Genomic DNA, 144,179 nt, shown 5'->3' on the forward strand with positions numbered 1-144,179 from the left:
AGGGTCAGCTCTCCCAAAGATTTATTCCGGATTCGGTTACATGGGATGAAAAAATTGTTGCAGCAGATGAGCTGACAGAGTATAACATCTGCTTGTTGTCCCAGGGACAGGTGAGGTTAGGAGAGAGGAAAAGAGCTGTAGGTGCACAGATAGAGTTAACTGTCTTCCTAGTAGCTGGTATAGTGTTATATTTTGGGTTCAGTAGGAGAAGAATGTCGATAACACACTGATGTCTTCAGCTGTTGCTCAGTAGGGTTTATACCAAGTCAAGGGGTTTTCAGCTTCTCATGCCCAGCCAGCGAGACGGCTGGAGGGGCACAAGGATTTGGGAGGGGACACAGCCAGGACAGCCGACCCCAACTGGCCAAAGGGGTATTCCATACCGTGTGACGTCATGCCCAGTATATAAACTGGGGGGAGTGGGGCTGGGGGGATCGCTGCTCGGGAACTAACTGGGCATCGGTTGGCGAGTGGTGAGCAATTGCATTGTGCATCACTTGTTTTGTATATTCTAATCCTTTTATTATTATTATTATTGTCATTTTATTATTGTTATTATTATCATTACTATTTTCTTCCTTCTGTCCTATTAAACTGCTCTTATCTCAACCCACAAGTTTTACTTTGTTTTCCCGACTCCCTCCCCCATCCCACTGGAGGGGGGAGTGAGTAAGCGCCTACATGGTGCTTAGTTACTGGCTGGGGTTAAACCACACCAGTGCACAAGGCAGAAAAAAGGGAAAAAAGAAAAAAAGCATAAGCAGCTGAGATGAAAACAAAAAACCACAAAACCAAAAAGACCCAGAATTAAGCCAGTCAATCTGCCATTCCTCTCTCACAGCTGACCTCTTGCCAGCCTGATGCCAATTGCTCATGCAGGAGTTAGCTAAGTAATAGGCTCAGAGTTTTCCCGGAGTTTGCCTCACTGCTTGGCTTTGCACGACTCCCCTGCAGCTGCTGTGCCAGTAGCTACCTCCATGGCAAGGAAAATGGATCTGCATTTTCTCCTCTCGTCTGATTTAAGATATTGTTAAGTCCTCAGTCTTTGTACCTGGTAAGTCTCCTGCCTGTCCACAGGTGAGGCACATCAAGCTTGCTCCCACTTTTCAGGAAGGTTTTTGGTTGCAGACCACACGCAGCTGATAGTTCATGACTCCTGCCTCTGTCTTACAGTAATCTCAGCTGAAAATGAGATTCACTTCTTTCACTTTGCTTTCTACATTATTTTCTAGTTATTCAACATGGACAACACTGTTTGTCCTATAACATTTCTTAAAGGCAAGGGAGAAAAAACATGGCAGTGATTCACTCACGCAGAGCAAATTTTATTTGGAAGCCTTCATTTATTTGTTGAGAAAAGGATTAAATTAAAACCAAAAGGGAAAGAATCAAAATTAAGGGAAAAAAATTCTCTGGAGCCTTTCTCCTCCCTCAGAATAAGACGAGTGACTGTCCTTTCAATTTGCTACTTTGCTGTAATAACTCCAGTGCTGGTGTAAGGGAGCTATTAATTAGCGTCGAAGATTTATTTACCTCTGGAAGAATCCAGTGCCTGGCCTCGTGCCAAAAGGGATCAGACACTTCCCTCTCTGGCACTCGGAAAGAGCCCGAATTCATCCCACCTACGACCAGGCATCGGATGCGCAGCTGGGGGGAATTCCTCACCTCCCCGGGTCGGGGAAAGAGGGGCACGCCTCACGGAGCGATTCCGCTCTGGGGGACAAAGCCACCCTTCAGAGGCATCTCCCTCATCCCAGGGGCTGTTTTGGGAGCCAAGGGCAACCCCGACCTTCACGGCAGAGCCCTCTCGAAACGCTTTAAGTGGCAGCATCTAGTAGGAGTCGAGGCGTCCCAAAAACGCGCAGAGAGAGCTTGGCTGGGGAGAACGCAGTCTTTTTAAGCAAGAGCTTTGTACAAGGCGTAATTATCACTGCAAACCCATCGGCGCAGCTCTCGTGTCCCTAGCTCTACAAGCAAACGTTGGCTATTCCTGAGAAACAACCTGCGCTGCAAATCGCTGCTAGCTCGGTGTCGCAGCGACGCCAAACGCTCGTCACTGAGCTGGTCTGGGTTCGTCCCGTTAGCCGGGGTGTTTTTACCCCACGGAGTTCAGGGATGAGGTGGGAGGAAGGCAGGCTGCCAGCACAGATGCCGAGCTCCTCGGAGCGGTGTTCCCCACCTTGCATAGCCCACCCTGCCCAGCCGGGCTGCGTAATTACCCACCGCTCGTCAGCAGGTATCGCTTTGTCCTCAGCGCTCTAATCCTTCCAAGATGCGAGCAAAGAGCTGGCTCCCACCCAGGTCGCACGTCTCCTCCATTTCCCAGATGGACCAGAAGGACTTTGTCGTCACATCACAAGCTCACCTGGCCCGTCCTCCTCCCAGGCAGCACAAGGACCAGGGACCACGCGTGACATTTTTGTTCCTGCCTCATTGGAAGGCGATAAAACAAACACCCAAGTGCCGGCGCTGCCTTCTCCGAATTCTCCTACAGGCTCGCTGGCACCTACCCGCGGCAGATGGTGTCCAGCCTTCGAGGGCACAACACCGAGCAGGTCCTGGCGAGGAAGGGGCTTGCTTGGGGACAGCGAGGACCCGCTCTGATGCTGCCGTCCGGGGGAGAGCTGAGGATGTCAGCCCTGCGGTGTGGAGCTGGGTAGCGATGGAGAGATGATGAAGTTCCACCAGCGTGGGCAGAGCTCTCCAGCCACGGCATTGGTGCTGGGCCGGCTGTGGGTGCTCAGGGCTGAGACCTCAATGGCGCTGGGAATCCCAAAACCTTGGCTTGGAAGTAAGTGACGGTGTTCCCTCAAGCCTTCAAAAGACTGATTAACAAATAAGGCGGTGGTGATGGCTTAAAGAAAAAACCTGAAAACATGAGAAGTGTGGTACGCTCGCTATTAAAGGACTGTTTAGATTATGTGTACTCAAGGTAAAGCTTATCTAGTTTAAGATTCTGCTCACAATAGAGGAAGCTTAAGGAGTGTTTGGATAATAGTCAACACAGCAGAAAATGGATGTTTCAGAGTCACAGACTTGCTAATTAAGGACATACTTCCTCCTCCGGCATTGAGAAACGAGGGGTTGGCAAGAGAAACAAAGACCCTGGTGTCCTCAGATGAAGCATGACCACGGGAGGACAAAAGGAGAAGGGGTATTCTTCTCCAACCAACTCCCGAAGACCACCAGAGACCCCCACACAGGCGTAGAAGACTCTGGGATGTCTGCTCAAGAGAAGAACACGTCACGCTTGCTCAACATAATGCATATGGAATAGTTAGGCGGAACATATGTATTAGATAGTTGTGGTGTTTTACCTGTGGTGTAGAAGTATGGGCTGAAAACCTCAGTAGGGGTGCTCCAGTTATGGAAATCTCCCACCTTGCACCCTGCGCGGAATAAAGCAATGTCTCCTCTCTAAACATACTTTGTGTGTTTCGGGAGTTACTTTCTGATCAGGTAACAACAGTCACAAGGGAAGCAATGTTAGGGGTGAGAAGGAGGGGAAAAACCATTCTGTGACTGGAACAAGCCTGGGCATGTGTGTACCTTAGGTATCATGCACTGTTCTGACCAGTTCTTTTAAAAGTATATACGTATATATATATATATATATAGCAGGGGTAGAAAATATAAAGAAAAAGGCAAGGAGGGTAAACATAGAGGCGTAAAAAGGCTTTGTATGAGAAAGACTAGACTCTTCTGCTTGGAAGTGAGAAATGGAAGGGGTATGAGGTCTACAAAATCCCTAGTGCCCCTAGAAGGGACACACAGAACGTGACCTGCCACTCGGGTTAACGTAAACCAGGGGAAGCGGGTCCTCAGTCAACCCACCACTGCACTATAAACATGCGGCATTGGGGCAAAACCCAAGGGCTTTGATCTTAGTTCAAAACCCAGACAGATTCACCCAGGATAAGGCCAGTGGTGGCAATTAAAAATAATGTAAAAAGGACAAAGCCTTCTTTAGAAGTGGACCTACAGACATCTTCCATCAGCAAGCAAGGAGAACGAGTGCCTGAAAACACCTGTCCAAGGCAGTTAGGAGGAATAGACAAAAAGCCTAGAATAAATGAGTAATTATGATTAGAAAAAAGAGTTTAATTACTACCAAAAATCCAGCTGCTGTCTGCTGGGTTACAGAGCCATACCAGAGCGACACAGAAGACGCCGATGTCCGGGATGAAGAGGGACTCTGGCAGGAGAAGGGAACGACGAGGGGCATTGACCCTCATCTCAGTAAGCCAAGAGGCTTCAGTACGTGGCAAGCATATAGACAACTCAGTGTTTCTGCAACTCTTTCATCAGCAGCCCCCCCAGACCTCACCCCCCCTAGGCTCCATCCCCTGATGGGAAGCTTTTCCCCAGCAACTCTCCAATTATCCCAGCGCCCGACATCCCTGCTGCATCCGCGTGTCGGCAGATAACGAGAGCTGTGCACGAGAGCTGGCACCACGGGCTTGTCTGCAGCTAACCGGCTCGTAGGGGAACCTCTAATACCAGTGAGCGATCGCAGGTTTCTCCTTTTGCCCTCCCTGGCTCCCTCCCTTGAGGATTTCGGTTTGTTTCTCATTTTCCAACAAATTGAAGGGGCTGGACAGGCAGCCTCCCCGCTCTCTGCAGGGGTACTGCAGGACACAGGCTGGTGATGGCTGGAGCTGCTGGGAGTTTTCTGCTTGTTTGTGCCTCCCCAAACTGAGGTGGGACACACGAGACACGACTACGTGAAGGAAAATGACTAGTAGCCGTCCTCTTCTTCCCATTACCGCAGCCCTTCTAGCTCCGAAGGAAAGCAGGAGGCAAATGGCAGGTGGGGCTAAAGGCTGGAAGAACGTCGTTTTCGTGGTGTGGCAGAAGCTGACCTCCCGATTTCGAAGCTTTGGGTAGGGACAAGAAGGTGGGGGACCACTGGTGTTTTGCTTTGGGGGCTCTGGGAGGAGGCCAGGAGGGCTCAGGGGGCTGTGGGGTCGGGGGGTCCAGCGGTAGGCTGGGCTGGGGGAGGCTGGAATGCCAGGAGATGGAGAACCGGGTGGGAAGGTGAGGCACAACGAGGCTTCTGCCGTCAGCCACCGAAAATACACTGGGAATCCATTTTCCATTTATGACACCATTCGCACATACCAGAGGAGGCTCCTACTGCTTAATCCAAGGCTTAACCAGAGGAAAGGCTGGAGATTTTAGCAGCAAACCTATCCTTGGGCTTTTCTAATGCCAAGGGTTACTGCGGCACAGCAATAAATCAAACGCCCATCACACCAGCTGCTTTCTTATCAGCCCACACGGTGAAACACAGGGAAAACCAAGGTCAGCGTTCGGCCGGAGCCAGCTGTGCCACCGGAGACCAGTCGCCAGCCTAACTCATCCCGCAGGTCCAGCTCCTGAGGGCAGCTGAGGCCAGGCGAGGTTTTCATCCTATGCCGCTTTCTTCACTGGGGGATACAGACACGGGATTATTAGCAGATTCCAGCAGAAGAGATGCAAAGATTTTTGCCTAATAGGTTAAAAAAAAAAAATAAAATGCAAAAAGATGGTTTGGGGGTTTTCTGAAGATAAAGCTGCCGCACTGGATGCACCAAGAACAGAACCATACATGGGAAAAGGTGCTTTTTTCATTTGTATTAGCATCACAGGAGCTAGCAGATTAAAATGCTACAATAAAGAAGGCAAGTATATTTTAATATATCTGTAGTTTGGATCTCTAACAGCTGTTAGGAATGTACCTCTTTTTGCAGCGAGAGAAGCATTTCCAGCAATAAGTTGCTTTATGTGCTTCGGTGCAGTAAAGAAAGGCCTTGTTTGTACCTTGCTCGTTAGTAACAGCTCATTTCCAGGGCTCTGACTCACTCGGAGCACTGCAGCCATGTACGCTGTTTACTGAACTGCTGCAAAATAGCACGCAGCGCTTCCAGATAATATCTCATGTTTTGTAGTATAGCAGGCAGCAAAATGCCTGCTGTGGTTAATTTATACCTGAAGGAAAGCTGAGGTTCACAGTGAAACTCCGAGGCGCTGTTGCACATCTGCTCCAAGAAGGACTTGGGTTATTTCTATAAGGGAATAGAAACCAGGAAACCCATACCTTCTCCTATTGGCAGCTACTGGAGGTGCAGCTGGACCAACTTCACCTTTTCCAGAAGCATGGCATTAGAAAAAGACTGGGTTGAAGTCACGCACGGAAGCAGGCTTAAATAGCGGGTTGTGCTCTAAGAAGCTGGCTGAGGAGAACGAAACGAGGCGGTAATTAGGGAAAAGGCCAGTTCTGAGCATACAATACGCAATATTTTAAGACGGTGAGTAGGAGTGCTTTTGTTGGAAAAATTCACATTACCTCTGTCGGGAAGGGCACTAATCCCTGCTTAGGCTCCCGCGTTACTTTATGGCAGCGCAGCAGAAACCACGCTTGCAGTATGCGTCCCGAGAACTGGAGACGCTCCAGTCATTTAAAGGTTACTCGATCCCGCGGCTTACCTGGTAATTTCAGGACATTTGAAGCTTGCCGCTCCTTTGCTGGCACTGCAGGAGTTACTACACGGATAGCAAGGCGTGAAGGCGGTTGCGGCACTCGAGCCCTGTGTGACATGGTAACGTTTCCCTGGTGTCCCGTCCCTTCCCCGGGGCTTTGGAGCATCCGTAACAATCCCCTCCGGCAACTGTCCGCCTTCCTCCTTGCTTGGGAGCTCTGCTCTGCTCTCCCTTCCACCACCGCCCAGGGCATCACGCTTAAAACGCAAGGGCATCCCTTCCTGAAGGAGGCTGGAGGAACTGGGGACCCCGCGACCCAGCATGGGGATGTATTTTAAAAGAAAACCACGTGAAAATGATCAACTGCTAAGAGATACCGTAGACTCGAAGGGCTGCTCACAGTGACAGCGTACCATCTCTTGAAATGGGCTGGCAGGGATTTAAAACGCTGACAATCAAATACAAGCCATGGGTTTGGGGAGGACTTTCTGAAAGACTTCTTTGAGCAAAGGACAGCCTTCTCACAGAACACAACTTCATTTTCAGCCACACCTCCTAATACTTTGGGGCTTTTAGTCATTATTTTTCAGCCTTTTAGAATTCAGTTTTCATCTTATTTCTTAGCTATTATTCAATATTTTCATCAGCATTAATTAAACCCAGGTAGCACTTGCACTTTTAGTCTGGATTAAGCCTTTATTCCTCATTGTTTTAAATGCATGAAAGCCAACCGAGTTGGTTTTTTTGATGTTCTCCATGCCACGGTGAATTCTCTGCTGGTAGGACTGTAAACGGGCCACGTTGTTCATGAATTACTAATCCCTGTCACTCCTATTTTCTAGAGAACACGTACTATATTTAGTCTTTATACTTGGAAAAACAAACCCGGAGAACTTTGAGGCTATTTTTCTCATTAGGAGTCTTTAGAATATTCCCTAAAAAAACGGCAAGATAATTCAGTCACCAACTATAAGTGCAATTCATTAACCATGGCGGAAATTAGACCCTTGAATTGAGAGGCTAATTAAGATAATTAGATCTAAAGCCTGAAAGGAAACTATGCAGACATTTCTTAAAATCTCATTTATACTTATGTAAATCTGGACTAACTCCACTGTCATTTTCTAGATTTATAGCCAAGTAATTGAAATCACTGTTGAGCTCTTCTAAGCTCTCAATATCAGCAAAAGACATTGAAGTAGAACAATTAACAGATAGGCTATGTTTTCCTCTGTAACTTCTAGATGAACTTAATATCACAATGCTCTTCTTTCCAAAGGTACTTTGTCATTCTGATGGATTACTTATTTAAAAAACATAAAAAGCTTGATGAATTTAGAGGGCTGTCATCAATTTAAAGAGCTGCCAACTTTACAACATTAGCAAATGAAGAGAGTTGAAATGTTCCAGCATCAGCTACTGCCTCTTCCAGGAGAGTCATTATTTTTAATCCGTGGCTTTCCTACGGGAGGAACTTTCTCCTCTGCTGTTTCTTGTGACCGCCAGCTGCACCGAGACCACCATTTACTAAAAACCACTAAATAAATGCTGTACACAAACGGAGTAGAGAAGTGGACAAAGTCGGTGGGGGACACAACTTCATTATAGACGGCTACGAATTTTAACAGCACGCATTTACGCGCAATTGCCTGCGATGCCATCATCAGGAAGATGAGCCTTTCTTGGCTTGTATTTAGTGGGGAGCATTAGGCAGATTTCTGCGTGCCATGCTCTTCTCCCTCCCACCCCACCCCGTCCCTTCGGGGACATTAGCCGTAGACAGAGCTGTGCCAGCCTGTCTTACAGGGAGAGAATGGGAACTGAAAGGCAGCCTGCCTGGACGGCTATGAAACACTGAGCCCTGCAGTCTGCCTCTCTCTTACGTCCAAAATCTGGATTACTGCCCAATTGTCATGAGAAACGGGGAGAGCCCATGGCTCCCTCTGACCCAGCTGGCCTAAGACAAGTCCAGGGGACACGTACCCTCACACCTAAAATCTGGAGACAAGCAAGGATTAAAAAAGCTGAAAATCCAAACCCTGTCCATCACCCCAAATACCATGCTGTTCCATACTTTGGAGCTGGTTTTCCTCTCAGCCTCAAAGAACTGAGGGAACCAGGAGCAAGCAGCAGCCTGGAGGGGACCAGATGCTTCAGTGAGAGCTGCTGGCGAACAGTTTACAAAAATACATTAGCAATAAAGAAGGAAGGGGACAGGAAGAAGGGCACCAGAAGATAACGGCAGGACTACTAGCTGAGCCCAAAGGGCTCTCCGGTCCTTCACCTCTTGGTCGACACCTCCCAGGGAAATGCCTACAAAGCCTCTCGGGACCCCCAGTTCCTCCATCATCATCTGGTGATGTTTCAAGCAGACCGACAACACGGGGAGCGCGCACAACCTTTACCAGGTCTCCCGTGTTGTGATGCGGTGTCAGAAAAGAAAGAGGCTTCCCTTCATCTGGGGTAAAAAAGAGACAGAGGGCAGCGGGGTTCGTTTGGTATAAATGCGCCTAAATTGCGTTCGCATCAGGCACTGCAGAGCACCCAGGATACCCGCCGCAGATGTGGCATCCGAGGTCAACGTCTGTTCCCATTCCTAATAGGAAGCGTTGTTTCTTTTTGAAAAATTCCCTTCTTCGGGAAGGTTTTCCGGAGCGGCGCGCAGCAGCGGGAGAGGGACTGCCAACCTGGGCAGGGCAGGCTGCGGCACCGCGGCAGCGCCGGTGGCTCGCCTCTGGAAGACGGACAGTGCTGGCTCCCGCGGCTCCGCGGGAACCGGGAGTCATTGCCGTGCAGACAGCAGGTATCATCCGCGGCTCATCAACAACACGGTGCTCTCAGCGAAACCGCAGACAAATGCAGACAGGCCCCCCTCAGCCCAATCCCCAACTCCTATCCCCGTGCGGTCTGAATTCACGTTTGTGGAGTCGATGCGGGCATTTTATCAGCTCTACCGAGGTCAGGATCAGCCCTTCCCAATCGTCCTTTGCCTCATAAACCTGAACCCTTCAACCCTGCGTCCTGCGGGAACCCGCGTTCTGTGAAGTCCCTTGAATTTAGGAAATAAGTTAACAAAATTGTAAACCTAAAAGAGGTCTCAGTTTCACCAAATGTGCAGGGGATTTCAAGCCCCAGGACTGTCCACTCTGTGTCTTTTCCGTTTGTACTCTGGAATTTGACTTGTATGTATTAGGACAAACCACTGCAAGTGGCTTATTTCAGCAGGCAGTAAGGCGAGGCAGCTTTCCAGCTACGCACAACCCAGGGCATGAGACCAGTCTGTCCCTCCCGGGCACAGCAAGGCCAAAAAAAAAGCTTCTGCGCCTTCCCAGTGCTATCAATACTCCGATGTTTAATGTCACCCACACGCTGGTTGTGGTTGTGGTTCTCCAGTCAATCTCCTTTGCAGCAGCAGTCTGATTTTAACCCAAACCTGTTGCTGGTTTTATGAGCGACAATATGCATCAACCTTTTCTATTTAACAGAAAATTGGGGGTTCAGTTGCTAATGGCACATGATTCAGTTCTCTCTGATTTTCCCATATAACCTTCAAGATAATTAGTCAGCTTTTTAATACAGTCATACCTCTCTGTCCTTTTCCTTGCTGCTAGGATGCTCTGCCAAGGGACCTGTGGAAATTAAAGTTCCAAGTCGAGAGTATCATAACGTGACTGCAACTACTATACCCAAGTCTGTGAATAAACATCTAACGCTCTACACACTCCGAGTACGAGAACTGCTGCAGAAATGGCATCCTGTGAATTAGGTCTCCCAGACAACCCAAACCATCACTTGTACCCAAAAGAAAAAAAAGAAAAAAAAGGTTGCTTTTGGCCCAGTGGGACAAAATCTGAGCAAATTGCTTCTTTCTCCTGTGTACATTAGGGCTGATGCACTGAAATTGAAAATATGGATTAGGATCCCAGATAAGTATCTTATTTTGACCTAGTAATTTGTGCTGGACCTTTTACTAGTATAAACACGAAGTTTATAGTCTTTTAAAAAAATGTGATTTCCAATATCTAAGGAGAAAGAAGCAAAATTCCACAGATAAATGAGAGAGAGGTAGGTGTCGGACTCATTATTTTAATGGCAGGAGTGAGTCTTCCAAAAGGTAGACTATTTCATGAAGATTATTAAAGTTCAGCAGTCCAAAGAAAACCACAAGACATTTCTACCTGTGCTGGTGATTAACAGAAGCACATCTTGGAATTACGCGACACGCGCAACCCGCTAAATGGTCTCTGTCTCTATACATTTTATTTTAATGTAATCAACCAGTGTTACACAGATAAGTCCACTGCACACTCAACGCCTTCTCCAAGCAAATCAAACGACACACCAGATAACAATTTGGCATGCGTTGTTCCCTCAAAAATTAGGCCTGGGCTTGGATTAAGGAACTAATAAATCAAAACACGGCTGCAAGGGAAGAAGAGGGATCTTCCCACGCAGCGCCTGTCCATACGCTTTTCCTCCACGGCTTCCAGGAGACAGAGCTGGTCCCAGGCTGCATGACAGGACTCCTCACCGAAGGCCGTATAATGGAACTGGACACCACTGTAGCACGTACACGCCGAGCTGGAGCGCTGGGCAGTCGTGCAGGCTGAGGAAACGCGTTGCACGGCCACAACGATGCCGAGTAGTGCCCTCGAGATCAGTCTCCCGCTGATTAGCTCTCCAAAAGTAACGTTATTCTTTACCTGGCTGTGAGCGAATGCTGGCACCTTCAGACGGCGGGCACGAAGGTTTGGATAAAAAAGGCAACGAGGCGCTGAACCTGCTCCTTGGAATGTTTCCGAGGACGGTGACGGGCTCCAGGCAGGAATTGCTGTGCTGTGCCATCAGCTGTCAGGCTGGACACCGGGACCACCTCAACCTTCGGAGGCCAGTGCCAAACCCTCCGAGTTTGCCGACTTTTCCAGCTCCTCGACCCACCTCGGCGCCATCTGCTCGGCCGGGGATTCTCCTCCCTCCTTTTGGAAGTCACCGCTACCCGTCCTGGCTGGGCTGTGCCAGATATTCTGGTTACCACTTGTTACGAGGGGCTTGGAGCTCAAGTCCTGTGCAACGGCTCAGGGAAACACAGGAATAAATATGGGGCTGCATCAAGGGGAAGGGACAGGCTCCTTAAAACCATTGCTTTTTAAACATTTCACCCTACTGCGTGCAGAAACCCTTAATATGTGAGGGAGTTTTTCTTGTATTAGAAGGGAAAGAACATAGGAAACGGTGTCTGCTTCCTCATTAACATCTCCATTTTCCTACAGTAGTCATGGGTAAAAGAATAACATATACACTATCTGCAACCCTGGTAGAAACAGTTTTCCACGCTTCATAAAAAGATAACTGGGAGACTGAAAGGACGTCCGATATGTTGTATTTATTTTTTTTAACACACAATGATTGCATCTGCGTCCACCTTTGGACTCCCAGAGATTTAAAGCACAGCCTGAAACCTTTATGAGTACGAAGCCCACTGCTATCTAATGATGAAAAATCAATCACACGGGCATTAAGTGACTTACTCCGGGCTTTGCAGCAAATCAGTGCCAGCGATGATAAAACCCTGGGGTCTTAACCTCTGCCACCTCCTCTAGCTGATGTCTTTATCCCATGATACTTAACAGCTATTCCTGCAGAAGACCTGGTTAGTTGTTTTTGCAAGAAATGTAGGTTGCTGTATACCGTTGCACTGACTAACTACACCAATAGCAGCGAACTAATTATATGGTGATACTGTCCAACTATAAAGCCAACCTGGAAATTTCTGGTAAAAGAAAACCATTTTAGGAGTACCCAGTTATCACCAACTCTAAGATATTAATCCTGTGCTGTTTGCTACTGTGAAAAGTTCAAAAAGTCCTCAGCACTTACCTTCTTTAAATTGAATATTCATATCTGCTATTCTCTACTGAATCATTCAATGACTCTTGTATTAAAGTAGTTTTTGAATGGGGTGATTAAAATATATGTGAACAGATAAGTAGTAAGCCAGGAGAAATTCTGGCATCTAAGACTTTAACAAAACATGACAACTCTCAGCCTTGAGGAAAAAATATGGATAAATAATGGCCAGTGTCACATGGCACATCAAAACAGTGCAAGGGAGGAAAATCAGCGAGGGAAAAGACATGTCACATCATGGAAACTAAAGAAAGGTACACACACACACCTTTCTTCCTACAGATGTGGGTGTTGTTATGAGTGGAACAAATTTATTCCAAGCTCAAAACTGGAGCATTTAGAACGCTCACGATGACAAGTGCAATAACACTAGGAGCTGCAGAGGCAGCATTTCAAGGCAGTCGCATTTATTCTACCTTCTGACGTGAACACCCACTCATTCTGACATCAGGAATCCAGAGGGAATAAGGACGAGAAAATTATTTCTCTGCATTTCGATATCCATTCAGACTTTGTTGTAAACCTGAGCAGTGCCAAGATGTAAAGCTGAAATTGTTAAAAAGCTGTACAATTTATGAGATACTAAACACAAGTTTGCAGATGCTGCTGGTTCGGGACCCAATCCTAACCTCAGGCATACGTTGTTACAAAACTCCAGAAGACAAAATTCACTGTTTTTCCCCAATGGGTCATGGCAATAGATATCCAAGCTATTCAGAGCTGTTTGACACATTTTTATTATAATTTGATCTTTGCAGTTAAAATGTTACAGCCAAAGTCAGGCAGTTACTGAATCAATAAAAAGTTTCTTTAAATCAGGTATTAATCATATTTACAAAATCCTACAGATATCACAGAATGAACAGTTAAAACTCAAATATGTTAGATACAGTAGTGAGAGAACAATCCATGATCTTGTTCATACATTTTATTTCAACCACTTTTTTTTTTTTTTTCCAGTGGGAAAAGCAATGAGAATTTTTAATTAGAAAGAACCCGGTATTGATCATCATCTGCTCCAAAGTACTAGGTAATTAATTTTACTGGTTTGGTACCCTGTAAATTTGGTATCTTCTGTTTACAATCACTTGACTACGTTTGGATTAGAGGTTGGGGGTCTGAATACGCAGAAGTAGAAACCTGCTGTTTTCAGTGGGGATAGACCCTTTTCGTGGTTGCAAGTGCTAGCTATTAAACAAACAAGATGGTATCAAGAAGAAATTGGTATTTCAGATGCTGGAAATCTATGATTTTTAGAATAATTGTTTCTCTTGAAACTTCTCAGTCTTATGAGAAGTCAGAACTATACAAGAAAATTAATTTTTCCCTACAATTCCATAAGGAGGCTAAAAGCACTGAACTCCTGTTACAATTCACTATGAAAAATAAGCTTAGAGGTCCTAGATAGGCTTTCTACGCTTTAACACAAGTAAATTTAGATTCATTATCTAAGGCCTAGCAGACAAGTGAATTTATCAGATGATGATTTATGACTTCAGTAAGAGTTTGGACAATTATTTTCAAAGCAGCAAACCCAGAAGCTTCCCATTACAATCCTGCATTACTCCCTGCATGACCTGCAACGTGAACTTGCGTGATATTCCCCAGGCACAAGCAAACTCACAAGCCCGAGCCCAGAACCCCTCGCCAGAGGCTGGGGAGCAAAACACGGTGTTATTGATGACTCCAGCCTGTATCCTGGAAGTACCTAAGGATCGAAGCACATTCCAGAGGCTCAGGCCAGCGAGGGCAAGACGTGCTATGTAAATAAATGTAATCCACACCCAGTAATTTCTGCGCCCACCCCCTGACTCGCTGAGCTTCAGGAACAGAAACGTGAATCGTTATCTCAGGCTGTCGCAAGTTTACAGCCCAGACTGCCTTGGGATGTGCAGACAGGCTGTCTCCACGGCCCCTAACGCTTTACAAGGTAGCTACCCTCCCACACCAGCACAGGAGAAAATCAGTTTCACTGATTTTATTTTTTTTCCCCCCATTTGGCAACTGTCTTTTGCCACTTTTCCAAGGAGAGAGCAGAACTTAATGTTTTCCCTTTGCTACCTCATCTCCAGGGAGGGATGTGTGGAAGCTGGGGCTGCTTCTGCCCATTCATGTATATGAGACTATATTCTTCTTTCTACGCGACAGTCCTTTTCTACATCCTATTCAACCTTCAACTCCCCCTCTCTTCCTGTTGAACTGGGTCTTCTTGTCTCCTGACTTCTCCGATTCTTGTCCCTCCTCCTCTCCACCCAGTTATAGCCCAGTATAACTGGAGTTATTTTTGTATTGCAGTGTCTCAAGAGCTCTACAGTCAAGCAGAGCATAGAAACAATGAAATAGGAGGAGAAAATTTCCTGCTTTCTGCTTGATCACAGACTGGCTCCTCTTCATAGACCCAAGCCATTTATCTTCTGCAAAACTAAGAACTATGGCCCATTTGGCAAACTTTTGAAATAGAGGGGAGACCTAGAACAAAATGGTGCTGATGATATTTGATAATAACCACCAAGGCTTCAGAAGTGTCTCACTGAAAAATTCTGCTAGGTGATAAAAACATCCCAGACTACAGGGAACGTCATTTTGGATACTTGCTATATTATAAGCAGCGGTTATTTGGAAATGCCACAAAACCCTTCCATTTACCCACACTGCAGCTTGCAAGGTTTACTGAGCTGTCCAAATTCATCCATAAACTCTAGAGAAAGCTGAACGGTACTGCATCTAAGCTTGGCACAGTAGGACCCCTCTTATATGTGACTGGGCAGCTTTTCTTTTTTTAAGTACCTAAGCGTCACCAGAGTGAACCTGGTGAGCAGGCGGCCCAGCAGCACGTTATTTCAGAGACCCAGGACAGGAAGAAGAGGATTTGGGTTCAGATTATTTTTGCTCCCTGCTTTGTATCTCCTTCCAGCTCTTTTAGTAGAGAAGAAGTAGAGAACTGTGCTCCCAGCAGTGAAGCAAAGGGATTGCAAAGAATCTCAAATATAAGATCAATCTTCCAAAACGAAAGCAAAACAAAAATTCTACTTTGTTTTCTGAAAGCAATCAAACTGCTCGGCCAACATTTTCCATGTAAGCCAGCAGGAAGCAGTCACCCCTTGTCCAGGGTGGGGAGAGAGAGCATCCAGGCTGAATTACAAATGCTAAAACCTGACTTTCACAATGGTAAGTGCTGGGTACTTCCTACTAAAACTGTCTTTACAGCACTGCAGTTCTAAGCTTTTTAGATGTTAAGTTATAATAAAAGGTTTTACACACACACGTTCTCCAATCACAAAATTAAACAAGCTGCCCTTTGTTCTATGAATCAAAAATCCACTAGTCACACCGAAACAACAGACTTCTTGAAGCTACACGTACTAGAAAAGCTTAACAGCGAGGCAACAGATGCCTGCTGGAGCGCAAGGGCAGAGTGACCCCCGGTACCCACGGGAACGGCAGAAGCAGCCCTGCAGCGGGACACCAGTGCTCCGGATTGTACTCCTAAAACCAGTACATTAAGAAACCCTCATGTCAATAAACATCTCCAATACAGCCGACACTGGTGAGAGATTAAATTTTTTTCCAGCACTATGTAACTATTCTGTATTTTTTTTCAGTACTGCAGCGGTGATCAGGAGCCTCAGAGTATTTCTGGTTTTAGGAAACAGTTCCCATGCAATTTATTTGCCCTATGAATATAATCCAGCAGTTTCTACAGTGACTTTCATTGCTCCAAAAGCCTAAATATAATCCTCATACATGATACCAGACACGTATCACATCTAATGTTAAAATCTCAACGGGCGTAACTCTCATCTGGAGCTGCCTTTTCCCCACATACCAGAGAAATCCCTGCCATGTGTTCACTCTGCACTCATATTTTAAGGTAATATTAAATCAGATGCTTAGCCTGGAAAATGAAGACACTCACTGAAAACAGGTCATGATTATTATCAAAAGAAAGATCACCATGCTGGATTGTTTTACTGGAAATCTCAAAATAAGCACAGGTTAGAGATTCTGTTGGGTAAAACAATACATTTTTAAAAATACCTTCAATGGAAATATTATCTTTCCTAGCGAGTTCTGCTGTGGGTGGCTGAGGACGCAGCCATGCAGGAGACAATATTACTGATGTGTCCTTAATCCCGCACTGAACCACAGCCTCAGTGTAACAGTTCTTTTATCTGCTGGCGATTTCATGAGAAATAAACTGTCTGCTGATCCAGCAGGAATGGTTTTCCTACGGAAAACTATTTTGTATTCTTTTTGCCAAGAATGTTTTTAAAAAGAGTGCACTGCTCCATCTATCACAGGAATAAGCATTGCTTCCAAAGTCTAGTCTTCTATTGAATCATATAATAAAGAAGGAGCTACTATATATTAAATGTTACATCTTTGCTACCATTATTTTTAGCTTTGGAACGCTAAAATTAAAATTCTTATTCCTGGAAGGAATTATTAGTTTAAGATTCTCGGAGGGAAGCAATTTGTATAATCCTAGATCCAAACATCTATTTCTAGTCTCATTAACAGAACACAAATAATGCCTTACACAAAAAGCTACCACGAAATTACAATCGTGTTAATTACAGCCAATGCATTTCCAAAGCTACTGTTTACAAATTCAGACATTACTCTTTTGATTTGTTCAGTCTTTATAGTAATAAAGCGATAAGTGGTATAGTAAATAAAGCACGTATTTAATCTCTGGGTTTACTGGTGACAAAAAAGAGGTTTCTTAGATTTGAAGGTAATGGAACTAAAGAGATTTTTGCAACTGAACATTGAAACAGTTTCTCTCTTGACATGAGATTTAAAAGAACCTCGCCAAAAAATACACAAGGGGACAGATTAACCTAAACAAGCATAGAAATAAATTTAGTAATAAAAAATGGAAGTCTCTACCGCTAATAGCAGATTTGTTACATAACAAAAAGCAAACTAAATACAGGCTCAGATGAATGCAATTCTAGTGAAGTCCAGGAGATATATGCAAGTGAATAATTTAATCTTCCTTAATCTTCTTATGTGGTACGATTAATCACCCACCTGTGGACTCTGGAAGATGACTGTCATGAAGATAACAACAGAAATAATATAAAATCACCAGTTATGCCACTATACAGTTAAGCTCCTAAACAAAATCTTGCATTCCCCTACTCCCCCTTGCAAATATGATTCAGTAGTGTGTGATTTGTGACACAGCAGAACACTATTCTTTGTTGCAACTGGTTCCTATTAGCCATACGCTCTGTATAGCTGCCAGAAAGGCTAAAGGTCAGTAATCAACTGGCCATATTTAGGTTGCTAATAGCGAGAAGGGCCCGGGAAGGTGCTGAGCAGCGAGCTGCCAGGGTCAGGCAATGGGGAAAGGCAGCTGGAGGAGCGCTGGGGAACAGAAGCTGTCTTGCTGCAGTCCCAGCAGCTGTTAAAAGTCCACTGAGGCTCAACCCCCACCCCCACCAACAAACAAAACCGGTATATCCTTGTCACGTAAACAGATTATTCCCATTCTCAAGAGCTGTGTGCAGGATGCAGTTTCAATCTTGTCTCACCGTACATGTGTCTCGAAACCCTTTTTTTATTTTTAGATTTTAAAAAAAGCAACTATCTGCCTGTATATGTGAATTTGCTACCTGATAAATGGGATTACCTTGCTTAAAAAGCACCCACACTCCTTGGGGCTGGGACGAGCGCCTTCAACATATTCTGAGGAATTTCATGTGGGGTAGAAAATAGGTTTGCTAGGGGCTGCAAAAAGGAGAGTTAAACATCAAGATTTTTCTAAAACCATTCTTTTAATTTTAGGCTATCAATAACAGTATCCCTGTACTTGACATCACATTTCAAGTTTGGACCCGAGTCCACACACATGTCCACATGTAGCCAATGTTCACTTTGTGTGGAGGCCACTCTGTACTTAGAAATATAAAAATAATAGAATAATAGGACAAAATAGAAATAGTCTCTGGGAAACAGTACAAGAAGAAAAACCCATGGGCTTTTACAACCTTAGTGTGTGCCCAAACATACCGCTCCCTGTGGTTTTGACTGAGTAAACACACTCTCCCAAGTAACCCCTTTGTCCCTGCCACTATGTCAAGAGATCACTCTTAGAATCGTCCCCATGTCACCTGCCAAAGGCCACGCTAGATTACACATAGCTTTAAAATTTGAGATAGCTGTAAGATGTCATGAAGAATTGTATACCTAAGGCTTAGGTACCAAGGAGCAGTAACAGCCTGAGTAGGGTGACTGGGTAACCGCAGCCTCTGCGGTCGGGGTCAGCTGCTGAAGCGGGTCAGAAACGTCAGCGGAGGAGGAACGGCACTGACAGCACCTGAGCTGCAGCCCAGCACGCAGGCTGCACCGCTTTTCAGGGCTACAAACAGCTTTTCTCTTTAAGAGTAGATGTGACAGCGGTGAACACAAAATATTTTCAAAGATTAGGTCATGATTACACTTCTGGCCTAATTAACGGAAAAGACTCCTGAAGATAAGAAAGGGCTGAATCCAGAAGTAAATCTGCTCTTCTCCCAAAAGACTAAGTTAATGCCTTTTTTTTTTTCCCCCTTGAGCTGGTGCACATCTTGTAATGCGCTTAGACTCCAGGACTGGAAACCAAACAGCCGTGTCCTGAAGAAGCATCCACCTCAGCAGTCCAGGACAGAGATACTCCTCTCCAAGGCAAAGGCATGCCATGTTCTCAGTTCTCCACACAAAACAGGGAATCGGTAGTTCGAAAGGGAAAACTGATCATTTGCAAATTACAAAAAGACAGAGGAGTCAACGAAATACAGCACCTGAGTCAATGAGCCCTCAGGCTCATGAGGTTACACCAGAAACAGGTCAGAAAGAGAAGTTTTATATAATTGCCATTTTTAAATTCTCCCTTGTATCTCTGGCATACAAAAAATGAGTTTTGAGTAGCATAAAATTTTTGGGACTTTGTTCTTCTCAACAGCAAGAATGACACAATTTAAAGGAAACAGCCAAAAGACCATTCACACACCAAAATATTTTTGGTTTAACCTTTTTCAAGGAACTGCAGTAAACCTGAAAGTGTGCAGATGTGCAAAGGGTATAAATTAACATGAAATGATACAGTATTCTCTTTATTTTACCTGTATTTAGAGAGCACCTTGCTTCCAAATACAAAAGCAGCTTCTGCAGACAACCCCCACCGCTGCCAGGCTTCAGGCGCTCTGCGCCGCAGTTGTTAAAAGACTACCACAAAGCAAATCATTAATCTTTAGTCAGCACGTTGGGTCAGCAGTTTGAAGAGAGTATGCAGAAACTTGTGCAACAGCAAAACTGTCTCGGCAGCTAATTACAACGTTAAAATACAGAACTCAACTGCCTGCTGAAGTGCCAGGGCTGGCAGAAGGTCCCAAGTGGTGTCCAGACCGTCTGGGCAAGCAGGGCACACAGCTCCGAAACACCAGCTCTTCTACAAGGGAGGTTTCTCCTCGCTCGTACTGGACCTGTCACATTAAGCACCCACCGAAAGCATGTGGCGACAGCAAGAATGTGATTTTAATTTGCTCCCACCTCTGCACCCACCAGAAATGATTCTAAAAAAAATGAATTACTGTCCGTAACCTTCATTAAAGAATTCACTCTGCTGAACACCGAATTCTGCTGGTTTCCATATGCAGATACCTGTAAGAGTGCGTTAGTCAGGGGAAAAAAATCATTACAACATTTCGTATTACCAAGAATATCATCAGAAAGTTGCAGTCAAACAAAGCATTGCTGCCGGAACGTCTGAAGAACTTTGACAGATGAGACTTTTCTGAAGAAACTGAAAAAGGGAGAGCAACAGCATAAATTAATGGAGAAAAAAAATATATATCCGTTTTCCAGTTGTAATCATCTCGCGTATCGCAGATAAATATGATTTGTGCTTATGATTTTAAATATCCTCACTAAATTTGATTTAATGGCAGATTAAAAAAAAACAACTGAGTTATTCCAAGTACTACGCAATACTGGCCATGGCACAAAGAGAACCGATGTGATACCATTATCAGCTGCAGCTGTTCAGTTACTCAAAAACCTCTCCCACCAAACCAGAAGTTTTTAAGACACTGCAGAAAAGGACGTGTACTGACATCCAGGTGATACTGAGCTTAAAGCAAATTGTATTAAGAGTGAAAATCCTGTGGGGAAATAAAATAAAAGAAAAAACAAGCAAGCAAAAAAACCCCCCCAGAATAAAATCCTGAATGATTGATGTCTGAACTGAAACACCGTCTCAGGTTTTTCACACAAAACTGCATTATGGCCTGCGTACGCTTTTCCCATGATTACATGGCCTTTTGTAGTAGCAGCAGAACTCAACCCAGGATAATTAAAATGAATAGTCGTACAAAGTAACGTCACATAAACTAATTTGCCAGAGCAAATGCCAGCCATGTGCAATATGAAGTTATTCTTAAATTCCACTGGTTTGACTGAAATGAACTCCATGGAGGATAAAAATGCTGCATCTCCTACCCAGTGAGAAAATTTTTCACTGGGACAAGCTGCAGTGGCCTACCACTGCCTGCCCCAACGCTGAATGGGCTAACAGCAGCTATGTTTTTCCCATTATATTCAAAACCACAAAATATACAGAAATATTTTTATTTAAAATAACATTCAATCCAGCCTATAATGAAAACTAAACCCCCCCCCTTACTTATAACTTGCAAGCTCAGTGGCTCATGCTATACTGGCAACTTTTAATATGTCAGGAAAACCAATCACATCTAGCTAGCATAAATACTCAAAACCGCCAAATGAGGTAAAGTTCACCCTCGGCTAGAATGCACACAGGAGCCTCTGCATGAGGATGGAGATGGCACTGTGCATCTTCTGCAGTGGAAATCAGCTACGCTTTCTCATGTTTGAAACTTCATGTTTGTGCTGTTCAGACAGCACAACAAAGTTTTCCACAAATCTCAGCTGGTTAGCCTTTTTCTTCCTTTTCTTCTAAAAGAAAAGCAGCACATTAGGTCTCTGAGCCTAAAAAGGCATCTTTTAGTCTCTAGCACTGAATTTTGAGACACACCCATTTGACAAGACAACACAGGAAAACACATAATCAAAAACATTCTTTATTAAAGATTTCAGAAATCATCTTCTGAGTCACAATCCTCAATTTTTTTCAGTGGCCGCTTAATACCAATTATTAAATCTATGGAGAGAAGCTCCATAGCACAATGAAGAACTGAAATGACTAACTGGTATTTGCAATACACCAATTCTAAGCCTTTTTCGTTCATAGGCAGTGGCTGATTTTTTCTGAGTGCATTTATGGCTTTGAGATAGAATTTGGTAAAGCTGTTTTGTTCTGTTGTCCCGTACAAGGACTTAGGAATACTTAGCAAAGCATCAGCAACTACATTAGATACGAAAGTTACCTCTGACTGCTGAAACTGTTTTGCATAGTACCGAATATAATAATGCAGCAGGATTTCAAAGTAACCTCCTACTGGCAAAACCGATCCTGCTTCTATAAGGGAGCTGGAGTAATTCTGTGCAATGCTTACACAACTCTTTTCATGTTTACATGGAACTATATTGCAACTTGTTTTCTCTAGGTCTTTGCCAACATCTAGGCGTTCACACGCAGTGACTGCATTAGTGTTGCGTGCGGCAAATACAGCAGTGCTGTAGTTCTTTTGATTGTCCACAAGTGAATCACTTTTACAGCTCTCGTGCACGCCACTCGGCTGCTTGCCTTTTGCGTGCGGTTTCTGTACGCCTCCTGAAGAGCCAATTCCTTCAGTGGCAACACTGAATTCTTTGGCATGTGAGACAGGATTTGAGGGTATTTGCAAGTCTGTTTGCCCACGTGCTGGATTTTCACTTCCCTGCAAACCAGGGTCTACAATCTGTGTCTCTGTTTCGTCCCTATGTGCTTTCAACTGACATTCAGAAACCTGATCACCATTACAAGAAATATTTTCTATTACGAGTTGCTGCTGAGCAGCTGAAGGATGCCAGCTGCAGACCTCTGAGGCTTCATTCTGGCTTTCACCTTCTCCTTTGCATTCCTCCCTCTGATCGACCGTTTTAAATAGCTGCTGCAGCATCGTAAACGCCCCTTGTAAAGCAGCAGCATGCTGCTCGTTAACGCTGTCAACCGGTCCACAGAGAATGAGGCAGTGGGGCCGAAAGGCGCGCAGGCCGGTGAAGCCAACGTGAGCGCACCTCTTTGAGCCCAGCAGCAAGGGACGGCAAAAGGTCGCGGCCGCAGCGTCGGCGATTTCTCCATGCATGTTATCGCCAAAAGGCGTGTAAGGCGTGACTCCCGTGATTTCACAGACGAGGGCCACTTCCTCCTCTGATAAACACTCCACCACAGACACGCCGTGTAGTTTTGCGTAGTAGATAACGGCCTCGTCTTGCTTGACGCTCGACAGCAGCAGCTTAACGTTGCCCCTCTGCAACCGTTTCATCACGTCTTCCGTCCTCCTCGCCATCCAGCGCAGGGAGGCCCCGTACCGACCCTCGGAGCTGACCTCGAACTCGCCGCCGGGGTCCGAGAGCGGGGGCCGGAGGGGCTCGGTGACCAGCACGGCCCGCAGCTCCCCTCCCGCCGGGCAGTAGGCCGCGAAGTCCCTGCGGAGGACGAGCCCGGGCAGGACCCTGGAGCTCTCCACGGGGAGACCGGCCACGGCAGCGTGCAGCTCCGCGAAGCGGCGGCCGAGGAGGCGCAGCACCCGCGGGCGGGGGACGGCGGCGGCCCCCGGGTCGCAGCGGCGGCAGTACTCGCAGCAGAGCCGCGCCAGCAGCCGCCGCTCGCCCGGCCCCAGCCGGCCGCCCAGGTAGGCCTCCAGCAGCGCCTCCAGCCCTCCCGCCTCCGCCCGCCGCCCAGCCAGCACCGACAGAAAATGGCCGCGCAGGCCCCGCGCCACGGCCCGCTCCAGCACCCGCGCCTCGAAGGCCCGCAGCGCCCGCCGCAGGCCGCCGCCGCCGGCCGCCGCCCGCAGGCCGTGCAGGAGCCCGGCCAGCAGCAGCACGAAGGTCTTGGCGCCGTCCCCCGTCGCGGCGCGGTGGCTGCAGGCGCAGGCCGCCATCATCCTGCGGGCAGACGGGGGCGGTTAGGCGGAACGGCGGCCCGCCCGGCTCCCCACACACACAACCCGCCTCCCCGCCGGTACCTGGCCGTCGGCGGCTCCAGGCTGAGCGCCTCCAGCAAGCACCGCCCGTCCCGCGTCAGCAGCGCCTGCCCGGTGGGCCGCACCAGCAGCGCCCGCCCGCCCCGCGGTCCCAGGGCTCCGCGCACGGCGCCCGCCAGCGCCGCCGCCTCCTGAGCCAGCCGGCCCGGCTCCGGCCGACACGACATGGCGACCGCGGCGGGGAAGCGGAGGGCGGGAAGGCCGGCGCATGCGCGCCGGGAGGGCGGGAACAGGCGGCCGCCTGAGGGAGGGCGCGGAGGCGGGAGCGGCGTGAGGGAAACCCGGGGAGGGTCGCGGGGACGGGCAGCGGGGATGCGGAGCCCAGCGGCACGGCTGGATGGCGGAGGGGGGAGTCAGAGTCGAGGGGCCTTGCTCCACACAGGGCGGGAGGCTGCCCGCCGCGGGCTAAGGGGGCCGTAGGGGGAAAGGGCTGCCGCCCCCCGGGATCGACCCCCAGAAATCCAGCCAGAAGAGCGAGTCATTTAACGTGTTTTAATAGTGGATTTTTTTTCCTTCCTCCTCCCCCAGAGCCTGACTAAGCAGGAAAGTTAGTTTTCAAACACGAAAGCCCTCACGAAAGGTCGGATGTTACATATGGCACACGCTTGACAAATCTTCACGTGTCTGGAACAGCAAGAATCCCACCAAGAAGGCACTGTTTACAATACTTGAATATCCGCGAGATTTTCTGTGATTTGAGGATACCCCTTGAAATAACAATAATCAAAACTTACAGATGTACAGAATCCTTGTTGTACGTTATTTACACAAACAGTGGTGAAGTAACAGCCTTTACGAAACTATAACAAACATTGAATCCAAAGTCGGTTTCATCAACACCGGTCCAGCAAAAAATAAAATTGCCAAAGGCACAGGAGCGCAGCAAACAACAAAGGGAAGAAACCACCATCACTACATTTCATGGGACAACTTTTCAAATAATTTATGGGATTTAATTTTGGGGGGAGCGGGGGGGAACAACTGGGCTATACTATACCCTCATTAAGTAATGTCAGCTATTTAAGAGGAATCGACATGTGAAATGCAAGAAACATCATCTACTGCTGAAACTGATACTTGCTACATTTCACATGGCATATTTACTTTTTCTTAGGTCACCTGTACCTTAACTAGGCAATCTGTACCTAAATGGCAAATTAAAGGCTTAGAGTGCATTTGAAAAAAACAAACCAACCCAAAACAACAAAACCACATGGCAACAAATTCTGAAAAATATTTCCTGTACAAGAAAAAAAAAAATCAACCTAAAACAAGATTTGTAAATCAAATGTGAAAACAAGTGCTGTTTTAAACTTCTAGTAGGAGGCCACAGCCCTCAAACATCTGAAAACTGTACAATCAATTTTTATAATTATGCGCAGAGCTCAGTCTTAAGTATGTAACATTCAAGATCAGCTACGCATCATGGTTAAATAGGACACTGGTGATGCGCTAAAGAAAAGGCTTCATACATGCCTGTGACCAGCTGTACTGTAAAAATTAGGCAAGAAATGTCTTTGTTCTATTCACATGAGGGAACATCATACCAAACCCAGCAAAAATAGGAATTACTAGGTTTTCCTTGTTCTTTTCAGAATTTAAGTTATCTAATCATACAGTCGAGCGGAAGTCTGCAATTTTACTTTCCAAAAAGTTTCATCATATATCCTTTACCTTCCTGGATCATCACTAAAACCAGAATTAAACTCTAAAAAAATACGCTGAAAAGGAAAATAAGCACAGGCATTTTGTCTTGCTCTGTTCAAGTCTACTTATCTTGAGCTGAGCAAGAATTTCAGATACAGAGTATCTGTTTAGTCTGACATTATCCAACACTGCGCTGCCAGTCAGCTGGCTGGGTCAAATCCACAGTTACTACCATGCAGTCCGTGTAAAAATACACGCAGACTGTTATTAACTGATCTAGACTAGAAGAGATTAAAAAAAAAAATCAACACGAAAGGGCAGAAGGACATTTCTATTTACAAGAGAGATAAAAGCTTGTAACTATCAGTCAAAAGTTTTAGCACCACAAATTTTGCAGAGTATTATTTTAGGGGGTTGAAGTTATTGCCCAAATTCTCATTTCCTCTTTTATTACTCTTAAGCACAGAGTATGATTAAAGGCTTGTAGATCTTAAGACAGGTGAAGCTTTGACATCTGAACGCAATAATGAATGGCCAAAATCCAGACTGAGAACATTAAATTAATGCTATAGTATTCTGCTTTCTTTATGCCATTTTATACATGGCTAGCAACTTCAGTTTCTGTTTAGGGACTTAACTTACATTCTGGGTTTTTTTTGTTGTGTTTGTTTGGGTTTTTGTTTGTTTGTTTTTGCAGAGGGACTTTCTACATTCACAAATTTTACCTCATCATCTGTAGGTATAATAGAAGTCCATCCAAGTTTGGTCTTGCCCACATACACAAGATGCCTCTGGTTAAGGTGCCACATTCCAGAAAATTATTCAAGACCAAACTACGCTAATATGAAGCTGTAAGAAATAAGCTGAAGTTGACTCCTTAAGCAATAAACTTTTGCGTAGCTGAGGCCCAAAGAAAGGTAAAGGTAAAAGAGAAGGGGAGGTGTGCGAAAGTATCAGCCACAGGAATATATGAGCTAGACCGATAAACAACACGTAAATAGTATTTTCACTAAACACCAGTGAGACTGACGCAGAACAGAAAGGTAGATTACCCGGAGAGTCAGGGAGGCTGGCCAAGGCAGAGGGATAACCGGGCTGTGGCAAAGCACCAAACGTGACCTTTGAACTGTTCCACTGCCCGGGAGGGATTTGATTTCCGAGAGGATCCTCTGAAAACAAATTTGGCTGCCCTTCGCATTGTGCCACTCACCCTCCTGTTGTCTCATCTGGGTTACAGGGAGTACCTTTACAATACTACAGCTCCTTTTTGACTTGGTGCGCTTGACGGGTGTAAGGAATTCACCAGATAAACACTAGCACTAAATTTTTTTGCTGGAATTTTACAAGTTTATACATGCATATATTTCTTCAAATAAAAATGTTAGACACCCTGGTTTTAAATTGAAACTTAAGCTTCACATTAATTTGTATGGCTACAGCATAATGAATAGGTGCATCTGTGTGTTCTGTTAGGTAGTATATACTGCAGTAAGGAGGAATTTAACAAAGACTCAGGGTTTCACTCTCATTTGTTTTGATATGTGTGGTGTTAGCCATCCTACAATTTCTGAAGACCTTCCCCTTGTAAACACACAGGTTTTCATTTGCAAGTGAACTCATGACCGTGCCCAAATTCTGTTCTACATCGTCTGCCTTCTGGGAGGTTCAACTCAAGCTACATACGAAGCATTCATTTGCATCTTCACATTTTGTTTCAAAAATAAGAAAGAGTCCTGGCATCAGCAGTCTGCCTCCTTACTGTGACGTGGCCATACACAAATGTAAATTCAAAGCTGTAGATTTATCAAGACTTGCAAACATACCATAAATCCTTGACATTAGCAATTCACGAGAGAGAGGGGACCAAGACAGTACCTTCCCAGGTGCTGTGCTGTTAAAAAATGTGCTCCATACAGCAGATGCAGGAATGTTTTTATGAAGAATCTGAAGTTTTAAAACTATAAAAATAAACCAGCTGGCTTACAAGCCACTATAGTAATTCAGGATAAAAACCCCTCATACTTCCAAAACAAATCAAGGACATTGCATTGCAGAATTCCCAAAGACTTCAGCTTTTTACCTGCCCGTTCCTAACACTCATGACCTTTGTATAATAATGTATTTGTTTTACCTTAAACAAAAGTTTACTTCCAAACACCCAATGCCATTTACAAAAACTGTTGGCTACTTCAAAAGTTCCTTTGCTATAAAAATGGTAAGTTTAAATGTAACAAAGTATGCTTGTTTATCATTCTACCATAATGAGAATCACATCCTACCTACAGGGTCTGACCTCTGAATTTTTAACTTCGTCTATTCTGTGGTGAAGATTCATCAGTACAGCATATGACGTAATATAAAACACAAGGCTGATGTCGTATGTCTGCGAGACAGAGGCACACACCAGGAGCAAGAGCGTACTGGCACTTACACAATTCTTACTTCAACTGGGTAGACGGGAGTATGACTCTGAACCATGGACACTGAGGCAAAGTTCTGTAAGTTGTTGCTACAGGGCTCTTTTAGATAATATTGCATCATTTGAAGTCCAACTTAAAATATGGTCCCCAGTAACAGTTCGATCGTTCCAGTTCAGAAAGGCCCTTGTTCACACTTCCTATTTGAACAAGAAATTAATGATAAGCTGTAGCAGAACCACGAGTAAAATGAAGACATAGTGCTTAAACTGCAAGAAATGGTAGTCCACAGGTGGTGAATTAGACGTGACTCTATTTCGTAGAGCCATAATGTCCCTGTAAGAAAGAAAATATTATCTTGTAAATTACAATCTAGACAATTTGACATTTTCTAGTATGTTACAGCTCCCTACAGAAGACAGTTTTTGAGGAAAATTATGAAACATCAATGAGCAATCAGTATTTGGGATGAAGGGTAATTTAAAGACATCAAGGCTTTAAAGCAGAAAGATACATACCAGCCTCCAAGGAAAAAAAAGCTAGAAAATTAATATTCTCTAAACCATTTTAAAGCATTTTATTTAGTACTACCTCTTAATGTCTTCTTGTGTTTCCTTTATAGATTCAATGGCACTCTGCAGTTCACCAAGGTCTGCCCCTTTTTTCCTTATTCTAGTATTATGCTTCAAAAGTTGCGCTAGAAAGATACAAGAAGCCAGATGTAAGAAGTGACTGCCAAGTCAAAAAGGAAGTACTAATGACAAACTAAATCAGTTGCAAAAATAAGGAGAAAGTTTCCTAACTAAGCTTCTACTGAAAACTAAAGCTTTATTTCAGTCACCTATAGCACAGAAGGACAGCAAGTTAAGCGCTTCAAATATCTTGAAACGCTCACTGTATTAATTTCTGCAAGCATTATCAACAACAAAAATCTGCCTTCTAGCAACATACTGGCCTACAAATTAAAACAATTAACCTTGTTTTAAGAAAGAAAAGGGATTAAAAACATTTTTTTCCCCCCAGATACTAATTATGTGCAGCACTTAAACCTACCTACATTACATAGTGATGTTTAAAAGTACAGGAAAATTTGCAATTAAAACCATGAGCCATTCTGCTCCTTTTTGTTTTTCCAGAATGCGCTTCATGTTGGACAGAACTGTGATCTAAAGCATGCATTATTTCATAATACAAACATTGAGATAAGAAGCATATGTGTGACTACAGAACTCTGTTTCACTGTCAAATAAATCTATTATTTCTGTATGCAAATGTATCTTTTCCTACCTTCACTCCCAGAGGAGTCCTGGTTATCAGGCTCTGGGGATGAGAAACCACACTCTCCTTTCTTCTGGCTGGCTGGCTTTCGTTTGATTTTTGGAACACTAACCTACAATTGATAAACTTATGAATTATTTCCAGAGAACCAGAACTGTAGCAAAGCAGCACATTCTAATAGTAACAGTTAAGTGCACAATATCTAATAGAAGTCCAAGTTAAAATTTTTAAAGTATAAGCAGTCTGAAATTTGTCCATCTTCCCATTTAAGGGAAAATACACATTAAAATGTTGAGATCCAGTTTGCATATTTTACATTCCTATCCAATCAAGTAATCTCTACCTCTTAGGAAGCAACACAGAAGTGAAAGACTATGGCCTGGGTGAATTTACATTTTGTAGGATAACAACTGTATTTCCTATTGCTCCCAATGCTTTGATGACCTTTATACACATAACACAATATATACTGGTCCCTGGACCTTCCTGTGTGTGCTAACAGAACTGGAACATACCATTGGTGTCCGATGTCGAACTTTTGTTTGGATGGTGCCATCTTTTTCAAATTGGATCATATCATTCAAAGGGTCCCACGGTCTGGTACTAGACAAAGTGAATATAATAGATCAATACTGCAGCAATTTAAATAAGTACTATTTTCCTGCTCAGAAACTACTTGGAATGAACAGGTTAAAGCACTCCCTCCCTATACAGATGTCAGACATGGAATCTGTTCTTCCACCTACAGCCCAGTCCTAAGCTGAAGGGCCAAGAGAGCCAAAAAATAATCTTCACAGACAGGTGAAACCCTCAGCCAGCTGGTAGGAGTACAAGCTATTGTATTAACCAACAATATCATTAAGAATTTATCTGGCGAGTGATTAGTATTTGTCAAACTTGGAGAGGTTTTCTGCCTACTGTACAGCTATTATTTTAGAACTACAGGGAATTAAAGGATTTTTAAAAGAATTATTATTTTGGACTGCTTTTTGTTTTTTTCTTTTAAAAGATGGCTAGGAAGGAGAGCGTAAGAATCAGTTACCTCAAAACCTGCCTTCATCCCCAAGTGGCTAATGGTAAATAAGAGTGGTTTAAAGAGGCACTAATGAGCTATACACAGTTTTCTTGTTCTGATTTTTTTTTTTAAGAGTGCTTTTCCAAGTACAGGTTAATATAGAATTTAAAGAAAAAAAAAAGGGAAAAGACACATAGCTTACTGGAGAACAACAAGCAGCCAAAGGCAAAGACCAACATCCCCCCTGATTACAGCCTTCTCAGGATAGAAACTGCAAGTGAGCTGCACGACGACTGTTCTGATGCACAGCTTTAGTGAGAGTAGATTAAGCATGGATTTCCTTTCATCTCCTGTATGCCTTTTAAAACGTTTGTAGCTGTTTCAGATGTTGTGAACACAGATCTGCATTTACATCTTTGCTTAACCTGACTTGAATTAAATGTCATCTAAGGTAACTGGGTAAAGAACTAGGCACTGGTCTCCCAAAGGTCTCTTGTATCTGTAATCCGGATGCCTAAATCCATAATCCAGATACCTTAACAAATGCCACAGCTCACTGAATGCATCTTTCACAGTAAGCATAAAAGACTTGGACCAGGTAGTGAGCCAGCGTTATATGCGTAAAAGGAGACAGAAGTTTCTTCCAGGGACTGCTGACAGTGCAGACTGCTTTCTAGCACATTTCTGTGGCCCATCCTCAAACCACATGGCTTCAAGGAGACAAGAAATAATGCAGATTAACATGACACACTATCCCCTGCAGCTTTAAGACCTAACAGATTTGAAGCGCAGTACTTCTCCTGACAGTTTTACACAGGGTTCAACAGTATGGGCAGAGTTCAGCTGGATTATTCACAACTCTTCCAACAAGCAAGAGGCGTCAACAGCACTAGAAGGTTCAAACCAAGAGAGGGTGTTTCACAGAGCTTTTAGTCGAGTTGGGGAATTCCCTGCTGCAGGATGCTTTGGGTGGTAAAAGTCTGCACAGACTTAAGAGGAAACCAAGGAAATACATGGAAGAGATCTATTGGGAGTTGCTAAGTACACAGAATCCCTGCTTTGTTCCAGGAAACCTCCGAGTTGCAAATTTGCTGGAGACATGAAGAGCACTCAGAATGCTTGTACTCTTCCCTATACGTACACTTAGGCCACTGCCCCAATATTGCCATTCTTGTACACAAAGGTGAAGGGTTCCCGGGTTTAACCATGGGAATATACTTCCAGCATCAATGGTTTCAGAATTACTTAACTCAGAGTATATCATCTTTGGATATTTTACTTTTACAATCCTTGCAATATTGTAAAAGGGTATTTGGAAAAGAATCAAGAGAATGTGGGTGGTCTGTGAAAACTATCACTAGCAAAGAGCTCAGCTCCAGGCTGACTCTTGCAAGAGTTGGTGAGAACACAGAATGCACCCCAGCAGTTAGAAACGCAGCTGCATCTTCATCTCTGATATAGATCATCACACAAAGAGCTTCACAGACACTCGCGTGTGCAGGGCATATCTGACAACTGAGCTACAAGGTCCCAACATTAACCACTGCTGTAAACCTGTTACTCTCAGAGTTATTCTAACATAGAACAAATTAAACAGCTCAGTTCAGTTAAGCACAGGCTTTTCTGTTTTTCAGTTGATATGCCCACGTGTACCATATTTTCAAGTCTGGGAAAATGCATGTAGCTGCTCTGGTCAGTCGCAGGGGCGGGGGGGGGGGGGGGGGAGGGAGGGAAGGAACACAATGCACCCCAAAGTACCGTGCCCAAGGAACTCTAGAACATAGCACAAATTTGTCAAGGCACATAACCATAAAGAAAGAAAAAAAAAAAGAAAAAAAAAAAAAGAAAGAAAAAGGCCATTGCAATGGTTACATGAAACATGGTTTCCTGCATTAGCAATCACTGCCTTTTCATCACGACATATTAACATCTTCTCTTTGGTGAAAGGCCTACCAAGCTGAGTTAAAAAATTATGCATTTTAATGAAAGTGTATGAATAGGAATATTAAGTAGCACTGCGCATTTCATGAGTTTGAACTCTATATATCTGAATTCTTTTCCTCCTGAAACCACAGCAAGAGGTTCAGTGACGCTACCAGGCATTTAACAAACAGTTTTTGTTACAAGCACTCCAGGACTCACTCAGCATATTTGTAGTGCCATTCTCCTGTGACTGAGTCCTGATCGAACAGCTTGCACGTCCACTCTTCACCCTTAAGTTTCCTCTCTTTGGCACTCTTTCTCTGAGCTTCTTCAAGAACGTATTTCTCTTGAGTAGCTTCTGTTTGGTCTTTGTTATTTATTGCTCTTGTCACTTGTTGCCAAAGCCTGACAAACAAGCAATATGGAGAGTTACAATCTGGTTGACAGAAATAATTGCAAACATTTCCTTAATTATAGGCTAAGTAACCCCTAACAGGGTATTACCATGTTGTAATATATGTTTTTTCTACATTTCCATCAAGAATCTCCATGACTAAGGTTTGTAAATAATGACCTTGTATTTAACAGTGTTGCTTTCTTGATTTACAGGTGAGTATCAGCAAACACAGGAAGGAAAGAAACCATATTTTGTTCCTAATTTGTTCCATGTTCAAACCATAAAATTTGTTCATAGTTTGGAGAAAATTTTTCAAAATAATGATATATGGTTCTAAAGTGAACTTACTTCTCTGACTCAAAGTCATCTTGCTCTTCAAACTTCACTGTATATCTAGGTAACCTACGCTGCTTGATATCAGATGTTGGATTCCAGAATGTCTCTGAAACATCTGTCTTCTTGTCACTAATAGTAACTTCACTGTCCTGCAACATACATAATTCAGTTACCTTAATTGTAATAATCTCAAAGAGTCAAAGTAACACAAAAGGGAGGAATAAGCAATTTTTTTTGTAACAAGAATTTATTTTCTTTTGGATGCATGTAGTTAAGAATAATTAGATATGCTAACTTGAAAATTCAATTTCTGCTTGCTATGCTAGTTCTAACTTGGAACAGAGATGCAATGGAACCATTACCATGGCCAAAAACCAGTGGTGCCAGTGTCATCTCACCAGAACTGAAACAATTATAAACATTTCATGCTGGTGCCATAACAATTCTTCACAGTACTAACACATATGGTAAAAACATTTCACAAGCTGAAATGTATTTTCTTCATGAACTACTCAAATACACACAACTTTTCCACCTTTTAACAGTTGCAAATAACACTACGCTGATTCTATATTCTCTAGAGAACTAACTATAAAGAGATACGTTCTATAGAAGTGGTACTTAATCAACTTTTTTTTTAAACTTGAGTCTTTTTTGTAACTAAGTGGTATTTTCACCTCAGCTGTCAGCCAGCATTTTTAAAATATCATCACTCACTACTTACCCAGTGACCCTCCAAAATAGCCAGAACTTCTTTGCCAAGCTTGATTTTCCCTGATATTTGGTTAACACTGTCATTGTTACCCAAAAAAGGCTGCAAAACAAAAAGAAATACTTTCACGTTTATTTTAATAGCAAATTATTTTTGCATTTATGTTCAGTGTTAAGGAGAAAAGTGCATTTATGAAACGTGATAGAAACAGCCCTGATGGCTTTTAGTATTATAACTTCTGCCTCTTTAATCCCCAAAACAAGTCTAAAACACAGTAAGTTGTTCTCTCATGCTGTATTTTCTTAAAAGATTTGCTGAGCAAAAGCATTGTCGAAGAATAGTGGAAAAACCCCCATAGAATAATGCAGAAAACAGTGACACAATGATATCTTGGAGGACATGGTAATTTGCTACACTAATTTCACCACTTTGCCAAAGACCATTTGTTACTGGAGATTAACTCTTGCAGAAACAACAATAAAAATGATTGCTAGGGATTTTCTTTGGCCTTTTTGACAGTCTGCACATGTATCCTGTGGGCTGATGAGGCAAAATATCAATTAACACAGCCTCCTAGCTTTTATGTTTCCCCTCTAATTTCAACCAAATACAGTTTCCCTCTCCACGTCCACATTTCTTAACAACTATTTGTTCAGCTTTAAATTAGTTTCTGCCTCAAAGATGGAAAATGTATTTTTCAGAAGTGCAAATCATCTATAAGTAGTTTAGAAACCTTTGTCTAGCTTTTGTGAGCTGGGAGGTGCTCCTACTGCATGCACAGCTGCCAAAAATAGTCCATGTAAACTGTTGTTTAGCACTGGACATTAGGCTGATGTAAATGTTAGCCAAAGCCTTTGCATCATCTTCATTCAAGGTGTCGTGAGCAACTTAAATTTACCTAGGATGGAAGAGGGAGGGGAACCTGGGTCTGAGTTCTCCTCCAAGAGCTCTCCAGTTTAAAAAGACCCTGAATATTTTTAGAGAACTAAAAATCACCAAAGTATATTAACAACACCACACAAAACACCTGAACCACTGATCAGATCACTAAACAATTCCCCTATTCTTACACCTTCCTTAACATACACTGTTGCTACTGCTGGAGATAAGACAGACCATTGCTTTTCCACCACTAGAGCTGTTCTTAAGATTGATACAACTAGCAATATGTTTGCATCTCTTATGACTAGAGATGAAGACAGCACTGTAAGTTTCAGTCAAAACCTTTGGACCCAGAAGAATACATTAAGAGAAGAGATGACAATGTAGTTCATTTTTTAAAAAAAAAATAATAATAAAAAAAATCACTATTTGCCAGATAGACATAGCTGCATACGTAGCAATTAAAATTAAAATCCCTGCTTTCAAAAAGACAATTCCATATTAAATCAGATCATATCTAAGGAGTCACCTATTTATTTATTTAAATTATCATTATGCTCATTCTCCTTATTGTGCCCACTCACAGCATTTACTAACCTTGAGTTTGAATTCAATTGTTGCACTGTAGCCGGTTTTCTCACAGGTGATGTTGACTGTTCCCCCAAGCTCTAAGGTCATTGTGCCATAAAGAATTCCTGCAGGAGAAAACAGCTAAAATGAATGTTTATAACTGAACAAGACAAAACCCCTAAGTTCTTTGGGCACAATTCCTAGAGTAAACATGTCAGTGCCAGAAGAAAAATCATCTTTTCAGATGACCTTTCCTACTGATAAGCATGATCTTTCTGTCAAATAAGATAACCCAAACAGAAACAAAAAGACCTAAGTCAACTACAGGTAAGCAGGAAAACTTGTTTAAGATATATCTTTGGCAGCATATGCTGCTGTCTCTAGCAAGGGCGGTATTTAGTCTTATTGGAGATGATTGGAGGAGGGAAGCTTTTGAGGTTAAGACAGGAAAATAACTCTATGACAAAGAGAGCAAAGAAAAACTTAATTGAACAGAAGCAGCATGTACAGTCAGACCGCAGGTGAAGACAATCATGGACAAGCAATATAAGACAACACTGATCACCTCCCTGAAGATTTTTGGAAGCACAAGGCTGACAATGCTGAATACACATTCTTTCCCACCATTACTGTCTTTCCTCCTGCAATCCAGCTTTTGAAACACTGAATATATTTTACATACAGTGGATGCATGTGCAAATATGTTTTTTTCACTACGCACATTCTCCTTCCCTGCATATTCTTCTACCTTTCTCTCTATCAGCTTTATTAGTCACATTTCCTCCTGTTTGACTTGAATGTATGTATGTATTATGTGCTTTTTAATTGTTAAGTATTATTTTTCTCACCAAAGCCATAAAAAAAAATCCAACAGAATATTAAAAACACCCATGAACAATGGAAAGAGAAGAGTCTACCAAACTAACATCAAATTACCCAATTCTGCTAACTGATTTTCATACATCTCAAGTGAAGGAAAATATTGTAGTTGCTGACTGTAAGGCTTCCGAAAGAGAATTGTGGCAGAGAATATATGGGTAGATAAACCTAAGTAGCAGTTTAAAAATCAGCAACTCTGCAGTGTATTTTGTACTACTACCAACCCTCCAGAAAGCTTTACAAATTACTGACTGGTTTCCTACAGTGAAACTAAAGACAAATTGTCACAATTTACACTCAAGTCACACAGTGAAGTGTAGATACTACATTGCCTTTTATGTTTACAGGAGGAAAATACTGGAAAAGCTCAAAACTGTTCTTTAAAAAAAAAAGACAATCCAAACAGTACATTGCTGCCATGTAATGACAGATAGCTATATATATGCTGTTACTATTTATGAAAAAAAAAAAAAAAATATTTCTGTGCCAAAACATAGATCATTGCTTAAACAACAGATGTATTTTCCTCGTGATAAAATATGTGGAAGCCTAGAGCCACCAATGTTGCCAATGTTCAGAACACTCTTCTCAGATGACAAGTTCGAATCCAACACAGTATACTATTTAGAAAATGAACTATTTAGAATAATAAACTTCTGTTCTCATCACTTTTCCATCTAGAAAATGAAAAAAACCCTACTACCTTTACAATGAGCATATGGCATTGTCATTACATAATCTTCTCCCCTATTTAGGAATGTCAGCCGTCCTTCTCCATCTAGTATGGCAGATAATGAATTCCCTGAAATTCAAAGACAGAAAATCATGTTTCTCACCCTGCAAGACAACAGTCAACATCTCCTGTTAAATGAGATTCATTTTATTAATGAAGAACATCAGTATATTTAGCACTGCAATCTATCCTGTCTAGTGAAGCCACTATAATACACAGCATCTCCAATTAAAAATTAAAATAGAATCCAAATATAGAATCCCAAAGTAGAAATTAAAATTCCAAAGACCAGTAGCAAAAACTTTGTAAGGAAAGGGTAATACAATGATCAAACCCCTGATTCTTCTAACAGCCTTCTTTCATCCACAAAACACACCTCATTTGCACCAATTTTACACTCCTCAATAAAGGTACAACGAAAAAAACCATTATTTACCATAGAATTTTGATTTGGCCAGAATGCTACCACTAAGGCAAAAACCATCCTTGCGGTTGCTAACATAGAAGGCAGATATTGGAGGATGATGCGATACCTGTTGAAAAAAACCACATATTTGAAGAAAACCCAAAACAAAACAACAAAAAACCCCATGCAACATAGTATAAACCTTGAGCTAATAATGACAGAACGCAAAATTCAAGCTGCGCATAATAGAATACAGTTAATATATGTGAAATGAGACTATAATCTTTAGAGATAAAGATCAAGAAAACACTTACTGAATTTCAAGAGTTAAGAAAATTAGCACCTGACTTTTTCCTGGAGGAAGAGCAAACAGAAAAGCTGGAAACACCTTTCTGTCTCTCTAGGAAGACACACGTAAGAGACATCTGTAAAAAAACTATGCTCATCAGGAGAGCTTTTAGGATACTATTCATACATTTAAATACATTTTCTGAAACTACCATACTGTTCGGCTAGCATGAAAATGCAGAGCATTTATTTTTCTTAAAAATATTTGACTGGTTATTGCAGCTACCTGTTCTGCAATGTAGAAAGTCTTGCTATTCGTCCTTGGATGAATCCACATGCAGCGGAAAGTCTCACCAAGTATAGGATTGTACGGTTTTTTTAGTCCCTAAACAGAAATAGAACAGAGAGTAACCATACAATGCAGGTACAGAACTCATGAAATACTTTATCAGTCTTTCACTGAAGATAAGACACACAAAAAATATGATCTAATTTATATGCTAAAGTACACTGTACTTGATTTCATCATTTGAATATTATGCTCAGTTACTCTGCTCTTCATTCTAAAGAAATCGGCATAGATATACTACATCTGCTAAACTATTCCAGGCTACACATAAGGACAAACAGAATATAAGGTTTTTTTGCAGGAGTATTATTACAGACCTTTTGTCTGAAGTTTAGTAGTAAGTACTTTCTTCTTTCAATACTGTTTCCCACCAACATGACTATAAAAAGTATTTAGTGCAAATATAAGTAAAGTAGTGGAAATGTTATTCCTCTAACTGCCGCATGTTATCACTGGAGAATGGTAAACATAGAACTGGCTCAGCTTTATCACAAAATGTTTAGTTCAACTTCTACTCCAAGGGAAAAAAACAATTGAATATAGTCTATTTTAAGCATGGCTAGGGACCAAAAAGGTCCATGATGCATTTGTGTAAACAACAAAAACTTAACCTTGCTTTTAAAAAATGCATAGTGATATAATTTAAAAAGAAAACTTACTCCAGCACATCCCTAAGCCCTCAAACTAGATGCAGTGACTAAAGTAAAGACAAAATAGTATGTGAGAGGACACCTTTGGCTTTTTGTAGAATCCCGACAAATACCACTTCACTACTTTTTTCATGCGGTTGTAAGCATTCTCTTCAAGGGCAGCTCTATGAAACAAACAGAACTCACAGATCAAATATCAGTATTGTTTCAATTATAACACGCTATCAATCGCTGTGATATATCTTGAATCTAGGAGCCGACTAAAACAAAGGTCTTGTGATTCGCAGTACTGTAAAACTTTCAGCCTGATCACATCAAATTCAAAGTTTTCAAATAATTGTCTGATAACTCTAATCAAACAAAAAATCAGAAATGGTATTTCCATGATTGAGTCTGTTCTCAATCCTGTTCCACCCCCACTGAAGTTCTTCCATTTATAAGATACTACTTTAGAGAACCAGCCTACGCACGTACAGAACTCAGAGTTGAATAATATTTCAATTTACCGTCTTTATTTTATTAGCTATATTTGAGCAGGCAACTATAAATCTGAATGGAACTTAACACTGTATTAAAAAGGTTAACTGGTACTGTTTTACCATTTTAAATATACCTCTTAGAAAAAAAAAAAAATTAAACTAATTTTGAGAAGTCTTCCAACCAGTCTCCAAAAGCTAAACCAGAAATGTCTGCAACACATTTGCTATTAAATTACCAAGAGAGGCCAGACTTCAAGATGTACCATACGAGCTCTCAGGGAGTTAGCTTCCAGAAAACAAGGATATCTGATGGCTGATACCTTGTCAAACATTCAAACTCTAAGCAGTCTATGACACTGCTTAAGTAGAGAGGATCAAACTTCTCAGTATACACCATTACCCCAGTTTAGTTTAAAAAAATGAAAAGAATGAAAACCAGAGATAGGATTGACTCACTCGGACAGAAAGTCTGCATGGTAGTAGTAATCAGACAGCTTGTCCAGGAAAGAACGAGGTTCCAAGATAAATGTAGGCAGTACAACCTTGGACAAGTCCATTCCTGGCCGGACTTGCTTCAACAGTGTCCAGATCAGACTTTTGTTTTCTTCCGACACTACTTCTGTCTGAGCAGCCTCCCCTGCCTAGGATGAACAAGAAACTGCTTACTAAAAGGAGAAAGAAAATAATCCTCCAGAAGACAGGTCAACACATTCCAAGGATGAGATTGGAAAACGGATACTTAAAATGAACCACTTGGAGAAGCTGAAGCAACTATGGAAGAAAAATCAAGTTTCTCTAAATACACTTATGATACATCTTTAATGAAGTATGATAGATGTACTATTCAGCATTAAAAAACTCATTTGTTTTCATCAGCCCTAAAAGAGAAAAATTTGAGGTTGAATTTTGCTCAGAAATCCTTCCTTAGTCCTTTCCTAGGCATCAAGTACATTACTCTGTGATCTCATGTGCAGGTCTTATATAGCAAAGGGCTGTTCATTCTACCAACTTTTCCCCACCATGAAAGCTGCCACATTTTTGCTTTTCACTGCCTTCACCAGTCAACAGTATTGGTGGTTTCCCTTAAAGAAAACCACTACTTAGGGGTAAGTTAGCAACACCAGCAGCCACACTACTATATGGTCCTTTCTGACCAAGAAAACGGGAGATATTCTTCCTTGCAGTTTCTGAAATCAAAAGCAAAGATTCTAAGAAAGGCAGCCCTCTTTCCAGAACAGTTCTAAAACGCACAGTCAAGAATTTATTGTCAACTCCTCAACTTTTCCTAAACTACTGCTTCTTCTAGAAACAATACTAGAAAGCAAAAAAGCACAAAGTATTTATGTCCCATCAATATGAAAAAAAACCCCTCATAGTTAGCACCTGAGAAGAAAGGGGAGATCTGTGAAAAATCTCATCTGAATTTCTGTTACTAAGTTTTTTGGTATCTTTATAGCAAGTAAAACATACAAAACCCTGTCATATTTGCCTGTGTAGACAACCTGCAGACATAAGACAACCTGCAGAAGTGGAAGGGCAGCTCTGGGGAATCATATTAAAATGCAAGGTGACATAAGAAACACAGCAAGTCTTCCACTGAATTCTGCAGACCCCAAGGGATGCTTAACTCCTCTCTTGCAGTAGAAAAAAGTGTCAGCTTGCATTAAAATATTCAACTTGAAGATTTTTAATCAAAGAAAAAAACAGGATTAAGTTAATAAAAACCAAATAGAAATAACAACACAAAGATGGGTAGACATGGTCAGCTTCTGCTGTAGGTGGCCCTTTCAAACCGAGCACCTTCTGTCTGAGTAATATTCCAGATAATCTCATTATCTCTGTTAAAATCTCAGACACAAGCACAAGAGTAGCAAAGCAAAGCAGAACATGGGTGAACAGAACTTCCCCCCCCCCATTATTGTTGAAAATATAAAAGGCAATCCTGCAAGTCAGCTTTCAGGCATAGTCTGACCCCTAAAATATCGGCTTTTTATTTGGAGAAGCTGCTTGCTCATTACATCAACAGCACTTTTACCTCCCCAAGTTCTTCATGGCTCTGTTCTACATAAGTAGTTTCCTTGACATCAATTGGTTCTGGATCAACGTAAGAATCATCCTGTCGCTCCGATGTGTCGCTATCACTTTCTTCGCTTTTCCCCAATCCATCATTATCAGATTCCTCGTGGTCATGGTCATTTTCCTTATCAGATTTGTCAGAGTACATATCTTGATCTTTAAAGTGATGCCTTTCAATTTCACTGTCATTTAACCTACAAAAAATAAAGGTTAAATGAATGTTCACACAATAATTTCATGCTTCCAAACCAGGTTCTTAATAAAATACACACTAAAATTGCTAACATCAAGCCTGATGTGGCAGCAATGTCAAACTAGCTTTGCTGGAAGCATATAGGATGCACTCTTCTCACTGAACTGTCAAATGCACCACGTTTAGAATAGTTACATTGGAAGGGACCCGCAACAGTCTTCTAGTCCAACCGCTGGACCACCTCAGGGCTGACCAACAGATAAAGCATGCTATTAAGGGCATTGTCCAAATGTCTCTTAAACACTGACAGGCTTGAGGCATCGACCACCTCTCTCGGAAGCCTGTTCCAGTGTTTGACCACCCTCTCGGTAAAGAAATGCTTCCTAATGTCCAGTCTAAACCTCCCCTGGGACAGGTTTGAACCATTCCCATGTGTCCCACCACTGGATCCCAGGGAGAAGAGCTCAGCACCTCCCTCCCCACTTCCAATCTCAGGAAGCTGGAGAGAGCAACGAGGTCAACTCTCAGCCTCCTTCAAAAGAGCATTGAGTGTCTCTGCTTCTTCTTCATCCCTGTTTTTCAGGTGACCATCTCCAAGTATCAGTCCAACGTATTCTGTGGACCCCCTCTTGCTATTAACGTACTTTTAAAAGCTAGCTCTCAGTTGAAGCTAAGATTGCTTTTACCTTTCTTCTTTCTCTCTTGCCAGCCCCATTAAAATTAGGCCTGCAGGTTTTGTTGCTTAGATAGTTAAGCACACTCTTCGAATATGCTATATCAAAAGATCTACTTAATTAAACCATTAGTCTTAATTAGACTTAACAGTTGTAGCTAATTGCTGTGATTGTAATCTGGGCCAGCTGCTGATATCAAACTACTATTCATGAGTACAGATCTCCAGCTGAATAGTACACAGCAGTTTTATTGTTTCCATGAGATAATAGAAGGAACAAAACTGTAGCTGAGCCTGCTTGGTCATCTGGACAGGAGGCAATAATTTGCCTTTTTGTGCTTTTCCTAGACTATCCATGCCAGAAAGAATTGCCATTTCTTGCAGTCTAGGTCTTCTGTCTCAAATACAGGAGCGTACTTTTAATAGCAGTACAAAATTCCTGCCCGCCCAGAAGAGACAGATGGGCAGCTAACTCTTCATGGGTGGGAGGGATTATTTGAAATAAATTTACGTCCACCTGAAAGTACATTGAACTGGTGGAAAACTACTGAGAGAAACTGCATAGCACAAGCTTCAGACCCAATTATTTCAAATAAAGGACTAAATATTTTATGTTTTCTGATGCACTTTGGTACCACAACTGAAGTGTTTGAAAACACCATTCATTTGCCATGCTTCTTTAATAATATATTTCCACAAAAGCTTATGCTCCCAAAAATCTGGATGAGAGTATTTATTGAAATAAACAGGGAGTTACTCAAGGGCACTCAGACATTAGATAGCAGGTGATACCAGATAATTTCAACTTTTGTGCATTTAATTTAATATAATAATAGGGTGACTGAATCATTATTCATCCATCTGATGATTCAAAGCCAAGACATGCTGAAACCACTTCAGTAACGACAGGATTAGTCATTTCTTTAACCAAAGAATAGCAACTTATATTTACATCTACCAACTGTTGTCACATGTATTAAACTTCTTATTTTCAGGTGAAGCTAACATAAGAGACCAACTTCAAGATACAAAAAATTTAAACTTTTAACAGTTTAACTGAGTACTTAAACTTACTGATGTGATACTCAACTTTTGAGTTTCTTGGGCCAAACTTTCCTCTGTACCCACTTTGCTTGAAAAAAGATTTTTTTTTTTTTTTTTTCATTTTATCTACATACAATATAAACCACAATGGAAATAAGGCATATAAAGAGAATTCAGGAGCAAAAAGAAGCACAACCTTAGAAGGAGGTTCTCCCTGTGGAGAAGTTATCACTACAAGGTTCTGCCAAAAGGACAATTAGGTTTAGTAATTAATTCACTTACGGTAAATTTTCTCCACTGTGCAAGTTGTTAGCACGAAGCAGACCATAGAGAGAGACATGAGTACTGTCTGCTGAAGAGTTCAAATCGTGTTCTTTACCTTCTCTAATCATTGTACGTTTAAGCAGACTTGAACATTTCAGTGCCAGCTCCAAAGCATCCATCCAACACCTGCCTAAAGACAAATTTATTATTAGACTAAAAATTAAGGACTGAACTGAACTATACAACTTCCATTTCCTAACTTTACAATCCTTTTGGGTCTGCTTACATTGCCTTTGAAAACACACTTCAGAGTTGTTCCATGTTACATGCATTGGATTTTATCATCTGGTGGGGACATAAAAACGACTCACAACTACCCGGCTCTAGTACAAGGGATGCTTCAAGTGTAGGACAAGCAAGGTAAATCGTGATTCTGTTAGAGCATATTCCAGTATTTCTTCCTTAATGCAAGTATGGCTCCACCCAGGCCCTGACTATTGAACTCCTCCAAAGTTGCCCACAGCCCTGCTCTAGTTTTGAAGATTAAGTAACTGCATCAGTTGGCAAGATTTATTGATGTAATACAATAACAATATGGATAAGGAGCTATGATGACAGCATATAAATGCCATTTCAATATAAAACAGCAGATATTCTAAATTAATTTTTTTTGGCAGAAAAAGTAACTAAAATTTGTGTGTTCTTTCCTCTCCTTATGTCTTCATTTCCATATATGTAATCCATTTTTCAATACAGAAGGCAAATAAAGTCCTGTTTTTAAAGTCTGCAGGGGTATGCTTAATCAACCGTAGAAGGTAGGCAGTTGCTAGAAAGATTACACAACAGTCTTAAGTTTTGTTTCCTCATTGTAACCTTTGAAGATGGTTGCACTGATATTGACCACCACCTCCCCAGTGATAAAGGGTGTTAACAAAACTATATTTTGAGGGAATTTTTACTACTAGAACTCTATGCAACTGCTGCACTTTATAACACACAAATGCTTTCATTAAAAAGAATGTCCACATTAGCACTTTAGAAAGGCACTAGCTTGAGTATTTAGACATACATTAATATATTTAAAACTGAACCCCGTCCTCCTCCTCTACCCCGCCAATGCAAGGCAACTGCAAGGAGTTCAATGACAGTTTCTTCAGGTCAAAATTTTCCTTTAATAACCATGAAAAACTACTAGTACCAACACAACTGAATGCACTAACTTAAGGGATAACCTTAACAATTAAACTGCAATGACAGTGCTGTAATAGACATAGTAAGTCAACTGAAACCGTCTCTTTCTAATAACTAACTGCTGTTATCGTGGAAAAACTCTGCTATATATATTTACCATCTGATTCTGAAGCAGCTCGGATGATCAAATAGCTGCTGGGCAATGGCTGAGTTATAGAGCCAACTGCTTCACCTTTGGGACCCTTGAAATACACAAAACAAACAACAGCATCAGATATTTTAATTCAGTTTTACAGTTTATTATTCAATGTAATAACAAGCTGACACACTGCAGGGCTATTTACTGTCATTCAGCAACATCTAATGAAGACATGAATGGAAAGATGGACAGCCCTCTTTTACTGGATTTCTTCTTCAAAGACTTCATTCTAAGTATAACTCCCAATTCAACCCCACTTTAAAAAGAATGGTCTTTGGGATTCCAATAATTTTTGGTGGTTTTTCTTTCTGGTAAATCAGACTTGGCATAGTAACTTGGAAATGCTCTGCTGATGCTACTTATAGCAAGACGACAAAAGCATCAAAAGGAACGCCATGGGGGAGTCACCCTCACTGTCCGGCGGTTGCTGCAGTTGGGCGTAGCGAGCTCACACGGGACAAGCTATTCCTCTTCAGCTTGGTATTTCAGCTGAAGAGGTAAGACTGAAAGCAAGCAAAACAAAAGACGTATCTGTGGGGTGGTTTAAGAGAGCTGATCTACCACAAATGCTGCCTAGTAGAAGACCCCACGTTTGTACAGCAGCTGGCTCTTCCCCTCCAGTCCCATTTGTTCTTGATGAGAGCAAAGGTTCGTCTCAATTCCTACATGGATGCTATGGTTCATAGCGCAGAGAGACACGAGGGCAAGCCAAACCCTTGCAGAGAACGGGAGGCCGCCTTCAGTGATCCACTTCATGCTTATTTTATGTGACAACGTGTTTGGTGTCTCAGCAGCATGCTATGCTCCAGAAGCGCATGATTTTTGCCTGTCTTCAGAAGGCAGGTAAGTCAATATTTAAATAAAATGGAAGTAATTCCTCCCACTCAAACACTGTGTAGAGCTATAGGAACCCACTCATCCTTTCTCCCTCCCTCCTTCCCCTTCAACCTGTCTACCTGTTCAGTACTCAAGTCCACACAATAGTTAGGTGTCTAACTGTAGGCTTGTCATTTGAATAAGAAAAAAGAAGAGATGATGCCCAGGTCCATGAAAGATATTTAGATGCTTAAGTCTCTCTATAAAGGGTATCAGCAGGGCACCATGATATTATGTTCAACCAAAAGACACACAGAGGATGTCAAACATCAAAGTTTAATTTTCACTACTTCACAAATTAAAAGGCAAAAAAAATAAAAATCCAAAAGACCTTTCCATCTCTGTCAAGCTTCATTTTGGAATAAAATACTAAACAACCATTTTAAAGCCCCTTCAAAAAAAGTTTACCTATGGTAACCTTAAGACAACTGATAGGCAAAGAGGGCTGTATTAAACATACTTGAAAGCTATCGTTGAAAGCTGGGTTAAGCCTGCCTAACTAATGAGTTAACACATTTTGGTCTTGACTGATTTCCCCCAGAGAAGCCTAATGAAAAGCCAGTACAAGGCTTAGAAGAGGGAATTGGAAAGCCAGCAGAAGTTTTGAGCAAAAGCAGATAAAGGCAGATATTTTAGAAGCAAGCAAATGAAACAGCCAGAACATTTCTGAGGGCGAGAGGCAGGTAACGAGGAGTCTTGGTGGCACTTAAATACCAATACAGGCAAGCTAGTGCTGGTGTAAATGATGTTCAGAAACTCCTGAACAGTCAGTATGGGGTATCAGCAACTTGGGTGTTAGAAACAAGATTCCAAACCTCAGTCTCCCTCCAAGCGAGTGGAAAGGTGGGCCTACGAAAAGCCTCTGGTGAAGCGGCAACGCGGGGATTAGGAGTTAGCTGGTACTGAGAACCAGGAGGGACAACCCAATGTGTGAGCAAACCTTGCCCCAAGGCGGGGGCAGGCAGGGAAGAGGTCTGGCTCTCACCGAGGCCCCTGGGGAGGAGAGAGCACCACGGCACAGTGCAGCCCCAGGCAGGGGTGGGAGAGTCCTGGGGGGGCTGCACGGAGGGGACCGCGGCACCGCTGATACGCCAGCGCTGTGCAAAGGTCTCGGCCACTGCAAGTCCTCGAAACTCTCAGGTCACGGGACACGGACTAACAGCAGATCTCTGCCCGCGAGGTCTCCCCTTCAGGGTTATACTGCGGGCATGCAGGGTACACTGCTTACTCTGTACCAAACAACTATAATTTGGAGATGAAGTGTGGTTTTGGTGTTCAGGTTTGGGTTCTTTTTAATGCAAGAAAGCTATACTCCCCTAGGTGCTTTGACAATACATTGATTAAAATCAAATTAATAATTTGCAGTGAACATTTGAGCAGGTTGACTTATCTTGGAATAACTGCTCGTGGATCTTGATTTCCTCTAATTGATTACTGTTCCAAAAAGCACTGGATATTTTTCTTTGATATCACTCATTATGGTTTCAAAATCAATTTTCAGTATGTTAGTGTTCTGTACGAGAGAGACTTTTTTTTCCATTTGTTAGGTGACTTTATTTGAACTGTCTCTGCTCCTGACAGAATGATAGTACAACTACTGCAATACAAGGTAATGGGCGAGTTAAAAATTCCACTAGATTAAAGAAAAACTTTGAAGTTTACTTCCTACAGAACATCCATGCCAATAAAACTCAAGTGCCATGAACATTTAGAGGAAGCAATAAAAACTGATAAGCAGTTGCACTTGACTAAATTTACTTCAGAAAAATCATTTGCAGTAACTTTTCTAGTTATTAATTGTAGAAAACGGAAATGGCATCAGGACGGGGCACATGAGGAAGACAGAACAAGGTGCAGTGCATCAGCTACCTCAGAGTGCAGAAGGAACATCAAAGACCACAGCAACAGGCTTAAGGGAGTGTGTGAAGTGACTGGCCACAAACTACTGCAGAAGAGAATTTGCAGTCTGCCAGGACACACTATGCGAAGTGTGCTCAAGTGAGAAAATCTCCTGCAATACTTATACCTGTGTAAATGTTTCTTGCAATGTCATCTTCCTGCACTGACTGCAAACAAGGGTCATTTTGCCTTAGACTTCAGGCTTCTTCTGGTAAATCTACTCTGTAAATCAGTCAATTGCTGTTACGCTTATGAAAGTTTGCCTCATCATAATAAATCTGTAACTAGGACATTATAATTGACTAGGTAAACAAGGCAGAAAAAGGTTTCAAAATTCAAGGCCTTTCATCTAATTAAATCCAGTAATTCTCAACTGCAAATAGCCATACCAAAATGAACAAACGCCACTCCAGCTCTCAGCACATTTAGAATGGACAATATCAACTTGTTCAGGTTCAAAATTTGACCTACCTTAAAAAAGTAAAAATCTGGTGGGGCATGTCCTCTAAATTCTAAATATCTAGTTAAAAAAACAAACAAATCCATTTCTCATTGCCAAGCAATAAAGAAATATAAGACTGATTTGTGATCTTCTGCAGACAGGCCACCACTTTGCAATGTATGTATACATGATCGTAAATAATTAAAGCACGTTAACACCAAACCCTATAGCTTTGAAAGAGGATATGAAGTCTGTGTTCTGCAAATATGAAATCACCACTAATTAGTGAAAAGTCCTCCTAAGCAATATTGACATAAAATTCAAAAGCAGCTACAGAAGATTTGATCTAAGTTTGGTAAATTTAGATAACATTGATAATGATAACAATTCAGAAAGACCACAAACAAACATCAGGAATTATACTAGCTGACTGACGTCCCAGTCTGAGATAAGGAAGACAAAAATCAATGCAGCATATTCTACAGATGCAACAGTACATCTATATCAATTTAAGATTCCGAAGATACAATCTCAGAATTAGTAGCTATCTGAAGAGGTATGTTGCAGAGGGCATAATTAATTTATTATGACAAGGGTCCTAATATTGTACAATCATTTCATCTAAAGCAAGATGTCATTTCAGGAGGTATGTTCACTTGTGCTGTGCTTCTGCACCCCCTCTCCATATGCAAACATAAAACAAGGACTACAATAGTTCGTTTACTAGAGTATAATGTTTGCTATTACTCATTGTTTAAAGATTCTTATAAGAAATGGAAATAAAACTTTGCTGTGCAGAACACACTGTGCTTTTCAACACTTACAGGTAAGAGCTCCCCACAATATTATGCCACATATGACAAAACAAACAGACATCAGAACTGAAGGAAAACATTTATCTTCCTAGAATTGTAGCCCAAAAGGAACACAACTGGCTAACAAGTTGCAATATAAGCTATTATTGCACAAGGATGTCATTTGAATTTCTACTCTTACAAGCAAATTGAACTAGGCTGACATCTTATTACATGAATATAGGGTTGGAAGCCAAGAAATGTTTATAACACATCTCAGCTCTTTCATTTTGGCAAATGACTTCCCTCCTTAATGTCTCAGATTCAACTGATGTAAAATACAATATTATACACTCATTCCTCCCACTTACATGATTGCCAGTGATGGCATTAACCTCTTCAATGGCAACCCTCTGCACACCACAATTCTGAAGCTATTTAAGTATATAGAGCAGCATAAATCAAATACTTTTTGTGATGAAGAGGACTAGATGTTGAACACTTATATTCACAATAAACAAATCATTAAAGCTACAACAAGAATGCAGTTCAGCTTCTCCTTAAGGTTGTCTTTACTTATAGCTGGCTAATACTAGTCATCTGTTAAGAACCATATATGCTACCACTAACCTTTATAGCCCATATGGACTGCTCCAAAGGATGAAAAAGTTTGAAACAAAAGCCATCTTTTTTAGAAGGCCTCTCAATGAGTTCACAAGCGTTCAGGAGCACTGTTCCTACCCACTGGCCATTTTTGGGAGTTTTGTAAACGAGCAACACTCCTGGTTTCAGTACACACCACAGTTTGGTCCAGCTTTTCAAGGTACCACGAATCTAGAAGATAAACAGTTACTGTTATATCTCAGTGAAGCCAATACCAAAACCATACCCCTTAGCAAAATGAAAATTAAAATTACTCACTAGTTTTTATTTCAAACAAAGTTTATCACGTCTATCAAAAGTTTACCCAGGTTTATCAAAGACAGTACAAAGGTACAGTTTCAATGCTCACTCTTCTATTTTTTCCTGATGAATACTTATTCTACAAATGGGTATACACGCATCCAGATATAGGAAGTATGACTATTCATCTGAAACCTTCATGAGTTTTCCTATCTGGAACATATTTTATCACTAGCATGAAGACACGATAACCTTTGGAAACAGAGCTCCTCTGAAAATAGGGCAGGCGTCTGATAAGAAAAACAGGATATTCACAAAATAATTCAGATACATTTGAATTTCTTAGATAAAACCTCTTATAACAGCTGTTAGCTTCAACCTATATGTGAAATGTAAGATCCTTTCAAGTCCCTGAATTTGCACAACTGATTAGACTGCTCGCATCAATTCTATCAACTCTGGATTCCAATTACTTTGTGTCTGTACAACTGAATGCCAACTTGACATCTGAGCAATGTTTTAGCCTGTTTGCAGCGATTTTTACAAAAGCTGGAGAAACTTTTTCCGGACAAGCTATTGTTTGGAGCAAACTGTAAAAATGGGCAACAGATCTTTTTTCTTGTACAATTTCCAAGGAATATATTCACAAATTTAAGGAATTATATACAAATACAGAAACTGCACTACTGTTGATGACACTGACTACTATCTTTGAGAAATCAATTCCTCACCTTTTGTAGCAGTATTAGAGGACAGTTAGTTCTTAAGAGAGGAAAGGATAATTACTAGAAATATACAAAGAAATCTGTATTCAAATATCTAATACGACTGAACCATTTTCACTATTGTTACAGATGTTACAGAGCTTCAATTCAAAGTCTAAAATAAAAAAGGACAAAATAAGAATTGTAAAGCCAACTCATCTGAAGTTAATGGCTATACACAAGATGCATGTGACTATGGTGACTACAGTAAGTGGGAGCTAGGTTTCTCTATTATTCCCCTAGGATTGACCCTGGGATGCAATTAGTGGCTGTTGTGCTTGTAGAAAAAAATTAACAGCAAGTAAAAGATTGAGTCTTTTCTATTCTGGTCAGAAAGCAGTAAACAGCTGCTACATCTTCAAGTCAAGTTTCACACTTGGATTCTGACCTTCAACCAGTCAGCCATAACTATAACTGATGGGTCTGTGATAGTGCTAAGTAATTCTTTCGTAGCTCTCTTCTTTTCTTCTCTGTAATTTTTCTTTTGAACCTGTAAATAATAATAAAAAATACTTACAATGCCACAGCCATAAGTCAGTAATCAGAGCACACAAAGACATCTATCAATACAAGCTGAGGAAAAACCAGCTAAACTCAATTTGCAATACAGATACAGAGAAGTAGCTTTAACACACAGCATTTGACTTCAAGGTGCAAACAACTATTTCATGCTCTGTTTCAAGAGCAGCTACGACATAACCAATTTCAGATTCTTCTGCTATTTGCTTTTAAGACTGAGGACTTTGAAACTCCTGTTAGAAACACAGAGCGAAAACCAACCAACCAACCCACCCCCTCCGCCCCTTCCTTTCCTGGTGTAAAGTACAAAACCAAATTTAGGTTACATTCAGATTTACAGATATATTATCTGATCAGTAGTCTTTACCCACCAATTATTCCCCCCACACACAGTAGAAATCCACAACAACGTATCTCCCTCTTTTAGAGGCAAATAATTTTATATTTCTCCTGACATGACATCTGCCAAACAGTGGAGTTTGGTCTTGTTAAAACACAGTGGGAAGAAGGCAGTAGAAAAAACACAGATACTGCATGCAAACTGTAACTTTGATAATTCAATTCATCATTTCATTGCATGTAGATGTCCTGGGGTCCCTGCCAATCTTATAATCTTCTGAGTTACCCTATAATCTTGTGCCATCTTAAAGCCTGCATTATAGAAGCCCATACTCAAGAAACAGTACAATAAGATTTGAAGAGAATCAACACCACAACTTCTCACAATACTTAAATATTCCATAGGTCTCATCACTACTTGGTATTTTTGTCTTCTCATTAGTGAATATGGTAAAACTGTGTGAATGCATTTATAGTCCATGAGGAGTTAGCAGGAAATTAATTCACCTTGAGAGATTCTTTTTTTGTAAGTTTGCTTGAAGATAAAGAGATGTCCTTCTCAGAGCCATTGAAAAGCTTGGATTCAGACTGGAATTCACAAAACACATAACAAATAAATGATGATGATAGATAGAAGGATATATTACTGTTGCAGGCAGTTTAGAAAGTGTTTGAAGTGCACAGTTTGTAAGGTTCCCATTCCTACTCCTCTACTGTTTCACCCACTTAAAAAAAACCAACCAAACAAAAAAACCCAAAAGACAAACAACCCCCCTCCCAAACCAAGAACAGAAACAACAAACCACAACTTGTATCAAGAGCTGTTCACCACCTATTTATGGAGTCTTTTTTCATAAGTGTTTTATGGGAAAGAAGTCAGATTCCTCCAGAAAAAGCTGAACTATATACAGTAAATACTTAGCCTATGTAGCCTGTTGCTTGATATGTCACAATCTTGACTAGCTAGGCATTATTTTAGCCAAGAGAAAGTTTTAGGAGAATCCTGGTGTTTAAAAACAGGAATCGTTCCCAACTTATATGAATCCCAACGTCTTCATTTGTAACTTAGCTCCTCCAAATGGATTGCTAGAGAGGCACTTACCCCGTGACCCATGAAGAAAAATACAGCCTCTTCAATCTAGAATTCAGTGCTCTATAAATCATGAGTAGAACTGACCACTAATGCCACTCGTTCTGCTCCTTCCTCCCTAATCCCATGCTCTGATTACTTCGCAAGTCATCTTCAAGAAGCTCACAGTGGCGATAGACAGAGGAATGAGACTCAGGTTTGTTCATGAAACCCAAGTCCTTGTTCATGGCAGGACAATATGCTGCCTCAGCACCACGTGATTTCTCCCTCCTGCCTCTCCCCACATCTTGTAAGGTTCAAAGTTTATTCTTTGGCATCTGTTGCCTACTAGTTGAAAGGGAATTAGAGCCACCAAATATTCGCCTTGGGATACAGAGCTCTTCATAAAAAGGAATCTGTCACAGAGTTATCATTCCTACTGCAAGTCAGAGAACACTGAGTAGGTATATACATAAACTTCAGATAAATTACAAAGAGTTGCATTTCTTTATGCGCTGAAATATAAGCCTGATGGACCCAAAGTTCTTGCCTAGTCAAAAAAAAAAAAGGGGGGGGAAAGGAAGAAAAATCAATGGAACCTTCTAAACAGTGTAAATTCAAGGACAGTTTATGCAAACTGCTTCTCAAGCTGTTCAACACTTCTGACTAGCCATTTCAAATCTTAGGCTACAATGCAAAGTCTGTTCACCAAATTTCTATTTTGGAATACTATAAAATGAGAGTAAAAAAAAAATGCAAGTTTTGAGAAAACTTACTGCAATAATAAAAAAAGTGCACTTGAGCACTATTTTCTTAACACAAAAGTTGCTCAAACCAAAAAAATAAAAATGAAAGATTTACAAGTGGAACAAAGCAATTTAACTTTGATCCCACTTTGACACCTTTAATTCAGAACTAAGACCTTACAGGAGTCTACTTAGCTAGCATCAAAAAGATATGTGCAATAACTGGCAAAAAGTAATTTTACCTCAAAACCATTTCAATGATAAGTAAATGTTCTCTAACTTCGATATATACATCTTGGAAAAATGAAGGAAACCTCTTCATTTTGTATTAAAGATATGTTCTTAACACTCGAAATTTAGCTTTAAGACAGCCATACAACTTGAAATTTAATTCCTCTGTCTAGAAGTTAAAGGAAATACAGTACTTTAAATGTAATAACAGAAGAGGGAAAAATGCTTATCACTGTCACATAAGAAGAGGTAATGAACTCGTTATGCAAGCTATAATGGAGCAACTTAAGCAAAACACTCATAAATATTCTAGTTGCTCACTAACAGAAAGCTAATGCAATCTAAAGGTCATGCATATAAAAGCCCCAAACCAGTAAGTTTCACAGGTTACAAAAACTCATTTTCTCAGTATCTCAGTTTTAAAACTCACTCATATGACACTGAGTAAAGGTCCATATTTACCTGTCCAATGGATTATGAGACAGATCAGTGACTGGTAGATTTTTTAAGTTAGTAACTTCCTCAGTGTTAGATCCACACAAAGTGGACAGGATCAAAATTTAAAAGAAGAAAACGTTTTAAGAGAAACTACTGCAAGTCCCAGCGACGTACATTCAGTACCAGATTCTGGGCAAGCCTCATCACTGCTTTTCCATCCTTACTTAGAAAGAAGGGCTGCTACTTCAGCCTCCACAGCTGTGACAGACAGTTACCAATTTCTTTTAGCCTAAAGTTTATTTGTGGGTTATAAAGGAACCACTAGTCTTATCAAGCCCCACATGCAGTAATTGCAAAAACAGGGATGAAGAAAAATATGCATTAGGAGAAGTAGGAATACTGGTCTCATCTTTGGTAGTAGAAAGACACAAGCAAAAGTAACAACAAAGCACACAAAGACTTAAGATCCTAGAAAGACAAGAACCAAGAAACATAAACATAAGGAAGAGAAAAAAAAAATTGGACAGTCAACAATAAATGATTAATAGAGTCTGAAATAAATCCAAGTTAAAAGAGACAGTATTAACTCAATGTCCAAGTCAAAAATGATTTAGAGGTTTCTGGACCAACGCAAGTATTTTGATCAGAAGCAAGCTGGATGGTAAAGTATGCTTCCTTGATCTCCCTGACAAGCAGGGCTCTAGGATGCAGTAATGCTGAAAGATGCAAATTTTTGTCATTCCAAGTCAGATGTAAGACACCAACAGCTTGAAATGCTTAGCTACACACCACAAAACTGCAGCTTCAGCTGCAGAAACTAACCTGCTCACCCCAGTGCAATTCTGATGACACCACTGAAGCAGGGAAAAGCTACTATAACCTTTAAGTCGCTTTGATTTCCTTCAATATCTCTTTAATGTTTCTCTTTAAGGCTCTGACACATGAAATATCACAGAAAAATTTGTCAAGCCCTCCAGTGCAATCCCTCCGTCTCCTAGGGGTACAGCTGCCCGTGCCCAAGGCCAGCTCTGACAGAGTGCAGTCAGTGCCAACCTTGGAGCAGAGAGCTATGGAAAGAGCTAGGCGCGAAAGCGGCAAGAAGCAGGCATCCCCCCCATTTCCCTTGGGAGCTAGCTGTGTTCAAGCTCAGGTCCTCGCCTTCCCCTACAGAGCAGCCCACGCCTGCTGCGCCCTGACAATCTGTTTCAGTGTCTGTTACCACATTTGCCTCTCTAAAAAGCAGTGGACATCCTAGCAGAAAATAGAAACCCACACAGCTGCATAATCTAAAGCCTTTAAACTCCATCCTGTAGCAATGCCTAAATAAGAAAAACAAGTGAACTTAGCTACTCCACTCAGTGATCAAACCATACACAACTTCCCCCTCTGCAAAATGCAGTCCTTCCCTCTTCTCTTTAATGTCTTGAAAAGAAAGAGAGATGCCTGTTTTGTGACACACCCAATTGAAAATATTTTTTTCCTGGAATTCCACATTCTAAATACATAGAAATCACTAAGTAAAAATTCAGCGCATTGACATGCCAGGCACTTCTGCTGACCAAAATGTTCATGCACTTTAAAAGTTACAATAGGCCAACAAATAAAGAAGGTTGCATCAGAGTGGCTATAATTGTAATCTACAAATTATAAAGGATTTAGGAAAGGAAAAGATAGCTATGGTAGATTTTTCTACATTGTAGATGCTAGCGTAGACACTACAAGGACTTTTTACACAAGTCCCTCATCATGTGCCTACTATTTCAATACCATCAGAAACATTTTATTCTGAGAAAGAACACTACTGCAAACTACTCGTGTAAGTAATTGTGATCAAAACAAAACACAGCTCTGGATAGAAAGGACCTGGGATCACTACATAAAAAGAGTCTTTGTAGTTGCTCAGGTAGTTCATGTTTTCTTCCTTTTTAAAGTTTAGGCCCCCCAAGATGCTATGGTTTTGGTGACTGCAGTGTCCATCTCCCAACTCCATTTTAGAAGTTCTCAGTTTTCACTGCATCTCAGGGAGCCTCTTCCATCTTGGGACTACACAATGATGATTATGAATTTGCCTGGCTCCTGTCTTTTCCACTTCTATTATCAAGATGACCACAAAGCATTAGTACTTGAATTCTGAGGTACAGAAGCCCTTGCAACAGACAGGACAAGAGATTACACTTAACTGTGTTTTACTCTGGCAATTTAAACCATTAAACTAAACCTGCTCCAATTACAGTTTCCTTAACATTCTTATAAGAAGATTTGCTGCAGCTCAGCGAACAGCATCCTCACCTACGGCTTAAAAGGATTTTAAATTGTGTTCTGTAGCAAGAGTTGGCTACCATCCATTGTTACATTTGGCAAGGCAACATCCCACCCCAAGATGACAGTGAGAAGACTCCACGTTTCATTTTCACTAATTTTAACAGTAGATTTTCATGTGATGTCATCCTGAGAATTAGATTAAGAAATACCCTTTAATGTTTATCTGTTGCTGAATCTGAAAAGTAATCTTCAAGATTATCTACAATGAAAGTTAAATACATTTGCATGTAATTAAAAACACAGAACTCCTTTGCACAGACATTTTTAAGCCAGATTAGGAGGCTGCTTTCCTTACCTTGCTTTTTGACATAGAATGTGCTGTATCCTCTTTACTTTGTGACACATCATCCTTCCCTTTGTCAAAACCTTAAAGAAAAGACAGCATTGTTGCCAATAATTTGAAGACATTAACATTTTATATGAGCTAGTCTTTGAAATAAACTTGCCAATTGTGTTTAGCATAAAACAGCACAAGAAAAATCGGATTTTCAGACACTGCATACATACCAGTCCATCACACCAGTTGAAAACATACCAGTTAGTATGATAAAAACTAATTTAATACCCACTAAGAAGCAAGAACAGTCCACTCTATTTTGATGGTGCTGCACCTGATCCAATAAGCTGACAAATCAAACAGTGAGCAAACTTCTGCCCTTTTATCTTCTCATTCTCCCCCATCTGCATAAATGCATGCACAGAGCAGAATGCTAAATGGAGCCTTTTTTGGTTTGTTCATTTCTGTAGCTAGAAATAATTGTTAAATACCACCTACATGAAAGCAAATCTAAAACACTGATTAAGATTGCCAGTCAGTTTTTTGCAAGAAAATGCAAAAGGTTGCTTACATTAGCCTTGAATTTACACTTTCAACTTGACGCTGCATAAACGTGACTACACGGCTTTATGTTAAAACAGTCGTCAAAATACCACATTTATCTCCTGTGAGTGACTCGGTACAAACCCCACATTTTCCCAGTATCCAAAAAGCAAAGTGAGACAAGGGCTGTAGCCAGTATATGTATGACAATGGAAAGAGAGGTCACAACTGGCATTAGTGCTGCTGCACAGATGCTACGTGCCACAGAACATATACTAAGAACCTAGCATCCTCTTAGGGAAAAATAATCTACTCTGGTTATGAGACAGAACATCTCAGTGATCCATTTTCTTTGAAGAGATTGGTGGTAGCATAAAGCTTTTATAAAGAGGAATAAAACAAATCGCACAATGCATTTACCTGAGAAAGTAAAAATGCCATCATTTGCATGCCCTCCAGATAGAAGGTAGGTAAATATGAAGCCGTACATGAATTTCAGGAATAATCCAGGCAGCTGAAAAGCCTTGCATGGCTCTAACAGTGGTACCCTAAAGCTTCAACCCACCAGAGGGCACTACATCAGCAGAGAAATTGTATAAATGCACACCAAAAGCTCTTCTGGGCTTCCCTTTGAAGGTCTTCCGAACTTTGAAACAGAAATCAGTACTCGGATCACTAAAATGTGATTTATCAGAGAAACAGTTTGATTTCACATTTTTAAAAGGAAGTGTGTGGATGTGTGGGGAAACTATGAGCTTTAAGAGAATTTTTATTAACTCTCTATAGCAGTGTTCAGTAGTTTGTTCAGTGCAGGATTTTTTTTTTTTTTTTTAAATCAGTATTTTCACCCTTCCACAACTTAAAATACCCAGACACTCTAAGACAGAACTGATTCATCTATCAGAAATACACATCTTGGGAAGATTTGCTGACTTATAGAGGCATTATGTTGGTCTTCAGGTTACATGAGAAATCTGAGATTCTTCTTAGCTTTGGTCTGGTAATCAGTTTTGGGTTTTTTTTTGTTTATTTGTATTACCTTTTGCAGACATTCTTTTTTAAGACCAGTTTTTTAAAAAATTATATACTGCAATACAATGATATTTCATTTTATGTTTACACAAAGTAAACCTACATGCCTTTAAAGAAACATTTACATGTCTTTACAGAAGCCCCTCTGTGCACAGTTCATTAAACCCTTCCTTTTGAAATTCTTACAATACATCCATGATAGGTTTGTTCAACTAAAAAACCCTATAATACAGGAGACTATTTGACCCCAGGGAGGAAGTACCTAGACAGGCAGAAGACTTGTAGTACTAGGGAATCTGGAAAAAAACAAAAAGGTATGTCAAGATCCAGAGGCCAGAAGCCACGTTTCCTATGTAACACCAAATACAAAAGCACATTTTCTACAGCACCAGTCATCAGGTGCCGAAACAAAACAAAGGTTGCTTCAAGCCTTAGAGGACAGACCTGCATTGTCTCACTGAGAAGTTATTAGATTTGATGTCAGTCTTAGGCAGTCAAACACACACCAGAACTGTAGTAATGAGGTTTTCTCCGTAACCCCATACCCAAAAGAAATCCCTCATTAGGAACCAAGTTCCACTGAAAATGTAACGCAGGCATTTTTTAATGGCTTTCCCGTTTTTACTCATTTATTTATAGGCATACAGAGAAGACTTAGTGATGAAAATCAACGAGAAAGTGCCAAGTCAGGATTGTTCTTACAAAAGAAAAGCTATAATTCACAGCTTGCTTTCTAAAGCACTACAGTTTTAAGGGCTTTACACATCCTTATCTAACAAACATATGTTTTTACTTTCATAAACAAGCTTTTCATCAGTATCGCCAAGCAGAAATGAAAACAGAAAGAACTACTCTGTCCCAGAGAACGAGACACAAAGACAAAAGTTCAGTCGCATTTCCATGAATTTCACCTCCTTGCTTCCAGTGTCTTGAGCCTGAGGTGTACATGCTTGCTGCTTCATAAACATGCCACCACACTCGCTGTTCCCTTCCTTACCCAAATGCTCAGCAAAGGGCGGTCGGAGGGGTTTGCTAGCGAACCCAAGTCAGGGTGCTGCGGATCTTGGAACACCTTGCACTGCTCCATCTCGGTCTGTGAGGAAACCCAACCAGTCAGCTTCCTATCCCGCACCATCCTATTTGTAACATCCCTCTCTGTAGAAGGGATAAGCTCACTTAGAATACAGACAGAAGGCTTTTCTTGCCGTATGCTAAAATATATGTTAAAAAAAAAAATTGTAATTCAGGTGCTGAGCCAGACACAGCCTCACCCACTGTAAGGGCATGTTTTCCAGGGAGCCTCTATTAAGATGGAGAGACCTCAATACCATAAGCAGTCTTACTTCTAACAAGAACAGTTTGATGCTAATACCTGCAAGGAAATTTGAACTGAAACATCACAAAGAGCTATATACGGGCCCAAACTGAGGATGTTCTACATTTTGTCATGGAAATACTTGGTCAAGGAAACAACAACAACAGAACAACTATATTCAGAGAATCAACCATAAGAAATACTGTGTTCCCCCTTTCTGCTACCAGTTACGAAGAACAAATTTCTTTATGGATTTCTGACAAAGATAATAGCAAAGCCAAGAAAGCTGCGCCTCTAAATGATGCTTTGTGTTATTGCTCTTTGTAGTTTTGTTCACCTCAGAGGTATTGCAAATTGCACCACAGAAAGACATCAAATCAGTGTCTGGAGCAGACACTGCCAGGGTATGAGAGGCTAGAGGCATGGTCTAATACAAAGAATGTGTTCCATGTTTTTCAGTGTTTATCAGCAGTGGGTTTGAGCTTAATATTTTAGCCTACTTGCTGTTTCCCATCCTGTAATTCAATCAGGAACTCTTTAACAAGATAACCTGAGCTCACATTTCACAATGTAGAAATTCAGGTGTTGAAGATGCAGTCTCTTTCTGTAACTTCCTCTCTACTAAGTCTCTTGGATTTGTATATTATTTTCTACGTAACACCTGAAAGCAATTTTCAGAGTTAGGAGACAGTGGCCAAGTGCCATTTGAATCAACCTTCAGAGCTGCAGATTGAGCTCCCAGTATTAAGACACCTGCAGATTCAAAAAGAGTTATTTTTATTTTAAACACAAGCTCCACTACTGTAGCCTCTAAAGCAGTTCTGGACATCACGGATTGTGTTCAGAGCAACACTATGTCTTAACAGACTTTCTCCTAGTGCGACCTTCCTTGTCTTAACATCACAGGCTCCACGGGCTCTGAAAGCTGATCCCAACACCAGTGCAGTCAGCCACAGTTCATGGTATCACCTTGGAAGCCAAGGAAAACTGTCCATTAGTACGTTCCTACTGTGAGCACTCAGCATGTCCTTCCAAGACTTGCAGGTGGAAATCTACATGAAAACTCATGATGAACTTTCAGACAGATGCAAGAACCTGACACCTGCATGCAACTAGAACAACCAGAACTCTATACGCGCAAGATGTCAATGAAACAAAATCAAACAGCAGTTCTTTAGAGACTGAGCTGGAATACGCAGTCAATACCAAAAGAAAAAAATCCTCCAGAACATTGCCTTCCACAAAAAACGAGGAGTATATACATTGTACAGTTAGTGTTAAAGAATCTTTAGGATAAAGTCTGTGGCAGAGTACATTTTAAAACAAAACTGTTAAGAGATTTCAATTTTGAAGCATAACAGGTATTCTTTAAAGTCACACCCACAATCTGTCCCTTCAATCAGTCTTGAGGGAAGGGAAAAAACAAACCCAACCATGAAACATCTACATCTCAAATACTGGTTTTGTACTCTCAAATACTATCTGCAATTAGGATACTCGAGGAAAAGAGATCAGAAAGACCATGTTACTTTTTAATGTCATATCTGTTTTATCTAAAAAGAAAGAATTACTATCCACTGGTGGCTATTTTCCAACAAACAGAAGAACTACTAAAAAAGTAATGCAATGCATGACAAATTCACAAATAGCAAGCTAAGCAACAATATTAGTGACTTCCAAATGAAAAGCAAGGAACAGCCTGATTTGATTACTGCTGTGCATGTGCAGTTGTGAAGAACAAATAATTGAGCTGAAAAAAAATATATGCTTCTGGAAGCACTATGAGCTCTACTTAGTGAGATATATCAATACTGGTGTTATATAATAAACATGGCAGGAAAAAATGGAAAAACTTTTTAAAGAATTGAACACAGGAGACAATAGTCTTTTTAACTGACTGATTTTCAAAGGCTTGCTGACAAACAGTTTTAAGAATACAATCCCCCCAATTAGATTCCTCCATGGATTTTGAAACTGAAGTAATCAGAAAAGGAAGCAAAGTCCTTTTATGTATTTTCTCACGGTCATGTTTTCTTTTGCAAACACCATATAAAATAAACAATAATAAACAAAGATTGTCCTCACTAACTATAAATGAGTATCTTTTAGACAGGCAATAACTACTGCCTGCTTAAATCAAACTGAAAGAGCATACCTTCCAGCATATTAATATTGTTTAAATTCTTCAGATATATGGCAGATTCCAAAACATTTTTTAGTTATATGTTTACACTGGATTTTTTTTTTTCCCATTAAAAACTGTTTTCCATTTGTTCTGCATTTTAAGAAGTCATTCATTGTCCACTTATGGACAGTGATCAGCTTTAATGTAGAATTCTATACAGGAAGGAAGCAAATAGGAAACGAATCCCTTTTTGTTTCAGTAATCACCAGACTACACACATTTATTTTAAAGGTAGGGAGGATCTGTCTAGTTGCCAACTTCACGCTTTCAAGCTTTGAGATCTTTATTTCCTGAGCAGCTTGAATAAAGCTCAGTGTTAGATTCCTGGTAGAAGGCTAATCATTTCCTGAAGCAGAGTGAAAGGAAATGTTATAGAATAAAACATGAAGTTTAATGGAACATGGTGTCCCAAGCAACTGCCCCCACCCGCTTGAGGCTGAACATGCTGCTCCAGTGATTCTGCAAGCCAGCACCAGCCAGCGATGCAGAGAGCTCCCTAACCACCAGCTTGCAGCCACCCCTATGCTCTGCACCCCAACTCTTTTCCATGGCTTCAGAGCCAGGGCTTACAAATCCAGTGAGCCATTCTGCAGAAGGCATACAATAAAAAGTGAAATCTATTTTATTTCCCCATCCCCCCCAGCATTCTGGCCCGGTGGGACTACGCAACAAAGTACGTACGTGTGCATGCATGAGACAAATCACACATACAGAGTAATTCTGGTAAGAATGTACAATTTCTACAATGTCCCCTTTCAAGAGGGGATGACCTTGTGACGTATTTTCAAGCACTGAAGTTTCCTGAAGCAAACTGCTGAAATTCAAGTACCTATATCAGAAGTACACATTATGGACAATGAAACTAGAAATTCATTTCAATATTCCAGTACTGATTTTCAGGAACCGCAAATCTGAGCAAAAGAAGATTCAAGCCCTTTCTGGTGTCAAATGTCTTAAAAACCTTGCACTACAGAGTTTAGGAAGGCTATGCTTTTAGCCTTAACTCATCCTATGTTGTCATTTTCTGTCAAACTACAAGCACGCAGATTCTTCAGTAGTTATAGCCAAATTAAAAGCTTCTGCTGTACCTTACTATTTTAAAGCAAGTCACATCATCTGCGAAGGGAGTGGAAAGTACAAGGGAGGAACGCGTTTCTAAACCACATCAAAGAACTTAAGTCATAAAACCCCAAACAACCAAAACAAATATTCCAGTCAGTACCAAATACACAAATGCCTTTTAAAGAGAGATTTGCTGCAGTATAAGCTAACTTACTCACTTGCCTATCTGCAAATCTTGCCACTGCAAAGGGCTGTTATCTAAATGAATACAAGCAATATTATTTCTGATTTCTACCAACATCTCAGTACATTACTTTCATTCAAACTGAAAAATTTGAGGTGGAAATTATATTCTCTTCTGTACATTTTAAGAAATGCAAGACCAAAACAAACCTGGTAAAGCAGGAGAGAGTTCATTATATCCTCCAAATGAAGCATTCCGGACAAGCTTTCGGCCATCAGCTCTTGGAGAAAACACAGATGAAATCCCAGCACATGAAGAAAACCTACGTCGCACTGGACCCTCTTCCTTCATGAGTTAAGGTGTTTGTGTAAGGATTATGTTCTCTGTGAAAGCTGGTTAGCATTAGCTGCTTGGAACAAGAGTGTTGCAGTAACAGCCTTTTACCTCACATTCTGATGAGTAAGATACAAAAGGAAAAAAAAAGAAACAAACGAAGGGCACATGTGAAAAATGCAGTGAAGAGACAGAGGCTGCCAAATCAGCAGCAAGCCAAGCAACACTATACTCCTCTCGTCAAACCCATTAGGACGCTTAAAGCAGAATGGCTTTGCTTCAGCTCCTCTTTTCCACAAATACACTGCATCTCTTTTTTTACATCTCAGTTTTGGTCCTACTCATCTCTGCTTTCTAAGCACACAAAAACAGTGATTATTTAGGTTTTAAGGACTCCTTAAATCTATTCTTTTTCCTGTTAGTCTTTCAAGTCCCAAATTTATATTGCACAAAGCACAACTTGTGACCTATGTGGCTTCCCTACTTGATATTGTGGTACACTACAGGAATCTGAAACGGGAGCCAATGTTTTGTGTTACGCAGCCATGTTGAACTTTCCTGTTTAGGCACATACCTAGCTAGTTTTCATCAACTGATTGTTGTGGCTTCTACATCTTCGTTTCTTATTTTTATTTAAAAGGTGAGGTGACAGCTTTTTCTTCTCTAAGACTCTGCCATATTTATATATACAAACCAGCCTGACTCCTGGAAGAGTTGCACAAAATAAGCTCCACAAAGTTTTTTTTATTATTAATGCCCCAAATATTTTATGCAATGAATAAAACACTTAAAATTAACTTAAATTTTAAACATAAAAAAATCCCAGTAAATTTTTCTTCAAGACTAGAAATCAGCTGATCCAAACTGCTCTTGCTGATAGCTACCAGAATAAAGTCAAATAAGCTCTCCCTAACCTCCTTCATCCACTGCTCATCAGATCAGCTGCTGCTTTGCCCTGACAACTAGCATGCATGGCCACCCTCTTCCATACGTGGAATCTCCTTTCCATCTGGTGCTTTTCTGCTGATCCCGTTTTCCCCACCACTCCTTATTTCTGACAAAATACATTTTGAAACCTACTTTGCTTGCTGGAAAGCAGAAAAATATTACACTTAAAATTGGCTTGAAAATAAGAACTTGTATTCTCCCTTACTCCATACTAGAGGTCTCCTCTTCTTACAAAGTGAAACACATCCCACAAATTAAATCAATGGTAGTGTGAATTTGATTAATCCTCAAATAATACTGTTTGCTCCAGCTCTTATGCAAAGAAGTGTACTTAACTATTTGCGGCTCAGTAATTTCAGTTCACATTGGCTTAAGGATAATACAGTAGACTGAAATATTTTATAACTCCTATGAAAGGTTTTAACTGTGCAAAGTGTATGTGCATTAGTACCTATAGATACATACACTAAGACACATAACAGAAAACACTGAAAATAATTTTTCTGATTATGAAACATAGTAGCTTCCAGCATCCTATGAATCACTAGAGTTTCTTCATGCCTCTTAACAGACTAATGTCCCAATACATGCCAAGGAAAAAAGATGTAACTGAAAAAAACCAAATATGACCCATCAATAGAAACCATTATATGCAATACGTAACTTTCACTTCTTTTGTACAAGAAGTGAAAAACTCTATTCACTTGTGCACAGGGAGGGGGAGAAACTGCATGAGCACATTATGTATTCAGGCCTGTCTCCATTTATCCATTACTGTGCCTCATACTTCCCTCAGCTGAAGCAGTCCTTGTCCAGATGTCCCAGAAAGAACAGAAAGAGCAGCTGAAAAACTTAGAGGAGTAGAATGGTGGGCCAATGAGGAGGAAATACAAGGAAGGAGAACACCACTTTTTTTTTCTTTTTTTTTTTTTTTTTTTTTTTAAATAAACACAGCTCCACATCACTTCTCCAAATCTATCTTCTTGACAACAAAACAGAGCAACTACCTTGGTCCAAATCTCTTCAGAATATGCATTTTCTTATTTCTAATTAAAATCAAGAGAAAGCTACAGTAGAAAAACTCCCCTTACACACAGAAGGAACTGTATCCTCTCATTACAGACCTATCTTGCCCAGTTAATGGGTCTGTTATCTCAGCTTTCAGAGTCAAGGCTATGACCCTGCCCAGGAACACTCTGCTGACACTGGTATCAGGACATTTCCATGTCTTGTACCGGAATGGCAGGGTCACACAGACTAACAGGAGGGTCCACCACCAGCCACCCACACCGCTTTGTCTGCATCTGCCTCCAGCTGCTGCGCCACTGTTCTGGAGCCACTACTGAGCACGACTCTGCCAGCCTAGTGGGCTCTTCCACATCGTCTTCTCTGCCACGTTATGTTCATGTTACTAGAAAGTGGCTAGACATCCAGGGGTTCCAGGAAACAATGTAGTCCTGAAGGTTTTCACCTTATTTCTCTCCATGTCCTCTCAGGTCCCTTGACACTGGTCATGTAGCCAAACTGTAAACAAGAATAGATTAAGAAAACTCCTACTTCCTATGCCCTTTTCTCCATTTAGAAGTGAAACTGAAATCCTTGGGTAGATAAAATTAAGAATTTCAATACAGTTAATGTTACTTTTCCCCTCTATGAGGCTATCTCCCAACCAAGGAAGCTGTTATCTGGGTATTCTAAGTACCTACTGCTTTAACTCCACAGCATTATAGGAGGGGCAGACTCTGTGCGCCTTTTGCCAAAATACGACTCTGTCTCACCACCACAAAGGAGGGGGAAAAATAACCTTATTTAAGCTTCCTCCATCTCCCTTCCCCACCACCAAGCCATCTTCATATTTCACTTAAATCTGCAGTGGTAAAACAGTTAATTACATGGTTTGGCTGTAAAAATTCATTAGTTCTCTACCTTTTCAACAGCTTGTGATTTATTATGCCTGCTAATACTTGTATACACATGCTCATTTGCTTCAACTACTTCAAAGCAGTATACATTGCTGGAGAGATAGCTGACACACAATCAAAAGGCTGTTAGATCAAAAGGAATCTGCAATATTTAATAAAAATGAGCATTCATCTCCACGGTGTGATTGTAAGCTGAAATTTATTGTAACTGGTGAGCATCAGCCTGCAACATTAAAGGGATTTCTGCTCTCCACACACTTAGTGCCCAAAGATTTTTAGAAAGCCTTTTAATTCCTTGTAATAAATTTGATTCCTGAAAGGACACAGACATACTTTTAAAGTAGTTGGAAATACTTTTATTTGCATGTTCTGTACATGACAACGGAAAGGTGCACTTCATTAGCCACCACATATTAGACACAGAAAAAAGAAAATATATCCTTTCTCCTCTTCTCTCCTCCCTGAAAATAATTTCAGACAGATTAGGTCAACCTACTGATAAAATCAGAATTAGTCTAAGATGACCTAATGAATGATACTAATGTCCCAGGAAGCCTTCTATCCTTTTGATACCAGTTCCCAGTGCCTTAATAATTGATATACTTAGAAAATGCACTAAGACAGACAGCTTGGAAATTTACATGGTTTCAAAATACTCACAAATAGAACTACAGCCAAGTCCAGCTGCAGAAGTCAGACACAGCTGAAGAGCCTGCATAAACAGGAAAGTATCTGCACTCTAGCCTAAATGCATCGGGGGTGTGCCACTGAGTATCTCTACGTGAAAAAATAAGATTCCTCATAACAAAAGTTAAGTAGTTCATTAAAGCACTGAAAGGGAGAAAAAGTGTCCTGGTTTCTCTGTTTTATACAATACCTAAATCAGTGTGAAGACCAAAAAACCATGACAAATATTTAGTTCATCTATCTCAGGGGATGGTGGGGTAGGGGGAGCAGGGGAAGAATCCATTCTCAGTCAATCTGTTGAACATCTCTTTAGAGGAGGAAAACTTATCTGTTGTATACAGTTTCTAAAGTAAAGAATTCATTTCTCATATCAACTACTCAATCGGGTCTTCTTCAGTAGTAAATGCTGGCCAAAAAATCCCCCGTAGTCCCATGCTTAAAACTTTCTTCCAGGACATTGCCTGAGGCAAAACTTAAATCTCAGAATACCAAAACAAAGGCAAATAGAAGACACGTGCAATTCCAACAGCGCATGAACACTTTTGACAAAGCCTGCTTTTAGTTTTAAAAAATTTCTCCAATTGAAAAATATTTACAGCTGAAAAAACCATAAGCTCATCAAAAAAGACCTCTCTGAACTGCACAGGCATGAATTCCAAGCATGAAAATTGAACTCAAATCATATATATTCTGAACTATCCAACTGACAAATTTTAAATATAATAATCCTTTTTATATGGATATACTAAGTTTAAAATAATGAACACATTATACGAACTGATACTGATGCAATAATACAACTAACAGTGTATCTAGTGATGCAAACTAAAAAAGTATTCCTTTTCGCCTTAGAGGTATACAAGGAAAACCCAAAATCTTCTTAAAACCAAACTCTGTGAAAGCTAAAGGGAGAAGGAGGAGGGAAAACTGATGGTGTAGCAGAGAAGACAGAAGCTTTTTAGACTTGCCCTTCAAGTCTGACAATAATTTGCCCTGACATCTTGACAACGCTATGTTTTCCAGTAGAATTCTCTCCCCAGTCCAACAAAAGAAAAGGTCATAAATAATTCTCTACATGCAGCATACACACATTCTTCGCAGCATGCAGGAAACAGAAAAAGGAAACTGCTATGCTATTACACCTATAAACGCATTTTATCCAACACCTGATTTTTGCACATGGACTTTAAGTGAAAGCGTTTTTCTCCTATTTAACAAAAAGGGTATTAAAGATATACTTGCCTTCAGACACCAATATCTGATGCAGAAAAAAGACATCTGAACCATGAGGCTACAAGTTGTGTTGGCAGTTTAGAGTAGCAAGTTTCTTTCACCAAATATTCTTCTGTTCTCTGGTATTTCCAAGTCGAGTGCAATTTAACTGAGGAGTAATTCCAGAGGCACGCCTGAAACCGGTTATGAATGAACACCAAGGCTCCCAGTGCCCTGTTGGGAACTGTACTTGGCTGCACCTCCTCACTTGCTAGCACTCCGGGTCAGCTCCTCCCACCCCAAAGTAAATAGGCTTGCGCACTGCTCAGGTTTCAACAGTTTTCATCTCAGCCCTTATGAAGTTCTCAAGGTCACATTTCGGGTTCAAGTAGGCCAGCTCTGCAGAGATTGTCATGGAAAGAGAACTTGCTGGAGAAGTTTCACAGTAATCAGCCCTGCTGCGCCTTTCAAACCCAGTACCGTGCTTTCATAAAGCTATAACCCACACAGAAGGGAGTACATGCTATTTACCCAAGCCACAAATAGTGGGTGGAGTAGCATTTCAGAAATGGCGAGATTTAATAAACACACAATGACTTGCAGAAAGGAATTTGCCAGAGTGTGCATTACAGTAAGAAAGCAGGAGGTCAAGATATTAGATTCAGGAGACTAACCACACACAGCAGAACTTAAAACATTTCACAAGAAATTCAGTCTGGTAACACCAGCTAAGACCATATTATTTAGGGGTTGAACTCCTTCCCTGATTACTGTGACTAGAACCTCATTCACATCCTGTTTGAGAGAAGCATCACTAAAGCTATTCCAAATAAGTCACACAATTTTGCAGAACTGGGGCTTCACCTCCATGAGGTATGCTCCATCATAAAAGTGAAAAGTGACCAGCCATGTCACTGCAGTCAGGTCCCTGCAGCAATATAAACAATATTAATCCAGAACTACCTAAAGAACAACCAGTCCACATGGCTCCTATACACTGCTGATTACAAAATACTTCCTCATCATCAAAAGACAAGGGAAGACAAATTAAAACACCTCCCAAGAACACAGCAAGAGAGACCAAGGCTCTCCAAGAGCAAAGCCTTGCAAGGTTTTAGACAGAATTCCCACACGGCAGGAGAAAGCAAAAGCGTTAACATTTTTCCAAGACATTTGACACACTTCCTCTACAGAGAAGGTGCCTGACTTCAGGAGTAATATTTACTGTTAATATGTTAGTGTTAAAAATTAAGCTTGTTGCAGAGCCTCAACAAGCTGCCTAGCAGTTTCTTCTCTACTGCTGAGACAGTGAGACAGACTTATGGAAAGATGAAGTGAGGTAAAAAAGTATGACATGCTTAGTAATAAGTTGCTCTCACTGTGTCAAGATAATAAATTATTTAGCCATTCTTCAGCTTCTCTATTCAAAGGACAGATATAGTGGAGGGAAACAGGAGAGATTGCATGAAGTTACTTCCACAAATAATTCTGTCTAGACACTCTAGAGAGTAAAGTCAATGGAAACATGAGAAGAAAAACAGAAATCAATATCAAAGACTGGATATAACCCAACTACTCAGGAAACAGCTTGATTTGGAACCAGATAGATTGGCAAGATTTTACCATCTGCAAGCCAAATACCATTATAAAAAAGAAATATTAACACACTGAAAGTGCTAGTTGAAAGGAAAGCAGGAGCTGACATTTAAGCAGTGATCAGTATTCTACCAGTGGAGTTACAGTCTCCCCCATGCTCAATGCATGCATCTGCTACAACCACAGGCATGCAGGATTTTTCTCTCCAGCTCCAGCACAGTGCCTCTGCACTGTGGCTTCAGTCTCAGGCGCCCACATGAATGCACAGGTGCTCATGACCTCCTGGCAGAAACCTGGCCAAAGCACTGAAGCCAAGTGCCTATCTCTGAAGGCGTTACCAATACTTTGAGTTCACTGACATGGGGCTGTATCTTTCCTTTCACTGGACCACAGTAATCCGTCTTCTCTGACAGCTGCTAAGAGATGTGTGCTACATCACCAGAGCTTCTTGCACACTGACCACCAAGCAAGCCAGAACTGGGATGATGAGTCAGGAACTCCAGATGTTTCTTACCACCTGGTCAAACAAAACATGCTGCTGCTGTCAACTGAGCCAAACACCTGAAACAAACATTTTTTAAAAGCTGGAAGTTGTACAGGTCTACAACAAACCACCTTTAACTTGTTAGCTGTCTCAGACAAGTAATTTATTTTCTTGGTGATCATGGCTCCAAAGGCTTCTCATCCTTTCAACAGGTAATAAGTGTTCTTTAGGACCTACTGCTTGAAAACATGTTTTTCACTCTCCATCCTCTCTCACATGCAAAAATAGTTAAATTTTTATTTTCTCCCCAAATGCACTGTCCTATGGATTAAAATCCTAGCATGGCCTTTAGATGTTTACTCTGGGGCAGTCTTCAGTATAAGCTCAGCACAGCCAAACCACCCTTACTCTCGCCCCAAATCAGCCTCACCTCCCCCTTTCTATTCATTGTGATCATCATCATCGGCAGACCTATAAATTCTGCTTCCACTGTCAACCCCCCTCCCTGCACCTAAGCCACTTCTGTTTCTCAGTCATGTAACACAGAATACATTTTCATCATATTGTAAACTGAATTAACTACTACTACTACTCTCCTGGAAAGGAGAGGCAGATCCTGTTTCTTAGCTCAAGCTCCTTTGGGCACACACTTCTACTGCTTACCCCCTTATGTGACGAGATGACTTTAAAAAAAAGACAGCAAGAAGCTGTTAATTTAGCTCAAAGATTTACATAATTGTGAAATATCTCCTCAATCTTCATCATCCTACACAGGCTTTTCCCAGATACTACTCACATTTTCACCCCATCTGCATCTCATCAATGCTTTGAATAGACAAGAAAAATACAGAAAAGTCAGACATTTTCAAACATCCTATAACAGAATTTTTAATAATACTATCTTAACTAGATTTCCCTATTTACCACAAGTACAGATTATTATTATTTAAGCTTCTATGCTGTTTTCATAAAAAGTTTGAAATATTTTTAACAGCATATTTGTAAGTTAAAAAATATTAAAAACCATTCTGAGGAGACTTCTGATTTTTTTTCATAAATTTTAAGCAATCACTATTTCTACATTAACCCATTTTATCAAACAAATAAAGTGGTATCCCAATGTAAGCATGAGTTAACAAGATTTACCAGAATCCAATTTACCAGGGATAATTTGTGTAACAACATAAACAGCTTACATCAGCAAGCAGAGTTCTGCTTTATAGCTTTTGAAAAAGCAGTCTTGTACTCAATGTTTTTCATGTTCCTTTTTTAACCATAATAAAATAGTTTTGTCAATAATTCCTTTTGGCCGTACTTATGGTAAGTTTAAAAAAACTAAGAAAACCCCAAAAAGCTTGATAAAAGTTTAGTTGTTTGCCCATTAATAGTTAATAACATTTTCAACTGTACAATGCAAACACAGAAAAATGAGCTAAATTAACATTGTTCAATCTATGCATCAACTGCTAGAACTGAAAGATATTTTAGCAGGACTACATCTATATGCACTATACTTACAAAAATATGGTCTTGGTGAATTGGCAAGGCCACACTAGTTCACTAGGGCCTGAAAACCCACCATACCACAAACATAAGCAAAAGTTTACAGCTAAAGCTAACTCCCCAAACCCATTAAAGTTTCCATCAAAAGGCTACTGAATTATTTAGGTCCAATTCCAAGTCTGACAATTCTAAATAAAATACTTGGCAAAAAACACAGCATGATAATTTAGAATGTTCAAGGCACAGAGAACTAGGAAGGTTTCACTGCCTGGCAGATAACTCAGAAGAAAAACAACGATATGAAAATAAAACATACCGGAAGGCAACATTCACATACAATATATAGCATTAATGACTTAGAGGCAGGACAAACTTGGTAGATACTATGAAAGGACAATTAAGAACAAAGACTTCAAAAGTTAGAATTAAAGACTGTATGTGGGAAAAACATTTGCTTCAGAAAGTTCAATCTTGCAAATTCTTGCCAACTCTTTATCACTGTTTTACCATTTCCCAGCCTGACATGAGAAGCAAAGTAATCCATGCAAGTGAGCTGTTGAGTTAGCAAGTCTAGAAACTGCTTTCTTAAACACATGCAATGAAAAGTGAGGGAAATCAGTAAAAGTTTTCAAGATCAACTCAATTTGGAGCTGCTCAAGGCCACTTTCACAAGCAGTTTCTGAGTTATGCTAAGAAGCTCCATAATCAAAAATCTTTCCTCTGTGTAGTTCAGCTTAAAGCTTCCATAACAAGTTGTATTGCTGGCTTTCTAGAAATGGTGGTACCACACAGAATGTAAAAGGTTGTCTAGTTAAGCCAACTTTGTGCTTTTATGAAATCCTTTCTGGCACGCTGTGGATGCAAAAAGCTGGTTTTTTAGGTTTGATGTCTCTTAAAACTCAGCGCATCTGAGTGTGTCAGTTTTTGCACATATAGCAACAGATAGCAGTTGGATTTTGGTATTCTCCAACTTAAAGCCACTGACATTTCCAGGTCCAATAAATTTGTTTTATAGAACAAATTGTAATTGAAATATTATGATAGCTTATTCTGACACTCTAAGTTAACCACTTGTCCATCTCAGGACCAATGCTATATACAGCCGAGTTAGCCTTTCACCACTAAAATTCTGAACTTTGTACATAAACTGATTGAGATCATACAGGCATAATCCCACCACCAGTTTTTTTAAATACACTGCTGTCAGACAACCTTGCTGAAGCTTTCTATAGAAGCAAGTCTGATCTCCACACCTGTAAATGTCAGTCTGTAGCCTCAAAGGCAAGCTAGTCTTCAGCCTCAAAACAAAGGACAGCGTATCTTCAAGGATCTTAAAAATATTATGGAAAATAAGCAGCTGCAACTTTTTCATACAAAGATTATACAGAACAATGATAGTGTAAATAGGCGTTTGCTGAACAATCACTAGACAATGCAGCCAGATCAAACTTTATTCTACATTTGTAAAACAGATCTGCATTGCACTCCAAAAAGACGACCCCCATCTCTAGCTCAGATGACATAGTAGGTTCAATCTCACAAGAGTGACAGGAGTGATGAAGGAGGAAGTCATGTGTCTTAAACTAAGAAACCAAGTACAGGAAAATAGAAGCTTTCTGAAATCCAGAGCTATGGTCACATAAATGAAAATGCAGTATTTATACACAGGAGCACTTAAAATCATGAAATACATACCACTTACAACTTCACAATGACACGTTTTATCGTTCTCTTTGTTCCAAATAGGAAGTCAGTGTCCCAAACCGATGTTAAATGTTTACCTCCACTCCCTCATATTAAGACTAATCTACTTTTATTCATATTTGTAATACTTGTCATTAGGATCTTACTTTAAACACAAGCAGAAGACACAAACTAAGCTTGTTCCAGTACATTTTCCAAGTGACAGGCACTGAGCATGCCTGTCCCTGGACTGCTGCTGGCCAGCCAAAGAATCCAGCACATGTGGTGGTGTTTCCCTACTAACACCAAAGTTAGTGCTAGCTGCTCCAGAGACTGCCTCTTCACAGGTTTCATTTCATTCCAACTCATTTATTTTTAACCACAACCTCTATACAAAACTGGCTTTGCTACACAGGCTCTTTTATTCAGGCAGCAGGAAACATAACTTCGGTAACGGTGGCCAAATAGCATCCAACAACATCCAACTGTCCAGTGGCAAAAGCTAAGTACCCATGTCACAGCTCCCCTTTATATACATTTACTCAGTTCTTTGTAGACTGTATCACACATTTTTCTGTTTCGATTCTCTTTTATCCTGTGCCTAGCATGCTTTTGAATTGTTTACTTACATTACCCATCTCCTAAGGGTGCATTCAGGTGTCAATGACTACAAGTATCTCCATTTAGTTCATAGTAAATGCCTTTAAGTACTGTATCTAAACATTTCCCGTATTTCTGCATATTCTCGTCACACAATACTATGGGTATATTGTAAAGACCTTTGTTAATAGGATTTCAGTTACAACAGTCAGCCTCCAGTACTCCAGCACTTTAAACTCTGTTCTACTTCATGTTTTTCAGGCTCGCACAGCATCTCTTTTTCTCCATGTAATAAGCTAACATCTTCACCAGCACTGTAATTTTCCCATAGGAATACCTACGACAGAATAATCACCCAACTTCTAAATGTGGGTCAACCTCCTCCATAAAAAAATCAAACCTACACCTCCCGAGTTGCAGATAGGCTAGAAGTTAGCAATTAAAGGTTGCTGAAGCCTAGCCCACATTTTACCTTTTCACTACTGAAATTGACTGCAAGCCAAATTCCTTGTTTCATGAAACTACAGCCTCATTCCTAGTAGTGCTCCTGGAAGACTAAGTCAGTGATGACTGATGCTAAAAAAGGCACAGATACATTTAACCAGCTTAAAATCACTTATATAAGCCCTGAAATAATCAGAAGAAAAAAAAATAAATCAGGAGAGGAGATCTAGTATCTGCAAGAAATTTGATGTAGCACAATCAAGTCTTAGTGCTTCTCAAGCCCGTTTTAATGATTTTCCTATGAGTAAAAGCTCTTAAAAAAGCACAACAGTTTGACTTAATAAATTAGTGAGAATAGCAACGCTAAAAGGAAGATTTTACTAGACTATTCAAATACATTTATATAACTACAACATTAGTCTAGTAGGGGATACACAGTACGTAGAGAGAATAACAAAAAATTTCTTTAACTATAATAAAAATTAAACAGGTTGTATATGTATATTCTACAGAAAATATTCTCCGATTAAGCACAATGCAAGCCAGAGAACATCAAGTGCTGTTCCAGTGAGATAACAGCAGCTGTGAGAAAAATATATGAAAGACAGCTGTTCGTAGCACTGAAAAAACTACCATAATAATTCTTAAAATACACTAAAAGACTACCAGATGCAACATGGTAACAACTATCTTTGTTTTCAAAGTTTTTTTCTTTTTATGTGAACGGTACTGAATGGGAAAACAGGAGAATGATTCAAAGTTACCTGAGACACTGCTTTTATTACTCTGATGGACTAATGTCATTACTTTGACAAAGCAAGCTATGGGAGTTAGGGAGGCTCATACCAAAAAAATCTCAGGAACACTACTCATGGCAGGAACTAAAGGAAGCACAGATGACTGGCATGGCTGCCAAGAGTAAAAGGAGAGACAATATTAATTAAAAAAAGCCTGAAGTTTTCACTAAGGACTCCACACTCCATAACAAACATGTCTAATGATATCCTAGGCAATAAGACAACACAAGCAGTTTCAAATGCAAATAAGCACAAGGAGAGCAACTCTTGCTTGGTTTTTATTTTGGGTTTTTTTTTGTGGTTTTTTTTTTTTAAACAGACTATCAACATGTCAGGCCTGCTGATGAGTTTCACTTCACATCCCATCAGTTCACATGGATCCACCGAGTTTGTTTTCAATAGGTTTAGCAAGGCAGAGGGACTGTTTGAAAGCTGAGACTCCCCCCCCCCCCCCCCCCCCCCCGCCCCTTTTCTTAAAGGGAAGGATCTTTTAGTAGAAGTAATTGTTAAAAGGTCTTTACACAAAGGTTCCAGGCTTAGGTGGTGTATCACACCACTTCCATGTGAAGACACAACTTAAATACCTGAGACATTAACATGACCATTAGTTATGGGATTACACACAGATAATGATTTACCATCAAGTGGACTGTTCTCCCACAAATCATAGCATGCTTTAATAAATTAGTGCACCACATAATGCATTTTTTTCTGTTTCATATTAACACATAAGGATACAAAGAATTACATACAATAATTTCAATATGCTTTCTTCCTTACCTCTTCATTGTGAAAGACAGTGATTTTGAATCAACATTTGGAACAGAAAATTAATGTCAGCATTTAAGTTCTTTAAAACCTCTGTAAAAAATAGCTTTATCTTACCATGGCTATGGGTAGTTCCTGGGCTGAGAGATGGTTGGAGTAACTCTTTGGTTGGAGTAAAATAGGCTTCTTTCCCCTGCCGCTGGCTCATTTTTCCTGGAGTTAAAAGCTGTGATTCATCGCTGTTTGTTACCACTGCTGAAATACAAAATGGATGCTCGTTCAATTATGTTATGTGCTTGTGCATAGATTTCTATTAACAACTTCACTGCTATTTATGAAACTGGTATTCAAATGCTGTCTTGCAAAATTTTTCATTCTAGAAAATGAGGATTTCAAACCAGAGATTTGCTTTGAAAGGGATGGCAGAAAGAAGCTGACAAGACTGGTCTAAGACATGAGGTAGAAGATGAAAACAAAAACTAGGAGGAAAGGCTGCCACTGAATACAGATACAGCACTGAGCTGTTACTTAACTTCTGAAACCCTGCTTTCTTCATCACTTTTGTGATAGTTCTTGGTTTAACTAGCCACAACGCAGCCAAGCCAGGAAATTACTTGCTAGATCAAGCTGTGCCACCATCCCAGAAAGCTAAGATGAACATATGTATGTACACCACAAGAAACAAGTCTTATTAATAAAGATCATGTATAGACTCTGTCAAGGCAAACAAAGGCTTAAAGGAGAATAATTACTCTTGGACCTTATCAGTCTAAAAGACTTCTCTGACATCTTCTAGCTATTTATAAGATCACCTGGCCAGCCATACTGTTTACAGTGTCTGTACATTTCCTTAAGCTGCACACAACAAAACTGGACCTTTTTTCATAATGGAGGAATGGCTGACTCGGTAACACCTGGCCTGTGGAAGTAGATATACTGACAAAAAGAGATCAGAGGGGGAAACAATAGGTGCTTACTAAAGAAGACCCTGCCTAAAAGATTGGAACTTACTACGGTGCTCATTTTAAGAGTTCCCAAGAGTTTTCCTCAAATAATTTTAAAAGTTCAGCAGAAGATCTAGTCAAAACAAACAACTTCTATTTTCTGGATGGACTCTGCGAAGTACAGAGGCCCTCTTCTTAGCTTGATCAGTACTATTATTACAGTAATGGAAACATTTTTTCAGCAAAGCCTAGAATGAACACAAGGCAGTGGGGGGGGGGGGGTGGGGGTGGGGTGGGGGGAGGGAAGGGGAAGGTTCTTGAGTGTCTCCAAAGAAGAGCAATGAAGCTGGTGAAGGGTCTAGAGCACAAGTCTTATCAGGAGCGGCTGAAGGACCTGGGGTTGTTTAGCCTGGAGAAAAGGAGGCTGAGGGGAGACCTTATTGCTCTCTACAACTGCCTGAAAGGAGGTTGGATCCAGGTGGGGGTTGGTCTCTTCTCCCAAGTAATAAGTGATAGGATGAGAGGAAATGGCCTCAAGTTGCACCAGGGGAGGTTTAGATTGGATATTACGAAAAATTTCTTCACTGAAAGGGCTGTCAAGCATTGGACCAGGCTGCCCAGGGAAGTGGTGGAGTCACCATCCCTGGAGGTTATTTAAGACACATAGACGTGGCACTTAGGGACATGGTTTAGTGGTGGACTTGGCAGTGTTAGGTTAACGGTTGGACTCGATCTTAAAGGTCTTTTCCAACCTAAACGATTCTATGAAGAATGCAAGAATGCCAGGATACACATACACACCTGTACTGTTTTTCTACATCAGATAAACCATCTAAAGCTCTGCTCTGGACAAACTATACCCTATGCAGACTGCTGCTCAGGAAAAACACGTGAGGAGATGGACAAGTGAGGTAAAAAGCTCATTTTACCAGGTCAGAGTTCAAGTCTGTCAGTGCCAGAAGGCCAGCACTTCAAGGCAGTAACTGACTTTGCTCTTCTTGTAGTACCACCAAACTAGCTTTTCACTGTCCTACAGCTACAAGTAAGGGAAAGGGGGGGAGCAGGGCAGTTGCTGAAGTCTCGGGAAGGGACTGTACCATAAAAGGTCTGGTATCTGAAATGAAAAATAAATAAAAGGGGCTGTGGGGTGTGTAGAAAACAGCTGCTTCACAGGCTCACGCAAAACGGGTCCCTGCGAGGGGAGCGAGCTATACCCGTTTTAAAAATGTTTAAGGTACACCAAAGTAGCACCAACTTTCAATCAACTAGCTGAAAGCTGCCCTCGAAGAGCCAGCGGCCATTTAGCTTCCCAGGGAAGGGATTTCACAGCCCGCCATGCCCTGCGGGTGCCCCCGGCCGCTGCAGCGGGCAGTGCTCCAGCTCTGCGGGTGGGCTCCTCGCCTGCGTCAAGTACCTGCTCCGCAGCGGGAACTGCGCTAAGAACCCTTTCTTGAGTGACCTGTGCAGAAGGCTCATTTCTGTATGGGTAGCATGCAGCACGGCTAACTTCTCTTTAAGCTTTGGGAATTCCAAAGGTTTCTTTAAGCTGTCAAGACGTGATCACTTCTCAGGCAGTACTTGCCAGTAATTTGCAGCGTGAGCAAACTCTGCACACAAGTTCTACCAAAGCACGAACTGAATTCAGTGATGTTAACTTGGTAACACCCACAGGGTTACAAGCTTCAAGTTCACTATTAAATTCATGCTCCCTCATTAGTCTACAGACTCAGTTTGGGTCCTGCCAAGACTGCTAGCACTAACAAAGGCTCCTTTCCTAAAAAACACAGTTTATGTATCACCTAACATAGAATATCTTGTGGTAATCACTTTGCATGCCTGGGGATTCAAGATGAACTTCTTAAATCAAGAGGGCTTTTGAGAAATTCAATCATCCTTCAGCTTTTATAGATTAGCAGTAGAGTTTTAAAATCTCCTTTTTATACAAAGCACTGTAAAAGTACTAAACAAATGGAAATAAATCAGTTAAGTACATAAACGTCTATCCACCACTGTAGCAGCCACTAGGAAGAAGTTGTCCTCTTCCTTCAAAATGCCTCATCCTGATGCTCAGATGTTTGCTTTCGGTTGAGGGGAAAGACAGGGCAAGGCAGAACATTACCTGTTGCTTTGAGCAGGAGACAGTGAATAAGATTACTAAGAGGCTTTCATCTTTTCTCTATAAAAGACTGACTAATGACCTGATTTTTAGAGGTGTCTGTACAGTCACAGCTGTAAAATCAGCAGGACCTTCAGGAAGTTAATGATCTCTGTAAAGATATGCCAAGCATCTTACGGCAGGAGCTCTGGAACCTTAAAAGACAGAGATGGAAACAAAGAAAGCTATTACAAGGAAAAGGAAAAAGTGCTTAGAAAGGCGAGAGGAGGGGGAAAAATTATGCTCATAACAAACCTGAGTTTTCAAGATGCCATTAAATCAACACCTACCACTTGGAAGCAGATCTTTTTAAGAGCGTAGATTTAATTAGTACCTATTAATAGGTAACTCAGCAATTTGTAGAGGCTCCTTAGCAGCTGTTTATAGCTTCTGATAGATTGATTTTATAAACACTATAAAAATGTACGGTACATACTTAAGTCATCCATTTACTGACAATGTTTGACAGTCCTATAGCTAATTTTGAACTCATCTGAAGCACAGAATGATTTTATCCTGGAATTTCGTTACATTCACAGAATAAAACCAACAGTAATCCTGAAAGAGATCAATGGTCATTTACTCTAGTGACCTTGCTCACTTGTGAAATAAAAGTTAGCACAAATGAATAAATAATGTTTCTAGTCAAACATTTTTTCTTATTTGCCCAAAACACCAAACTGAAACTTACAGTTTTAGATTCACTTGTCCCCATGTACCTGCAGTGAAATCTTGGCAAACTAATCAAAAGTGTAAGTCTCAAAAGCCACACTCAGTTTCTGACTAACCTTCAAAGCACTCACACTTTCTAGTGAGTTTTGGTGAGGACAATCAAAATATGGTTTTGTTTTTGTTTTTGTTTTTAAATGTTCCTGGGGAACACCTCACTTCCAGAAACGATCAGAGGGCTGGAAGACGTCTCCTATGAAGAAAGGTGACAGAGTTGGGGCTGTTCAGCCTGGAGTAGAGAAGACTTCAGAGAGACCTCACTGGAGGCTTTCAATATACAAAGGGGGCTTATAAGACAGACAGAAAAAGACTTTTCACCAAGACCTGTAGCAACAGGACAAGGGGCAATGGTTTTAAACTGAAAGTGGATAGATTTAGATTGGACATATGGAAAAAAAATTTTACTACGAGGGTGATGAGGCACTGGAACAGGTTGCCCGGAGAGGTTGTGGCTGTCCCATCCCTGGAAGTGTTCAAGGCCAGGTTGGATGGGGCTTGGAGCAACCTGGTCTAGTGGAAGGTGTCCCTGCCCATGGCAGGGGGGTGGGAACTAGATGATCTTTAAGGTCCCTTCCAACCCAAACCATTCTATGATTTAATTCTTCTTAGGTTTCACATGCCATCTCTGCAACTTGATTTGTTAGGCATATGCTCAACGTGTCTGAGAAGACCTACAATAGCATGGCCAACCATTCCTTTCACTCAAAGGCCTCAAACTGGTGATTCATTTTTAGACTTTCACTCAGGCTTCAGAGCACTCATCCAAGAGAAAGACGACCTCCGTTAATCCCTTCCTTTACCTGAGTGAGTTTAAACCCCTACCATCTACCTCCTTGAAGATGAGCAGAGGGTTATTTTAGAGAAGAAACATGAATTAGTAAATATCAAAGCCTCCTTGCAACACTTTGGAGGGCACATTTCAATACCAACAGAACTATTAGAGTTGATAATACATACTTTGTTCCATTTCCACATACTGGCCATCAAATTACTAAAATATAGTTTGTTAGTATGATTAATGCATCAGAAGAAACACAAACTGCAGTCTTTACAGCCAATTTATTTCATCAGATAAAGCTATGAAAAAAAATTGTATCTGAAGTGGCAGATTCCCAGTTCTTCTGTTTCTATAACAAGCATGTGAAAGTGCCTACACTCTTGAAAATAGCACAAGGACATCAGATATAGGAGGTTTATTATAACTCAATTCTGTATTATTTTTTGATGTCTATAATAAGTGGTATCAGCTAAGACCATGGCTTCTGCACAGATTTCTCACTAAAAAGAAAGAATTTGTACCTGCACCTTTCCCTTCTCCACATACACAGACTCTTAATCCCAGGCAAAATTATTCTGCCAATCCTACAATCATACTAACACCCATGAACCAATGGCACTAATAAGTCTTTGGCTCCGTGCACACACATATATACACCCACTGAAGTTCTCCCTATCACCACATCAGATCCAATTCTTATTTGAGTATTACAGTATACACACCTGTTCATTTCTGAAGATGTAAAGTTATTGAAATCAAGTGAAACATATAGCACTATAAACAGACAAGCTCAAAAATAAAACTGTTTCTGAACCATTAATTCCATGTCTTTATTATCTATACTACAATAACATTTGAAGGTTTCATTTCAGATTGATAAATATGTCTTCTTCTCTTCCAGATAAGTAATTTAAAAGATTATTTTTTTTCTAGCCATGTCTGGGAGAGGTGAAGAATAAACTTTTCCCACTAACAAAAAAAAAAAAAAAAAAAAAAGAAGAGATGAGTAGTATGCCAGGTAAAATACTTTTCCAACAGTAAATTTTCATTGTACTTGAGCTTCTCAATTACAGTATGGAAGAAAATGTAGCATTTAGCCCAGCAGCCTATAGGTAAAGATACATGCTAACTATTATGAACATATGTGCAAACATACTGTAGGAGGGGGGAGTCACTTACTTGATGGTCCATGAGAGTCTCTGTTATCACCATGATGCTGCGTACACATACAATTGAAGAACGAAGAACAGCAAACATAAAAATCCAGGCCAGGAAGAAGCAAGTGCACAAAAGCAGCAGCAGCGGGAAAGAAGAAGGACAATGAAAACAGCGTTAGTTCATAACTAAAATAAAACATGCACCTCAATACCAAAGGCAAGACCTCAAGAGACTTAGCAGTTCAGAAAAGTTGAAGCAACAAAACTTACAAATATGCTTATAGAGAAGCCATTATTAAAAGCCATCATCATATATGGTTAGTAAACAGCAACTGCCCCAACTGCTAATTCTGAGTGGAACCTCTCCATCAGCAATTGAGTGCTCATATAACTTGATACACAATATATTTTAAGAAATTTTTAGCTGGAATTTTCAGAAGACTAAAGCTCTGAAGAAAGCTGAAATACCACAAAATTTGTTTCCAAAACTGCCCACTTTCGGACAGGTGTTTTGGAAAGACAAAAAACTTTTAAGCCATCAGTAATGTGCGAGCACCCACCAATGCCAGATCCAAGCCTAACTGCTCTTGCACACAAACTTAGAAGCCACAGATTCAGTTCATCTACAAATACAGGTAACATTTTAAATTGCTTAGGATGGAAGACAAGCAGTGCAGTTTTAAATTTAAGAGGATATTTTATATCAAAGTATTTCCAAAGAATCAAGTTGTATAAAAAAAATTATCTCTGTCCCACTGAATGCATCAAATATAGGCACTATAGGAGAGTAATTACACAGTAGTAGTCTAATCCTTTCTGACATTTGATCTGGAATCTTCTATAAATCATTGCTACCCAAGGCCATAAATCGGAGCCAAGATCCCACTGTGCTCAGCCGTGTACAGATGTAAGGTAAGTTCCACCTACGTCTTAAAGGATTTACATCATCTGAAACCCACGAATAACAGAAAAGGAGGAGAAAACAAGCGTACTGATCAGCATAAATATTTGCTCCTTAAAAATAAAATAAATCCAAACATGCTGTATCTTCTATATCCCAAACAAAAAACTTCTGCTCCATAAAGGAGAGAAATCCTTGCCCTGCCTTAAAGAGGATCCAATCTTGTGTCTCTGTTATCAGTATTAAACAGCAGGAAACATAAAAAAAAGAAAAATAAAAATATCAGCAAGCAGGAGTCTTGTCTTACACTCCTGATCTCAAAACACAGATTTTTATCCCCCACAGCTGCCTGGGGGTGTTAAACTGACACTGCAACATGCAAATGTAAAGTACTGCAATAAGAATACTACAATTAGAGTACACATCATTGGAAAGGTGAGGGAACCGTTCTTTCATAATTTTGCACTTTCTGGAAATGGACTTGATTAAACAAGATAAGCTGAAATAAATTATAAGTGCACTTGGTAAACAACCTTCTATCCCTGTCAGAGACTAAATTTAGGTCAAAGAGTGAAACACTGCTAAGGGAACCCATGAACTTAGCAGACAGGTTTACATACTACCACATGAAACACATTCAAGAATTCAACTGTTTTCGAGGCAAAGTGCTTCTTCTTAATGTACAGGTAGCATGCTACAGACTAGGAAACAATTTGTTTGGACTGGAACTGTATTGCCCTACCCTGGTTTTAGATTCAAGGGAATAGTGACTGACAAGAGAGCAAGATAAAGGAGTTTGCAGTAACTGTACAGAGATCCAGCAACTGACTGAAGGACTGGGAACACCACTATTCAGCACGGGTCTGCTTTATTTCACACGAAAAGTTGGAAAGCAACAGAAGAGAACTGGAAAAATAAATTGTTAACAGACATACAGGATCAGAAGTTTGAGACTCAGACAGCATGTTCACCCACAGTGCGTACTTACACGTTGAAGAAATGGAGTGAAAAAGCACTGCAGCAGGTCCTGCCTCACTGCCTGCCTCTCAAGCAGCCTTGACCAAGATACAACGTGACACCACAGAGCAGGGCAATCTGTCACCCGAGACGATGCAGGGGCTTTTTTATGTAAATATTTTAGCATTGCATGGTTAATCCTATGATCTGGTACAAACAGCTCCTACGCCAGAGGCTGAAACACAAGCCTGTCTAACTCTGTCCCTGATCTTCTCCAACAGACATTCTGTTTACACACCAAACTGCCTCCGTTGCTGGTCAGCCCGGTCTCTTGATTAGAACTATTTGGGCCTGTGTATTTACCTAAAACCTGCAGAATATATATTTTGAAATATCAATGCAAGATGTTAAGATACTGAAATGAGACTATTTTGTCCATAAAGACTTCTTCGTGTTCCAACAGCCCATTATACCTCTATCATCTGCAATTCATATCATTGCAGATTGGGGATTCAAACCCCTAAGGGAACAAAAAATGACAGTTTTAATACTTCAATGTTTTCTCTGAAAAGAATGCCCTCAGGGCATTCCTGTCCATTATCTTGCACAATTTTTTATTCTAAATATACAAAATTAAGAGAAAGATACACTTATTTCCAGAGACACAGCCTACCCTTATTTTCACATTTATTTAACTGATGACTTGGATTACAGATTACAGAACAAGTCCTTTGACAAGGGAGGTTCTCAACACTACATGATTGATTTAGCTTCTGCTGAGGTACAATTAGTTAAACATGTTACTATCAAAACATACAAAACCTATCCCTCCTCCCAGTAAAATTTTAGATTAAGACTAAGGAATAAAACCAGAAATATAAACCATCAATGAGACAGTAGCCACAATCCTGTTCTCATACAAAAGCAACTCCATGCTTCAGACATTTCTCAGAAATAAAGCTTATAACAACTGCTACTAAACCTAAAATTATATCTGCCAATTTGTCCTATAAAACAAAATCCTTTTCCTGTTGAAGATTAGGGTAAAAGCTAAAACATATGTCATGCTAGCATGTCTGAATCTCACACTACAAAAGATGCTTGTTAAACATACTTACTAGATTTACAATCTAAACCTACAGCTAAATTCTTAATAGAGTTTAAATGCACTTTTTAAAGCCAAGTTTTCACCCTGCTGAAGACAGACTTTTCCTGAAAGCAGTCTCTAATACAAGTAGATCACTAAGATTAATCATGTTACATATAAATTCAGGACCACTAAACCCAACCAGCAAAGCTGACCAGAGAAAAGGGTCTCTATTCTATGCTTCAAGGGAAGAAAGGTACTTCTGTCTGCTGATGTATTTAAATAGCAAGGACTGACTGTACAAGTTATATCAAAGGCAACATATTTATGAAATACATGTTTTGGTAAAAATTAGTGCCAACTAGAAAGTTTTCTAAAAAAAAAATTTAGAAAAAGAATGGTTTGCATCAAACATTCCCATGTAATGTTCTGAGTTCTGAGCCAGTGAGGCTTGTTTAAATTAAATTATTATTTTATAGAAAAACAGGCAAAAACTGTTCTCAAACAAGAACTTAAACTAGACTGTCTACTATTTTACAATGCTTTAATGGTGCTAGATTACAAAAGTAGTTTGCTGACCTGTCATAACATTTGTGTTCAGATACAGTATATATCAACCTAATTATTAGACAGGAAAAGCATTTCATGTAAGACTTTTCTCCCTAGACTGTTTCTGGAAAGAAAAGCCCACAACATTAAGTTCTGTGATCTCCTCCTCTTTCTTTTACACGCAAGCCAAAAAACACATTAGAATGCTGACACCTCTAAAAAGGGCTTTTTCAGGTATCTCCTAGAAACCCCCCCAAAGGACTTAAACCATGCAGCAAAATGTTGATCAGTATTCTTCATGCATGTTTGCAATTCATGTATTTCATTATTTTTAATCAGACAAGTGGAACTTCAAAAATAAATCAAATTGCAGCTAGACGTCTGGAATACTGAAAAATCTCAAACGTGACCCTTCAAACAATTTAAAATTCTGGGACATGTCCAGATTTGCATACACTCAAGGTCTTCAAAATTACTGGGTCCAATCTCTTAAAATATATGTGTGTTGGGTTTTTTTTATATTTCAGTTTCAATTTTTTATTATGGTGTACACCAGACCAAGTATGTTTAGACTCCCAGATAAGCTTTCCAAACTGTTTTTAACAGCTGTAGTGCAACACATAAAACTTTACATTGTAACTGCAATTAAGATAGACAATTATTCTACTAAATGATATTTTGGTAAGAAATGTTTAGAGTAGCCAGTCACAGTATACCATCAGTTAAAAAAAAAATTATTCCAAGATGACACTTCAGGTGCCGAAGTATATAGGATGAAAGGCAAATCTATCCTTACACTTAGCATTCTTCTGAAGCAGACTTGGTAAAACATATAGAGCCTCATTTCAAGATACCTTCTTAAAATCATGCTATTGTGAAAGCATGTCACAAAAAAGGAAACTAGCACATTGAGTTTCTTCAAAGTTGTTTGTAAATTGGTACTTTTTTTTTATTGTAGGAAACAAGAAGGACAGCAACTTAATTGACAGGATTTTTTTTAAAAAAATATCCTATTACACAGCTGACAGATGATACTTATAGTATATTGTGCCTGGGATATAAATGCATTGGCCCCGCAACAAATCAATGGATCTGTTTATTACAGAAAAAAGCCAAGGATTTTCTTAGAGCACTGCAAAATAGCTTGTCTTCAAATCCATCACTAAAGATAAAAACAGTAATGAAACACTCGATCAAATTAATAGGTCTATGTAGTAGTTGAACCATCACAAATAAAGTTTGTCACTAATGAGGTGTTAAACTTGAGCTTCACCTCAGTTACAGAAAAGATATCCTATTTTGCCTTTGGGAGGCAGTGCTTTGTATCAGAAAGCAGCTTTAGAAACTAAAAAACATTTCCTGCTTCAGCTATTGGAGTGCTTCCACATAACACAGCTTGTGGAAAAGTTAAATTCTTAAATAATTTCAGCAATATGATGATGATGAAGTGTCATTACCCACTAGCCTTTCCTGTTTTTAAACTGTACTTAGAAAGAAAGAGCTGGTATTTTGACTACTTCAGAAATTTTATAATCAGCACAGTTTATCAACTCTTACAACTGAAATGACTCTAGTAACATATAATATTCACTCCTCCTGCCTTTTCTGCTCCTCATTCCACCAAGAAATACCTTATTTTTTCTTTTGTCCATAGTCACTAACTAGTAAAGTGCCAGAGAACACAACTGAGAGGAATACCTTTTTCTTTTGGGACTCAGAGATACCAAGGATCAAATCCAGTAACAAAATATTTCTTGACAACCGGTCCTCTTGCCATGAGAATCTAGCAAATGATGGGTAATACTACACAATATTCCAAAAGCATTCACCAGAAAAGTATCAATTCAAACCAAACTAGAACAGCTTCAAGCTATTTAATTCTTTCCCTGCAAAAGCACCTTCATGTTCATCCAATTACATGAAGCCATATTTAAGTTACTCACTGAATTTCTATCAAGTTCCCCATCAACCGGAACGGTCTCCATGCTGAAAGGGTGTGTTGTCTGCCTCTCTGTCAGTTAGAGTTCGTCCATCCTGCTACTCGAGATCCTGGAAGGGGGGGGAAAAAAAAAAAAATTCACTTCCAATGGCTGAAATCCATTAAAAAGCTACACTCTCTCTCCTCTATGTCTTAAGAGGGTAGTCTCCTATTGTAAACTGTGTATATTACGTTTCCTTGCAAAATAAGCTCATTACGTACAAAAATCAACTTTTTAGGAACGGAGAGAAGAGTTTCAAATGAAATGGCCAAAACAAAAGCTACTCACAGAGGCAAGCATTTACTTTTAACCACGCTTACATCAAATAAGGAAGAGTTATGCTGGAAGAATACAAGAAAAAAAAAAAGTCCCCAGCAGCACACCACTCCCACCCTGAAGGCATGTGGACACAAGCTGTTTGGGTACATAAATGCTATTCTGGAGCAGTCAGAGTTTTGGGCTTCCCAGCATAACTCCAGAAACAGCCACATTTTGCTTTGTGGAACAGACACACAGAAATTAAATCATTTGTGCAAACCAGCACCCTGTGAGGCAAAGCAGGCGCTCAGCTGGCAGTCACCACACACAGCCAGAAAGCAATGCCTTGTTCTTAAGACACTTCCTATTTACTTTTTTTGCTAGAAAATGAAAGTTACAATAAACCCTATTATTCACACCACATTTGAAGTCACCAGTGAGACCAGAAAACGGTTTGAAATCAAGCAAAACTCAGTGGAAAAAACATGCCTTAACTGTTCATTCATTTAGTGGGTTTCAGGAGGGAAGCAGATCAAAATGGGATGCCTACAGAGATGCCCATCTACAGCCCATTGCTCTGCTTCTTTCTCAAAGGCCCCCATCAGCAAAAGATACAAGCAGATGAGAAGGCTGTAAGCTGGCCTGTTCAAAACTGGTATGAAACCAGTATCACGCAGGGAGAACACCCTGCAGTCCCACCCTCCACAAAGCCATGTTCCACACTGCCCTTCCCACCAGCTAGAACAAGTGTTTAATCAGAGAATTAGCTCAAGGATTTTTTGTTTGTTTGTTTTCTTTCTTTCTTTTTGTCTGGGGGGGGGCAGAGGGGCAGGAAGCAGCTAAGTTACAAACCAGACTGCTAAACCAACACTTGTGCAAGAGCAGGGTAGCACGGAGATGGTGACTTTTTTTTTTAAGCTACAGTGTTAGCATATTGTTCTTTGGGTATACATCAAGCTACGACTTCAGCTCAAGCTTTAGCAGAAAGATTAACTGAGGACAGAGGAGTGAGGTGGGAGGAGGCATCACAGCCTCCCCAGGGAGCTTGAGGAGCATCCTGGGTGCAGGGGGACAGAAGGCGGCACAAGGAGAGGACCAGGACAGTACACAACAAGATCTTGCGGTTCAAAGCCTGCCTCAGGAAATACGCACTCATGAAAACAAATCTCACTATAAAGAGCAACCATTTGTTCAACTGCTTTCAATGTTTTCATTACAATATTTTTTGTTCTTGTATTATATAAAGTACATTAGAATTAAAAATCCCTTAGGAAGAACATACAGTATTAACACACTATAGCAAGTTACCATAACATATGCCATAAAACACAAAAGGAAGCATTAATAAAAATTTTAACAAAACAACTGCGTGCTAAAGAAACTGCAAAGTTTATAACTGCCTATGACTCAGTTCGAAGGACCGACGAGGATCTTACTGAAGTACCTGAGTAATTACCGTGGTGGCACCTAACTGGGAAGTGCATGGATAGATGTTTTCATGTAAATTATAAACAGTAGACATTTGAAGGGAGATGACTACAAGTGATTAATTTGCATTAATAAGATGAAAAATGGCATTACCACAGAAAGAGGAATTTACCGCAGAAGTTCTGTTTCCCAGGGTGGCTGGCACTGGAACACGCGCCTTCCACACACCAGCACAGGGATGCAGAATTGGGTAATGACTCTTGGAGACTGCTCGTTGTCATCTCTCCCCCACACACCCATTTTAGGTTCTATTATTAGCAGACAACTCAGCAACACCAGGCTGCATACATTTTCAATTTATGGAAACACTAAACTCTCTTAAACAAGATGAAAAATGAGTGGCATTGCAAACAGATGTATACACTGATGTTTAACACAGTCAGCTTTTTTAGTTACACAAATTTGCAACAATACTGAAGTTATCCAAATAAAGAGGTCTTTCCTGACACAAGAACATTCACCCTAAAACAGTTTTACTGTTCAAAATGGGTTTAATTTTTAAACTCTTAATTTTTACTGTCAACACTTCTGGTGTATTCGGCTCCTCCATTTGTTCATGTAAGCGCAGCCACCACATCCTTCCTCACCTCAGTCTCAGGAGTACTATCATCAGACAGGTATCCTAACATATAATTCCTAGCAGTCATGGTCATCCATGGTCCCCATGAAACTCATAATCCAGCAGGATCCCAAAGACTGCAGAGAAGTTATCTGGGAGAGGGAGGGGGAAAATTCTGCCTGCTCATATCTGAACACACATGCAGAGTAAAGCAGGTGCAGAAATGGTTAAGGACTACCTTCCCCCACATTGTTTAGTTTATGAGCAGCCAGCCAGCTTGGCTTATTTTTCTTGGCAAAATGAAGGCTGAAAGTGAACAATGTTGCTTCTGAAATACGCCAAAATAAACACCAAGAAGGGAAAAAGGATCTCTCAGCAAAACAATGTTGCCAGAAAGGCAAGTAAGTATGAACTCAGACAAGAGATTTATTTTGAAAATTACAGAATGCTTCCAACCATCCAAGCCCAAGGCTTTGAAACAACTTTCCAATCAATGTAAGGAAAGGGAATTTATTTATTTATTTGTAAATGCAGCCAGGTTATTATGAAGTGTGTTCCATGAGTAAGTGAGCTCTTTTCTACTTCAGCAAGATTAGATGTGAAGACACAACCCCAAATTTTAAAAAAAATAATCTTTTTAGCTTTGGGGGGACATTTACAACATGCTTTTGCTGCTCTCTCCATATTCACAAGTGTTTGCAATTTGGTTGTCTGCCTGGTTGGTTGGTTTGGAGCTTTAATTAACAGATGTTCCTACTTCACAATCACAACTCTTAAGAGCTTAAACATTCAAAAGGGCACATGCAAATTGAAATTTTTTGAAAAAAAATATATGATGGCATCCCAGCTAATCACCTATGTTTCTTTTATAGATGATGGATACAAACAGGAACTTAGAAAGATATTGCTCATTTTAAAGCAGCTGTACCAATCGGACAAATCATGCCATAAAATAAGCTATTTCTCTCCAACTATGAAGAAGATCTAGGGTGATTAGCTCAGAAGCATATATTTAAAGCAGAAGGGAAATGCATCCCACTTACCACATGATCGACAACCTGTCATGTTAACGTCTGTATTTCATCTTAATTTATTTTAACAGACTGCTTCAGACATTGGTAGTTTTTCTAACAGTCTGGTTTTCAGTAAGCTGCACCTCAAGAATAGGAAAACTCTGCTTGTGTCTCTGATAGAAGCAAAGGACAGCATGCAGAAATGAAAGCTAGTACTCTGTGTGAAGACAATTTTATCTAACTATCTATACATATGCACACTCAAATGTTTTATGTGACTTCCTACCTCTAACTCCTACCCTTTAAAAAAAAAGTATCTCAAAAGCTGTAAGAGTATGCCTCAAGTCCCACAGTTGGGTCACAACAACCCCACGCAACGCTACAGGCTTGGGGAAGAGTGGCTGGAAAGCTGCCCGGCAGAAAAGGACCTGGGGGTGCTGGTCAACAGCCAGCTGAATATGAGCCAGCAGTGTGCCCAGGTGGCCAAGGCGGCCGACGGCATCCTGGCTTGTACCAGAAATCATGTGGCCAGCAGGAGCAGGGAGGTGATTGTTCCCCTGTACTCGGCACTGGGGAGATCACGCCTCCAATACTGTGTTCAGTTTTGGGCCCCTCGCTAGAAGACAGACATTGAGGTGCTGGACTTGATGATCTGAAAGGTCTTTTCCAACCTAAATGATTCTATAACATTACATGATATTCTCGGAGGTGTAGCTGCACAGGTCATGGACCAAAAGCAGCTGAAGGCAGATGCCTTGACCATATCAGAAGTTTCTGTGGCAGCAAGCCTTTATTCACACCTTTAAAAACAAGAGGATTTGGCAGTGTTCTATATTGACTTTTAAATTCCATATGTTAAGCAGATTATATCAGTGTTTACTGTAGGGATATGTTCATTTAACTGAATAAAGAGATTATTAGGAATGACAAGCCCTTTTTTCCTCCAGCATAAGAAAGGGTCCTCACCAAATATGTACCTTGTTCCAGGCATATAAGAGTTTAAACCTGACTCCATGGCAGTAATACCCTATTGGAGGCATGTTTCTAACATTAAAACCTTAATTCAATACACAGGACTCTTCTTCCCCTTCTCCCACAGATTAGCTTCCATTCAAACACTTCACTAAATTTGGGAATTTCATCAAGAGTCTTTGCCTGATCTCATGGCTGAGATGCTTGCTATGCTACCTCCTATATCCTCACTGCCCCCTACGTGAGTTTCTACTCCTGAATTTCAGTGGAAGTGGTAGAGATGAGCCCCGAATCTAATATGTTTTCTGTTTAATCAATGGACCAAGTTACTTGAACGCCTGCATACCGTATTATATAGGCAGGTTTTAGCTTTCTCCCTATCACCTACAGTCATTAGATATGGCATTTGCACTGTGATACTGTTTTGTGATCTGTTATAGTATCAGAGTACCCTCTTATACTCCAGTGTCGTACCTCATAGGCAAGGTACAGCCTCACCTGTGACCTGCTAACAGGCTGCACTGAGAGGACACTGAAATGGCTACTGCGTGCTGATCTGGCCTTTCCAAAGGGGAAGTGTTCTCCAGGGCTCTGACCTGCTAAACTTTGCTGGATGCCTGCCTTCTTTCCTTAAGGCCTAAAATAAGTTAATGCACTTAAACTGTCCAAGATTGCTATCAGATGAGAGTATACTGTAAATTTCTGTAAGATGATACAGGCATAATATTCTTAACTTCAAAGATCAATGTGGCAACAAGCATGGATGGAGGCACAATGGGAGAAAGGAAGCCTAGCTGTTCACATTGACATCAAGAAGGGTAATAATTCACCTAGGTCCTTGCTGTAAAGCAGTTACAACAGTACCAGAGAAATGCTATTCCACAGGGAATCACAGAATGGTTGAGGACCTGCAGAGGTCCCTTACTCCATCTTGTCCAACTCCCATTTTGTGGGAGGCCGTCTAGGCAGCTTTTGAATATCTCCGAGGATGAAGACTCCACAACATGCCTGGGCAACCTGTGCCAGTGCTGTCACTCTCACAGTAAAAAAGTGCTTCCTGATGTCGAGAGGAACATCCTCCTGTGTTTCAGTTTATGCCCATTGCTTCTTGTCCTATCACTGGGCACCACTGAGCAAAGCCTGGCTTTGTCATCCTTACACCCTCCTTTCAGGTATTCATACGCATTGATGAGATCCCCCCCAAGCCTTCTTTCTCCAAGCTGAACAGCCCCAGCTCTCTCAGCCTGTCTTCATATAAGAGATGATCCTGCCCCTTCATCACCTTCATGGCCCTTCACTGGGCTCTCTCCAGCATGTCCATGTCTCTCTTGTACTGGGGAGCCCAGAACTGGACCCAGCACTCAAGGGGTAGCCTCACCAGTGCTGAGCAGAGGGGAAGGATCACTACCTTCAACCTGTGGGCAATGCTTTGTCTAATGCATCCAAGGATACCATTCACTTTCTTTGCAGCAAGGGCACATTGCTGGCTCATGTTCAACTTGCTGCCTGTCAGGATCACCAGGTGACCCACAGGTAAGCAGTTCTCAGGTGCAGTTATCAGGGCATTCAGTTCAGTACGGTCCGTAAGGAAGTTTAAGGTAATACTCTTGAGAAAGGTATCTAAGTGCTAAAAAAGAAGAAAGAAAAAAGAAGAACAGGTTCATAAAAATTAAGAGCTAATGGGGATATGATCAGTTTTAAGAGATTAAAGGAAATCTACATCCTAAATCTAACTAGGGTGATCAAACCAAGGCTCTCAAATAATCTAATTGTCATTCAGTAGTCATATGACAGGGTGAAGGCACTTACACTTTGCTCCATGCAGTAAGGGAGCAGCAATAGCACAGAAGGTAATAAAAATCATAGAATCATTCAGGTTGGAAAAGACCTTCAAGATCATCAAGTCCAACCATCAACCATGCCCACTAAACCACGTCCTGAAGTGCCTTGTCTACGCGCTTTTTGAATACCTCCAGGGATGGTGACTCAACCACTTCCCTGGGCAGCCTGTTCCAATACCTGACAACCCTTTCAGTAAAGAAATTTTTCCTAATATCCAACCTAAACCTCCCCTGCCGCAACTTGAGGCCATTTCCTCTTGTCCTATCTCCAGCCACCTGATAGAAGAGACCAGCACCCACCTCACTACAACCTCCTTTCAGGTAGTTGTAGAGAAAGATAAGGTCTCCCCTCAGCCTCCTTTTCTCCAGGTTAAACAACCCCAGGTCCCTCAGCCACTCCTCGTAAGACTTGTGCTCCAGACCCTTCACCAGCTCCGTTGCCCTTCTCTGGTCACGCTCCAGCACCTCAATGTCCTTCTTGTAGTGAGGGGCCCAAAACTGAACATAGGACTCAAGGTGCAGCCTCACCAGTGCGGAGTACAGGGCTACGATCACTGCCCTGCTCCTGCTGGCCACACAATTTCTGATACAAGCCAGGATGCCATTGGCCTTCTTGGCCACCTGGGTACACTGCTGGCTCATATTCAACTGGCTGTTGACCAGCACCCCCAGGTCCTTTTCTGCCAGGCAGCTTTCCAGCCACTCTTCCCCAAGCCTGCAGTGTTGTTGCATGGGGTTGTTGTGACCCAAGTACAGGACCCGGTACTTGGCCTTATTGAACCTCATACAATTGGCCTTGGACCATCGATCCAGCCTGTACAGATCCCTCTGTAGAGCTTTCCTATCCTCCAGCAGATTGACACTCCCGCCCAAATTGGCGTCCTCTGCAAACTCACTGAGCACTCGATCCCCTTGTCCAAATCATTAATAAAGATATTAAACAGAACTGGTCCCAAAACTGAAACCTGGGGAACACCACTTGTGACCTGCCACCAATTGGATTTAACTCCATTCACCACAACCCTCTGGGCTCATCCATCCAGCCAGGTTTTTACCCAGCTAAGAGTACACTATTCTAAGCACGAGACACCAGCTTCTCAAGGAGTATGGCATGAGAGCCAGGGTCAAAGGCCTTGCTGAAGTCCAGGTAGACAATAAAGGTACATGTCTTACTTTCAAGGCTCCTTGAATCCAGTGCATCAGAGGACATACAGCCCCCTGGCTGTAGTGTGAGGCCACAGATCGTGTCTCTCAGTTCATGAGTCCACACACCAAGTACACTTCATTAATAAGCTACAGATCAGGCCAGCTTTTTGCACATGACCCAATGTCACTGCATGCCAAGGACCCTGTGTTTGTTGAGAACAGTTCCGAGAAAGCAGGAACTGAAGCTGAGTTACTAGTAAGAATGGAATGAGGCCAACAGGGTCAAAAGATTCAGCAAAAGATCTGGTAAACAAAGAAATCACAAATTTTTCTTCAACTTTCAAACTAAGCATCTTACGCTAACAAGAACTTGGAAGAACAAGGAACAGGTTTTATTCTCCAATTCTAGAAGAGAAATTTGAGAACTGAGGAAAATCTCTAGGTTCAATTCCTTCTGCTGTGAAGTCAGGCCAAATAGGAAAGCTTGACAAAACCAGTAATGACATAGGGGAAGTCACAGACAACTAACTGCATGGTTATGTTAACTCTGAACTGCAACATTTGAATGCTCAAAAGTCCGCTACAGCTATAACCACACCAGACTCAACAACTGCCTCACATATGTCCCCCAAGTATACTGTGATCACTTAATGCTAGCAGCCAGTAAGTACACCCTTATGAAATGCTTCCTTCCACCCTGAATTTCATCACCTGCCTTCTCACTTCCTGAATAAACAATCCACATGCAAAGAAAGCTGTTTCCTCTGTTTCTATATTGCTGTTTTCAGAAGGAGAAAAAAAACAAAAAACAACCCACCCCACAACAACCACACCCAACCCCCATGTATAAAAAAAAAAAAAAAGAAAAACAACAGTAAATTTGAAGCATTTAAGAACAAGACTTGAAAACATGTCTTAGCTAGAAAGAGCCTTGGAAAGCAGAAGCATGGTTCAGATAGCTGTCTTTTGAGAGTGATAGATGGCAGTGAACAAAAAGGATAGAAAACTTCTGAACAGCCACTGCAACTTTAATAAATTACTACCTTAAACAGGTGTCCCACAGATAAACTTGTCCTGATAAAAATGAAGGAGTACAGAAGAGGTGGTAAGAGTCACCTCCAGGTACTAAGACCCAGCATCCTCTCAAAGCTCAAGTCCCAAGTGTTCTGGAGACCTTTGGCCATTAAAATGCACTTCAAAGCTCCCCAACCCATCGCAGTCTTCATGATGCATATTTTCTAAGACTGCTCCCACAATCCAAAGGAGTTGTAAGTCTCAATACTAAAAATAGTTATTTCTTCACATAAGTGTGTCTGGTTACCTAGACCATTATTCACTTTGCTTCTACAGGCTAGTTTTACCCAGTGTTCAGCCTAACTTTTGAGGATAAGAACAAGAGAGGCATTAAATAATTAAATTCTCTGCACTTAAGCTTGAACCAGAGAGCACCTACGAAGCCTCAAATATTCAAAAGATTTTTTCTGCTTTGTTGTGATGATGTAGAAAAAGAAGATTCGATCAAACCTTACATAGCCAAATCTAGCATTTTATTTTTACATTTCAAGATGCTGCAATACCAACCAGCAAAATAACCAAGTGGATGCCAAACCAATCTTACAGCAGATATACTTGTATAAATTTTAAACAAGGTTAAACTGGTCAACAACAGTCTTTGAAGAAAAACAAAAAGATGCAGTCAGACTAAATGGTTAGACACATTGCAAACTGTTTTCATTTCAGAACTCCACCACAGACACAAAGGCACATTTGCTATTTGTACCTTGCGTTTATCCTGCCCAAAGAGGACAAACTAAAAAGGTTTAAGAAAGGAGCATGATGACAAATGTAATCACTTTAAGTCAGGGAATCCTGCCTTTCTTCTAACAGTGTTAGAAGTTTTCTTTCACAACTGTAAAGGTACTACTAATAGCCCTCCCACCCCCCCATCTACCTAGTCAACTCCTGTTCATCTAGAGGTTTGCTTTAGAAGCCAAAACGCTCCTATTGATATTTCAGAGTAAAAAAAAAAAAAGTTGTTCTGCACTGTGATGAGAGGCCAGCTAGTACTCCCTATGGTTTCTCAGCTGTCATGTTGGCAGCCTATGAAGTTGCAGCGTGACACACTCTTCTAGACACAGCTGAAAGGGGTTAAGAGATTACTAGTCCACACCTGGTCCTCTGCCTTCCCCACTACAACTGCTGCCTTTCAGACCTGCCCACAGGCCTGTCTGTGCAGGTGCTCCCTAACTCTCTTCTGTCAGAGGGACACCCATTATTGCAAATTATTTTAAACAGACACTCTCAAAACACAGATGATTTAAACTGAGCTAAGCCATGGGACTTTGCACCTGCCTTTCTGCTTGCAGGTCTGGCATGGCAGTGGTAAAGAACAGCTGAAGGCCACCTCTTCACCCACCTCCATTCCAACCATAACAGCCTGTGCAAGAATGGACTATGTCTACAGCTACAGACTCACCCAACACTGACTGGAAACTACTGCGGGAAATGGAGTCAAGCCAAGGCAAAAGGAAAAGCAATGTTGTTGTTAAATGTTTTTCTGAAATGAAAAAGTAAGATAAGTCAGCAGAGATGTTTCCACAGACAAGATGGGTAGGTGGCAGAACAAGTCATTCTGTTTCTGATGCCAAAGTGGAATCAGTTGCCGTCCTGAGACACAAGATAGATCTGGATTTCCTCTGCATGGAACTTTCCAAAACAAAAATCCAACCTTGCTTTTTCTAAAAGGAAAATTTTTCTCTTTTCCCCTTGACAGATGTTACTGTCAAATAGAGTCAAAGCATTAAAAAGGAGAAAAAAAAAAAAGACACTTACTATTTCAAGCCTATGAAAAACACTTTAAGCACATAAGAACTAATTCATTGTGCTGAAAAAAGCCTCAATAAGGGGATGCTGAAAGTCTACTTTAATACTTCAAATGATGCAGAATACTACCTTCAGTGATGAAACCCTCTAAACATCCTCGTTATAATGCAATCACAGATACAGAAATATTTTAAGTCTCACATGCAGGTCAAGAATAGTCAACTTAATGAAGAATAAAGTTTCAGAGAGCTATTCTGAGATTATATATACATGATGGCAAGTAATCACACTATTGCAGATAAATGAGTTACCAACTGCCAGATGAACTATATGTGACTAGATGAGTGCTCTTTACCTATTGCAAACAAAGTAAAAAGTTACCTTAAACTACTGTAAAGTTTCTGTATCTCAGTGACTTTGCTTGGAGAGATAGGCAACATCATGCAGACAGTTCATTGCCACATCAAAAGTTATTGCAGTTTTTTCCTACATTGCTTCTTTCCAAGCTGACTTAAGCAAACACAAGCAAGATTCCAGCTTGCCACGATTTCAGAATACGCACCTGGTCAGACAGTTGTAAAACATTTCGCTTACCAAGAGTTTACAAACAATTTGCAGTTTTAATATGAACAGTAAGCAACTATCTCAGGCATTAGAGCATGTATTACTTACACTACAATACCATTTATGCTTAAAAATCTCTGTTGCTGGGGGGTGGATAAGAACATTTTTCCAAGACTGTGTCCAAAAGACTACACAATCTTCTGCTTAAGAAGAGCCACCCACTTTTCTCACCTATGGTCCCTCTCTCATCTTTGCAGGAGTTACAGACACCTGGAGGAACAGGATGACTGTCCTCCTCAAGAGTGACCAAATCTTTCTCAGTCCATTCCTTGACAATGGTCACAGATCCAAAGTAACTAAAGCAAATTCAAATTAATACATTAATGGCTATATGTACCCTCTGCATCACCCAGCTCTAAAGGTCAAAGCTTAGAACATGCAGGAGAGACCATACTAAAAAAACAACTCCCCAAAACCCCCCAGACTCGCACACCTTCAAAAGAGCAGAAACGTGTAAGAAGGTGACTACAAGTGACATACTGTATCAGATTTTTGGTATCACATAAGGTTCCACCACAGTCTTCCCAGAAATTACGATAACTAACCAAAGCAGATACCAATCTTTACTTTTCTTACTGTATCTCTTAACCAGTAACTGTCAGTGTTTGACTAGAAGCTCCCTCGAGTACAAAGTATCTTTTTGTTCCATATCTGTATGCTACCAAGTTCCGTTTGATCCAAATGTGATGAGGGTTCTCAAGTCCAAAGCAATATAAACAGCTACTGTTGAATAAACAAAGAGTTGAAGGGGAAGAAAATCATCTTAATGCACATCTACAGCAAAAAGAAGAAAACGAAATTCAAACAAATAATATACCTCCAAAACTGAGTCAGTGCAATGGAGCAATTTTCCAAGTGGCAATTCTACTAGGTTTTTAATCTTTCTTTTGCACTGTGCATTTTGCGGTTTCTCAGAACTGAAAAGGATGGGTAACTCATTTCAGAGACGAGATATACCTTAAGAGGTCTTAAGTTTTCATACCTGTTGAAAGGATACCTTAAGTTTCATAAAGTGGAGGGGGAGGCAGTTGGTTCTGTGCACTGAAAAAAAGACCAATCTCAAAATATGACTTAGGTGACTCACTAAGACCTTTCCAAGAAGAATACAATGATTCAAATTCTGAGTGTGATGCCATTTAACTGCATTCATTTAGAAATAACACCAGATTACAGGTTTCCAAAGTCTAACAGTGGTAATAGTTTTTTGTTAGCAAGCACTGTTGAGAAATAGCATTAATGTGAAGTGAATAAAATAGACCATCCTTCCTCATCCAGAGCCCCCAAAGACCTACCAGTACAGAATCACTTTCCTATACCCCAATGGCTTAGTTTCACCGAAGAACTGAGATTACCTCACTGGGTCCGGCTAATTAAGTACCATGAACACACTTCACAAGGGCTCAGGTAAGAGAGTAACTGCAATCCTAATTTCTGCTCTAACCTGAAATACATAAAATAGAAAAATCAATGCAAGTTCTAAGATCAAAAGCATAAAAGGCGACTTAACGCAGAGAAGCCTCAGTCGAGCTGTGCTTAGCTGCAATAGTTATATCGTGTTTGAGAGGTTTTTATGAAGTGGAATTTCTGCAGGATTAAACACTGTGGATATTTCAAACAGGAACCTAATGTTTTTTCTCATGTACAATTTAGTTTTATTGTCTTGACAGCAGTGCCTCTTCTTGACATTAAAATAGAGTTGATGACATAAGAGATGGCATTTCTGTGGATTTCTTTTGGCTAGCACTAGAAGGTAGTTTCCACAATTTCAAGATACAGGATATCTGTACGAGAATTTAAGAACAAAAGGTCAGAGAAGCCTACTGCAATAGGAAAAACCCTAGAAATTCTAACTTAAAGTAGCAGCAGGTTCAAACAGGCAGCGATAGTATCTGGCTTACACATCATGGTTTATTAAAAAGATTTAGAAAGTCTAATTTAGATTTCCATTGTTTATGCCAAGTTTAGGGTTTTTTTAACTTTACTGCTTACCTAATTAAAATGAGCCGATGAACCTAATTTCTGGGGTTTTTAGGTGTCAGTGCTATTCTACATGTTTGCAATTCAAGATCTTTCATAGGTTTTGGGGGGGTTGGTTTTTTGTTTGGTTTTTTTTGGTCGGTTTTGGTTTGGGAGTTTTTTGGGTGGTATTGGGGGGGAAGTAGTTTTTTTCTGGGTGTGTTTTCTTCATTGTTTTGTGGGGGTTTTTTTTAAGTCACAAACAAATGTGTCAAATAGCCTTCGTACAGGCTTAACAAGGACTAGTGCTTTTAGCAACAAACATCCAAGCTTGTCTTTCTGAAACTGAGTAACTGACCAACTTTGATTTGGAATTGCTGCAAGAATCTCACATAGCTTTTACTTTAACACGATGAACCAATAGCATTTAAACAATATAACCTGATCCACAAGAACTGTAAAATACTGTCGCATTGCAGACTTGGCAAGTGACCTAGCACTAGACCTCTTGTTTCCCCACCTACTTCTATTCAACAAATTACATGTTCCTTCATGACATTTCTTTGGGCAATGAGAAGCACCTAGCCTGCCACAACAAGCAGCTATGGAACAGATATAACCGTCACCAAGTGACAACTTACCTGCAACTCACAGCCCTCAGAAATCAGCTCAATATCGCTGCCTAACATAGGTTAGGCAACTGCTCACCCTATTTGCAACGACAAACAAGCAACTTCAATAAAAATAATTTTTGCCAGAGCTGAAAATAGAAGCTAAGCCTTTCACAGCTCAAAGCCAGCTTTCAAGCACAGGAGTTAAACACATTTGTTCCCAAAACTATCCCATTTCTGAAGAGCAGTTCTGCTTCAGGGACCAATATTGAAGACACTAAATTCATTCAAGCAGGAAAGAAAGTATGTGTCATGGTTGGGATAATAGGGTTCTGTTTCTTGACAACCAGGGAGTGGTTGTAAGGTCACTTCATATAGCACAGCCAGGAAAGCAAAGTCTTGACACTTCCTTGGAAGTTCTTTGAAATGCTTCAGAGCAGAAAATAACGAGAGAAAAAAACCTAGTATCCTGGACAAAGACGTATTCCATTCAGGGCCAAACAAATATTGAATGGACAAGACACCCTTTCCTGCCGTTCCTCCCAGTCTACTCAAGTACTGGGAATTCTCCTTCCTATAAAATGGGTTAAGGAGGCCAACAGATAGCCTGAGCATGTTATTTAAGGTGAATGCTACCCTCTCAGCTGTGCAATCCCATAGGACTGTGTGATAGGAAGTTTTGAATCCTGCTTCCCCACCATCCTCTATCCATCCCCTCAATACACAGCTAGTTAAGGGAAGTCAGAACAGCATGATGCAGGTTGCAAGAGACATGCCACAGTTTGGGAGCCCAGGGACAGACAGAAGACAGACACAAACGTCTGGAAGGAAGGATGCAATGCTTGTGAGCTCCAGCAAATCTAGTTTGTGTTTTTACAATAAAGAATACTTCTAAGAGAGAATATTCTAAGAGAGAATTTATTTTTAAAAGATTAAAAACTAGATGCTTCCCTTCAAGACATTATCTCATTCCAATACTGTCACCAAAACTGACAAGAGTTATCAGTTTAACAGCATTTGATAGTTTACTTTCACATTTAAAAATCACACACAATACCAAGATAACACTAGCTTAACTACCAAGATAATATTAGCATAAAGCAACTCAATACCCTGTATCTCTGTCCCGGCAGTTAACTACACCTCTAAGTACCATGTTACACATTTTATTCCCTTGAAGGCAGTTTACACATGTATTTCAAACTCTATTCAGTTAGGAAAAGAATAAAAGACTAATTCCCATGCTTCACAATGTAAATGGAGCTAGGCAGCAATAGCTCAGGTCTCAGAGCTATAACTGAACAGAAATGTATGTACCAACTTACTCGTAGCCAAGCATCCACTTCCTGGGGCACATCCCACCTCCGATGCTCACTTTCACACACCACATCGAGATGTCAGAAGGAAGAAAACTGAATGTACCCATTTATATTTCCTGCAGGAGTAGCTGTAAGAATAACTGGCACCACATGTTTCCAAGCGTGAGCTATGCTAAAAGGGATGACTACAGAAATCTCGTGTCCTGTGTTTTCAATCCATTATTGACTGAGGGCCCAGACTGAATATCCAAAACCAGTGGGCATGGATACAAAGCAGTGAACTTCAGCAGGTACACCGTACTTACAACTAGAAGCTTTAACTTTTAAAAACTCTGATTTCTTCAAGAAGTCTTGCGATGAACATGTAAGAGAATAAAGGTTTGCTAGGGCTTTCTTCCAAAATTGTAAAGCAAAGGCACATGTTGCTTTCATTGAAATCAGTATTTTTAAGTATGCAGAGCCCTTTATTCTCAAAACTACTTAGGTATGCAAAATCTTTCCCATAAGTATTTCTTTCCTTCGTTTTGCAGCCCTCAACAGAATTCAGAGGACAAGCTGCCCTCTCCTCCTGATGATCACAACTTGAGAATACTATAAGCCAGTAGTTCTTAATGCAATGGCACGTTTTACACTCCCATGATAGCTTTTAGAAAGTCTGTGACATTCATAACTTAAGCTTTTTCATTCCCAGATTGTCTGCAACACACATGGAATATGAAATTAAGATCTAGTAACTCCAGGAGCACTATTAACTTCATAAAATCCAGATTTTACATGAATGGCCACTTGGATATGTCAATGTCATTTATAAGCACCAAACTGTAAAATAACTGAGAAGCTTATCCATTGAAATCACCTAACCAAGATAAGCACATAAGCATTCCAGTTGCATCATGAAGTAAGAAGCCACTCTCCCCCCACCAAGGAGAAAAGCACTTTCACATACAACGAGAATCGACTGTTTCCAAATGTTGATAAGTATAATTAACCTTCACAACCCTGTCTTTGGCCTTGAACATTAAAGCTGAATTCAGCTTGAAAACCAATTAAAATGCTAAGCAGTCTATCCACTTTGGGACTGGAGAATGGCATACTGCATTCAATGTAAAAAAAAAAAAAAGCAGCAAAGCACAATTGTCTCCTTAGACACCTTCAAGTATCTGTTAGTTGTTTTACTAAAAATCGTAACTCATAAATAAATCACATTTTAACAAGAACTGAAAACATTCTTCAATTCTCCATGAAAATCCTGAAACATTTAGGGTTGATGAAGGGAACTCTTTGATCCTAGCAAAGCTGAAGGTTTAACAGGAAAAAAAAATAGGCATAGAAACAAAGGGTAAAGATGAGCTAGGTGGGCTATGAAGTTTTGATTTTGCCTTTTCATGCTTATGTATAACAATAGATATTAATCATATCAATACAGGCCAGAACTCATTCTCAGCTTGCACAGCACAGTTCATGTTCACAGACCTTAACTTCATTCTCCCCTAGTAACATAACCTTATTCCTTCTGCCTTTTGGATTGAGTATTGACAAGGAAAGCTACTTAAAATTTATGTTGCCAAACCTGCATTTTCTATGGCTACCATTTTTTAATTAGCAGAATGACTAGACAGGCAGATGGACCTGGAATTCTCATTTTTCTAACTGCTTCTTTCCCAGGTGTGAAAAGCATGGAAAATCCCGCACTACAGTACTTAATTGCAAGGTAAGGCTTCAGACAGACTTCACAGCCAACTAAAAGCCTACACATTGAAAGCTTCATTAAAAAATATAAAAGCACATTTAAGAGTGGTAGAGTGAGTGTTCTTAGAGATCATCTCTGTGAATCCAAGTGGCTTTAAAATAATAAGAAACATCACAAAACTACAAGCAATTGCCCATTTTCAATAATATCTCTAAGAGTGGCATCATTCCAGTTTAGACACACAAAGTGCTATAAACTGATCAAAAGTGGTTCTGATCTTTTAAAACAGTTTGTTGAATATTAAATTTTTCTTCCTTCTTGAGACAAAAAGATTTTTAGCAACTTTACAATGGGTATTGTATTTCCTCTTACAAAAGAGAAAAATCATGTTGACCTGCCATGAAATTCAGATGGATGTGGATCTCTAGCTGATGATCAGGTTTCTTCTCAACCCCTTGGTTTTGTTGCAGCTGAAGCAATCACTATGTTATTCTGTTACCACACCCCTGAATAATGAAGGGAATGGAAGATTATAGTCACACCCCTAAATAATGAAAGGAACAAAAGATTATAGTAGACCAATATCCAGCCACTTACAAAAGCCTTTCAAAGTATCCAGACTCTGAACAAGGGCCATTTTGCGTGACAAATACTGTCACAGGTGCAGACCAAAAGCACTCCGTAGCTTTGCCTAAAAGTAAATTACTATCATTCCTGGTTTCCACACTTTCCCATTTGAGCTTGAAATTCATATTATAATAAAAGATTTTAAGCCAGGTATGAAACTCTGCTCTTTTAATAGCATTATGATTTTTCCATGCTATTCTGTACAGGAGGCTGTCACATCATGACAACAGAAGAATCTGCATCTCTTTATAGTTTCTTCTTGCATCTAGTCCTTCACATTAATCATCATTATTAGTTTTTATTGTCAGAGCAAGTAAATTCATGGGGGGGGGCAATTAAAACACTAAGTAGAAACATCACTTTTTCAACAGAAGGATAAGTAAGTAAAGTGATTTCTCATCCTCTAGTGAATCTGAGCCAATTATCACCATTTTATAGTTACTACGCAGTTTTAACATCAGAATTTTGTTTCCAGTGACCTGCATGTTATATCTTGGTATAACTTCATTCATTCACTACTGGAGTTCAGAGTGGCTTAATTTCTTTTCAAATATACACAATATATCTTCTTAACAAGCATCTGTTCAGGTATTTAGACAAGCTTGAATTAGCTATTCATTTTGAAAGCACCCCCTTTATGAGGCGGCTAAAAGTCAGAATCATCTTCACGCCAGAGTTAAATGCTTGAAATAGGTCTTAACTTCTTGACAAGGAGTTATCTCGATTGCTGTCAAGTCACCCTTTACAGCTATTGCACATAGTTGTGCTGTAGATGGCAGTATTTTACACAGTTTATCTCTCTACCTTAACCTAGTTTAGGTAGCACAATATACAGAATATACGGTAAGGTTGCTGCAAGAACCTTCAGCTTAAGCATTTGCAGAACACACTGTACGTAGTAAGAAAGTATGCAAGATGTATTAATTTGAAAAACAAAATCTTGGTCCTTTCTCAGCCGACTAAAGGCATGTACCATAATGCCAATTAAACATAAAAATTTTAAGTTACTGCAGGTGAGGCAACATCCTTAAAACAGAGACCCACAATAAACTGTTCCTGTGTATGGGATTTGAGCACACTCAAGACATTGTACTTCAGCTGACCAAAATAAAAATAAGTTTTCTGCAGTAGCCTCAAATTCCCAACTAGAAAGTGCCATTCTGCTATAGAAGGTTATATCTGGACCCTCTGGGCTTCCAATTTGTCTGGAATCAGGGCACAGACTTTCCAGAAAATACTGGCCTGCACAGCAAACACCTGAGTTTTACACTAATCTCTCCAACTCCTTTAAGGTGCCTCTAGTCTGTCAGCAACAAGCTTTCCATGCAGAACCTCCCAGAAGCAGTCACTCTTCTCTGAAAAGTGACTTTGCCCACTTCATGACACACGTGGCATGAGCTTCACAAAAATGAACCACTGCTCACTCTGGGAAAACCCAAGTGAGATGCATTCAGGTATATGCTGCCTTGGCCTCTAATTCCCTTTCTTCGTAAAATTTTAAGTGGAGTTCTTTGATAAAAGGAAACTATGCTATATGCCACTGCTACAAATCTTACAGATATTGCTGCACAGATTGAATTAAGAGAACAACTATGAAAACCCCACACTGCCATCATTGTGGGTTCATATTTATTTAATAATGGGTAGAAAAATGGCTCAATCACTAGCAAAAACAATAGTTTTAGGAACCATCTCAACAGCAATTTCAATGCTCCCCCAACTAAAAACTCTCTCCTAGCTGTCAGCCTCATTATGCATCTCAAGCGAAGTACGTAAATGTTAGTTCAAACAGGTTTATTCCCAGGACACCAAGCATGAGAGCTTCTCATCATAATGCTCACAAATCAGAATTCATAAGAGACCAGCATTTCCACTTCCTATAAGAAAGGACAGCCTGCTTCTCTTAAGATCAAAATTACTGTCACTGCTACTCAGCAAAACATTCGCTGGAAACTACAAGAAGCATAAGACATCAGAAACAGTGATGAAGGAGGAACCCAAACCAAGACACAATAACATGGCATCTTTGTTAAGTCTGCGAACACAACAAAGTCCAAGGCTGCAACGGAGAGCAGACTGGTATCACTGCATTCCACCAGAGTATCAGCAGTAGGGCTCCTACAAATAAATTTCTGCTGATAGCAACCTCCCTGGACACAGTACTGGGAGGAGTGGAGTGTTACTATTTTTGCTTGTACAGCTTATGCTTGTAGTAATTTGTTTGGGGAAGGGAGGATACACTTGCTGACATAAGCACCTCCACTGCAGCTTCTCCCACACTGTTACAATAGCATGATCTTTGCAAGTTAAGCAGCAAAGATTGCAATGCACAAGATTCAAGCAGAGACCTTTAAAAATTCACAGCAGCAAAATATGCATGTATGTTGGCAAGCTCCAATCAGTGAACACCTGTATTTTTCTCCAGTGAAAGTAAAGAAAGGCAGAAGAACAGTGAAGAACACTACTGGGTTTCTGAGTTGCTAAGACAGGTAGGACAGCAGCCAAGAAGGAAAACAAATATGCTACTATATGCTTAAGTGAACGAAGAAAAAGAGATGCATGGGGCTAAGGAGAAAACTATTATGGACATGGAAGGAGAAGGTAAGGCAAGGTAGTTGTGTATGATGCTGAGCAACTTCATTATCCAAGCAGAAACCCAAGAATAGAGTTGGGATGGAGAAAAGGCATGTAAAAGTGTCAGACAAGTGTAACAAACAGTTAAATGACACAGCAATCATCTAAAAGATGGCTACAACAGGACAAACATGGAAATAAAAAAAAATTTCTTTTAAAAACATGGAATAAATTTCAAGCAAACATGATCCTAACAGGAAGGAGAATAAGCCCACCAGAGCTACAGTAGTCTTTCATTCTGTATGGCTAGCAACAGCAACATTGTGTCACAAGACGAAAGCAGATGCTGAATGAAGTTGGAAAACTGTATCTACTACACCCTTAAGTGGTAATAGAAAAGCCCCATAGTCTCTGCTCTCCTCCTGCAAGACGCAACTCTTGGGACCCTCCACGCCAGAGAAGGGGTGAGGATTCAATGAGGGCTTACCTGATTACAAGTTAAAACCCTGATAACATACACACACCTTCCTTCACTCAGGTCTTTTTCCAAGTTTTCACCAATATGAAAGTTACTTAGCAATTACTTTCCACTACTCCAGATTTTCTCTGGAAAATCTGCTCTGCCGCAGAACACGTGGTGCAGGCTGCAGAAGGTCAGCTATAGCAAGTTCCAAGTCATGAAAACACCAGCTGCTCCCTGACAAAAACAAACAAACAAAAAACTCCCCCCAAAAACCCCTACAACACCAAAAAACCACCTCCCTTCCTTCCCTTCACCCAAAAATTCACAGACATAGGCTCAAATTCAAACATCTCTATCAAGGCACTAAACTATATTCAGAAAATCATTCTACGAGTCAAGTGCTTTCCTCTACAACACTTCCGCCAACACCTTAAAGCCATATGAATCACAACAGATGCTACTCATCTTGCAAGGAAAACAACCCAAGCTTCTTAAGTCTGCATTTTAAAGATAGAAATATCTGCTAAGCAAGCAGTTTACATTTTAATCACCTATGAGAAACTAACAGTAAAAAAAACCCTGATGAAATTGATTGTTAGCACTCGTAACTTAAGCATTTTTTTAAACCCACAAAAATGAATAATAGTCCAGACCTACGTGCAGTATCTCAGACATATTTCAGCTATCACTTCTGGACACTGCATTGAGAGTAACGTCAGATCTCTGTCACTCTAGTTTCCCTTTCCTCTACCAAGTCTGACAGCACAAATGCTTTTGTACACACTATTTTCACAAAAGGTCAACTGCCAGACAATATTCTGTATTCAGAATTTTAAGCAAAAATGAAAAACTCATTGTCTTTAGTCTATAGTTCTCACGAGCAACACACAAATCAAGTTGCCTTTTACATTATTTACTTAAGATGCAACAGGCCTTAGCTTCCTGAAGTTTAAAATAAAAAACAAAAGAGCCAGAGGTTTGAGAGGCTCGAGCCTCCCATTATTAGTCAGCAATATGGAGTGACCGCAGTGTTACTGGTCTCTTTTTCTGAAAGCTAAGCCATGCAGTAGTGTAATTTTTCTGCTGGATCTTCAATAACCTGATGCATAAGGTATTGTTGCAAGTTCTGCTGAAGAAGAACAAAGGTACTAGACAGAAAGATATGATTTTTAACTGTTCGCAGCATGAGAATTGTTGTGCTGGTTAAGAATTTCAGAGGCATAATGAATTCTTGTACGTATAATAAGAGGAAGGAGGACTCCACAATTTATTATAGAGCATAATTAAGGAACAGAGTTCAGAAATAAATCCACATAAGGGAACAAAGAAGAACTACAATGCCGAAAGATAAGCAGAGCAACATCTGCAATGTATTTTTCTGAGCTTCCTATTGGCAAATATTTAATCTATACAAGATATAAAGATCAGTAATTTCTTCTCTTTTTGAATGAAAGCCTACAGGTGATACTGGGAAGCATTCACAGAATAATGCAAATGAAACAGTACAGCTGAATGTTGATGTTTGCCTTATTCTATTCATGCTCTGATTCTCTATGCTGCTTATATGACAATTAAAAAAACAGAGGTTCTTTCAGTATATTTACATTAGAGGATAACACAAGCCCTGTTCATAAGTGGGTTGTATTTACAAAAACAATGTCAGTCACAGAGGAAAGTGGCTTAAGATAAATGAGAACGAACTAGTTCATTTCATAAAGAGGGGTTAAATAAATTTTGATAATTAATAAAATACATAGTCAAAAATTATGCATAAAAATCTGTTCTGGTCACTTTTTATTAACAAAAATTAAGTATTTATACTCAATAAATGCTATAACATACACTCACTGATTTATTATACTTGAAAATAGCAACCACCTACCAGGTCTTTAATCTTCTTTTTGATATAAATCAAGCTCTGTTTGGAAAGAAAGTAGAAATCACAGTAAGATATGCAAGGACAATTCTTCCAAGTTCACTGCAGACAAATAGAATTTATATGCCAAGAGAAAAAAGCACTAAAGCTTGTTTTAATTCAACACGAACATGCCTCTGAAAACCAAAGCAGCACGATTTGTAACCTGTGATGTGACAGTGACCAGAACAGAGGTCTTCCACAAATTTAAAAAACAAAACAAAGCAAAACTACCAAAAACCAAACCCTCTCACACCACAGGCCTCGTTTCCTTACACCGGTTCTTAGTTTACATAAAAAGAAAGCATGTTTTCCTATTCCAAGCTGAGAACCAAACAGAGCTGATGACACTGAAAGGAACTGATTATTAAGCTTAAAAGAAAATATTCTTGTTACACACAGAGAGGAATATCAAGCACTGTTCTTTAAAGTACTGACAGTAAGCGTGTATAGTTAATATTTAATTCAAGTAGCTGACATGGTACAGACCCATCTGTACACTCTCTCAGGTTTATTTTTCACTGGTTTTTCCCTCATTTTATAAGGCAGCTCATTGCTCTCCATTCTGTTTTCTACCTTGATTAGCATGTATAAGCTTTCTGCTTGGTGCTGCTTTGCCTCAGCAGGCTTTCTTTTTTGATGAAAGGAGAACCTTTTTCAATCAAGGGAAAACATTCATTCTTGTGGATGATTTCAACAATCCATCTTAAAACCTCTCCTTAGAGTCAGTAATTTTGTGCGTTATTCAAATAGGTGGAATCGGCATTTCTGTAGAGGAGGTTTCTTTTTGCTTGTAAATATCACAGACCTTAAGCTCCTGTAGTTGTTTGCATTAAGGTTTATCCAGCCACTTTTCACTGCAGCACAGGTTAGTGACAGTTAAGTATAACTACAATCCTATTTGCAAGCTAGAATCAAGGTACTGTTTTTAAAAACAGCAAAAAGTAAAACTTTATAGGTAGGCTAGTGTGGAGTCCTTAATTCTGCATACAAAACAAGATTCAAATGTTAGCTTATTGGCTTCTCTTTACAGTCACAAAGACTACATTTTAATTACTGATAAGAATTTCATTTGATCACAAAAGAAACATTACAAAATTGTAATTTTGGTACAGGAAATATGCACCACTATGTGAATCTTTCAGCCTCCAACAGGTCATAATGGACAGTTTAACAAAATCTTTAGTGTAAATTTTGAAGCTAGAATTACTAGCTTAGAATTGCAACTTCTCATGTATCATGCAGACTCAACTTAGAAAATTTTTTAAAAAGACGCTAATCAAAGCAAAGAGGTACCTTCAGAGTCTACAATTTGCATCGTACAGATTAACCAAAGTTGCTTTTCTTATCCATACAAAAAGCCTCTTTTTCTAAAGGACACTGCAAATAACATGAAGGACTTCAGGTCACAGCTACCCCTACTGTTGCTTTAGCCTGAAGACTGAGGATTGCCATCTAACAGTTTACAGGAGGTTATCTGCTTCTAACATATTACTAGCACACTTCTTTTATACACACAAATATATACATGCACACAGGCAAATTATGTTCTATGGGTTAAGCAAGTCCTTGCAGTAAAGCAGATACTACACAGGCACTGTCTGCATCACATACAGACAGCACATACCACCATCTATCTAACACGGGAAAGCATATTGCTTCTAAAAAAAACCAAACAACAACAAAAAACCCAGTCCCCTCCCCCAGCCTAGTAGTCTTCCAGAGCATCTCAGCTATCTGGAGAGAATACAAGGTTATGATCATGGCCTCTTCTAAAACTATAATCTTTTGAAAACAGCTAAAGCCATGCTTAGTCAGAGGGTACCTAGAGTTACAAGAAATGAGACAGAAGATTCCTTGCAGCAATTTAACCGTGACCTGTGTAGGAGACGAAGTCAGGAGAAAGACGGTAAGTAACCACGGAAATAAGAACTGGCAGTGTAGCTGGAGTTGCAGGAGAAAGTAGACAGGTCATATATCACAGGGAAAAAGAGTAATCCCAGATGCCTTTTCCTCAACAAAACTAACAAGCAGAAGGCCCTCGCATCCTACGTAGGAAGAAGAATGGATGGAAAAGAACCAAAAAGGCCACCTCAACATGGCAGAGAAGAGATGCCATTAGGTTAGGAAAGTGATGCAAGTCATCTTCACTCACAAAAGATGCTCCTCCATCAGCGATGTGCACATTACATCCACCTTAAGTATGTTACACATCAGCGTGGCCAGATTTTCAGTCACATTAAATTAACCCTATCTGCTGCTTCAGGTAAGAATTCAACCGCCTTCCTCAATCCTCCTTCTGCCCTGCTCCTTCTATATTACCATAACTTTCATGGCATTGCCTGAATCGGAAAAGAGTATGATTGGGGGAAAAAAACAGAAGTCAGTAACAGAGAAGCACAGAGCATTGTAAGCTCTCCCCATAAGCAATGGAAATAGCAGAAAAGCACATATCTTATTCAGAGAATTACTCATGGTCTAGCATCTAGAGAGCTGGAAATCACACAAGTCTAAACACTATTATTCATCCTGAAATTTCTTCTTATAGACCTTGAATCTTGGCTCCCCAGTACAAGACCTAAATGACTTCTTCTGATGCACAGACCTCTCTCTTCCCCTCCCAAAGGGGGAAGAGAGCATTAAGAAGAATGACCATTAAGGGAAGAGAGCATTTCTGCATTAACTTCTGCTGCAGCATAACCAGTTACTCAACTGTACAGCTCATACTAGCAAAATTTAATGTATTATCCAAAATTAGACAGAACCCATTATACTATACTCAGAATAAATGTACGTTGGCTGTACAGTGCTTGTAACAAGCCCACAGAGACTAGTCAAAGCCAAATTATCACTGCATTTGCCCCAGGTTTACAGTGCAAAGACTGTTAACAAAAGCTAGCTGAGGTAATGTAGCTCCCCGTGTCAATGTCGGCTGCAAAGAGACTGAGGTATTAGGTACAAGGTATTCACACCAAGTTGATGCCTGTTTCTGACCCAAGTCTACAGAACTTTTCCTCTGCGGTTTTTCCTCCAACAACACCAGCTATTATATGAGGTCTTCAACAAATCATTTTAAAGCTTTTTTAAATTTTTTTAACACTGCTTTGGCTTCTACGCAAACATTGTTTCCTCCAGACTTGGATTAAACCTGTTAGTGATTACTCAAAGATTGTTTGCTAAAAGGAACAATAGCTGTGCTATTTTTCTTCAATTCTTGTCATTTTCATCATGTTAATATTTCAACTCAGGACCACCCCCTTATTTCTAGGACTAGTATATTAGAAAAAGTTAAAGTTTCCCTTAGTTACCATCCTACACTCATCATCCTAATGTCTGTGGATACTGTATTCTGTATTTATACATGGACTATGTATTAATAAGATCAGCGTGTTTTAAGTATTTAAAGTACATATTCTTTTTCTGAAGTTACTCAGTCTTCTAGATTGTAATACAAAAAAAATAAATATCAGTTATCTTGAGTGTCCAATATGCTTCAAAAAGAGCAGTGCAGCAGCTTCCAGGACTAGTGGAAAAAACAGGGTAATACTGACACTAGTCATATTAGAGCATAGAGCAGGTGACTTCTTCCAAAAACGTTAAATTAGACATCCACATATTCAGGGGAAAAGAGGTCCACTTTCTCAAGTGCTTGGTTGACTTCGCAGGCTCTCTTCACCTGAAAATGACCAAAGCCTGAAACAAAGCTTCCCTGGTCATCCACACCACCTCCACCCAGCATCACTCCTAGCAATTACATTTAGTTGAGCTCCTAACTGTAACTCCACAGAGCCAGCATTCAGTAAAGCACACAGACAAATGCAGGTTCACATTCAGCAGCCAGGGTGGGGGTGGCAGTACAGACAAGGAGTCAGCACTACTGCCATCTTGCTATACAAGAAGCACAAAAATTAGCTGTGCCTGTCTACAAGGTGGGAGATACACCAATGGTAAACTGCCTAAGAGAGGACAAATAAATCAATCCATCAAGCAAATGAGCTGCTTCATTTTCACACTACACATGTGATGGTGGGGATGAGGAGGAAGAGAAAGCTAAATAGTTCACAGAGTCAGGCCCAAGTAACATAGACTGTGTTATATACATTAAGTCATAATAAATTTGTTTCAACCAAAACATTTTCCATGCGTTACACGGTCAATTGCACTACTCTAAATGGATATCTATACTGGCTCAATTCACTTCAGGGATACAAATAAACTTGTTCTTGTGATTGCTTTCCACTGGAAAAAATACTGAAAGAAAACATCATGGGAGCTCTCAATTATGCAAAAGAAACTGCTTACATCAAAAACCTTATAATGGAGCTCTTATCGGACAAAGGTAAAGTCATGCAAGGAAGGAGACTGATGATCTTCTAGAGCCATGTTAAATATTTGTTTTCAGGCTGTAGTCCTTCTCTTAGACTAGTTCTCCAGTGACGAACAATGGTAAACCCACTGTCCTGGTACAGTATGGCGCTGCAGGATTCGACTCCCATGGTTGCAAAATAACGAACTGCAGTTTATGCAGACTCACTGGTTTAATGTCTAAACAATATCCTAGCTATCACTTCTGTGTTTAAGAACAGTATTTGCTTTATGCAACATAAAGGTTCACGAGTTGCACTAAAACCTCCACTGTGAACAAACTGCCGCCTCCTCTTCTTGGCAGCACTGGTGTCCCACCACGTGAGGAACAAGACTCCTACCCTGCTCCTTTCTACCACACGTCCCCAGGCATGGAGGAGCACGCCGCAGCAGGTCCCTCAGGCAACCACCTCCGAGACAGGTCTGGAAGGAACAGCTTGTGCAGGGGGTGACAAACTTGTGCAGATTTATTCCAAAAGCTTTGTGTGACTGAGAGCAGTATTTTTCCCCCAACTCCAGGCATCCACTCTACAGTATTAGTTATCACCTGCAGGAACAGACCATGGAGGACCTCTCATGCTGTGGCCTGTTTCAAAGAAAACACAGTGGCTCTCAAGCAGGTATTTACATCAGAATTTAACGTACAAGAATAAAGAAAAAAATATGCTATTTAGTACTGAAAAGGGCTTATATCTGCCATCATGTATGTTCATACTGAGTGATCTTTTCCACTATACCATAACTAGACAAGGGAAGCTAAGCTCTCAAGTAAATGTGTTTCTTAATTCAGTGCCACTTAAGGAGTACCTCATTGCAGATTTACAGCAGCATCATACTTTTTTCTAACCTTGCAAAGACTGCAAGACTGTAAAATCTGAATATATTAACTAAAAAATGAGATCAGTCAATGCAATATTTAAGCAAACGCCCATATTTTACCTAGAAAAGTACTCACTTTGCCTGTACAAGCATCCTTTTTTACCACATGCCTTACCAGTAATTAGAAAAAAAAAATCCACATGAAATTTCAAGCAAAGGAACTTGCTGTGTACCTGGCAACAAGTGCTTCACGAATCATAAAATGTCACATTTCTGCTTTAGAATGCAGCCAGGAATCTTTTATAATTCATGAACTAGACACCAACTGAACCTATAATTTACCACACAAATCTCATCTCAACAATGTAACACTCTAAGTAGTATCATCTAGTTATAAGTAGTAAGCTTTTTGTCTTAACTCTCCAAATCATCTATAAGAAATACAACATCTAAATAACATCTTTTTGAGGAAATATATGCCAACCGTTGAGATGAGGCCCTCTGTAGGTACTTAAAAAAACAGACCTACTATATATGAGATGAAGCCAGGTTTGGAATAATGCTTCTGCCATTTGATGAGGCAATTAAATCATTTGAAAGCTTTATTCGTTACTTTGGAGGGGAAAGCAGCCATGAAAAGCATCCTTTAATTTATTAAAGCTATTCCTAAGATAAATAAAGCATTCCTAAGATAAGTAAAGCCCAAGCCACAGTCAAATACCCCACTCAGTTTACTTGGCCACCCACTTTGTATCAGCTTTAAACACATGAATATTAAAACCAACCCATTTTCTTCTGATGTATAATTCCCTAAACAGCCAAAACTGTCAAGCAAAAAAAGTCACACACAGTATGTATGCTTCCCTAAGTTGTGCAAGAACACCACATTCAATAAAAATATTTTTTCACATGTTTAAATGACCAGTAATATAGCTGCACTCCCAAGTCCAAGCCTTTTAAAAAAGCAACCTGCTGATCTTTAAAATAACCTTCAAAATACTATGGCTTCAGTTTGCAGGCAAGCAAAAGATAACTCTGGAAGAAACAAGCTGTTTGCCCTTATCTCAGCTGAATAGTCATATTAACAGCTTCTGCAGTGCTAAAACACAAAGACTGGGTGACAGGATTATTGCACTGGAAAACATATGAACATACAGATAGCATACGAACCAGCCCAAGCTTAGATGCAATGAGAACACTTTCAAACGGATGAAAGAAAAAAGAGGAAGATCAGATACACACACTCCTGTATTGCGTCAAAGTCACTGGAACCTTGAGAACTTCTGAAGAGACAGATGTAGCATTTTTAGTGCATGAAGGATCAGTGCTGCACCCTGTGCTGAGGCAACAAGCCGAGATAAAACCTCATATCCACAATTAAGAGTGTGAAGAAAATGAGGTTTATTTATTCCTAACACCAGAAGTCCAAGCTATTTCCCCAAAATGAAAATCTCACTTCCCAAATGCCTCTTACCATCTGTCAAACACTTTTAGCTGCTCTCAAGAGGCTTCTTATGCTACTATATACATTACATCTGCAACAGATTTTCTTGTTGTACAGATGGAATAAAACATTGTTTTATAACAAACATAGCAAAATACTGCACCAGATTTCAACTGTGTACAATCCAGAACCAGTTACTCTGAATAAAACACTTCTGACTAATGTATCTGCTGCTAATCAGCGCCCTATTACAAGCAGCGTTTCCTAAACATCACTCGCTCAGTTTATGGGATTCAACACTGCACATACATCTTCCCTTTAAAAGTCAATGTCAGTTCTCAAAACATCAAGCTGCACCAAGTCTCTCTACTATGGTGTGAAATTACAAAAATGAATTAATTGAGACAAATTACTGGAAAAGCATGGAACTTGCTGTTCCCACGAGCTGGCCAAGTGTTTGTTTTAAGATAAAGCTACACAGAGCTGCTTCTGCTGTGTCTAAACTGATGGGAGTTTCTTAGGCACAGAAACCATCTCCTTGATCAGAAGTTATTTTGCAAAAACATTGCCAAAATGATGCAGATTCTCCAAATCCAGGGTCAAATTAAGTCCACAAAGCAGAAACAATGCATGTCCTCTACTAATTTCCAGTATCATGAAAGTGAATGTTAGTTTTTCAAAGTAAATAACTTATTTTCTTCTACTTTCTGGTTACAATTAGACCTTCCAATATCTTGAGAAGTTGTGAAAGTCACATTAGTCTCAATATTTGCTCATATGTTTTCAATGGAAGCAAGAGGCTTACAAAACCCTTTATGTTGCTCCAGCTGTAAACTCCAAGAATGACTCTCCACTTTGTATTAGTGGAAGAGCTGTAAGCAGCAGAGGGAAGGAAGGAAACTATTGAGAGGCTGAAGTTAAACAGAGAGGTTATCAACTTTACCCAAAACACAAAGACAACAGAAGAAAAAAAAAATATAAAATCACTCAAAATCCAGAAACAGTCCTCTAAAATGAATTAAAGCCTTTGGCAAAAACTTTTTTTGTTGTTATGGGGTTTTTGTTTGCTTGTTTAAAAAAAACCACCAAGACTATGCCCATCACCTCTTTTATCTTAAAACAGATGTATTTCTGAACTATATTACCATCAACTACCTGTTATAATAAAAGTTAATTGAAAAGGCTGTCTAACAAAAAAGAAAAGCTTTATTAATTCAATATCATTACAACCACATCAGAATGGGGAGCCGGGGGGGGGGGGGGCAGGGGGGAAGACAGTTCACTTGGTAAAGAATTGTTTGACATTTAGTAGTACTATTTTTTACTTCCTCACCAATTCACCAAAACAGCTTAGGTGAAGAACTATGCTGTTTCATTTCCTGTAAAAACAGGGACTGTATAAATACTTGCCTTAAAGAGCTTTCAGCTACTGCTCCCCTCCTCCCCAACAGTACACCTGCCATACAAACAAGATCTTCATTAACAGCATACTGTATTATGATCCACAGTTTACCTCACCAAGTTTTCCACATTACAGTTTGGGGAACAAGATCAACTTCTGTGCTTGCACTGCTTCTATCATATTGCACGTACTGAAGAAAAAGCCACACTTTTAGGTAGCAAGATTATCCCGTTTCCCAGAAAACTGTCACTATTTCTTCACTGAAGGTCTTTTTCTGTCTTCCTTCACAATCCTCTGGTTTGTCGAACACTAGAAGTTGTTCTGTGTTTAATCATAAATTTAAATAACCCAGAGCTCTACGCAGGTTCATTAAAAAAACCCAAACAAAAAACAAACAAACCAACCATACTGCTTGGCCCATTTAACTATATGATGGCATGTGATTTCTGCAACAAATTTATTTTCTGTTCCAAAAGAGAAGCCCAAGAGACTAACAGATAAATTATTTGACAGATAGCCTGAAGTGACAGCAATTTCACAGCATGGGGAGAGAGAAGGAACAAAAACCCCTTAGAAATCTCCCCTGTACACTTCAGGTACCAGAAGTTGTGCAAAATGCAGTGGGGGGACAGGTGGTAAAACAGTAGTCAGCGAAGAGGTGAAAGCCTAATAACTGACTTGGCAGAGTTTATCAAAACTTGGCTAGGTGCTCTATGCAAAGATTTACTGGAGGGAGAGTAGGCTGGAACACAACTTCACAGAATACAAAATATGCATAGTCTCTCCTACTAGGTAATTGCACAAACATTCCTTTGAAAGCATGAGAGCAGACAAAACGAAAAGAGTAAGTACTGCAGCACCCAAGACACATCTTGATCACTTCAATAGAATTAAAAAAAAAAAAAAGGCAATCTAAAAGAGAGCAATCTTCAATAAACTTTTTTCCCCCCAAGATTACTGTCTATTAATTTCAGGATTTTATTTCCCTTTGAAGTAAAACCCTGAGATAATACAGTAAGCAGTAATGAAAGAACAGCAGCACATCAGCCTGACTTTGTCGTGATTCAAATCCCTGTAAAAAGTGTACAAGTCCAACATTTTTTCCTGCAACATCAGAAAATTCCTCCTTACGTTGTAAAAGTTAACAAGCTTTAACAAGCATTTATAGAACAGAGTTTTAAGTACCCCAGAAGTTCACATTTGTGGGCAAGAAACCCATGAGCTAGATGACCCTTTTCTGAAAAGTCAGGTTTTAACCAATTTTACAGAACAGCATGTTTTAAAGGAGCTCTTTCCCTGCTCCAAAAAAAGGAAGAAAAGAGGAAAAAAAAGAAAGATCTATTCATCACTAGATCTAAATTAGATGTCTCAACAAATTTACTTTAAACACCTTCATAACTCCACAACAATAGAAAAATTAAGCCAAAGAGCCCACAAGTGACCGCAATTGTGCATCTCTCTTTTTGTGACTAGTTTCAATTTTGAAGCAGACTGCGTTAAATCAGCATCTGGAAAGGAGGGCTCTACAGCAGAGTTATATACTCACAAAACAAATTACTTCAAAGCTCAGGGGTTTTGATGAAAAACTAGTGCATGGCTGAAACAACAAACATCCTCAGAAGTTTGCAGGGAACTCTAAAGTGAAACAGCACACAGAGAATTTCACCAGTCCCTTCTACAGCTACTCGATAGCCAACAAGCGAAATCGTGTTGTTGGCCTTCTTTTCCCTTCATTTAAGGCCAGTACTATAGCAACTCTGAACTGTCACTAGCTGGAGAACAGACCTCACAAAGACAAGCAGGGAGCAACACCCATGCACACGTCTCCCACACTTGCCGTGGACTAACAACTCAGTATCAACTACTGTCTTTTCAAAACTTTGCAAATCAGGTTGATATTAAATAAGCATCAGCAGGGCCCTAACTGTGTAACACTTAATGGATCAAACAGATTCATATTTCCTGTGATTAAGTTGAAATGAGTGAAGTCAAGAAAACTTCCCGATGAAAATCAGCAGTTTTACAAGGTTTTCTGTCCTCGGCCCAAAAAACTCTGTTTTGTTCGGACAGTAGCTCGCAAGCAGCAATATCTCAGGTTAGAAACCCCTTCAGTGACACACAGGAATCGATGGCTTTCGGAAAACCTCAGGACTGATTCCTCTCAGAAAAGGCATTCTCTACAGCATTTCTATAACATACAGTTTACGAAGACTATTACTTCAAGCCAAGGTCTGAAGCTCGTCGGAATTATCACCGAGTGCATTTAAGCAAAACGCCTTCAGACAACACAAGAACGCACTCTTTTGGAAGCGAGCCATTTATAAGGCCTGCTAATAAAGATATAGAAGAGCGGCTGGCAGCAACGAGGGACTAGGGACAATAACAGGGATTTAGGTTTCATTCCCCGGGGCGTTGCTCAATCAGAAGATTATTTCCCCGGAGCGAGGGGAAGGAGGTTACCGACAATCAAAGGAGCTAAATTTTACCCGCGTTCGGTACTTAACCCGACCGTTTTCCGACCGCGGCTTGCGGGTCCCCGCCGGCCCAAGGTGCGCACCAGCCGGTCAAGTAAAACCCGGACGATCGTCAGGTGCCTCCGCCGAGGCGCGGGGGCTTCCCGGCGGGGCGGGCTACCGGTCCCAAACAAACCCGAGCCCTAACGCGGCCGCGGCGGAGCGACCACCCCCCACAACCCAGGCGCCAGGCCCAGCCGCTACCGGAGACCCCGGGGGGGCTCGCAGAACCCCCCTCCCCCACACACACACCCCCCCTCGGCAGCGCAGCACCGGCGGGGACCTGGCCGGGCACCTCAGCGGCAACACCCTCCCCCCACACACACACACACCCCTCCGCCGCGAAGGCTGCGGCGCTGCCCCGCGCCCCAGACCCACCGCTGCGGCACGGCCCAGGGCCCGGCGGCGGCGGACCCCCGCGCTCCCGCTCTCTCTCTCACCTCTCCCCTCAGACGGGTCCGGCGGGAGGCACGGCCGGTGCGGTACGGGGAGGGGGGGAGGGGGGGGGGGGTGCGGCGGCCGGGACCCCTCCCCTCCCCGCCGCAGGCTCCGCCTGCCGCGCGCGGCACCGACGGCTCCTTCCCTCACACACACACACGCGCGCGTACGCGCGCTCCCGGATCGACCCCCTCCCGCCTTTACGCGGCGCGCGGTCGCCGCTTGATCCCCTCATCTGCCGCGGCGGCGGCGCGCCCCGCCCCCTCGGCGGCGGGGTCACGTGGGCGCTGCTCTCCCCGCCCACTCCCTCCTCAGCGAAGCGGGCGGGCGGCCGTTAGGGCGGCCTCGGGGTCGGAGCCTGAGGCGGCTCCTGGAAAATGGCGGGGGCGCTGGGAGGACGGAGCGATAGACGACCCCGGGGCGAGGACGGGGTTTAGTGTCGGGGGGGGGGGGGGTCTGGCAGTCGCTGAAGGGGGCTGGAGGAGGAAGGCGGGAAGCGGGACGGCTCTGGATCTGGGAAGCGGCTGAGGGGCTTGGGGAGGGGGGGGGAAAGAGGGTCCAGAGGTCGTTCCGCAGGGAACAAAAGGCAGAATCTAATCCGAAGGGCGAACCGAAAACGCTTTGGGGGACGCCCGGCGGGAGGCCTAGCTGTAGGGAGCTGCTGAAGTTCGCAGTGTGGGAGTTGTATTTGTGTCTTGGGAGAAAAACCCTTTTCTGTCCAGCGGCACTACTCCTTCAAGTATAAACTGTGAACTATGCTGGAAAAAGTACAGTCATAAATAGCACGGCAGCATTGTATTAATCATCAGGTGTGGTTTTAAGTAATAGCCTAGGCAGCCAAAAAGTAGTAACAACGGAAATAAAATATGCTCTGAACAATACCCATAAATCAGCAAGAGATGCGGTCACCAGTTAACACACCAACAGGAACCCTGCAGTAGGTTTTTTTTTTTCCATCTCAAAATGTGTCCCCTACTAGCAGTTTTAAACATCTCCACAGTAATGTAAAACCACTGTAAGCAGCTTGCACGTGTTACTGTATTTAAAATAAAATCAGTTGTGTACCTCGGGTTTTCATCACCTGCCAGTTGAGCTAACTGAAAACAGTTGCAAAATGCTGAATAACTTTTGGAAATGCTGAGCATCTTCTTGCCACTTACTTCAAGGGAAAGTACTGTCAGTACATTAAGAAAATGCCTGGCACCTTCAGCACTGACCTGCTAACTAATGACGCAGAAAACTTGTCAAAGGATTAATATTTCCAACTCTGAAAATAAGCCTTCTAGCTCAATCTATTTTTCATAGAATTATCTGCTGTACCTCATTTATGTAGCAGTGTCGCTAGGAGTCCATTATCTTGGGCTAATGTTCCACTCACATTCTTTTCATTTTGTTCCTTCAATAATCTGAGTTAATTAAAAGGCTGAGTATTATTTCCCCAGTATTTTTCTCTTTTTAGTACTTCTGTAGAAGAATAAGTATATATTCCTGACTGTGGAAGATTGGTTTTTCTTCTCAGCGATGAAATATAAAATGTTGAAAAACACAGGGAACTATTTTGTTTTCATCATTAGATATGAAGCTTCTTTGTAGAAGTCTTTCTATAATTAAACAATACTTCTCCCCAAAGGAGGGCCCTGGAATGAGATGATTCCCTTTGAATTATCTCAAATTATCCACGAGTTACACACGTGGGCTTTCTCGCTGTAGAGCTTCCATTCAGAAGGCTGGTCGTGGTCTAGCGAATGGGCCGAGTCTCGCTTTGGGAAGCAGTCCTGCTCCTGTGTGCACGCGTCTTGCCTTGTGACAGAGCAATTCTTTTAAAGCTATTTTCAAGCACACCGTATTTCACACTTTGAGAGCTCCATAAAAATCGTGGAGTTCTTCAAGTCATGCTAAACACCCGTGGAGGGGTCACAATTCCAGATGTACGAAGTATGTGGCACCAGGCAGTGGTGCACAGCTGGGAATTGGTTCACTTGGTGAGTATGCCAGATGAATCCATACTATGCCTTTTTTTTCTCCTGGAGGTCACCAGTAAACCGTTACTCATTCCTTACAGTGCTTTCCTGGCTTTATAGAGTTCTTGTATTCCTGTCTGCGATAGAGGGGGGAGGCTGGCAGCACACCAAAGCAGCAATAGCTTATGGAGGAGCTCAAGCAGCTTAAACTGATGTTTTCATAGGTTGCACAAAGCCGCATCATGTCACAGAAATTCTGCGTTAAAGGACCTCTTATAGCGAAAATAGGGGGAAACGACCACAAAGTATCACATTTTTCGTATTTGAGGACACAGAGCACTGATGAGTAGTGAGAGTTTGTACCTCATTCATCAGGGCTGTCAGGTGGAAGAAATACTTCACTGTCACCATAAATACATGGACTGGGGAAAGCATTTGCCTGCATTGTGTGCATCTGTGACCATGTATAGAACAACAGGAGGCCCACAGGTAGCAGGGGAAGACTGATCTATTTTTCCTGCAGGAAGGCCACAGCTCCCAACCCCTGTTAACATAGGGATCAGGAAAAGGATGTGGAAGCTGCTGCGTGAAAGGGGGGGAGCTCTCTTCCATCTTTGAACTAGGCTTTTAACGGGGGCATATTTCTATCCCCTTTAAAATAGAAGGAATTCAGGTAACTTCAGGATGGACCTGATGTTTGAGGTTCTCAGGGAGCAGCAAGAACAGGACTGTTCCCCAAGGTGCAGGTGATCTCAGAGCCAAAGTAGATAACCTCGCTGGTAGGGCAGGGACCTCGCTGCCCAGGACCCTCTCTCGCAGCACCTAAGCAGGACAGACCTGGAGACAGAGGTCACATTCAGCCAAGAGTCCAGATCATAAGGCAATATCAGGATGAAGAGAGAGGTCCAAGGTGAAGCCAGGAGCAAAATCCCTCAGTCATGGTTAGGATCAGGTCCAGCAACCACCAAGGCAGAGCCAGGCTGAAGTCAGTCCACAGATTGAGGCCTGGATCAAGAATTACTACAGCACAGACACAACTGCACTGAAAACAGTACTCTTCTAACACAGCTCAGGTGAGGATGGAAGGCCCAGGGCCGAGCTTAAATAGAGCTCCTGGGCCCGTGGGTGTGAGTAGAAGCTACAGGTGGGGCTGTTTGGAGCCATTAAGGCTCATTAGTGCACTCAGGACCCACAAAGAGTTCATCTAGTCCCTTTCTTCCTTATAGGGTAAAATTTGCAATAATATATTGAAGCAAGCCTTTCATCTCAGTTACCTACAGCTGCTCCTTCCTGACTCAACTCTTGCAAAAGGAAGGGTGAAATGGTGAGCAGAAGATCTGTATGATAGACATGAGGCTCAGCCGTGGGCATGAACAACTTCACCTGGAGCGTGGGAGCTTATGACAGTGCCACCATCTCACAGCTCCTTCCAAGTTCGTGTGTTCTCTACTGCATGTTCAGAAAACAAGATAAAGTACTTTAGAGATGAAGGTGTACGACAAAAAGGCAGAGCGTTTTGTTTTGTGGTTGTGCGTATCTTTGTGGGCTATGTTCAGAGCTGATAGATGCTAGAGGAATACAAACTACCTCTGTTCAGAAAAGAAGATAAGAAAATTTGCATTGTTCTCAGGTAACATACTTGCAGAGTCACTAAAGGATTACTCATTGTAATCCTGCTAGGTGTTATCTTATTATCTAGTGGTAACACATACCACATGGGGCTTTACTGGTAGAAGAAAACAGAGAAAGATTAAAAGCAACAGCACAGGCTGAAGTAAAGTGAGAATTCTGCAGTCCTGGCAAGGGAGCCTTCTGCACCCCCTCTTTTTTTTTTTTCTTTTTGGTTTCTCTGAAGTGGATACTATAGCTTCCTGCTACATCTGTAGGTGCAAACAGCTCTGAAAATTGGAAAAAACCTCCTTGCCAAACCAGAAATAAACTAGAAATATTGTATTAAAAACATTACTATGAAAGAAACAGCAGGTTTATATTTTCAGGGAAGTTGTCCTTTGCTTGCTCTTCCTGGAAGTCTCAGCTTCCCACATCTCTGAAAGAGAACTGAGGCTTTTGTTCTCATCTTAGAAAAAAACCCAAAACATTTTAAATAAAAGTTAAAATTGGGCTCTTATTCATAATTAACAAAGCTTGGTTATAATTAAAAAGCAACTGGGGTTGGGCAGAACAGCAAGACTTTTTAGCTAAATGTTCACCTAAAATGGTTTTAACCTCTTCTTATGAAAAGAAAACCAGTTTCAGAGGTCCTCCGTTGCCCTCTGTGGGAGAGCCTCGGCACTGCTTGCAGAGCAGTCAGCTCTGGAGCCGCTCAACACTTCTTGCTTCAGTGTGTTGCTCTGTTCTGTTTTGGAGAAATTATCTGCATTGTGACATTAGTAAAATTAAAATTTTAATTGAAATTAAAAAGGACTATTACTTGGTTGTAAGTAGATTGTTCATGATAGAAGACAACGTTTAGTAGTAGCCTTTCTATCATGGAGTTTGGTAATGCATGGCTATTAGAATAAATGTTTTGAAGCTTTAAAACTACAGACATTACTAATACTGGTTTGAGTTTCTGACTGGAACTCGGCATGGTTGTACTAATAAAAATTAAAAATAAGATGACAATATTTCAACTTGGATTCTAAAAGCTGTGTTGCAGGTATCTGAAGTATTTCTAATTTACCTTACAGTAATTCTCACTGTCTTCAGTCTGTTCACAGTTACAAATGCTATCAGTATGAAATTACTTTTGTCAACAGTCATCCATAATTTACTCCAGTCATTCATGGGACTAACATAAAAAAATTTAAAACTTATTTTCCACTGTTAGATCACATTTTTATTTTATAAGATGCTGGAACTACTCATTCTGTCACAGGCATTTGCACTCCAGAATGCCATTATGTATGTTCCTCCTTCCCTTAAATCTAAGCTTGTGTCTATAAAATGTCAGTCCTGCTCATCTGCATTATATTTAGTTATTTAGGACATGATGTTACAGGATTTTTAATTCAGCTCAGGCATTTTTCAAGTGCCAGCATATTTTTATTCATTTGCATCCCCAGTGTTCAAGTATTCTTAGCCCTGATCTGGTTTGTCATTTTTGCAGTTTTCAGTATGCTCTCGTCTGACAAGTCCTCTTTAAATATCTGCTGTATCAGCTCCTCTGCTGTCTTGGAAAAACTCCTTCTTCCCATGTGTCTCTTTTTAGCCTCCAACTTTCATGTAAAGAACCTCACATTTCTCATGTACGGTGAACTGAGCTTGATAAGATTATATTTAGCTGTATCAGTAGGATTTTAATCCAGTAATCCTGCTGAGAGGTAGTTCGTGGCAGCAAGGACACCTAATGCACCTGTTTCACCTGCTACTTAGCTTGCATACCTTTGCAGTCAGTTTTCTCAGAACTTTTTGTTGTTAGTATTTGGTTTTGCGAGGAAATAGAAAACAAAAATGCACCAGCTCTTGCACGAAAGGGTAAATGTACATAAAGGATGTAAGACATTCACATGTCATGCAGAATGTCAGCTCTCTTCTGGGTCTGAAATAACCCTTGCCAATAATGAATTTCATAACTCTTCATTGTAAGGCTCTCTGCCAATACCAGATGCATCAGGCTTAAGTGACACCATCAGACTCACTCTTCCCAAGGTTTGAAACATTTCTTTTTGTTTTGGGAAGTTCAGATTGGCCAGGGTCTTGGAGGGGAGGAGGGGAGCAAGGAGGGAGAAGGTGAAAGGCCCCAGTGCACTTCTTCGCGTACAGTTGTATCCGATTGACAGCAATATTGACCAAAACCTGTTCAGGCCAAGAGTACACAGTTATTAATGAATCCAGATCTGAACTTCACAGTTGAAGAGTATAGGGCTGGTTCTGCACCATCACATGTAATCGCCAGTTGTTCCTAGGTGGAAATGGGGATAATTCTTCCTCTGCCTAAAAATACTGAAATGATTAATATCATCCCCCACCTAAAAACGTGAAAATATGAGACACTCACTGCAGAGGGAGGAACTTCTAGTCCTTGTCATGGTATCACAGAAAACCAAAGTGAGTTGCTGAACTGGACCACTGTAAGGTTGAGATCAATTTAAGTTCTTCTCAGGCTGTTAGCCAATGCTGACAGGATGGGATTCTTGCAGGTGCTGTATATGGCTCTGGAGTGTTTGGTCAAAGTCAAGTCCACTGCTTCCAAGGGTATTTTTATGTCAAGGCTTTGTGGTGCCAGTCTTTTCCTTGTCCAGGCACATCACAGTGACTGGGCCATCACAACTGGATTTCTTGACAGAACATTAACTGCAGAAGCACTAATTCATTGTAAAGGAGCAGTGGCCAAAGGCCACAAAGCTGGTGGCCAGGACCACACCTGGGGGACTACATGGTGGTAGTCTTCCGCACAGGCTATCCCACCTGCCTGACTTGCAGTCATCCACGTGTTCTGTTTTCAGATGCATACTGTGATCAGGGACTCCCATCTGATCCTAACACTTGTCCTTTGAAAGCTTGCCATTAAGCCCCTCATTTATCTGCCACCCCCTGACTCCAAGTGCTGGGATGTTAGACTGGAAGGAATGTAAGTGGTCCAGCACTTACTCCATAGTTGCATGGCTTGTCAAGAGTGCAAAGCGGCAGATTTTACAGAGATCTGTGGGATTGCTGGAGTACCATTGTGTACTGGTTTTGGTTGGGAGAGAGTTAACTTTCTTCATAGAACCTCTGATAGTGCTAAGTTTTGGATTTGTGACCAAAACAGTGTTGGTAACACACCATGTTTTAGCTGTTGCTGAAGTGTGCTTACTCACCGTCAGAGTCTTTTCTGCTTCTCACCCCACCCCACCAGCGAGCAGGCTGGGGGGGCACAAGAAGTTGGGAGGGGACAGAGCTCGGACAGCTGACCCCAACTGACCCAAGGGATATTCCAGCCCATAGGACGTCATACTCAGCACATAAAGCTGGGGGAAGAAGAAGGAAAGGGGGGACGTTTGGAGTGATGGTGTTTGTCTTCTCAAGTCACTGTTAGGCGTGCTGGAGCCCTGCTGTCCTGGAGATGGCTGAACACCCGCCTGCCTGTGGGGAGTGGGGAATGAATTCCTTGGTTTGCTTTTCTTGTGTGCGCAGCTTTTGCTTTACCTATTAAACTGTCCTTATCTCAGCCCACGAGTTTTCTCACTCTTACCCTTTTGGTTCCTTCTCCCATCCCATCGTAGGGTGAGTGACTGGGCGGCTGTGTGGTGCTGAGCTGCTGGCTGGACCTAACCCATTGGCACAAATTCTCCACCACATGTCAATTTTGCAGGAAGGAAGACATGCGCACATTAAGATCAAGGTGTTCCGGGTTGAACCTTCTTTTCCAGAACTTCTTGCTGACATGTTCTTTGTGTTTTCCTTCTCATTGTGGACTCCCATACAGAAGTGGAAGAAAACATACTCAAAGTCATAAGCCTATCTTCCAAAAGGAGATAACCTGCTTGTGGGGGGAGGAAGGGACCTCCATAGCTGTGGGGCTCCTTTCTGATCCCTTGTCAAGTCAGCAGGCAATATCTGCTGGTCCTTCCATAATAGGCTTTTTATCAAGGCTCTCTTCTCAGTCTCCTTTTATGGTTCTTTTTGTTCCCTGGGATGATTCTTTCTCCTATTTTTTCAATAGCTGTCTACTATATTGGATGCAATACCATACTATGGCCTAAATTTAGACAAAAGTGAGTGCTTTTAACTCAGTGAGTCCAGGCTCTTCCTCCTCTCAGACCCATTATCACTTGCTGGCTAAGCAAGCGCATTCAGCTAGACCATGACAGCGATGAGCATGGTTCCCTTGTGACTACCTGTTGAGATCAATGCTTCAGTTGAAGCAGCAACTGCAATTGATCCTTAGCAGATTGCAAATTAAAGCTTGTGTCTTGTTGTAAGCCTCCCTCCTGACCCTCGATTGCTAGCTTGATTCATACCCTTAATGTATGTAGGTTTTATGTCCTTATATTGTATGTCCTTAGTGCATAATCCTCAAAGCATATTCTATTTCCAGGCCTTATCTTAACCTTAAGCAGGGTTGACCATGTCTCAGTTCCTTCATTTTCTTGGTGGAATGCTAAGTTCACTTAGCTTGTAAATGCCAAGCACATCATTACTGAAAACAAAACTTATATATTCACTGTTCAGGGGGGTTATCTAGTCAATGCTTGGGGGATTTTTTTCAAAAAAAGTCAACTGCCACATTTGATTTTCCTCTCACAGACGAGCATTCATTAATTCAGCGCAAAGCACAGGCATCTCTCAGAGTCTTGTTAAGATTTTTATTTAGCAGTAGGGCAATTGAATCAAGACTCCATCCACCTCTGCAAATGTGTGTTGTGATTATGTGGTCTCCAGCCTGTCAGAAGCTTATGAAACATCTTCTGATCAGGGAAAGGCAACTCAGGCAATTTTCTCTATTTTAGGTCTTGTACCACGCAGCTTCTGTGTTATCTGACACTTCTGTCATAAGAAAGCCTGATGTGGAGAAAACTATGTAAAAGCAACTCATGCCATGTGATTTTAGGTCCTTTCCACGTTATGCAATGCTATTTTTCATTCTTCACCATGTTCTTGTTACCTTCTTAATATGTTAAAGGCCAGTATCTCACATCTGGACCTTGACGGGTGATCTTGATAAGTTGAGAGCTATGCCCTTCATTTTGGCATATGTTTAATAGCTATAAACATCACAAATGAAATATGATGCATATACTCATCATTGCCCCAGCTACAGGAAACTTCTTGTCATTCCTCTCTGCTGCAACCTTGCAGTCTGCAAATCTAATTGGAAGTTGCCTAGATGGTTCTGCATTTCTGTCTCATGAAATATCTGAACTGTCATTTCCTTTCAGGTTTCATCTGTGTGAGTACAGTTCTCATGAAACTTGCCTGTGGTTCCTGAGGGTTTTAGGAAAGGGCTAAAGAAGACCTGATAGTATCTTTAATTCCATGTTCTCTATTGAAACTAATGTGAAAGATTTTTAGTAGTCATAATTATGCTGGCTTTAATTTTCCTCTAAATTTAAAGTATGGAAAGCAGCAATCCAAGCTGAAGTGAAATTAGTCTTGCACAACTAGCACATTGGGCAGATGCTGCTGTGAAAAACAGAGTTTTGAACAAGTTACAGTCCAGGAGTAGGCCGTAAATTGAAATTGTTGTTTTGCTTGAATAGAGAGTCCTTCCAAAAAGTGTAATGCAGTGAGATTCATAGTTAAATCATCTAACTAGCAGATTAAAACCAAAAATCTTTTGAAAGTTTCCAATAGTATACAAAAATCTAGTGAAGCTGGTAAATACTCTTGCTGCTAAGGTGGTCCATGAAGTTTATTGACAGGATGCTCCCTGCTGAAATGCTGCTCTCTCCTGAAAGCAACTGCTACTTCATGAATGGTATTTCAGTATCCGTGCAGGTCAAGGTGATATCTGGAAATCAGGCATTCAGGAACGTGTTAGTGTTTAATCCCTCAGTGATGGTTCCAAAGCGACCTTTCTTAGCTGAGTTGTTATTATTGCAAATTATAGTAGTAGGTCTAATGGGTAATTTTTACTGTGTTAATCAGCAGTATCAGTCTCCATATTGTTTGGTAACCAGCTTGCCTATATGGGTAATTCTTCTTTTGAGAAAACAGAAAAGCTAGAATCTGGTATTTTTTTTTTTTCTACTGCTTTTGAATCTGCTTGATATTAAAAGTGTTATTCTACTCAGAGAGTGTCGGTGACTAGTAGGACCAATTGCTTTCAGAATTGTGTCCAGCAATTACTTTTCAGGTGACCACTAGACAATGTTCAGTTGGTTAGGAAATGTCTTTAAATTATTTAAAGAAGAAATAATTGCATAGTTGTGCTCTATTCCAAATTCTGTGGATATAAGTCTCTGTAGTCCCTAGTGACTTTTACAGCAGTTATGTTTTGGTCATGTTTAGGTGAAGCAACCTTTGTTTGGCAATGGATAGGACTGGCTTAAGATTTTAGGGGAACTAAAAATGGTGTTAATCATGTAGTTCACTGGAGGCTTTTCCTCTAGTTGGAATGAAAGAATTTTTAAAAAATTTTTTTCTCAACTTAGTTTTGTGTTATGTGGTGCAATAAATTAGTAAATGCTTAATATAAAAGCAGAGAATTACATGTCCCTGATGCAAGTAAATGCAAATTATTAAGTCTTTATAACAGTTCAGAGTGTTTAATAATTTCCCCACAACAAAGTCCAATGGAAAACAGAAAGACACACAGGAATCCACCAATCCTAATTTAGCCCTATGCAACTAAGATGGAAGAAGGCTGGAATCTGCTTAAATATTTTGTTGAACTAAGAACTTCTGCTAACATATGTGAAGCAAATTTCTCATAATAAAAATTTTCCAAGAGAGGGAGGAATGGAAAAAATACAGAGGAAGACTGGGAATATCTGCCTGGCAGGTGGAGCTACAAAATCCAACATAGAATGTCGGCACAGTGTTCCTTGTTTTGAACAAACTGCACTATATTCAATAGAAATGTTAAAAACCATTCACTAATCATTTCTTGCTTCTGTGAAGGCAACTTCATGAAGTCCAGCCTGTGCACAGTGTTTATTTGCTAAAGGAAAACATTTGCACAGTTTCAGTTGTCTTCAATAGTCATGAAAACATAAGATTAAAAAACCTACTGCAGTTGGACAATTTGTTACGTTATTCTCCAGCGTGTATTTCTGACCTGATTCTGCTCCATGATACTTCTATACCACTGAAATGAACTCACCTCTTCCAGCTGAGTTGCACCAGTGGGGGTGGGTGCGGATTCAAGTTTATTGCGTTTAGAAGGCTGAAAAACAGAATTTCCCTGATTTTTCCATGAAAGTTTTCACTTAATAAATAGCTCCATTAAGTAATGCTTCTCATCACTGAAATTGGCTGAATCTGAACCTAGATAATTACTTCTAATAAATTGTAGTGGTCCTGAATACGATCCTGCCTTCTTGGGTAGGATTCTGTTAAGTCAGTGGAGTGATCATTGCATTTATATATATATATATATGGGAAAAAAAATGTTGCTTTTAAAATTTTTAAACTGATAAATTCTGAAAGGCTACAAATTACATCCAAACTAAATCCAGGTGTAATTTTATGTTTCCTCCTCTAAATACCCTCTTCTGTCTTCCATCAGGTACAATTCCTGTGTCAGCTAAAAGCAGACGTCAGCCTTTTGATGATGTCGTAGAGACTGTCTCTTACTAAACCTTTCTGCAATGTATGGCTTAAGGAGGAGCAAGCCAAAATCAAGGTAAAATACTTCCAGGTACTCTGCCCCTGTTAGAGCACTCACTTGCCATTTAAATACAGCATTAGAAAAAAATAACATAATCAAGTGGCAGCTAAGTTTATTTTTGTCCCCAGAAGTCTAAGTTTTTTCTTGAAAAAGAGAGGAAGTTCTTCTTGCTTGACCTGCTTTCTTCTGTCTCTGCAAATCCTGTACTACAGAAAACATTAGTTGTGATACCACTGTGTGAGGGTGGTGACCGGTTGCAAAAATACCTTGCCTTCTTAAGTGATCTTAATCTAAAGCCCCAGAGGCATAAAGCTTTTTCCTTCTGTTCCTTTACTTGCAGAAACCTCAGGTGAAAGACAGTCTCAGAAATCAGTTTGCCATTAGCACTAAAAGCAGATATTTTTTTTTCTTGCTGAGTTGGCATCTCAATGCCACAATGTCTAGATTTAAACAAAATTTCCTGGAACTCATTTCCTCAATGTCAAGACTGTCCCAGCTTGCTCAGGATTTTTCAAGATGTCACTGAAGATTTGTCTACATCAGTGAAAAGGTGCTTTAGCTCTGGGGCCTCCCTTTGTATTGAATTATGGGGCAAAATGTCTCTCTGATAAATTTCCTCATTTGTTTCAGCGCTTTCTAGCCTGTAGTTTTTGAGAGCTGTAGGAACGCACTGCAATAGTCCTCTTTCTATTTTAAGTCGGGAACATAATATTGCTTACGCAGCCAAAACTTTCCATCCCAAAGTGCTAAAATAGGAGCCCTGTCAGACTTCTAATTAAATTCAGTGGGACCAGGATTTTACCCTTATCTGGCTGCCATGGGATTTCTCCTTTATACTCTTGTTACCCTTTCTACTTGTCCTATGTAAAAAGGTAGTTATTAGGATACTACTTTTGGGGAAGAAGGTCTTGACAAATTTTGTTGTGTGGTTGGACAGAAAGAATCTTAAAATGCTTGTGAACACTCAGAAGATCTCATTTGATTATTTTCCAGTTCTGATACATCAGCACTCTGTTATATTAAAAGTAATGTTTATATCTTTTTTCTAATTTCACCTTTCACTGAGTATTTTCTAAAGCGTGAACAGTGTCTGTTCATAGGAGGTAGACCTGACCCTGAACTCAAGTCTAAATAACACAGTGTTTTGGTACAGCATGAGCCTTGTCTGAATTACTACAATTTGGACCCATCTCTACTGTGCATAAGAAAAAGTTTTGAAACACATGCTTCATATGTTCTAAAACGTGGGCTGGTGGCCTTTCAAAGTGATATGCACTGTGTTCCACTGTAGAGTGTATTTGCATGTTAAAAGCAATATAGAAATATAAAAGTGTCCTCACAATATCTATATGAGGTAAATAAAGTATCCTCTTTTTTTCATAGATGGAAACACTGAAGAAGAAAGTCAAACGATTTGACCCAAGTTACAGAGGATAAGCATGCCAGGATTTATGACTTTGTTTCTCAAACATAGGAAAACTTTACCCTGAAAAGACTAGTATGTCTGTCAGTGATATGTTGGGGTACCTCCAGCAGGAGCGTCCTTCTTCAGCAAAAGACTGACGTAAGCTACTCTTCTCAGGGAGCTCAAAATGTCCATTACAACTGATCTTACTGACTTTCCCTATAGTTCACTGCCGCTTGCGTACTGAAGGATCCTCTTGCTGGTGTCGAGCCCAAACATAATGAATGGACTGTAGGATCAGTGTATAAAGCTGCAGATGGCTCCTATAAACACTCTCACTTAGCCTCTGTTCCCAGTGATGCATAAATCACTAGCTCCATCTGCCTGCTATTTCTTTCAGTATCTTGGGCATTATAACTCATTAGGAGGTTATAGGCAGGGAAACTCATCCCAAACTGCAAGGGTTTTGCCAAAAAGCACAAGACACTGAACTTCAACCCTCAGGAAAACCCATGCCTCAGCATTTTGCTGGTCAGTCCACTGCAGGAAGAAAAGCCTGCTTTGTTTTGTACTCTTATCAAGGTGGAGAACAGGCTATTTGGAAGCCTGCGGTATCAGGCAGGAAATCCTCATTCCCTGTTTTTCTGTGCTTTACAGTGAGAGGGAGTGATGATGATCTCATATCCTGACAGATTTCACTGTCATTCTGTTTGGCCTGGAGTCACTTGCAGTCACCCCTGGCCTTGTCTGCTTACTATAAATAATATGCTGTCAGAAAAAAAAGAATTCACAGCTTCTTACTCTGATGCTGGCAATAGGAAGCTATCTGCATGCTGCTTGTTAAGCTTGGCTTTCTACAGTCATGTCTAGAATAAATGACATTAAGTGCAGGTTGGTTGTGCTATATGTTGAGTTTTATTCAAGGAAATTTTTACTTGGAGGGGGAGTGCAAGGCACCAGGTGAAGGAAGAACCTGAACTTGTCTTAGCTGCAGACAGCAAGCAATATGGGATGGTGCAGTCTGAGAGAGAAAAGGCTATAGGAAAAAAATAGTGTGAACAGAAACCCTTAGGCTTTGGGAGGAAAAGAGCTTGTGGGGTGAGGGGAAGACATCTATAGATGGAGCAAGGCTAAGCGGAGCGGCTGTGAGAGATGGCGACTCTAACTTGATGATTTGGTAGGGGCAGGGCCAGGTGGAATTCTCATTTCTACTGACAGGCATGGTTTTTTCCTACTTAAAAAGCTTTACAAATTTTTAATGGTGGTGACCTTTTGAACATGATTTGGAAACTGCATGAACGTTTGCAGTGTCTGTATGCTATTCCTAGCGTAGGTACCTTTAAAAATACCCCAGTTTTGATCTCTGAAGACACCTATTGTTTACTTACTGTTGCTCACTGTTTGCTTATCCCCAGGGCAGGTGTGTCCTCTGTCCTCTTCCCCGCGTCAGGAGTCCTAATCCAAAAGAGTAACCGTACTGGGTGAAGACTGCATCCTGCCACACACGTGATGAAACTCATCAACACAGGCACCCTTCTCTTGGTCATTGCCTGGTTCTTACTGCATTTCTTAAACACTGATGTTCTAATGCCAGTTTTGGGGGGTTGTGTGGCCCTGCATGCATAAACCTGAGTGGTGTTGAGATTCCTAGGTGTGTCAAGGAGCAAGAGCTCTCAAACAGCTATAAAACAGGGGTGTGCTTCAGTCAATTCACTCCCAGGCCTATGAGAAAAAATGCATTTTTCTCTAATCTTCATTTCCAGAATGATGGAACTGATATCGGTGAATTCCCCAGAAGTATTTTTTGCTATTTTGATCAAGCACTATCCAGTGAGATATTTCAAGTCTTATCCATACACAGAATTTAATGACATTTTTAGAAATTGTTTCATTATACAAGCGGGTTATCCAAATAAATAACTGATAAAATAACGCAGGTATCTGTATAGGGGTGTTACATTAGATGAACCAATTTAAGTCATAATTTAAGTGAAGTAATAGAGGTACACCTGCAGGCAAGATCCTGGTGTGTATTTTCTATCCTTACTCTTTGTTACTCAAACATCATAAGAATTAGCTGTTCTAATTCTTCCAGGTTTTTTATTTCTATATCTTTCCTGCATCTCCTTGGAATACAGTAGCATCTCATAACTAGCTATATGCAATTTAAATTATTTACAATGTCACTCTCTGACACTCCCTGAGAAAATCTGTGGTGTTCTTGTTTAGCCTACCTTATGCACACCAAGGGACTGACTTTGCTGCAAACAATATTTCTCTAGCTTTTTTTTTTTCAACTCTGTATGTGGCTTTAGAACAGAAGAACCTATTTCCATTAGAACATAAAGCATCAAAAGATTCCAGCATTATATTCCTTTCTAGTTGTATGATGAAAGGAAATTATAATCTACAACAGCAGGAACAAGTTTATAACAAGGAAATGTCCTGCCTAACGCCCAACACGTTTTAGTCAGGCTGAAGTTTATGATAACCGCTGGATCGCTGCAAATGCACAGAATAGAACTTGGTGGAGGCGCATCTCGTAACTACCACTCCAGGCTGTAGCTTTGTAATAAAATCTCCCAGAGCCCTCATTCCCCATCAGCTCGTACTTGACTTCCTTTATGTAGAAAATTCCCTGGGAACTCAATGATCTGCCAGAGTTAGATTATTCAATCTTTGGATACACTGCAGAACACATCTTTTTCTTTTTTCCCCGACTGCCCAGGAAGGAACAAGCTGTGGGCTGGGGGGATTTTGACCTTTTCATAGAAAGGATTTTGGGTTGTTAGACAAGGGTCCTTTTACATGATTTAGATTGTTATTCTAGGTGTAAGATGCACAGAATGCAGAGAAAAATGTACTGTTTTGTTTTATGTACTTGAAGAGATAAATAATACATGAGATCAAAGATACTTTTGCTACCTTCCTGGATTTTTATGTGTTCCTTTTTGTTTTACTGTTTCATAATGCATACAGCTATATATTAGGCCATAAATCATTCTGTTTCTTTTGATGGTGTTACTGCAGACACCCAAAGCAGAGTAACGGTGTTCAAAATATGGGTCACTTTGCTTTTGGTTTCCTTGCTTTACACACAGTAGAAAGAATAAAATAGTATTTTTTAAACCTGTGACTTGCAGAGTTATGGAAGAGTTGGACTCTTAGACAGTATGTCATTATAAATGTTGTTTGAAAACTGGGAGCCTAAATAGATAGGTGTAGGACTTTGGGGTTACATTTTGGGCCTAAGTAGTGAAACTGAGGGAGAGTGGGTGAGAAAACTTCTCTGTCTGCCTGGCTTCCTGCTGGTTTTTGTTATGCTGCATCATAGCACAAAAGCTAGGGTTCGCTGGAAAAGAAAACACCAACAGGATTTACACGGGTAAAAGGGTAAGATACAATTGCAAGAACTGTCTGTGATTCAGCCAAGCTCTAAGTGACCGCAGCAGACCCATCTGAGAATGCATTCCTGGTGTCTTTGCTCTTGGGCTTGCTGTAGGAGTCAGGATGGTGCTAGTGCAGAAGTCCAAGAGGGCCACAACTATTGCTCTGGCTCCTACCAATGCACCCATCAAACCCCTGGTAGCTGGAGCCAGGATGCATGAACAAGCTCGTAGGCATGTATGGTACGCTTGCACGTAAGAACTGGTGTCCTGTGTTTAAAGTAGGATGTAAACACCATGTGCTAGGGATGGCAAATATGCCAGCCTTCTGTTTTCTTTATTAAATGTGGTATCTAATGCATTAATGTAGACAAGGGGGTCACCGTAATGTGTTCTTTCTTCAGATAACCTCAACGATGTTGAAACAGAATACCAGGCTGGTGGGACAGACAAAGAGAAACTGTTGCCATGCTTTAAATATGTAATGGGCACATGCTCTATACTGGGTTGGGGTCTTGAAGAAAGCTGGCTGTGAAAAGGGTCCCAAAGAGCTGGATTCTTTGAAAATCTTTGGTGAGATATCTTGTTCCCCAGAAGCAGTCAGACCACATTAGTCTTCCACAGCATTCCTTTCGCTGCAAGGGACAGGTCGTGCACGGGTCGGCACTGCATTTGCTGTGTGCTTTAAGAAGAAATGGTGGGCAAACCTCGCAGCAGGTAATGGAGTGCAGGGGCTTCACTTTTTGTTTTCATGCTTAGATGGCCTCTGCAGTATGAAAAAGTATCTGCTGTGACGAGTGCTTTACTCAAGCAGCTCAGACCCTCTGCAATACTGAGCAGGATTTGAAGAGCTGACTCGAGCCCGTTCTGTTCCCAGACAAAGGCACGGGTAGGATTGTTGGTCTTGCTTCCTCGGAGTAACCTAGTGGGAAATTCCGAAGTGATAAGTAAAGAGCTGTACTGGATTGGAGCGCTACTGTTGGGTTAATTTTTTTATATTCTGTTCTAGTCAGCATGAAAAGCCTGCTTTTCAGAAACATACGGGATCAAGTCACCTTATACCTCAAGAAGTAATAAAAATATGCTGAAGTAAGCTTTTCTTTCGCCACATGCAGGTTCTAATTACTATGAATGAAGTGAGGCTGTTTGCCTCACTGCGAAACAGCAGTGGGAGTTAAAGAATAGAGTGAACATCCAAGATATCCGCGTGTGTACACACACAAAATGACTTAGCCAAATCGTTGTGCACACACAATAATTAAACCATCTTAAAACAAAACAAAAAAGAGTACTGAAACAAAAATGAGATGAGCACATGAAGTGCAGGAAGATGAATAGTTACAGCTGCAGGAACCAGAGCAGATTTTCTTCTCTCCACCAGATGGTAGGATTTTCTCAGCTACAAACAGGCAACAGCAAGAAGAATCACCCCAAACCTAATCTTTAAGGAAGCAATCTCCAGCCTTTTTTGACTTGCAGATTCCTAAAAAATCTGCTGGAGTTAGGAGTTCTGTAGATAACAAAAGCTGCTGGAAGAGGTGTGGAAGTTACCTGGCAGGACTGCTAGCAGTAGTCCGTGTAGCTCAGGTTTAAACTACAGCTGAATTGTCACAGCTTGTCCATAATATGTATGAAAGCCCACAGACAGCGGTTTTCCACATAGCTTTGACATGCAAGTTAGGGAGATCAGATAAGAAAATGTGCCGAGTAGAATGATATTTCAGCTTTTGAGTCTGAGCTTTTCCAATGATCTGAACCCTTGTGGGTCCGACACTTCTCGACATCTATTTTCAGCCACTGCTGGTGGTAGGATACTGGGCTAGACAGACCTTTGATCTGACCCTGTATGGCTGCTTTTATGATACTTTGCTATGTTACTTACTCTAGTAAATTATATAAACAATGTGAGGAAATAAAATTTTGCTACCGGTGTTGTTTGAGTTCTTATTCACCGTATGTGGTGAAGGAGCTGGTAGGTAAGGCGGCAAGGTTTAAACTCCAGGCATTGATACGGGTATTCTCTGTATGTCTTTTGGCAAGTCACTCAGCAGTCAGTTTTTCAGCTTCCTACCTGCAAATTGGGTACAGTGCCCTCAAGAGACAAGGATATATTCTTTGGATGACTTTGTCTTTATTGGGTGCTCAGATACAATAGAGAAGAGATAGAATGATGGCTAGGAAGATAGACTGTAAGCATGAAGTCTTTATCTAAATTCGTCCTTTTAGCTAAACTTTGAAATATATCCTGAGATCGTATCTTCTACCAAATGCTGCAATTCAGGTTTGCTAACGATAGCCACTCAGTCTTGTTAAAATGGTAGATTAGGTAGGTTTGATTTATTTCATTTTGATTTATTTATCTTAAGGCTTTCAGCCACTAGAACTGTACTGGTACCAATCTAAAGTTGCAAAATAGACTTAGGCCTACTATCTTCCTTGTAAACAACTATGTGCAGGAGTAACCTATAGAAGTAGGACAGAACTTTATTTTTTCTAACATATTCCTACTGTATTAGGTGGATTTGCATGTTCAAATTCTTATTTTATTCTGACTTAACTACTAAAACCATTACACTCTTTCCCTGGGTTGAGTTCTTTCATCTCCGCTTGCAAAAGCAGGAGTGATAGGACAACCGAACACGTCTGGGTTTGAAGAGGTGAAGCACTGCAAAGTAAGAACAGCTCTCCTTCATGATATGAGGCTTTTGTCTGTGATTTCCATTTTGTTGCTGAATTTGTTGTTTGAGGGTTTAGAAACTTCACAGAATCTTAAAATAGTCCAGGTTGGAAGGGTTTTCTGAGCCACTGGGAACCGCAACTAGCTATCAGGCACTCACGTAACTTGTGCCAAAGCTGTCTCTTCCTGTGTTGCTTGACTTCTATGATAAATAAATAAAATGTTTCCCAACTACAGAACTATGTGGTCAAATACTTTTTTCCAGGGTCTAGTTCTTGCACCTTTCTTAACGGTGTCCTTTTCCTCAGTCAATCCATTAGAATTGATGGGATAACTCAGCAAGTAGAGTGCTGTCCCCTGCTCTCCTGCCAGCTTCTGTGTCTTCCTCAAATTGTAGCCCAGCTGTGAAGCCCTGCAAGGAAAGGTAATGCTTCTGTCTGTGTTCTCGTAATACAAGCAGAATTTAAAATAGACGGAGATTCAAGAACTTCTTCCCCCTTCTTCAAGAAGGTAGAGGGAGAGGATTGAATGTGGTATGGTTCTGCATAAATTCATGCATTCTTTTCAAAACCAAGGTCAGAGAAACAAAGAGAAAGTCACTTAAAAAATCAGCTCCCATATTTTTCTTGATCTTCTAATGAGCCAGATTAGATAAGGGTAAGGGAGTACTAATTAATCTCTACAGATGTGTAGGTTTTATTCATGCTCTTTGGTTTCTGAGTGAACCTTACAGTATATCTTTTGTGCAGGTTTAGAATTTGTGGATTAGCAGAATTCAGGGTTTGCCCTAATACTTCCCTGTATTAGCAACTTCTGAATAGATAGATATTCAACCATCTGTCATGGGCACTGTTTACAAGGTGGCCAAGTCGCTCCTTTGGCTCTAGTAAGGTAAGAGGCCCTGAATAATTTTACTGCTGCTTTTACTGTGATCGTTCCCAGCCATCTGCGGTCCCTGGAGCATCACGGACGTCCCCTGAGCTTCTAAACCTATTTTCCATCTGTTGCCTTCTCACCTACAGCAGCACTAATATGCCCCAGAAGATTTTGCTGCTTTCACTGACAGCAAGAGCAACATTTGGAACCTTCTGCCGTGTGCTGGTGCTGCTGGGAGCTGGCAGGCAGGCAGCAGGAATTAACGGCTTCAGAGCCCTGCAGATTTTAGGGTTAGACTCAGAGTTAGACCGTGGTCAAAGCCATATACTTGTCCTGGGACAGGAGAAGCTCATGTACTACCTCAGGGGTGCTACCGGGACCTGACACCTGAATGTTCAGAGCTGTTAATATGATTCCCCTCACCGTGTGTAGCCGGGCAGACGGCAGAGCCTTGATTCCATTTTGATCTACTTGCTGGTCTGAGCAGCTGACCCAGCAAACAAAAAACAATTCACCCCTGCTGCCCTGAAGCCGGCACAGACTTTGTCCTTCGTGTCAAGCCCAACTCTTCGGCCGAAGATGTGCGCTGCAGGACTCACGGAGCACAACATTGCCTGGCACTGAGGAGAACAGAGATGCACAGAGCTCTCCAAATAGCCCAAGGTCAAGAGCGAGGGTTCAAAAGTAGTCGTGTTCCTGTTGTGAAAAGATATCAGAGTACAGCACCTTTTTCTGCAGCCATTGTGTTGGTTTCCTGCTGATAAAAGGCCTCTGTGAGAAACCACAAATGGCCAGGCAGCCCCACCGCAGCTCCCGAGGCAAGAAGGAGCTCGGAGGGGTCCTTTTTGCTGCTGCTTCTGTGCTTCGTCTTTACAAAGCTTGTTTCAGAGGAATACCGTATGGTCTCATTTATTAATGACTCTGAAGCTCTTTCATCTTTGGAGGAAAGGCTTTGCAATGACAGCTATAATGCTGCAATCCTATATTAATCTCTGGATGTCCGGTACAGATGGGACTAGAATTTCTGTGCGTTATCCAGTTTAATATAGAGCAATGTAGAGTTCTCCACAGATCCCTAAATGACCTTTCTAGGCTTTAACAAATGATATACCCAGGTTTGTTATGCTTAAGCAGCACCACTTTCTGATAATATTTTCCTCTTGACTGGAAACCAAAGCCCAAGTTACCCAAGCAGAGGAAGTTTATCTGTTTAATATTCCTAGTACTTCCCCGTCTAGCCCCCCCCATAATCAAAATCTCATTTCAGATGTAGAACTATATGAAAATGCTTGCCTTTGTTTGTTTGTTTGTTTTTAGAAAAAGTGCTTATTTGTTTGGGTTCTATTATGACCATATCTTTTCACTTGGCACTAAATGTTTTGCATCAATGATAGCATCTACTGTGGACGTAACACCACAGAAATCAGTTAAAATCATCAGAATCCACTGGATGATGTTGTTATGCTATTCTCCAAACAGAGATTGTGTCTTTGGTCCTTTAGGTTTCCAAGGAGTAGGAAAAAGGTAATACCTTGGAAAAGTAAGTAAGAGGCACACATGGCTGAAAAGAACAATTATTTCTAAATGAGCAGCAATTGTCTGCAAGGACTAGTCAGTAAAGAAAAGCCACATCTCTCAAAAGGATACCTCTGTAGGGCACAAGTTTGGGTGGGTGATAACCAGAACAATAAACAAATGTGACTCTGATGGATACCTGCTACCCTGCTGACACAGGTAAAGAGGAATATCATGTGTGTCCATTCACTTACAGTCAGGCGACTAAAATTGAGATGCACAGGAGAGTGTAATGTAAATACAGAAAATCAAGGAATGACTTAATAATGGTCTACAAATGTGTGTTTCTGAATTTTTGGTGTTTCCATAGACAGACCAAGGATTTAAAGATGGGAAGTCATTTTTAAATTGTAGTATAACAAATTGTAGTCTGACAAAAGGACCTATTCTTTTCATTGCCTTACATTTGTGATTCTTAATTGGGAGGGGAGGTTATCACCTCCCGTTCTCTCACTGTGATGCAGAGTTAATTTTCTGAGCAAACGTGTACCTGAACTGTGCCATCGGAACCTGCACTTCCCTAAAGCAAGGGAAGAGCAAGGGAAGCAAGTCCCTCGGTTCGCGCTCTCTCCTCTGTGTGACGGGAAAAGAGACTGACTACATTACACACCGAGGGAAGCCAGAGAATGATCAGGGTGATGTAGTGAAGATGTCTGAATCCTCCTAAAGAGGAGGGCACATTTGGGTCAGAACTGCTGGAGAGGGAAATATTCATGGAAACTGTGTAAGAAGCCATCAGGCAGCGGGACACTGACTGGCAAGGAAAAGCAAATTAGGATAATGTCTGTAATTGGCACCGGTAAAGTAGCAATGCTTGCAAGTACAGATAGTCAGACCAGCTACTGGAGCAAGTTCATGCTAATAATTTCACCCTTTCAGCTCATTAAGAAGCCAAACGCAAGGCAGAGAACAGCCGAGATGTTGAATAAGACCGCTCATTACTCCAGTCACTTCAAGCGGGGCGAGGAGCTGGAATGTATTCCAGAAGAGTGACAAAAGAAAGAACAAGCATGAGAGCAGATGTGCCAGGCTCTTGCCTCCCTCAAAAGCACAATACATATATATATATATATATATTCACACAAAGAAAAAGAAATTTGGAAAATGGAACAGACTGGGATGGTCTGAGATGATTCTGTGTTCTCAGGTGGGCAAGAGTTGCTGTCAGTAATTGCTGTATGTTAAGGGGGCCTTGATGCAGTGTTACATATGGCAGATGGCCAAAGGGCATGAAAATTGCTCCTTATACCCCGGTAACTAAGCAGCACGTCATCTCTGATGTACTATTTCTTACTGGTTTGCATCCACAAAACTTTATTGCTGGAGCCAGGTCCTCAAATCCATACCCAGGAGTTAGGAACCTCTTCTCTCTGTGGGATGAGCCAGAAATGGGATGAAAACAAGCCTGTGTGCTGATAAAATGGGCTGAGGGGAACATAGCCGTGAAGAAAGGACACTGCAGGAGGTGTTCCTGGACCCCAGCTCTCTCCTAATGCCAGGGCGGACTCCCTTTTTTCTCAGGCATCTACCCTGACTTTTGGGTACCCCCCCCTCCCCACTCCGCCTTTTAGAGGGGCACAGCCCAGAAGGAAATTCAACCTTTTGGGGACAAGGAAGAGCTCGCACACAGCCTGGTGAGAAGAGAAAGGCAGGGTGGGAAATGGGTTCCCATCCTTGTTCCCAGTCAAATCAAGTCCTCTTTTCACTGGGCTGCAGGTTCATGTTGTCCCTTGTTCTCTGGTTTCCCCACCCTGGAAATGTTCGTCTTTGCTGCTTGCTGGTCCAGCTTCTACAGGCAGACTGAAGTATCCTTTTTCTTCTTGCCTTCTTTGCTGTCAGTGTCCTGGTAGACAGGTATGTGAACACTGCTAGAGAAGAAGGGCTATTTACTCCGGACAACTTGTCCAAAATCAAGTTACATACATCCTACTCTGCTACCCCGGCAGCTGAACTGCAGAAACTACTTCTCTAGAAATGTCCTAAACATTTGGGAAGCTGACCTCACCCTAGCAAAACTTCTGCTGACTCCAGTGCACCACCTAATACAAAGATACAACTCGTATTTAAATCAGTGTTCTTTAAAGAGTACATCTTTGGAATTCTAATACAAAAGATCAATTTATCTCTTTTAATGTGGTAGCTGGAACAGTTGAAATACCACTACAAATTTAAAAAAAAAAAATAAAATTAAGTTTTAATAAAGTCATTGAAATGCCACCATCATTGAAATGTCACCTAATGGGTGAATCTGTCTGTATTAATGCACATTGTTGTTTTAATAACTACCTTATGACATATGCTCTACCCTCTGCTTGGAAGGAAACGCTCGCTCTCTGTACAATTATTTATTTATTTTAGCAGGACCCCTAGTAATCAAATCAGCTGGGCAATGTTTCATGAAGAAGTAACTGCTTCTATCATCAGAGTTTTCTGTCCTGGTTGTAGAAATTGAATTTGTGAAATAATGGCTTAGAAAAGTAACAGGGGAAAAATGAAAGGCACCCAGTATGCAGAGAGGACAAAAAAAAAAGGGCTAATATATTTTTCCTTTGAGTCAAGTCTGTCAAGTTATAAGGGTTCCATTACCATTTTCCGTTGTTCTGACTGCCCGCAACAATTCTCAGCATGGCAAACAGTGGCAGACTTGGGCTTTTAATAATATGCACATTAAACCACAAGAGGCCTTGGGAAAACTTTCTCAAATCCCAGCCACCCTGGGCTACAGCAACAGAAGCTTTTGTTACAATTCCGCAACCCTTTGGGACATGTAAGAATAGCATCATTATGTGTAAAGAGTAGCCACTGTATTTATCGTGGATGGTAAATGAATCCCTTTCCCACAGTCGCCATCTATAATAATGTCACTTTAGAAGGATTACATTAGTTTCCCGTCGCTTTTAACCAGCATCGTTTATGTCCGTTAGCCGCAGAGGCTGTACAACACGCACGGGCATGCAGAGCCTAAAGAAAAGGAGTTCTTGAAGGTCCTTGGGTTTCATCTCTTTCAGCTTCCCTCGGCAGGCCTGCCCCATAGTTTTCTTTCAATTCCTCGGTGCGAGAAAGTGCCGTGGGTCGGCTTTGTAATCCGCGGTTCAGGCAGATACCGCCTGCTGCAGGCAGAGCTCTGCCCACGCGCGGGGACACCCTCGACATCCAGCGGGGAGGACGTTTCTTCGTGCTTTGGCCGGGGGTGCCTCGGAGGACGAAAAGACCGGATCAGCAAGGCGTGAGTGACCGGGGAACTTCAGAGCGATTCCGAGAGCTCAGCCTTGCACATAAAAGCCTGAAGTTAACTGGGCGTTGAGAAAAATCTGCCCGTTACGGCCGTGGCAGCCGCTTCTCCTGGCGAGCGGGCGTACTTCTGAGCTCTTCCCCTACAGCTCCGTGATAGGAGCACCCTGTCATTTCAGGGTGACCCTTAATAAAGCTGATTATCAGCATCAGCTCTTGCAGAGCAAGGATATTTTTGATGTCATGGAGATTGAAAAGTTTGTTTTCTGCAGCAATAGTATAGTCTATCTATTATACACTATGCTGCAGGCTGTTCTCAGTTACGTCTGTGCCAGCGCTGCTTTTCTGCATCCCTCTCTGCCACCTGAAGGTACAAAATACCAAGAGGAGGTTATACCAAGCTTTCAGAATATTGCAGGCCATTGTGCTTATTTACGTGCGATTTAAAAACATTGGCCAGTCCTCCAGACTGTTTTGAAAGGAGACTTACTCCTTCCCTACTGATCAAAGAAATACCCGATTTAGTTTTGGTTTTCCTCCACAGTTCATGTAACCAATTCCTCCTTCCTAGTAGGTGAAAAGCAATTCTGGTCCTGCAGAAGTAATTTATCAGCGTTCGTATGTCCAGAAATACCTGGTGAAAGTAACACAGAGGAGAGAGATTTCAGGA

The 144,179-nt window shown here is 40.8% G+C and overlaps 2 protein-coding genes across 9 annotated transcripts; both read right to left on the minus strand.

Annotated features, from left to right (window-relative positions):
* Positions 1-21,442: 21,442 nt before the first annotated feature.
* Positions 21,443-23,700, minus strand: BBS10 (Bardet-Biedl syndrome 10). Its single transcript, XM_049792018.1, has 2 exons — positions 23,511-23,700; positions 21,443-23,430 (listed from the first exon to the last, which is right to left on the minus strand). Exons 1-2 carry the CDS (start codon positions 23,693-23,695, stop codon positions 21,471-21,473), a joined length of 2,145 nt encoding a protein of 714 aa, XP_049647975.1. The 5' UTR covers positions 23,696-23,700; the 3' UTR covers positions 21,443-21,470.
* Positions 23,701-24,006: 306 nt separating this feature from the next.
* On the minus strand, positions 24,007-119,337 carry OSBPL8 (oxysterol binding protein like 8). 8 transcript variants are annotated; one of them, XM_049792013.1, is made up of 24 exons: positions 119,145-119,337; positions 86,247-86,352; positions 80,832-80,868; positions 75,164-75,298; positions 55,767-55,837; positions 51,173-51,253; positions 50,196-50,297; positions 48,771-48,974; positions 44,088-44,172; positions 42,758-42,929; positions 40,525-40,759; positions 38,946-39,130; positions 38,093-38,174; positions 37,298-37,396; positions 36,754-36,850; positions 36,288-36,386; positions 34,733-34,830; positions 33,266-33,355; positions 32,554-32,690; positions 32,028-32,213; positions 29,386-29,473; positions 28,880-28,982; positions 28,184-28,289; positions 24,007-27,928 (listed from the first exon to the last, which is right to left on the minus strand). In XM_049792013.1, exons 2-24 carry the CDS (start codon positions 86,286-86,288, stop codon positions 27,793-27,795), a joined length of 2,670 nt encoding a protein of 889 aa, XP_049647970.1. In that variant the 5' UTR covers positions 86,289-86,352; positions 119,145-119,337; the 3' UTR covers positions 24,007-27,792. The 8 variants fall into 8 exon arrangements, with proteins under 8 accessions (XP_049647970.1, XP_049647966.1, XP_049647968.1 ...); XM_049792009.1 differs by having other exon boundaries at positions 75,164-75,301; XM_049792011.1 differs by lacking the exon at positions 119,145-119,337 and adding an exon at positions 119,083-119,103 and having other exon boundaries at positions 75,164-75,301.
* Between the last annotated feature and the right edge of the window lie 24,842 nt (positions 119,338-144,179).

This window comes from Accipiter gentilis, chromosome 34, assembly GCF_929443795.1.
Source record: "Accipiter gentilis chromosome 34, bAccGen1.1, whole genome shotgun sequence".
In the NCBI taxonomy this organism is placed as follows: domain Eukaryota; kingdom Metazoa; phylum Chordata; class Aves; order Accipitriformes; family Accipitridae; genus Astur; species Astur gentilis.

Bases quoted from the DNA above. Each gene is read 5' to 3' on its own strand.
- BBS10 (XM_049792018.1), bottom strand. From the start codon at position 23,695: ATGTCGTGTCGGCCGGAGCCGGGCCGGCTGGCTCAGGAGGCGGCGGCG. The intron at 23,431-23,510 runs GTACCGGCGGGG...GTCTGCCCGCAG, and splicing joins CTGGAGCCGCCGACGGCCAG to GATGATGGCGGCCTGCGCCT.
- OSBPL8 (XM_049792009.1), bottom strand. From the start codon at position 86,288: ATGGAGACCGTTCCGGTTGATGGGGAACTTGATAGAAATTCA. The intron at 75,302-80,831 runs GTAAGTGACTCC...TTTGTATTTCAG, and splicing joins AGACTCTCATGGACCATCAA to CAGTGGTAACAAACAGCGAT. The intron at 33,356-34,732 runs GTTAGTAAATGC...TTTGTTTTGCAG, and splicing joins CAATTGAATTCAAACTCAAG to CCTTTTTTGGGTAACAATGA.